Source organism: Macaca thibetana, chromosome 18, assembly GCF_024542745.1.
Source record: "Macaca thibetana thibetana isolate TM-01 chromosome 18, ASM2454274v1, whole genome shotgun sequence".
Classification (NCBI taxonomy): Eukaryota; Metazoa; Chordata; class Mammalia; order Primates; family Cercopithecidae; genus Macaca; species Macaca thibetana.
The window spans coordinates 6664443-6808621 of NC_065595.1; the positions used below are offsets into that span (position 1 = coordinate 6664443).

Consider the following 144179-nt stretch of genomic DNA (forward strand, 5'->3'; position numbering starts at 1 on the left):
CTTACTTTCTAGCTCTATCATATTCTTGTGGACTCATAGAACCTTATATTTCATCTTTTTTTTTTTTTCCAGTTCATAGAATAGTAAACTAACACCCACAAGCCAAAGAAGCCCACCAACTGTTTCAATGTGGGCTGAGAGCTAAAAATGTTACTTATATATTTAATGGTTGAAAAATACACAGAAAACTAATACTTTATGACACATAAACTCATATGAAATACAAAGAGTCAAAGCAGGGAAGTTGTGGAATCTAAATGCAGTGCTGGAATAGAGGAGAAGAGGAGTCCCTGGAGGAAGACACAGCTCCTGACTCAGCAGCATGACAGGACTGAGAGAGCGCCATGGAGAAAGACCTCATCCTCTGTCTTCTCGTGCCACCCTGTCCAACCAGGAGCCAGCTGTGGAGGGGGACAGCCTCCAGGGCCCAGAGCGACACTGTGCAGGTGAAACGAGGACTGTGTATTTGTACAAATGGAGAAATATCTGCCTTCTAAAAAACAGTGATTTCAATAGAAAAAAAAAGTGGCATAAATGATGGTCTTGATCAAGTGTAGTTTTCATACTGAAAGCTGTATTACCTGATAGTATATTTATAGTTTCCAACTTCTAATATGAAATGAAACAATTAAAATGGCAGCAAAAAGTATTTAGTACATTATTCATTTATATATTATTTCAAGAAGTATTAATAAGCTTGAGAAATATCACAGTGTTATCAAGCGTTTGGAGACATTAATACATCAAAAGCTGGAAAAACTGAAAAATTTCTATCCTAAATAGTGAAATATTAATGAATGAACATCCATAATGTGTCCCCAGTGATTTATAGGCATTGTCCGTACCACTGAGAGATCCAATCTGGATAATGGATAATCCAAATTATCCATTTTGTGGCAGAAGAAGCTGAGAGAGACGATAAGTCCAAGATGTCATGTCTCATCAATGCCAGAGTTTCTATGAAAACAAGTTTGCTAATTTCCAACAATCACACTTTGGAGTCCCTTTCTTTTTAAACTGTGATTTTGAGTGATTGAAGCTTATGTAATGATGAATGCCTAGGTGGTTGGGAAATGTGGTATAGCAAAATGATTCCCTGGATTTCAGCTTCAACCACATCTGTGGCGGCACCCACATGAACATGGATTTAATTTCTTTTTCTTACTTAAAGAGATTGTTAAAAGTCATGTTCCACTGTAAAAATGTATCTCCCAGGGATTTCACAAATGAACCTAGCTAGCTAATTTTACACTCTTCAAAAATGTGAAAGGATTCGTAAGAGAAATAAATAATAGAGGGGAGTGCATGTGGGAGACAGAGTCAATCCACTTTGGTCGGCTACCTCGTTACAAGAAAAATGTTCAGTAATTATAAAACTTGAATCTACAATGACTGGGTGTCACAGGCCTTGCGGCTGTTCACAGGCCCTTTTCAGAGGTAAATACAGTGCCATGTATCTCCACACACAAAGAGGCTTGTCACCTGCCATTGGAAATGACGAACATAATACACCCTGCCGTGTATTGAGGAACAAAGGACCTGCTACTCCTTTCAGTATGGTATCAGGAAATGTCTCAGTGGAAGTTGCATAACATGACTCCTCTAAAATCTCTCTTAGGTTTGGTTTCTACTCCCGTGCTCTTGAAATGTCAGCCAACACTGCAAAAGGCAGTCACCTATTCTGGTCACCACCTGTTGCTTCGGTGCAAAGATGGCTTGCTTGACTAAAGAATCAATTCTTAGGCTTGGACTAAGTAATGTAAGTGGCCAGGGATCATTTTAAAGGAAAGTGGCTACTTCTGCATAAATAATAAAGATGTGCTAGTGGAAGGAGTTCTGACCACTGGAGATTTATTTCTCTATTTCAGTGCATGATGCCATTAGCTTTGAATTTCCTTTCTGAATTTCTTCCATGGCTAGATTCTGTAGCCAGCAAAGAAGACAAAAAGGAAAAATATATGTCAGATGTGTTTAATCCAGCTGCCAAATGCAGGTATCAAATTCTATTGAAGCATAGATTATTTTTGCTTGTTGAAGCAGAATTATTAATCTTGCTTTTTTTTTTTTTTTTTTTTGCCAAAATGAACTGGCATCGTTGCTTGTATTTTTCAGGAAACCTCTGTGGTAGCTTGTCTTCAGAGTGTGCTTATATTATTCCCACAATGATAGGTGAAGCCTGTTCCTCCAGACCCTGAATCTAAGCTGGCTTGTTGACCAAGAGAGTGGGACATTTTGTTGTGCTATCAATATAAGAATGTAGTGCAAATTGTGTCATTATTCACATTAAAAACACCCTGGGAGATGACTTTGCTTTTTAATAAAGAGGGAGTTCCGTTGGTGGTCAGCAGACTTACCAAACTGAAACTCTGTTGGGACTCACCACTGAAGTATATGCTTGATGCAAAAAATAATTTTCATAAAGCATTGTAAAAATATTCTTTTTTCTTTTTTTTATTGGAGTCAGAGTCTCACTCTGTCATCCAGGCTGGAGTGCAGTGGCATTCATGACTCACTGCAGCTTTGACCTCTTGGGCTCAAATAATCCCACCACTTAGGCCGCCTGAATAATTGGGACTACAGGCATGCACCACCATGCCCAGCTAATTTTTTTTTAATTTTACTTTTTGTAGAGACGGGCTCTCACTAGGTTGCCCTGGCTGCTCTGGAACTCCTGGCCTCAAGGAATCCTTCCACCTCTGCCTCCCAAAGTGCTGGGATTACAGACATGAGCCACTGCACTCAACCAAAATACCTGTGTTTTCCATCAGAGTCAGGTATTTCCAAATTATTTCCAAATTTCTTTAAATATTTGTAAAATTTATATAAAAGATTTACAAAGTAAATTAATACTCAGGAATAAACAAAATTTATTTTATTACCTATTATTTTAACATTTATTTATATTATTTCCTACTTCTAGTTATGCTATTTCTCAACACATTTTTATTGCACTATTAGTTACAATGCCATTAAAACAAAGGATGTTAATTAAACATTAAAATGAAAAATGAATAAAACATGTCCTACATAAACCTTGTTCCTGAAGTAGTATATATCAATTTCAACTACTGTGTAGCATTAATAGCAGTGCACGTTATGATCATGCCCCCAAATTTGAAGAGTTGAATAAATCAGTTCTGAAAAGCTAGTATTTACAAATTGCAATCAATTGTTTCTGATTCCCAATTGTATTATCAACTTAAAATTTTTATAATTTTGTCCTATATAACTTCATTAAGCAACCAATTTTCCATTATATGCCTGTAAGAAAATTTCCACATGAATGTATTTGACAACTCAGAATTAGGTGCACATTTGAGATATTGCCATGAACACACCTCAGCTGGGTGCTCTTCAGTGACCCCCCCCCCTTAGCCCTCCCAAGCAACAAGGGAAATGCAGGACTTGTTTGACAACTTACTATGTGCCAGGGGAAATTATGCATGGTTTTTCTTCCTTCAGTTTTTAAAAGATTGGTGCAAGATCATTTATTTTGTTTTAAGTGAGAAACCCTATTACATATATTGATTTTGAAGAAAAAAGAATTCCCACTTGACTACTTTAATTTTTTAACTTCAAGACAAAATACACTCTTGGTTTCTAATTAATAGTGTTGCGTTCTGTAATCGAAAATGAGTTAATGAATGAACCCATGAACTTCTTGATAGCTTGGTGTCTCAGCAATACATGTTATCTTCCCTAGGGCGGATGGAGCATGTATGATAAGGCCATGATTGCCTGAGCACAATTCAACCAGTAAATTGTTTACTAATGGCAGATAGCAGCAGGAGCTAACTTTCTCTATTAATCATAAGGTTTTCTTTCTACCACAGTACTGTTGCAACATCAGAGTCACTGTATAGTTCAGTATAAATGCAGTTTCCAAAACCAAGTTTGCTTACCTTAGATGACTGACCTTTTTGTTAGACCCATGGATATGTAGACAAAGCCTCAGCTTTAGAATAATTCAAATAAAAAGTTTAATGGTTTAAGCAGAAATCACCGTAATTTAGGGGAGAATTAGACTGCATGTTAAAAACCTAGAACAACGAGTAATCACTTTTTACTGCATAAAACATGCCACTGCAAGGTGAGTGGGAACAACCACATTTCACCTTCTGCTGTTAATTTCTATATTCAGATTTCCCCTTTGCAAAGAATGAGAAAACAGAGTAGTTAAAATCTTCTACTTAAAACTGATATTTCCTCATGGAGTCTGTATCAATTTTAGAGTGAGAAATGGAAATATTCTTCCCTAAAACGCAGCCATATAACTACATCTACATTTCCTAGAATTCAACGAAAGTCATATCTGATGTAAAAATCCTTCCTTCATCCTTGTCTACATCCATGCTGGAATTATAAGAATTTCTCAAGACAGATTAAATTTAAAAAATGCTATTTTGGAAAGTCAGGCTGAAAGTATGACACTTTCGTTTGTTTAATTTCTTCAAATTTCTCCATTGAGGTTTTGGATCATTTTAATTTCCTTCTCCACATTTTTTATTGTCTCTTGTATGTTTCCTTTTTTTCCCTTAAAAGGTTAATTGTTTTATTTTCATGTCTTTGTATACAACATCTGCCAGTAGTTCTCTTATCAAACTTCATTAGACTAACTATAAGGTATTTTAATGTTGCATAATCTCTCCTTTGCTTTGCAATAATATAAATATTCCATAATTTCTGTTTGCATTACAGTCAGCTCTTCTTAGGCTCTCATTATGTGTGGTCACTAGCAAACATTGCATGACATCTAGACTGCTGAATGGGTGCCGCTTAAAGCCATGGTGTACTAGATTCAGATCCTGAGCCACCTTACGGCTGTGACTGTGTCCATGTCCAACTTTCCCATCACCCAAACTTTGGCAGTTTGCTCTGTTTGCAGCAGGAAAGACTCCAGCAGTCACGCACACTGCTACCACAGCTGTAGAGCCAGGTGACTGCTCATGCCAGTCAGAGACAGAGGAACTGCAAGCGCAGCATGCCGGACGGGAACCAGCCGCCTCACCTGTACTCTGTCCAGACAGCTCGGCCAAGAGACAAGCCTCTGTGGTCCCACCTTGCCAGAAGCTGCTGGGAGGTGCCAGAAAATACAGTCTGGGTGCCTACACGAGTGAAATTCCTGGGAGCAGATTCTGTCCAGTGGAAGTCAGGAAACTAAACGAGCCAGGTGGGTGAATTCTCCTTCTTTCAGTCCCCCTAGGAATTGTTCTGAGATGTAGTCACTTATATTTCACAGAACAAAATTTTTTTTTTTTTTGAGACAAGGTCTCACTCTGTACCCCAGGCTGGAGTGCAGTGGTGTGATCACAGCTCACTGAAGCCTCGACCTTCTGGACTCAAGAGATCCTCCCACCTCAGCCTTCCCTGTAGCCAGGACCACAAGTGTGCACTACCACACTAGGCTAATTTTTATATTTTCTGTACAGACTGGGTCCGGCTATGTTGCCCAGGCTTGTCTTGAACTCCTGAACTCAAGTGATCCACCTACCATGGCCTCCCTAACTGCTGGGATTTACAAATGTGAGCCACCATGCCCAGCCAGAGCAAATAATTCTTGAACAAGCCAGGGCACTTTGTCAGAATTGGCAGGAACACCGTTAACAATTACACTGTGACAGTGATATAATTGAACTATCCCAGGCAAGCAAAAATACATGCTAAGCCTATTCTTAACTTTCTCTGAGGAACTTCTATGAGACCACAGTGCCCTGTGTTTGCTCTGCCTTCCTCTTTGACTTCGCCCTCACCCCTCCTTCCCTGGCATTGCACTTCTCCATGTGGGTGAGGATGGATTTTCCTCAGACTCTTGGGCTCAGGCAGTTGGTACCAGGAGAGTGGATGGTCCTTCAGATTTGGTTTGGAGTTGATTATTGCTCATCAGTCTAAAGACAATAAAACCCCCATAGCTGGTAGAAAGTGGGGTGATGGTATCCCTGGAATGTGAAACAAGCACTTGCTTCCAGAAGTTGGGAGAAGACCTCATGGAGACCCCGAGCCTGCCCCCTAGCAGTTCCTTTTTGAGTTCAGTTGTCCAATGCACGTAGGACACACCTGGTAAGGCACTTGGCTTCTTGCTGCTCTTCACACCTCCTGCCAGTGAGGAAGACTGGCAGTGTTTGGTCACCTGTTGGAATCTCCCAGTCATATCTCAAACTTGGGAATCCGATTCTCCTCTGAGATGGTTGTCATCATTGAGTGGGGCCTCCCATGGGATTCAGAGTGTCACGAGTTATCCCTAAATTCAAGCCATTTGCCCTAACTGATCTTATGGCACTATAAATATTAGCACTATAGATGTTCATGTGAAGATGGACTCCATATGAGGCTTCTGATGGGTCCCAGTAGGTGACCCCACAAAGCAGATTCTCACTGCAAAATATTTTTCACCATTTAAAAAATCATTCCTGCCTCTCCTAGAGGCTGAGTGCCAGACCATGATTCCAAGTGACTGTGTGACCGGAGATACTGATTGTGAGGTGAGTTTTATCAGATTCTCCTGTTGATTCCTTTGAACAGTAGCAGCTGTCCAAACAAGAATAAAACATGTAAGATTAGACCTGAAAAGGTCCAGAAATTAAATTAAATGGACAAATGACCCAGGCTGCATGGCCTCTCCCTCTGCTCTCTGAATGCCTCGCTCTATTCTGGACCACAAGGGGTTCTTCATGAGCAATTTACACCAGGTTCAAAGCCAATGACACAATGGTTTGAGCCAATTTCACGTATTTGTTGGTGTGATACCTTGACACTATCTAGAAATGAACTACTGTATATTATAACCCCACTGAAAGATTATCTCAAAGAACAGTCTTGAAAAATAAATTCTATTATTCGGTAGAATTCTAAGCAGTACTCTTCCTTTGTTCAAAGGGGGTGAGTAAGCACCCTTAGATAAGGACCCATATGGGATCTGGGAAGTGGCAAATGGCTCGGCTGTCTGTCCAGCAGCCTCTAGGGAACAGAACTGGAATACAAGCGATAAAGAACCTTAGAAAATACATATGTGGGTGGATTTGTGGGAGTAGGAACAAATCTTAGAGCTTCTGTGTCTCATGTTATAATCCATCAGAGAACACCCATCACGGAGATGCTGAACAAACATGTATAAGGAGGACTTTTGCAGTTGAGGTCAGCCAGATCCTGTCTGACTCTGAATGCTATGAATCCACAACAGAGTGGCACTGGAGGCAGAAATGAAGGTTGTAGACCTGTGCAACAGCATGGGGCCCTCTCACCTAGGCTCATATACTCAACTAACCACAGCAGAGTGCTCAGTAGGCCAGTGGCATTGACTGACACTTAGCTGTTGATGTGACGATATATTTTGGAGAGATCTGTCAATAACCTGGTGGCAAGTTGATTATACCTCAGAAGAAATTGTTGTTTATCCTTATTGAAATCAGTTCATACCCTGGATATAAGCTTGCCTTTTCTACCACAGTGCCTCTGCAATTCCTGATCTGTTTGGCATGATATTTGATACATTTGCCTCAGAACCAGAAACCTATTTTGTGGCAAAGGGAGGAGAGAGAAAAATAAAGAGAAAAACAGGTAATTAATGCAAATTTACTGGTATTTACTTACTGATACTTATCAATAATGTCTTAGAAAGACACGATTGAAACTGTATCAATATCTTATATAGGATATTCAATATTCAAAACATCAATAATTGCACAGGATATTCAATCCATATTTGTTGAATCTGTAGCAGAAACCTACAAAAAGTTTACAGAGTAAAATAACAAGAGTTCTTAAAAATCACAATTTGATAGCAAGAATGCAAAGCTCCAGGGAAGGACTGAAAACTAAATTTGCAAAACTCCTGAAGAATGAAATCAAAGCACAGAGATGTCAAATAAAGGTGGACTTTTTCAGGTCAGTGCAGGAGGTTTAGCATATGACTAATAGAATTTCCAAAAAAAGGAAAAAGAGAGAGAGAATAAAAAAATAACCCAAAGGGAAAAAATATATTTAAAAAACAAAATTTTGAGTTCTAAAAGGCATATATATTAAGAAATTGCCTGTCGATATATCTTACTAGATATATCTACAAAACTAGATCCATAGCAAGTTAATTGTAAAGTCTCAAAACCTTGGTGTGGGCAAGCAACTCCTACAAGCTTCCAGAAAGAGGATTGCCCAAAGATTCAACTGTGAAGAGATTTTACATATTGATCATAATATTGAATATTGAATACTGAATATTGATCCAATCAAAATCATACTGTAGCATGATTGGAAAATTGAAGATGCCAGAAGTGTGTGTATGTGTGTGCGTGAGGCAATGGGGGTTGGAGAGAGAGAGACCTAAACTCAAAATATCCTTAATGTGAAGTCAATAAAGAGTAGTAGTTTTTCTTTATAGTTTTTGAGATTATTATCCAGTAACACTTTCCTGAGGAATTTTTATCTTTCTATTACTTTTCCTCAATGGTGTGGTGTCTTTGTTTATCTCTTGACCTCATTCTTCCACTTCTGTCTCATGTATCCTTCATATACTACCTGGAAGACAACTTTAAAAGATAACACATAATAGTGAAAGTTGGACATTTGTAATTAAAAAGATCAAAAACGTGTCTTGGTGCTGTCACTCACTCCTGTAATCCCAACGTTTTGCGAGGCCAAGATAGGTGGATTGCTTGAGGCCAGCAGCTCAAGACCAGCCTGGGAAAGATCCAGTCTCTCTAAAACAGCAACAGCAACAGCAACAAACAAACAAAAAGAAAAAACAATATATTCTGAGCAAAGATAAATAACCTTAGAAATAAGGTGGAATCTTTAACAGTGCACTCAAAAATTAAATAATTAAATCCTTAAATATGATAAAATGGAATTGGCATCATAGCTTATTTCCGTAAATATTATTGGAAGTAATATTTTTAAGTTTGTAACAAGATTTATAGTTATTGAAGATGAATGTATTGGGACCTTTGACATGTGAATAATTAGCATATGAAATTTGCAGGTACTGATATTACAGATAAAATGAGTTTAAAACCAAGAAAAATCCTAAGCAAAAAAAAAAAAAGAAAAAGTCAGTGAATTTATCATAGGCGATAGGAAAACTCACTGAAAAGATAATTGTATTAGTCTGTTTTGTGTTGCTATAACAGAATATCCAAGAATACTCAGACTGGGTAATTTACAAGGAAAAGGGGTCTGTTTAACTTAAGGTTTTGCAGGCTGGGACTTTCGAGGGCATGTCCTGGTTTCTAACAAGGGCTTTTGCGCTGCCTCAAAACATGGCAGAGAAGGTCAAAAGGGAAGTGGACACATACGTGGAAGCAAGATCTGGAGTGTCCCAGCTGTACAATAATCCACTTGCTTGGGAAATATCCATTCCCACAAGAACTAATGCTGTTTCACCACAGTGAGACTGGCACCAAGCCACCCATTCATGAGGTCAGAGCCCTCATGACTCAAAATCCTCTCATTGGACCTGGCACAGTGGCTCACGCCTGTAACCCCAGCACTTTGGGAGGCCGAGGTGGGGAGAGCACGAGGTCAGGAGTTCGAGACCAGCCTAAACATGGTGAAAGTTCGTCTGTACTAAAAATACAAAAAATAGCTGGGCATGGTGCTGCACACCTGTAATCCTAGCTACTCAGGAGGCTGAGTCAGGAGAATTGCTTGAACCTGGGAGGTGGATGTTGCAGTGAGAGGAGATCACGCCACTGCACCCCAGCCTGGGTGACAGAGTGAAGCTCCGTTAAAAAAAAAAAAAAAAAAAAAAAAAAAGAATCCTCTCATTGGGCTGCATTTCCCAACATTCCCCATATCAAATTTCAAAATGAGTTGAGGTAGGGACACACAAATCATATCTAAACTGTGATGATAGTTACGGTGATTCTCAGATGACATAAACAACGTTTGGGCTGACCACAATCTTGAGAAGGTTGCTTAAAATTCTCTGGCAGTACTAATTTTAGGTATGCTTTGTGGGTAGAGTATGTGATGATAAATTAGACACACTACCTTGTTACTTTAATCCTTATGTCTCAACAAGAAAATGCTAAGAGTTTACTCTGGCCAATTCATGAGTATCAGTCTACATGAATGCCTGTTCCTGGATGTGGGCGATGTGGCTGTGCCTACCATGTGTTCATAGTTCACTTTATGAGCCGCTAAACACATTCTATTAATTTCATTAAAGCAGTTAACGTTTTTGTATTGTAGTTTCACGGCTCTTGTGAACATTTCGTTTTCTCTTTTGATGTAACAAAATGAAAATTAGAAACATCTTAGAAATGATACAGAACCTCAATTGATTTTGAATTTTTAACTCCATTTTAATTCTCATGTACTTTAAATTTCTGTTAAAGTTCACAATTTAAAAATCAGTTAATGATTCATTATTTTTGCCTCGTATTATAATCCATTGTATCTGCATTCAGATTTTTGTAGACTACTCTCATATTTTGACAGTGACATTTACTTTTCTCAATTTCCTTTAATTTGCATTTTTAATTTTTTCTTTCACTGAGTCATTCTAGGTTTTTTTTCTCAATTTTTAATGGCTTCAATTAATTCTCTTCTAATATTAAAAGTATTATTGTCTCAATAATATGATCATCTAAATGTAAATAATGAAGATATTTCTCCTTTAAATCTGTGTGATTTTTTAAAAGCTATCCTACTACAGCAGTTCTTTAGCTTGTCAGAAATTAGAATCAATTTGAGGCCTCTTAAAAAATACCAGTTGCTGAGCCTGACACCCAAAGATTGATTTAATTGATTAGAGGTAGGGCCAGACCTCCTTGGGAGAGTCTAAGGTGCATTCAAGGCTGAGCACCACTAAATATCCTTGTCTTTGCACATTATTTTCTACAATTGTGTAATGAATCATTCACAGACTTGTACAGGGTGGAGCTGATTTGTACGGGAAACCCCCCATCTGGCGTGTTGCCTGCTATTGTCTGGGGTATTGGCATGCCTTCTTTCCTCTTTTCTTTCTGCCTTTCTTCCTTTCACTCTCTTTTTCTCTGCTTTCTTCCTCCCTTTCTTCCCTTTCTCTTTATTTTTCCTTCGTGCTTATTGAGGACTTTGATATTCAGCAGTTAGTTCATTTGTCCACCAATTCTACACTCTGAAACTTTCATTTTATTTAAGAAATATCTGCAGGCCAAACATAGTGGCTGACATCTGTAATCCCAACAACTTTGGGAGTCCAAGGCAAGAGGATCATTTAAGGGTAAGAGTTCAAGACCTCGCTGAACAATATAGCGAGACTCCCATCTCCACAAAAAAGTTAAAAATTAATCAGATGCTGTGGCACACACCTGTAGTCCCAGCTGCTCAGGAAGCAAAGCTAGGAGGATTGTTTGAACCCAGGAGTTTGAAGTTGCAGTGAGCTATGATCGCACCGCTGCATTCCAGCCTGGGTGACAGAATGAGACCTTGTCGTTAAGAAAAAGAAAGAAGAAAGAAAGCACAAAATGAACAAACAAATAAGCATATATAGTAATCACACATCATTCATAGACAAGTGCTGTCTGTAATTCAAGCAAAGAAAACAGACATAAGAAGTAAAGTAATACCTCCTTGAGACTGCTAGGCTTTATTTCTAACTTCCTTTACAAATCGTAGTCTCCACTTTTCACTTAGCAGGTTGCCACACTACTGTATGACTGATGTTAAAGAATAATACAATGATGCAACTCTGATGTAAAAGAGGGATGTGCCATTCCTACTCTCTCTGCTTTGACGTCCATGGGTCATTATATACCTATGTGCTGGTAACGGACCTCAGATTCAATTGATTTTATTTGGGTAAGAGTTTCCTACTTTCTTCCTCTTTTTATTATTTTTAAAGGTAATCTGAAATCTCAATAAGATAGGCAAATAAAATATTTGAAAAGCATATGCATATCTTTATCAAGTTCAATGAATAAGTAAAACTTTATTTTTAACATATAAAGATGCACAGATTTTGCTCCCACACATTTCTTGATATTAAATAAAGAACAGAGGAGACAAGAGATTCAAGAAAAACTGACCCATCTAAGTGGAATTAGGAATAAGTAAAAGAAAAAACAAAAAAGGAACACTAATACCCCTAACTTATAAAGGGGTCATAAAGAAGCAGCACTTACAGCTGATGAATGCTGTATCATTTAGCTTAAAATGAAACTGATGGAGAGAATAAATCTGGTGATGACAATGACAAGTAGAGTGGTGGAGGTGAAGGGACAGTGAGTCGAATCTGTCAACAGATCATGGGCTGGTGGTGATGAAAAACACGGAGAAAAAAACTCAGGAAATAGAGTTGGAGACATTTATAACATATGTTCAAAACAAAAATAGTTAGAAAAATAATGTGCAACTGGTACGAGCAGAGCAAGTGTTAAATATTAGGACTGGAGATCTTTGCTTTTTATCAAAAATAATCTTTATTATTTTACTTTTAAAACCATGTGTGTATCAGTACATCTACTGATACATATGCTTTAAGTATATGGGACAATTTTATTACTTTTTCTTTCTCTTACTGGTATAATTCTCAATGTTTCTGTGTGCATATTGGAATCAAGTTCTAATATTTTGTTGTTTTTGTTTTGGGTTTGGTTTCATGCCATGGAATTTTGAATGTTAGGTGGCAAGTTGCATACTTATTAGTTTATATGGAATATAGCATTAATGAAATTAAACTTCCCACATAGAATGCTTTTCTAAATAAAGTTTCTCTCCCTGACTTTTAAAAGTATTTTTTACTGTGAAATATATTATATTTTTAGAAGAATGTGTAGAATATGTATTGGTGCTTATTTATCAATATTTTAAAAATAAAGTGGTGGTGTAACCAGCAACCAAATTAAGCAGTAAAGCATAACGAGGGATTTGAATAAGCAATTCTATTTTATGGGCGTGTATTTGATTAATAACAAGGTTGAGCACATTGTTCTATTACATAATTATTGACCATTTGGACCTCCTCGTCTGTGAAAGGTCTGATAAAGTCCTTGCACTTTATTCTACTCACGTGAATGCCTTTTTCTTATAAATCCTTGATTTATGTGTACATTCTATAATAGTTGATCAGTTATTTAAGTATAGATAAATAATAATTTCTTTTCTTTTCTTTTTCTTTCTTCTCTTTTTTTTTTGAGGCAGAGTCTTGCTCTGTCGCCCAGGCTGGAGTGCAGTGGCACGATCTCAGTTCGCTGCAAGCTCCGCCTCCCGGGTTCAAGCGATTCTCCTGCCTCAACCTCCCAGGTAGCTGGGACTACAGGCGCCCGCCACCATGCCCGGCTGATTTTTTAATTTTAGTAGAGACGGGGTTTCATCATGTTGACCAAGATGTTCTCGATCTCCTGACCTTGTGATCCGCCCGCCTTGGCTTCCCAAAGTGCTGGGATTACAGGCGTGAGCCACCTTGCCCGGGCAATAATAAATACTGTAAAGCATATATGTGTTTGATTCTTTAACACTGAAATAACAGGCAGCCCTTCTATATAACTCATGCCAGTAGCAAACTGATGGAGCCCAGGTATTTTTTCCCTCCGGCACATTGCAGCATAAGAACTCTGGACAGCACTTCAGCACTGTGCTTGGGAGTCCTGCTAAACTGTGAAATCACCAACCAAAAGTACCAAGTTGTGGAGATCCCGGGACTAAATATGCTGTGAAGAGGATATCTGTTGGGCAGCAGGCTGAGAGCTCAAACAGGAAGGCAGAGGATTCTCCAACTCAACCTCCGCTCGGGTCGTGGCATCAGACCCTCAAATCCTCCACCGTCCTGCACATGTCCGGAATGACTGTGGAAGTGACACGGCTATTGTTTGGACTACAGATACATTTTTGTAAGTAGGTTAAATTCACAGACACTGAGTCCACAAATGCTGAGGATCACCTGCACTTTCATAAATGTAAAAGCGCAAATTTGCCCTTCTGTGTGAGATCTGCAACTGAGCGGGAACCGTCTTCTGACTGCTGACATACATAGGTGAGAGAAAGTGAAAAATGTTATGTAGTAAATGCAGTGATATTAATAGGAGACTGTTGTAATGAATGCAGGAGAAGAGAAGAACACATTCTAAAATATGTTGTTGTTGTTGTTTAATGGGATGAAATTATTATTATTAGTCTTAAATTTCAGAGCATGTTATTCTTATTTCCAGACTCAGGTGCACTTATTGTGTGAGGGTTTTTTTTTTTTTTTTTTTCCCCAAATATTCTTTAGTCAAAGAACAGATCTACTTTGATTTTCATTTTACTTTACGTTAATCTTCCATATGAATCTCTGTTGTTAAATTACAGTCACCAATGTCCTACTTAAAAATAAAAGAAACCTACTGAATAAAAGTATGCAAACCCACATCATTAGGACTTGTCCCTAACTTCTTCCTGAGAGAAGTGATCAAGGCACAGAATTGCTTTATATCACAGTAGAAATGGGAGAACTAGACAATTATTTTGGTTACCACACAGTCCAAAGTTGAGTCTGCACCTTTCCTTCAAGATTTAGGAGCAAAGATGAGCCAAAGGGAAGCACAATGTGGAAACATGGGACTTCCCCACAACAATATATTTAAATAAATGGTAATTAGGGAAGTCATCTTTTTATTTCCATTAGCATAAATAATGAGTTAAAATTGAACAGAAAAGTTAATCTCAGAATATGTGTATATGTCTTTTTGTTTTTATTATAAAATTAAGATTGGCAATCAAGGGTGAGAAAATTGTCCCCTAGTCTAGACTGTTGTTTGCTAGAGGATTTCTTTGTTTTCACTATTGATTTATGGATTCAACAAGGACGTATTAAGTCCCAACCACTTGGTGGTGTGTGTATGCATAAAACAGAAAAATATCAGTGCCATTATATAGTTCATATTCTGTGTTGTGGAAGATAACTTGCTGATTGGCTGTAGGGTGAACCTGTGTTTGTTTTTACTGTTTAATTACTCTCCCCAGTCTCTTAAGTCACCAATCCACACGCAAGGCTGTGATGCTCACTCTGTGATGTTGACAAGTTTTGTTCAAGTAATGGCAGTTACAGATATGACAAGGTATGCGTTATTTCCTGTGATGTTTTTAAAATTAACTGTGCTTGCAGATTATGTACAGAGTAAAATTCAGTATTATACATTGTTTCAGAGATGGTGTTTAGTAATTTAAAAAATAGTGTTTGCTTATTGTCAAGCTATCAGGAACATGACATATATTGAGAAATATAAAGCCTTGTAGCCCTGTCGTAAGACCAGCTGGCAACATTGCTGCCACAGAAATGAGCGCTGAGATATCGCAGCTTTACTATCAAATGGTAGGGTAGACCTCGGGGAGAAAAGAGTTTTTGTTTGTACAAGAAAATTGCTTGGTAGTGACAGAGATTCATTTCAAACCTTTCAGGAAGCTTTGCATGATTTCCCAAGAGATCTCTCCAGGGGTCACAAAAGAATGGGGAAAACAAACCTGGCCCTTCTATTCTTGCTGGAAGGGAGGAAAATTAATATTGGGGAGTTTGAGCTCTATCCATTTCACTTGTAAAAAAGCTCTTGTATTAGGAGGCGTTCATTTTGAGACTCTTTCGTCTCCACCCTCTTCTATTGCACAGTTTCACTGTTGTCATCGGACAATGATAACTGGGGTCAATCACAATACAAACACATCCCTTTCTATTAGTCTTCATATAACAGCAATATAACAGCAATGTTTGGTTAACCAAGGGAATCAGTACTGTTTGCAGTACCTACCAGAGTGCCTAGCACCAAATAAATAGTCAAATAACTTCTGGTATGATTTTAATAACCTTTGACGAAAGCTAATTAATATGAATGTAGTAATTTTAACAGTTGTTTGAAGAAAAAACATAATATATAAAAAACTGTTGGCAAGGAGATTTACATTCTTCTGGTGAGAAGACACTATAATAAGGCTTCTATGGAAAGGCAATGTGGAAAGTTTTGTTACCATTAAAAATGCAAATGCTAAGAATTTGTTCTCAGGGTATTTCTTGCAGCTCTTTTTAAAGTATTAAAAGGTTAGGAATTACATAAATATTTAAATACTTAGTAAAAAGCATTGGGCAAATTAACTGTAATACTTCCATAAAATGGAATACCATGCAGCTGTTAAAAATTATAAGGTAGCTCTATGCATATAGTCCCATAGAAATTCCAAGACATACTGACAATTGAACAAGTAAGAAAACAAATAATTACAGTTGGCTTTGCTATAATTTGTGGAAAAAATGACAAGTGTGGGTGTGTACATCTTCACACAAATATGTTTAGATTTGTGTACACATAGAATACGAAGAAACCCAAGAGGGGTTGCCACTGAAAAGATAATTGGTCAAAAGCCACAGAAGAATGTGAGATTTCTGTATAAATTTTGTACCATTGGACTGCATTATTTGTTCAAAAATCATTAAATTTTAATTTAAACATTACTGCAAGAACAAAGATGTAAATTGACAGTTCTAATTAATGACATTTGTTTGTGTTTTGTTGTATACATTTTGTTGTTAAATACATATGAATCACTTTAGTGTCCACAATTTACATTCTATTTGATACATTTCAGAAGCATTCAGAACTTATGTATCATTAATTTGGAAAACTCAAATTTAGAAATTGTATTGCTGAAAATAATGGAAACAATCCAGTGGGTGAGATGTTCCCATAAAGACAGTTAAACAGGATGAGCTATTAAATTAACATTTTGAACTGTTGCAGTATTTTTGTTTCTATTTTAACAGTTCATGATTCACAACCATTTTAAAAGATTCATTTCTCTGGGTTTGTTTAAAAATTTCCCTTAAATTACTATATACAACCAGTAATTTGTAGTCTTTTTATTTACTCCTTTGAGTCATACTGCCAAGTGCCACATAGTCCCTTCCCTGAGGTCATTTCAAGTGTTGGAAAATCTTGCTCTTCATTGTGGAACAATAAAAAGTGCTAAAGTTACTTTTTATTTATTTTTATAGGAGATGCATGCTAAAGTTCATATAGGTTAACTATGATTAGGTCTGCAACTTACTTTCAAATACTTATACCCTGTATTGAGTTATGTACATCCATACCCACACATATGCACACACACAGGTACATACATACTCTTCTGCTGATTATTTATGTTTATGGTTATAAACCCACATAATAAATTTGAGCATTAGCATACATTCATCTATCTATATACCACTACCCCCTCTCTATACATATATATATATAAACTTCAGATAATAGATAGACTAACCAGTTGATCAATTGATCAAAATATAGATAGATGTACATATCTGTAACTTTTGGATCCCAAGACTGATTTTTTCCTACTGCATTTCTGTGTGTACAAACTCTATGATTGATTACTTTATGGGTTGAAAAATCATCCAACATTTATGGAAAAAGTGGAGAAAAGATGGCCAATATGATGGCTGTTGTCCATTTCATCTTACCCTAGCCTAGATGTATTATCTAAATTTTTCTGCCTCGATTTATGCCTCAGGATGCTTACCTCTAGAGACTGTATCATTGAAATCCCTTGCCTGAAAACTTTTAAAAGCTGATCTTTAGTATAACATGTAGCATAATTACCTTGCCTTTTCTGAACGTCAGAGTCTTGATTATAATTATAATTGTGTCGGCATTATTATAGAATCTGTGCAGAACAGTGAGTGGGTCATGCGTTGTGCTCATATTCAGCTCATGTGCTTCCCTAGTAGCAGGTGTGGATCTATAACAAACACTAGACGTGTTCTGTAGTCGTAAGTTTTCTAGAGACCACTGAAGGGTCTGTTAAGAATGAATAAATCTCCACAATAAAATAAAAAGCATATCCAGGCAGGACATGGTGACTCACCCCTGTAATCCCAGCACTTTGAAAGGCCAATGCAAGAGGATCCCTTGTGCCCAGGAGCTCAAGTCCAGCATAGACAACATGGAGAAACCCCATCTCTATATATATAAAAAAAAAAACAACCCACAAACATTAGCCTGGTGCAGTGATGCACGTCTGTATCCCTAGTTACTCAGGAGCCTGAGGTGGGAGGATCCTCTGAGCCCAGGAAGTTGGAGGCTACAGTGAGCCGAGATCATGCTGCTGCATTCCATTCTGGGCCACAAAGCGAGACCCTGCCCCCAAAAGAAGACAAAAAAAAAAGGCATTTGCATTTTGCTTTACATTAACTGTGACATAAATATATGTCTGTTATAAAAGATGTAGATTAAGATTCTGAAGTAGTGCTAGCTCTCTCTTAAGAGGGGTCTAGTCAGAACTGTGATCCTATATGACCAAGTCTCTGCATCCATTAGCTTCAGATTCCTCTTCTCTCTGCTATGCCTGTGCACATTCTGTAACCACACTCCCACGCTGTTGCCCAATTCCATCTCTGCTTGGATTGACTCTGTTCTTTAATGTACAGTCCTAAAGCTAACTTTATGCTTAGGCTTGCTCAAGGCTCTCTACAAATTCTCATCATGATTGGATTCTGTGAAGCTTTGCTTCTTTGAAAACATTCTTTATCATGTTGGCTGTCTGTTTGGCATAATTCAGGGATGATCAACAAAGTGGATGTTGATAAGAAAATAATATAGTGCAGCTCTGAATAATATATTGTTGGCCCTGATTGGAATTCCATAGGCTTTTGATGTGGGTGAGATATTCACATACTGTGTGAATATCTACTTTCTTCTTCTATAAAGTGGGGAAAAATAATACTTACCTGATAGTCTTATTGAGAAGATTAAATGAAAAGAAGGTAGAATAGTAAATGGTACATAGGAATCACTTAATCAATGTTACCATTATTATTACTAATAGTATATTATGTTTATTATCATTATTAGACAAGTTGATTTCTGAATAATTTTCAAGATAAAAAAATCAATTTTATTGTAGAAGAAATTTATTGGGACAATGACATTGCCACTTCATTAAAATTCCTTCATCTACACCTAACTAAAACTATTTAGGATGCTTCCCTACTTAAACATTTCTTGCTTAATGTTGCAATGCCTATATTAATTGCCACAGAGTGAATGTTGCCTCACTAAAAGCTGAAGCCTTCTTCTGTAAATATTCAATTATTTAATCATTCAGTCCCGTAAAACTGACATGACTCTACTAAATACATTAAAAGGTTGTTCATTGGTATTGAGGTAATTTTAAGATAAAAATATTTTAATGACTGCTTCATTAGACATCCTGATACTTGTATTTGAAGGAATCTAGTGGAATAGTAATTGCCATGCAAATACATTTTGAAAATGATTCTCAAATGTTTGTTTTAAACAATTAATATATTATAAGCAATCTACTGTATTATTGTACAAAATAAGATACACCCTTGAGTTCATTAGCTACAGGAAGTGAAACCATTTAAGCTACTAATTAACAAACAGGTAAATGCACAAAGAATAAATCAATTTCCATCACTGAAAGATGTTTCTCAGTCCATCTGTTGATATTAAAACCTTTTGGGCTTTCGAAACATTCAAGCTGTTTCTTTCTAATCCAAGTGAAAAATTTTATTAATTTCTAGAATGTGATACTTAAAGGTTACATCGGAATATCAAATAACTTTCTAATTCCTAACAACTAAAAGTTGTAAGGCCGATCATGCTTGGCAAAAATAAAATCACTAGATGATAGTATGTCTGATTTTGAATCACAACAATAGCAAACTTAGTCTTCTTAGTATCTGAAGCAGATTATTTGACTATCTTTTGCCCTATATGATAAAAGTGTTTCAGTAATAATTATAAAATGCGTAACATATTTCAAAAGACAGGCATTGCTTTAATTTTCTCCACTTTTGCCTTATTTATTACTTAATCTATTTATTGGTTGAGCTTCACAAGGTCAGTGCTTTGTCACATTGGCAAGGGCAACTCCTTTAAAATTATTATAGAATTCAGAATAACTAAATGCTAGTGGCTGGTTTTGTAAATATATTTAAATTATTAGAAATTCCTCCAAATTCCTGCAGGATACAAAAAAATGTAAATGTTTATGCAATAGTTTCTACATCTACCAAAAAATTTGAACATTCATCACTGTAACCAAAGGCTATATTAGTTTACATAAATAATTATCAAGAAAGTAATAATTTTATTTAATGAATTTAATGAAACCAAAATCTCTGCTCAAGTGATAACTTGGAACTTGCACCAGATTGGCCATGCTGGGAATTTAATTTTTATGCTCTTGAATCATTCTTTTGTTTTAAAACTAGCAACTCAGAATTAAAAAAAAAATGTCAAAATTGAAAACATTAATTAAGTCAAATTTTCATATGAATTGTACCAATTACAAATTATCATACTTCATATACAGTTTGAAATTTTAAACACAAAAAGAGGGCACACACATTTTGAACTCTACAATGCACCCTTTTTTGATCTTTACCTGGTGTCAGTTCCACTCACTGCCACACATTTGGCCTGAAAAGGAAACAGATACTTATGATCTTGTGGTTTTGGAGAAGAAGGGAAACATTTTGAATTAGTTACTTTTATTTCAGTATGGAGCTGGCTTAGGGCAGCCTCTTCCAATTTGTTCCTGTACTACATACAAACATATTTTAAAAAGACATTATATTATAATGTCAAACATTATTCCAATAATCAGATGTTAGAATTTCTAAGGAATTCATCCTAATTTAAGGTGAATGAACTAAAATGAGAATATCTACAGTTTTCATCACCCAGTATATTAAGATGTCTTCATAAAATAGTAACTGAAAATCAGAAGAATGAGGTTTTCTACCTCTTTCTCCCACGTATTCCCTCACCTGAAACATAACAATTGTCCCCTGAGCGCTTCCTTTACTAGCCTTCCCTACAGCGCCCCAGAAAGCCTGTGCATCAAGCAGACGAGTTAATTGGCCTTTCTGCAGGAACTGAGAACACCACCTGTGAGGCTCGTGGTTTTAGGGTTTGGGGGTACGGATTCAAATAATTGACAGTGGGTCTTTCAAATGAGGGGCATGAGCTTGAAAACATGTTCCAGAATAGTATAGGATTTGTGGACACAGCAATACGAAGTTCTTTTTTTGTTTTTTGAGACGGAGTCTCCCTCCACCACCCTGACTGGAGTGAGTGGCGCCATCTTGGCTCACTGTAAGCTCCGCCTCCCGGGTTCCCGCCATTCTCTTACCTCAGCCTCCCGAGTAGCTGGGACTACAGGGGCCGCTGCCACGCCCGGCTAATTTTTTGTATTTTTAGTAGAGACGGGGTTTCACCGTGTTAGCCAGGTTGGTCTCGATTTCCCGACCTCGTGATCCACCCGCCTCGGCCTCCCAAAGTGCTGGGATGACAGGCGTCAGCCACCGCGCCCGGCAGCGATACGAAGTTCTTAAAGCAAGTCTTCATCAGGAAGGGTCCTTGATCAGCAACTGCTTGCGCAGGTGAGTGAGCGTTTTTCAGGAAAGCCGTTTTCTCAAAGACTGTTTGGTGGAGACTTCCTGGAGTAAAAGGCAAAGTTAATCATTGGTTTATAGGATTTCTTTCTTGACAAGTGCTTCTTAGAACAAAAACTGTGGACACAGTGGTCTCACTTCTGGGATCTGTGGGTTCTGCTGTGTTCTGCTGTGTGGACATGGGCCCACTCAGGTCTCACTGAGCTGCCTGTGGAAAAGGCCCTCCACTGGGCTGCCCGTTTGGCTCCCTCACCTCCATTCCACGCATCAATAGTCATGCATTTAAGCTGAAATTCTCAACCCTCGTAAATGACAGGAGTGGAAGTTGGCAATGCCTTCTTCTCTCCTGATGAAACATTATAGGTGGGGCGAATGAGGGTAAAGAGTAGATGCAGGTTGAGTTATTTTAGAACTAAATTATCAGTATCACGAAATCAGGCAGTGAGATTTAAGAAAACGTGTTTCTTCGAAAGAAGAAATGGATTGCTACGGAGGAAACAGTGACAGTTACGGAATAGTGGGAACATTAATGGGATCTGCTTAAAGGGATTTGCCTGCAGTTGTACCTCAGAGGGCTGCGTTATACCACAACCCACTGTGCAGGATTCAGGGAAACTTTCCCGCTCACACTGAAGATTAACATCTAGTTTGGTCTATTCAATTGATTATGGATGACTTAGAGGAAATGTAATAGAACAAATTGAGACTTGTGTCTTTAATATTGCAGAGTAAGAGGGAAATAAGGGAAAAGGATATTGATATAAATTAGAACACATTTCCAGCCATTGGTCTATCGATAAGTAGGAAAAAATGATTTAGAAATGTGAAACTCTACAATTCATAGGGTTTATTTAATGTATGCATACATATGAAACTTTTCCCATATATATGGAATATGAAATCAAAGTAAAAGGCAATGCTTTGAGTAAGCATTTTTGAATAATGAACATGAGTCATAGATTTATTATGAGAGAAAAAAGTAGAGTAAAACTTTATTCAATTTCTAGAAGATGAAAGTATACACTTATGGCTACTGGAAAATAAGAAAAATGTGCATATAAATGCATTTATATACATCAAACTCTTGAATATTAAAAAAACATTCCTCCAAGAATCTCTTACTTAGAAAACAATGACAATGCAAAAACTATTGAAATAAGTGGGATTGAAAAAAAGAAACTTAGTGGATAAGTGATGCTTTATATTTCAATTGAACAAAATATTACAAATATATTCCACTTTAGTTAAAAGAAGGAATTTGGAGGCACTGCTGCCCCCAGGCAAAAAACCAATACAATGTTTGACATTTTGGGGATAGTGAACAAAGGCGGCGATAAATGTAGTGAAAGCAATACATATTTTTTCTGCCATAAACATTAATATCTATGCCTAATTTGTGAAGCTGCAACAATAATAATACAAAATGCATTTGGAGAAATTATAATAAGGTAATTTTAATACTCTTGTATTATATTAAAAGGGAGTATTAATAATGATTAATTTTAGCCTTCAATAATTTAATTATGCATAGTAAAATTTCAAAGGTAACCACTTTAAGAATCAAGGTAGAGTTTATAAGTAACAACATGAAAATAAAATGAAAGAGCGGCAAATATGACATTTTAAACTTAATTGAAAAAGGCCAGATAGAAAACAAAAAACAAGAAAATTGTATAAATGTTAGAAATATATCAGTAATGAAAATACCTTGATTTATGAATTCTACAAAAGGAGATTGACAAATTTTTCATTAAAGCTTTTTTAAGTTGAGAACACATATCTAAGTTCAAAAGTGATTTAAACAACACACAAATATTGAATTGAACAAACATAAATAGAAATACATACTGCCAAACTCAAGAAGTTGAATTTCTATGAAACATTACAAAAATTCATATATGATAGGCCCCAAGTAATGTCTTATAAATTTCAAAAAATGAGTGCCATACAAATAAGTTCTTTGATCAGAATGCAAAGAGCCAGAAATCAATAAACAAAAGATAAAGTTACAATTGAACACTGAAAGAAAACCATAATTTAAAGTATTCCATGGATCCAATAAAAAATAAAATAGAAATTACAGGATATTGCATAAAGTCTGCCCAAACTCAGACACCAGGCTTGAGAGACCTACCTTAAGCTCATCCAGTCTGAATTCTAAATCCTTATAAATTTTCTTTTCTTTTCTTTTTTTTTTTTAAATTTCCCCAATTTGAAACACTATTAAGATTCTGTCAAGGTAGTGTTCTCTCTTACTGCACTAAATCTAATAATCTCAGTTTTGTTTGATTAATGTGTTTTTCTGAAACCTTCTGGGGACTCAGCATTTGACAGAGGCATTTAATGTGAAATTACATTAAGGCATCTTAATAGATGAGCATTACCTGAACCCTGGCTTTCTGTGTTTTCAGTGAATCGGGATGAATGATTGTTGCATGGTTAATATTTTTTACTGATGTGCAAGACAAAGAGCTAAAGTCTTTCTTCCAGGAAACAGAACCAAAAAGCAGTAACAATGTTACATGACAAAACTTCAGTGATGCAGTAAAATATCATATTATGGAAATTTAAAACTTCAAGTGCATACATTTAAATAATAATTCAGGGTGTCGAAAGAAAAACTTAGGCAAATTACAATTAACAGAGTTTAAGCAAGCAAAGAAGAATTTGTGAATTGGGCAGGTCACAGGACCAGAACAGGTGCAGTGTGACTTGGGCTGCCACGTGGTCAGTAACATGTATCAACAGAAAAAGGATAGTGAAGTTTGGAAAACGGAAATGAGGGACAGAAACAGCTAGGCTGGTTACAGCTTGGCTTTTGCCTTATTTGAACAAGGTATGAACAGTTGGCTACCTGTGATTGGTCAAAGCTCAGCTGCTGTGATTGGCTGAGACTTCACTACTTCTTAAAAGTTAAAATGTGTTCACACATCTAGTGGATTAAAGTTCACTATGTATGGGGACACCTTTAGGTGGAACTTAAAATATGTAAGGAGGCAGCTTTTTGGCCAGACTTAATTTGACAAGACTTAAAGGTGATTACGCAAACATCCACATAAAGAAATAAGAAACAGATGTAAAAAATAAAAAATAAACAATACAACCAGTAGAAAAAGAAAAAATAAAGAAATAATAAATGAATAAGATATCAAAAGCTAAGTTTGAGGGCATCAAAAATGATCTTTTGTAAGCACATTTTAAAATGTGCTTACAGAAAACGTTTTTTTTTCCAAAACTGATAAGCAAGTTATAAATTAAAACTATGATGAGTAAAAAGGAGTTAACGACAGTAAGCCTGAATTTGGAGTCTTTCAGATAGCTTTATTCATCCTTCGGTGGAGGGCTTTGTAAGACATTTTTAAAGTCACAATTGAACTTCTTTTCTTAGAGAATAGCATCAGTCTCTACTGGTAGAAATTAGAGGACAGAAAAGAATATTTGTCTTCCTTTTACAGTTTTTCTTATTTTATACTAACATGTAACACCACATTAATAATGGCAAAGATTCTATAATGCCTTGTTTATTATAACGTATTTTTCTGATTTCATTAAAACTTTTCCTGGTTTCAGCTATTAATTCTCTCTTACTAACATGAAAAACGGAAACAAGCTGGCTATTTGCCACAATGATCGTAGATTCCAGGTTTAATTTTTTCGCCGTAGGGATGTGTGTGTGTAAAGTGCATGTCCACCTCTCTCTCATTATCTATCGATTTTTGCTGTTAAGCCCAAGGGTGTAAATATCATAGAGATGAATAACAAAACACACACTTTAGTCGGAGATATTCTGAGTATCAATAAAGCAAATGCTTTTAACCCCGACTGACAAGGAATCTGCTCTTACCGTTAATCTACATTCGCTATTGAAATCAGAGCATTTTATTCTCTTCAGCAAAGTCCACTTTATTCTTGTATTTTTCACTTATTACCACAGGGAGCAGAACCTTGTTCTGGCCTCTAGAGTCCTGCTGTTTGGAATAGGCTTAATTTTTTATCAGTCTGAACATTTTCAATCCAGGTACAGAAATGTGATCTTCAGATTATGCATACTATAAATATTAATCGTCTCCTCTTTTTCAAGTATTTAAATAAGCATTACATTTGTATATCAATGCTGCAGGAAAAGTCAGTCTTACATTGTTGTGGCATAAAATTTCATCTAGGCAAAAGGACATAAAAGAAAAGTATTTGTTTCATAGATATGTGTACAAAAAATATACAATCACCTTAAAATCATTTCTGATCTTTAAGCAATATGAGAATACATACAAAAACATCTTCCTAGACCAATATATTCTTTGATTTTGAGATGCACTTCTTAAGTTATAAATGGTTTTAAGCACTTTCCTTATACTTTCTGAGAGTTTCTATTTTATTTCTATTTTCTGTAATCATTAATTTCCTTTACTAATGTCTGTATTGAATATATTTTCTTTTTAAAAAATATTTTCTCTGAACTTTTTCCAAATTAAAGCTATAAATCCCATTGCCTTATATTTTTCAAACTTTTCAGTGTCTTATTTCATTTCATATCAGTTTTAATTTTCTTTTCATGAGATTTAATTTCTATGGAGAATTTTATTCATTCCTTTATAAATTCCATGTCTTCCTGAGAAAGCCTTTAACAGTTCAGAATTAGAAATAAATTTATCCAAGTTACTTCTTGTGTTTTGAAGGTTTTATTTCATTTAATTCATTTAATATTTGATTGGTATTAGCATTATTCCACTGTAAAATGGACTTGTCTAATTTATGATTATTTATATAAAAAAGCTTTAATAGTTTTTCTGTTGTTATATAAAAGTATTATTTTTTCTGTTGTTATATTTAAAAAATCAAGCTAAAGCAGCCATTCCTACCATCATAAACACACATACACACACAGACACACACACATACAAACAAGCATGATTCTATACACACATACACACACACAAATTAGGACCTTTTTCTCCTTAAATCCCAGCAATCATTGTCACTACAGATATCATAAACAGCAGGAACACATGCTCAAATAGTGCCCTTAAGGTGGCCTTGCATGCTCTGAAAGGCATAGCCTTATGGTAAATCTAATTCCAATGCTTTTTAAAAGTGACAATTAAAAAAAAAATTGGTTGTTTTTACCAAGGTAGCATAATTGATAAGGAAAACACAAAATACTTTATTATTTTGTATGTCTCAATTTTAAAACCAGAAACCCAAAGAACATCCGTTATTAAATACCCACTTTTCTGCGCTAATGTGAAATGCCACCTGTAGTCTGGAACACATTTCTGTTCTCACTTTTATTTTCCAATGGCGACCACACCGATGTCCTCCCTACTCACTGCCCTTCTTTCTTCCGCAACTTTGACACTGCCCCAGTGAAAGATAGGTCTGTTCCCTTCCCTTGAACTGGAGCAGACCTTTGTATCCAGCTGGACTGACAGACTATAATGAGAGTGATGCTATGTGACTTCCAAGGCTGGTCTGTAAGAGTCTTCTCCCTTGTCACCGTCTTTCCTGGGAAATGCACACTGGGAGTCCTGAACCTATAAATTAAGTCCAGTTATCCCAAAACTGCCAATGAGAAAAGAGATCATAAATAAACCGAATGAGATACCTGATGGGAACCAGGAGTCTTAGGCCTCAGCAGTTTGAGTCTTCCCAATCTGGGGTTCAAATAGGCAACGGTGCCTTCAGACGCCTCCGGGGCTCTAGTCATTGGAGCTGACACCAAAGAGGATCCTGGACAAGCTGCCTCTTTGGAGCGCTGCCCAAACTGCAGATTTGTTATCTGAAATTTGAAAGTGGTGTGTCCTATAACAATTAATAATGGAAACTATTTCCATATATCTTTCATTACTTTACTGTAACACATTGATCTACATTTGTATTCCCCTGTAGATACCCCTGTAGATACCAGCTTTTAAAATTTTCTCTACCTTTAAAAGATCAAATGTAGCCAGGAAAACAAAAAAGTATTCCTATTACTCAAAATGTCGTATTTTTTGGTCGTTTCTTTTTTGGTTTTTTTTCCCAGAAAACCAAATTAATTTAATATCTCCTAGCAAAACAAATCAAACAAACACTATTTAGTTAAATTGTTATCCCACTGAATGTTAAGAAGAATTAAGAAATAATTGTTAGGATCATTCCATAAGCTCGAAGAGCAAGTTATGCTTTAAAATTTTACGACATATATTTTGATTTAAAGACGTTTTGTTTTACAGTTGTATTTGTATAAGTTAATGTAACACAGACTATTTCCTTGCAATAAGAATGCTCAATAAATTTAGCTATTATTATAGGCTTGTGAGTTTTTAAAAATTTTTGTCCTTTGATAATTTAATTCCATGATATTTTAAATGGTTATTTTATTTTTACTATTGATTTTGTCTATTAATTTTATAACTAGTCACCTTTTAACCTTCTTTTTCCATTTATAAAGTTTTAGATGATTTTCTTTGGGTTTCTAGTTATAAAATCGAGACATAAAATAACAAAGTATTTTGCGTTTTCCCTATCAATTTTGCTAGCTTGGTAAAAACAACTAATTTTTTGTTTTAATTCCTAACTTTTAAAAAGCATTGGAATTAGATCTACCATAAGACTATGCCTTTCAGAGCATGCAAGGTCGCCTTAAGGGCACTATTTGAGCATATGTTCCTGCTGTTTATGATATCTGTAGTGACAATGATTGCTGGGATTTAAGGAGAAAAAGGTCCTAATTTTTGTGTGTGTGTGTGTGTGTGTGTATAGAATCATGCTTGTTTGTGTGTGTGTGTGTGTGTGTGTGTGTGTGTGAGAGAGAGAGAGAGAGAGAGAGAGAGAGAGAGAGAGAGAGATGGTAGGAGTGGCTACTTTAGTTTGATTTTTAAACCTCTATTTCCTGCACTCTAGCTATGGAATTTGCTTGTCTAATGAATATATTGAGAGGAGATAAGATTTTTAGCACAGCGCCCAGCGCCTGACAAGTAATAAGCACTTATTATATGTTCTCTGTAATATAATTATCACTAAGTGTGTACATTTTAGCTTTACATTTTTGGAAAAGGATTGATATCTACCTAAATATTGAGCTCTTTTTTGTATTTGTTTTGTTTTCTGATTGATCTTGTAACCATGATGGAGTAAATTCAAATAGGATTATTTAGATAATGAAAATATTTTTGTTATAAGTGCTCTTACATTCAAAAATTATTTTTTAAGGATTTATAAGACCCTAGATGGTTTCACACTTCAAAATATTGAGAAAAATTCCTCCTTAATAAAGTAGAAGAATGCTTCTCTTGTGTCATTTGTAAAAGGATGTTACTTTAAATTTGTGTTACTTCTGTAACATGATTTGTAGATCTTTATTTTTCTTTCATTTTTTGAGATGGGATCTCGCTCTGTTGTACAGGTTGGAGTGCAGTGGCATGATCACAGCTTACAGCAGCCTGGCCCTCCAGGGCTCCATGGTCATTCCACCTCTGCTTCCTGCGGGAGCTGGGACTACAGGCGCAACCCCACTGTGCCTAGCTAATGTGATTTGTGGATCTGATCTTTTCATATCAGGATATAAAGTATGTTGTATATTCTGCAGAGTCCTGATATATATCTTACAATTTTGACCAATAAATACTTGCTTTATAGAATAATTCAACTTGACTGTATTGTGCATGTTTTCATTTTTGTAAAATAAACGCCAAGGAGGACAATTTCCAGGTTGTATTGTAGTTATGATGGTTGCATGCTTGTTTATTTTAGAAACTGCCAAAATGTTTTCCATAGTAGCTGTAGCATTTAACACTCCCATCAGCAATGTTATGAGTCGTTCAGTTCCCCCATATCATCACCAGCATTTGGTGCTTCACTGTATTTTATTTTGGCCATTCTGATAGGTGTGTAGCGATAACTCATTGCAGTTTGTGTGTGTGTGTGTGTGTGAGAGAGAGAGAGAGAGAGAGAGAGAGAGAGAGAGAGAGAGAGAGAGAGATGGTAGGGATGGCTACTTTAGTTTGATTTTTAAATCTCAATTTCCTGCACTCTAGCTATGGAATTAGCTTCTCTAATGAATATATTGTGTTGTGTGATCTCTGCACATGCAAACTCCCATTTACCTTCTGTCATGAGTGGAAGCAGCCTAAAGTCCTCACCAGAAGCAGATGCTACACCCATGCTTCTTATACTAGAATTGTGAGCCAAATAAACTTCCTTTCTTATAAATTATCCAGCCTCAGGTATTCCTTTATAGCAACACCAAATGGACTAAGACATGTGAATAATTTTTGCATGCTGATCTTGCTTATCCTACTCATTTTTGGGCTTTTTAAAAAGATTCCTTGAAATTTTCTACATAGACAAACATGTCATCTGCAATTAGGGACATTTTATTTCTTACTTTTTCCTCAGTATTTTTTTAAACTTTCTTTTCAGGTATTTTTTTTTTTTTCTGGCTATAACCTCCAGTATTAAGTTGAATTAGAGTATTAAATAAAAGCAGTAAGAAAAGACATTCATTTTTACTTTTTTCTGCTCTTAACAGAAAACATTTAGTTTTTCCTGATGAAGTGTGAAGTTAGCTGCAAGTTTTGTTTTGTCTTTTTTTTTTTGCGGATATCCTTTACAATTAAAACTTTACTATTTGTAGATGACATTTATCAATATTCCTTAATTCCTAGAATTGCCAAGAGTTTTTGTCTTCAATGAATGTTGAATTTTGTCAACTAATTTTTCTGCATCAATTGATATGATCTTGTAATTTTTCTTTTCTCAACTGTTAAAGGTAAATCACATTGACTTTCAATTTTTGAGCCAGCCTTGCAATGCTGAAATAAACTACAGTGGCTGATGTGTAAAATTATTTTATGTATATATTGATAAGTGCTATTTGTTAATATTTTATAGTAATTTTTACATTTCTGTTCACAAGGGATATTGTTTTGTGGTTTCTTTCTTTTTTTTTCATTTTATGTACTTTCTTTGGTTTTGGTATCAGGGTAATACTGACTTAAATTCAGTCATGATAAAATGAAATAGGAAGTATTCCCTCCTCTGATATTTTTTTAGAGGAAATTGTGTAGAAGTGATGTTAATTTTTGTTTAAATGTTTGGTAAAATTTTCCAGTAAAATTATCAGCATCTGTATATTTTATTTTCAGAAAATTTTAAGATCATGAATTATACTTCCTGAATAGTTAGAGGATATATTTCATATTGAGTGAGATGTGGTAGAGGGTGTTTTTTGAGAAATTTTTCAATTTTAAAGAACTTTTTCAATTTTTATCTATTTGTCAAATGTATGTGTGTAGACTTTTTCATAGATTTTCCTTATAATCATCTTGATATCTGCAAGGTTTGTAATGATTCCCCTGTTCCATTCTTATTATTGGTGACGTCTCTTCCTTTTGTTTACTTTTTTGTTAATCCTGATGTAAGTTTGTCAATTTTATTGATATTTTCGAGGAAATTGTTCTTTGGACCATTGATTTTATCTTTTGTTTTTCTGTCTTCATTTTAATTGATTTCTGATGTTTTATGATTTTATTTTTTCTCTGCTTTAGGTTTATATTGCTCTTTCTTTTCTAGGTTTCTGAAACAGGATTTTAGATTATTAATTTATGTCTACATATTTTAAACTTTTTAATGAATTGTTTTAAAATATTTTAATAATCATGACAACTTCCAGAGATTAGGAAAGTATCCCTATGAATGTGTTTTAGAAGGTTCCGAGTTGGGGTCTCTCTTATGTTATTCTCATGATTAAACTGTATTAATGTGTTTTTGAGAGAAAGACAGAAGTGGAATGCCATTCTGTTCACATCATATGAAGGGCGTTTGTTATAAAATGACTTAACCCTGTCAGCACTAAACTTATTTACTTGGCCTGAGGTAGTGTTTCTCAGGTTTCTGCACAGTAAAGTTTCTCTTCTCTTCTCCCTTTTTACAGTGCACTCGTTGGAAAGAAGTCACTATAGATATCCCACGTATATGGAGAGGGGAGCTATGATCCACCTCATTAAGGGCGAAATAGCTGTATGAATTTGGATTTATTTTGCACAGAAGATTTGCCTATTCTTCCATATCTATTTACTTTATTCGATTATTTTTATATCTTCATGGATTCATGTTAATTCACTGTATACTTTCGGTTATAATCCAAAGCTATTTTATTTATTTTGTTGCTCAGATTGTTCTACCTTTGGCTATAGGATGCTTTCTTAGTTAACTCTTGTATGCCTTGACATAATTCCCATTGTGTGTGTGTGTGTGTGTGTGTGTGTGTGTGTGTGTGTTGAGCACTTTCTTCCTTTCTATTATAGCAAAATGGGCCAGGTTCCTCTTGTATATTTTCTTAACAAGTTTTAAAATCATTCACTTCTCCAACATGCTATGGCTCTTTTTATTGGTAAAGATCTGAGTTTTACGTTTATTTCCTGCTGCTAGGATGTCATTCACTGCTATTCCCAGGGCTTCTCAGTTTAAAGATCAAGGGGATATATATGTGTACACTAACTCATGTTAATATCTACACATGTCTGTAAATATTTCTGTCAGCATCTGTATCTCTATTAAGCTAAATATGTGTTTATTATGATGTATACAATTTTAGTCCATTTCTATTTGCTCTGTGTCCTTGCCAGTAATTGGTAATGGCAGTTATTAGATTTTAGCCATTCTAGTAGGTGCAGATGGGTACCTCATGGCTTTATTTTGCAATTCCATAGTGAAAAGGACAGGGAATATCTTTTCATATGCTCATTTTCTATCTGTATATCTTATTTGGTGAAAAGTCTGTGCATGGATTTGGCCAGTTTTATAATTGGCTTGTTTGATGTCTTATTGTTGAGACAGCAATGAGATGTCTTGTTTGATGTCTTTAGATACAAGTTTTTTACATATATGTGTTGTGAAAACATTTTCTCTAAGCTTGTAGTTTGTCTTTATATTCAGTTAACAGTATCTTTTTCAAAGCAGAAATTATATTATAATTAGCTCAAAATTATAACAAAGTTATAATTTAGTTTATAAGATTAGCTTATTCTTTCTTTCTTGGCTTGAGCTATTGTTTTCGTATTTAAAAATCATTACTGAACCCAAGATATGATATATTTGTCCTGTTTTCTTTAAGAAAGTTTGCACTTTTGTACTTTACATTTAGACCTATATTTTATTTTTTATCCATTCTGACAATCACTGTCTTTTCACTTTTAAAGTAATTATGAATATATTTGGGCTACTATTACCCATATTTGTTTCTGCTTTCTACCTTTAACAGAGGCTTATTATCTGCCTCCTCGGGATTTGACAGAATATTTTATTATTTCCTCTGGTCTTCCATCTTCACACATCAATTATACTTCTTTTGCACATTTTTGTAGTCATTTCCCTATAGTCCATATTCTACATTTTGACCAGATCTATGTCCACCTTTAAATAGACGATTCCTCTTTATATGCAGTGCAGTGCCTTTTTGTTTTGTTTTGTTTTTGTTTTTTTTTTTTTGAGACGGAGTCTGCTCTGTCGCCCAGGCTGGAGTGCAGTGGCCGGATCTCAGCTCACTGCAAGCTCCGCCTCCCGGGTTCACGCCATTCTCCTGCCTCAGCCTCCCGAGTAGCTGGGACTACAGGCGCCGCCACCTCACCCGGCTATTTTTTTGTATTTTTAGTAGAGACGGGGTTTCACGGGGTTAGCCAGGATGGTCTCGATCTCCTGACCTTGTGATCCGCCCGTCTCGGCCTCCCAAAGTGCTGGGATTACAGGCTTGAGCCACCGCGCCCGGCCTGGGCAGTGCCTTCTAAGAGAGTATTCCCTATTTCTCCTTCCCACAACCCCAGTGGCATTACTGCCATTCATTTCACTTAACCATACACTATATAGATTCATTTAGTGGATTTGTGTTATTATCACTTTAAACAGTTATTTTTTTTAGACCAGTTAAGAATAACAAAAATAAAAAAATTACCTTTTTTATTCATTCTCCAACATCCTTCCTTTAGGTAAATTCCCACTTCTGACCTACATCATTTTTCTTTCCTCAAAAAATATAATTTATCATTTTTTGAAGGACAGGTCTGCTGGTATTGCATTCCTATGTTTTGTCTATTCAAGCAAGCTTTTGGTTTTGTTTTTTACTTTTGAATGATAATTTCATTGGATATAGAGTTTTGATTGGTGCTTTTCTTCCTTTTACATTTTAAACATTTCATTCCATTATCCTCTTGTGTTCCTTGTTTCTATGAGAACTCCACTGTCACTCTTATTCTTGTTCCTCTAAATGTAAGGTGTTTTTTTTAGCCTTGGGCTTCTTTCAAGATTTTTCTCGTTGACTCTGATTCGTTTATGACATACCTAGGTGTAGTCCATTTTGAGTATTATGTAATAAGACGCCAGATCTTATTTCCACCTTCTGTTTTGTCTGGATTTCCCCCTGAAACTGCTCTGGCAGCAAAGGAGGAAGAGTTACTCCCAGTTAGGGTTGTAATTCCAGGTCCCTCACCTGGCCACTGGGGAAGAGGCTCTGCATTACTGCGTGACAGAGATGCAGGTTCTGGATCACCTCTCGGCTTCCGCTGAGACCACTCCATCTGGGATGACTAGGAATTTTTGGGTTCTGCTCACCACCTGGCCTCCCTGGACACGCCCAGCGGGGAGGCCGGGTGGGCTCCTCATTACTCCTAAGTGGGGGTAGAAGTTGAGGCTTTCGCCCTGTGGCAGTGGAAACGTGTCTTCTTACGTGGCCCTCTCTAACACCAACCCATGGGGGTGAGACATGCCCTGTAAGGGGCTCTGGTGGCTGTGGAGGCGAGGAACAGTCTCTCTCACCATATCTGGCTGGAGTTGCATGGTTATTGCCCAAAGTCTTCTGTCCGCCGAGGCTGTACCCTTGGCCCTTTGGAAAGAGAGAGCAGTCTTTGGTTAGGATTTCCAGGTTGCTGGTTTCTTTATCTCCGTTTCTGGGATATATGAGCCAAATAAAACAAAATGAACCAAAAACAGGGAACACACAGTCATATAGTTCTTTTTTTTATTTTTATTTATTTTTATTTTTTATTTTTATTTTTGAGATGGAATCTCACTCTGTCGCCCAGGCTGGAGTGCAGTGGTGCAATCTTGGCTCACTGCAAGCTCCCCCTCCCGGGTTCACGCCATTCTCCTGCCTCAGCCTCCCGAGTAGCTGGGATTACAGGCGCCCGCCACCTCGCCCGGCTAATTTTGTTTTGTATTTTTTAGTAGAGACGGGGTTTCACCGTGTTGGCCAGGATGGTCTTGATCTCCTGACCTCGTGATCCGCCCGTCTCGGCCTCCCAAAGTGCTGGGATTACAGGCGTGAGCCACCGCGCCCGGCCATATAGTTCTTTTAAAGCACTACATGGCCAAGGTTTTCAGCCAGTGTGCTTTCTTCTTTTCATATTTTCGAGTCTCCTTATGTTTGTTTTGTATACAATATCCTAGGTTTTACTAAATGGGAAGAATAAGGAGAAGTGTATCTGTTATCTTTCTATTTTAGCAATATTTTGTTATTATATAATAAAGTCCATTTTAATATTATTGAGAGGTATTTATTTAGAAAATACTTTTAATGATTTTAGGTCATGTTCACCTATTTCTATGTCTTTTTATTCTTCTGCATGCTAACGTTTCTCGTTTACGTGTGTTCTATGCATTTCCATGTGCTAGGTTATTTCCTAAACTGGCATTTTGTTATTAGAGCTAACATAATCAATTTAGAGTCGTGAGAGAAAAGATCTTTCTTTCTCTCTCAGTAGATCTTTTTATGGTCTGATAGGAGGATCAGGAGTTCAGAGGGCCTTCATTCAATTATGAATCCTGCTGTTTATTCTCTAATCTTATTCAACGATTTTTAAAACGGCAGAGTGGCATGTTTATTCTGATAACGTCTGTTTTACGAGCCACACTGTAGCTTGGAAGCGTCTGTATCCCCTATATTCTGTGACATGTTACATGGGTATCACACGAGCAATCCAAGTATTAAGAGCAACCCAACCAAGATATTCCTGTTGATGGCATGCCACTGAATTTGAATGCAAACAATAAAAACAGGTGATGGGCTGTCCAAAGTTATGCATTTTTGATCGATTACTGCATTGAAACACTATTGTATCCGACATAGCTCCGGACAGATAATCGCCTTGTGAGATTAATCTAGATTCACAGGTGAGTACTACTTTTTAAAAGTCGGCATTTTTATGTGCCAGAGTTGTCAGTCTTACAGTTTATTCAAGGATTATTGGCTACTCCACAGTCTGTTGCGTGTATCCTGAAAAGCACATTGACATCCACTTATGACTCCCTCTCATGTTAAAATGGAGTAGCTGCACTTTTGAAAATGGTGCATTGATTACCTAATTTTCCTCTTCCCCCTAAAGCATCCAACATTTGTGTTTCGTTTGTAGTGCTACTTTCCTTGCTCAGAAGTATGGACTTAATTTCATCCATTTCCTAAAGCCAGTTGATGGGCTGAGTGATTGGCAGTGGATCCGATTGCCAGGTTTCATTCACCCATGAGCTGCACAGACCTGTTTCTCTGCCGGTTCAATAATATTCTCAACACATACAATGCAACCCTGATGACAAAAGCTCCATAGCTTCATTCAATTCCTTGGTCCCTCTTTTCTATGCTATTTTCTGAGATTTCCACTCTTATTAACATCCCCCTTCAGTTGTATACTTCTTGAAGTATACAATTCTTCAAGAATTTCTTCCCTACATTTCTTCTTTAATGATTATTTGTACATGTTTAGAAAATTTGCATTGTAAGACTAATATTTTACTATTTCCTCACATTTTGAATTCCCAACAAAACTCACTCAGTTGTCCCCCTGACATGTAATTCTTAGCAGACCAAAAATGCAAACAATTTTCATTCTAATGGCATATCTCATATGCTTTGTAAGGAATCTCTGTGTTTCTTTCAACCAGTCATTCCCAACACTTCACATTGTACAATGCTCTCTGTTTAATGATTCAAAGCACTGAAAATGTTTTAATGATTTGTTTTCATATTTTCCACATTATCTTTAATTCCATAAATACCAAACTTGCCTGGGCCTTTGACAAACAAGCTAGGAATTTTAAAGCTCTAGATACACAATTTTACCTTAGGTTTAGTTACATCGTGATTTAAAAGTTCAAAATCTCAGTGGTTAAAACAGTAAGGCCTATTTCTTGCTCAAGCTGCAAGTTCATAGTAGGTTGGCTGAAGTTCTCCATCTTTTTCATTCTGGGGCCTTCATTGTCTACTTGTTTGTTCACTGATAAACTTTTATTTTTCTCTCTTCTCTATAGAAAAAAAAAAAACTCTCTCACTTTTTCTTCCCAAACCATGTAGCCATTTTTAGCTATTCCATCGATTAGTTTCTAGCTAATATTCTCTGACCAAATCTAGTGACTTCCTTCCTCTTACTGTTTTAGCTACTTTTTATGTACAATCCTCCCTGATAAAGTTCACATTGTATTCTCTAGTTGTAATGGGTTTAAAAGCGTGTGTGTGAGTGTGCGCATATATGTGCATATTCTCTAGATGCTAACAGAGGAGGAATTAATACAGAAACTTGGTTTGCTTTCTCTCAGAATCAAATACGGACTTTTGAATGAATTATCTACATATGTCCTTTTGGAATCATTGATAGGAAAGCATTTGATCTCTTAGAGAAAGTGAATAAGATGCAGTAATATATAGTTACCATTGTCAATGAGGTTCAGAAAAGTAAAATAAAATAAATACAGATGCTTTGAAATAATATAGGTACTACAGTACAACATGTTTACAAATTACTGACTACAACTATTGGAAGTGTTTTAAGAGTATTTTTGTTCTTAATGTCTTGGTTGTGGCATTGAATATTTGTATTTTGAAAGTTTTATGTTCACAAAGAGCATGTTGCTCTGTTTCATTGTTGAGCTGGGTCATAATTATGTTACCTCTTACGTTTACCCATTGGTTTTTAGCACTTCCTAACTTCAGGGATTAAATTCTCCTATCCTAAACATTGTTATAGTTTTTCATTTATATAAGTGATTATTTTATCATAGTTATCCCTTCTACTAAACTAGACGGCTGTAAGGGTAAAAGGCATATGAATACGTCATTGTATTCCCAGAGCCTAGCATACGGTACCTTGTTGAAAAATATTTTTGATTAATGAACCAATACAAAATATTTTTGTAGGTACTATTTTGTAGCTGTCTATTTTGTAAGGAGCAGATGATATATCTGTATGATCTAGATATATTTACCCTCTAAGTGAAAGAACATTTCAAACAATTTGAACATTTAATGATATTTTATTTAAACTTTTCTCATTGTGTTCTTCTTGTGAGATTAAATTTGACTCCAATTAGTTTTGACATTAATAAAAGGACTGGCACATATATTTATACATATAGTCACTGTGATAAAAGCTAAGACCTTTGAATTGCAAATGGTAACAAATCAAGTTCAAACAGAACAGAATTTACTGAGGCATGACACCAGGAAGTACAGGGATAAGGTTGACTTAGTTAACAAATACACATAAAGGTACAAACAATGTGAATGTGAATATGATTAGAAATTTAATCTCTCTCTCTAATCTCTATCATTTATTCACTGTCTCTGTCTGTCTTAGAACTGGCTTCATTTTCAGATGGTGTCCTTTTAAAAGATGGCCCAGGCAACTGCCATCTTAAATCTTTCTTATCCAGCAATGAAAGGTCACTAAAGCATCTTGTTCTAAATAGCAGCCGTAAAATTCTCTGGTAAAATTCTCCTTGATCCGTGATGTTGTGCCACATCCAGATCCCTGACTCCATCCCTGAAGTGACTGGGCTCAGCCTTGCGACCACAGGGTGAGCACAGCCCCATGTGAACAAGGACTCAGATGGGAGAAAAGTGATTTCTGAAATGGTTGCTAAGGAAGCAAAACTGTGATTGCTGCAGTAGATAACATAAGCGGGGGAGGGGTCATTCCTGACCCCCAAGTGGGACATAACAACTTGTCTTTCATACCCTTAATGAGAGAACCATGCGCCTTGACTCATTTTACTTTCCTCAGAAGGTTTTTATTTCAAAGTATCTTTGTTTCTCTCTCAGCAGCAGAACTAAGATTCAGCTACAACTTTTACTTAAAATTCTCTGAATCCAAATACAAAGATGTGGAGAGTAGTTTTCTATTAGGCACACAACTGATTTACAGCTTTTCTCTCTGGTTTTCTATGTACATATCCCTGAAGTATTTACTATGTGTACATCCTTTTCTTACCTGGAGTTTAAAATGATATCATCTTAAACTATTGACTGGCTTTTATATCAAAAACCCATGTTGTACTCCCTCCTTTGTATAAAAATTACAGCATAACTTGAAACAAATTATAATGTGTTTAAAGCTATTGTACTCATTACTCATTGATTTACCTTTGTTAATCAAGTTATATATGTATTTTAAAAATCAAACTTATTATGACAACAAGTGTTGTGTTCTGGGGAAATACAAAGACATATATAAAGTCATCTTTATCTTTCTAGGAACATGTGGTTTACTTGAGAGCATAGTCATTGGAGCATTGTCAGTACATAGTACTGCAAGTCCAAGCCAGCATGTGATCAGAAACACACAGATCACAAATCCCACAGGAGTTTTCAGAATTATGAAGGAGGGCTTTCTGGGATGTTTAGATGAGGTACAATTCTTAAAATGAATTATATTTTAGAAGGTAGTGGGAAGCAGGAGAGTTGTAAAACTTCTTCCTATGATGATGGTAACGATGTTCATTTTTAAATAATCTGTATTAGTGAAGCAGCATTGTTGTCTGTGGTAAATACTTGAGATTTGTTGTCCCAAGGCCGTGAAAAACTAGGATGCGGACACACAGGGTGAGGTTCATAGCGAAAGTTTAATAGGTGAAAGAAAGGAAAGAGGTTTCTCTGCTGCGGGGGGAAGGGTCCCTGAGAAATGGGTTGCCACTTTCTGGGTGAAATGCAGTGGGCTTTATGGATGAGCTTGAGGAGACGGTGTCTGATTTACACAGGGCATGAAAAATTGGTTGGACTAGGTGTGCCATTTGCATAGGGTGTGAAAAACTGGTTAGAGCTAGGTGTGCTATTTGCACAGGATTTGAAAACCTGGCTGCCCCACGCTAAACTTTTATTTCTTTATATTTATTTTTATTTTATTTTTTTGAGATGGAGTTTTGCTCTTATTGCCCAGACTGGAGTGCAATGGAGCAATCTTGGCTCACAGCAACCTCCACCTCCTGGGTTCAAGCAATTCTCCTGTGTCAGCCTCCTGAGTAGCTGGGATTACAGGCATGTACCTCCACGCCAGGCTAATTTTTTGTATTTTCAATAGAGACAGGGTTTCTCCATGTTGGTCAGCCTGGTCTTGAACTCCCAACCTGAGGTGATCTGCCTGCCTCGTCCTCCCAAAGTGCTGGGTTTACAGGCCTAATCTTTTATTATGCAGATGGATCGTCTGCCTGGCTGGCGCCATGTTGCTTAGTTCTTTATTGCACACGTGGTAACAAAGAAAACGGGAGATGGAGTCTCCATGTTGAACTTGCCTGGTTTACAGGTAGCTCTTTTCTGTTGGCGCAGCTGCCAGCATTCCCCTGGGCAAACTTTCCACTTCCTTATCTATATCTGAAGCTTGATTTTTCAGGCTGCTCTTGGTTAGAAAAGATATTATTTGGGAGCCTCTTTTTATTAAAAGGGAAATTCTTCCGAGGACTGTTTTACCTTTCAACTCTGTGCCTAAGTAATTTCCTTCTCTCTCCTGTGTCAGTAGTATGTGTAGTAATGAGGTTTACTTTCACATACTTGTTTGACAGAGATTGTGGTTGGACTACAAACGATTTTCATAAAGACTAGTGTTTTCAGGTAATGAAAACAAGTCATAACTTATTTATATGTCCATAGTTAGCGCTTTCATATGTAAACTAATTAATGATACCATATTAACTTTGAAAACCAGGATTTTCTTTCAAAATTTACTGTAGAAATATTGGATAAACCTCATACCATTTAGGATGTTAGAACCAGTGAGTCATAGATAAAATTAAAATAATATATCTTATCATCCATTTAAGTGATTTGTATTATATTTATTTATTGGATAATACATATTTTTTTCCTACAAATTGTTTTTAAAGACATTTGTAAAGTACTACCTCATAAATTTTATGTAACGTGACCCATTAATACTAAGGAATAAAATTTTTAACTACATTGTTTTGGAACACAACATTACTGAATTTTCCTTTAAGAAGATAAATTCAGGAAACATGACTATAAATTAAGACAAAATATAAAAACTTTCATCAATGCCATACAAATTATTCTCTTAAAATGCTGAAATATTTCCAGAGCTATCCGTAGCACGGACAAAACTTGAGAAGTAGGTTAGTGTGATTCTCACTTTTCCCTATAATAATGGTATTTGTATTCTCCCCATTAACTTCCCGTCTTGCCATAAAAGGCACCATCTTTAGATACCATGAGGACCTTAACATTCTGCTTGACTTGACTTCTTAGACATACTTTGTCTTAACTCTATAGCTCTGACATCCTTTTACTTAGAGGATTTATTTTAGAATATTTGTAAGTTTAAAGTATTTTTCTGCCCCTTTGAAATGTAAGCATTTTTTAAAACCTCCTCCGTTTTCAGAGCCAGGCAATGTCTTTCTCAGTGACCTTTGAGGTGTATCTTAGAAATGCAATCATCGGCCAGGTGCAGTGGCTCATGCCTGTAATCCCAGCACTTTGGGAAGCTGAGGCAGGCAGATCACCTCAGGTTGGGAGTTCAAGACCAGCCTGGCCAACATGGAGAAACCCTGTCTCTACTGAAACTACAAAAAATTAGCCTGGTGGGGTGGTACATGCCTGTAATCCCAGCTACTCAGGAGGCTGACGCAGGAGAATTGCTTGAACCCAGGAGGTAGAGGTTGCAGTGAGCCAAGATTGTGCCACTGCATTCTAGCCTGGGCAACATAGTGAGACTCCATCTCAAAAACAAACACACAAAAAAGAAATGCAATCATCAGGGAAGATGGTGCCTGTGTCTTCCAGCCCCTATGGGAGGGTAGGTCCCTAACTTCTGTGGGCATCTTTCTTCAAGTTCAAAAATTTCCTCCTATGATGGAGGTAAGGAAAATGTTACTTTTACTTTGGTGAGAGGCCAATCAGGAAACACAGATGACCTAAGATTTTCCCCACACCAGCTCTTAAAACTTCTCCCTCTTTTTCAAGAAGCTGAGCTCAGACTCAGTTCTGATTCCTCTTTCTTAGTGCAAGAGTCTGGAGTAAAGTTTTCCTTGCCTGTTTAAATTTTCCTGGTGCAACTTCTACTTTGATAGTATTCACTCATTATATAGCTCTTCTCTGTCTCTTACCTCCTGCTTCTCTGTAGCCATCAACACATCTATTTGCATTGATACCTACCTTTGGGCATATAGAATGACATTAATGAAAATAGTTGCCATCTATTAAAATATTTGGTCAATTGGGTCATGTTAAAAGTCAGAGTGTGGCCTATAATTTACATGTCCAAAGGGAATTTTTTTTTTCTTGTTAGTGTTATCAAATAGTCTTTTTACAGATGATAAAATAATCAGATTCTTCTTTAAAAGCTAATTTTAAGAGTATAAACTTTATTGTATACGCAGTCAATGCATACATCATTAGGTATCCATGTGGGTCCCAAGACTGCTTTATTTACCTCCACATATGCCATGTTGATGTGATATTTGAAAGGAGAATACATCTCAGGACCTCAAACTCACTAAGCCAAAGGGAAAAGTCAAGCTGGGAACTGGGCCCCACAAACCTGCCTTCCATTTGATTCCTAAATCAGATAGCTACAAAGATACAAAGCTATGTACCTCCCTCACAATTTTCCCTCACACACACACACACAAATTCCTCATGGGACCCAAGGGCTTTCCCCTAAAACAGTTCTGTTGAATCTCACCCTGGCAATGTAAATTGATAGCCTGTCTTTGTGAGTACAGGACAAAGGAGAAAACTCAAAGTCATCCCTCTGCTCCCCTGAGACAAATGCGTATCTATTAGCTTCCTGTGCCCTATTGTCTGTGTTATCTTATGTAAAAATGCAGATCCACTGAGCCAGAGGAAGGTATAAGTAACTATTCCTCTTTTCCCCCTCACATGTAAATTGTATATTCAGTGAAAGGCTGATCAAATACTCAAAAGAATGCAACCATTTTGTTTTTCTATCTACTAACACATTTTACAAATATTTCTCATATTCCAATGTCTGCCCTTTCCCCCTTAAATATCGAAGCCCTCAACGTCATCTTTGGAGAAAGGCATAGACCTGTCTCTTAGGTGCACGTTCTTAACTTTGACAAATAAACCTCATGAAATGATTGAGACTTTCCTCAATCATTATTTTTAATTTAAAATATAAACTGGACATTCATATAATTAGAATGTTTTCTTTATTAACTTTTAGCTCAAATTTTAGAAATAATTTTAAACCAACGGTGAAGTACAATAGTAGTACAGAAAACAACACCTGTATATCTTTTATCCAGATTCACGTTTCATTACCATTTTGTTCCATCCTTTTATCATATACTCTTTTTATACATATCATTTCTTCAAGTTTGTCATTTGTCTTTCAACTTTGTTTTTGTATTTTTATTTATTAGCCAGGCTATTGCTTTTAATGTAAAAATATATTAGTCTGTTTTATATTATATTTTGGTTTTGTATCATGTTTAGAATACTTTTCCACTTTAACCTCTCTATAGAAAAATTTACTTACGCTTTCTCTTAATGCTTGTGTCATGTTTTACATTTATATTGTTGGTGAATTTCAAGTTCATCTGTGAGTATAGTGTAAAGAATGAATCTTATTACATCTTTTCCCAAGTGACTATCTGGTTGTCCCAGGACATTTGATAAAAAGTTCATCTTTGCCCCAGTATTTTGAGATACAACATTTATTATTTACTATGTTACTGTGTCTATTTCTGGAATTTTTAATCTATTTGACTGGTCTGGTTTCTGCATACCTGTGCCAAGCTCCTTTTTTTAAAGAGGCTTTCAAGTACACTTTAATATCTGATAGGGTTCATCACTTCACAACCTCTTCCTTTTGCGATTTTCCCTATTTTTTTCTGTGTATTTCTTTTTCCATTTGAATTTTTGTACACTTTAGACTTGTATTGCCTCTCAAATTATTGGTCTATTTACACCATGACAGGATGGGTCTAAATCCTATCTCATTGAATTTATACATTAACTTAGTGTGTTATGACAGTATCAAGCTTAAGACACATTTTTATTTTTTTGAAGGGTAAATTTCATATTAGCTTAAAAATAAAGAAAAAGATTCTGAACAATAGTTCCAGGATGACAGACAGAAATGAAGATGAAATCAACTTGTGGATTAGACCCCTAACAACACATACTCTTTGTTAATTGTGAAATGGTTATTAAGGGAAGCACTTGAGTAGCTTTTCTTAATATTGCATGAAAGGGAGTAGCTTCTATTGTTGTATAACCTGATTATGAAGGAAAATTAACTACAAATACTTTCATCTTTTAGTATGTCTCTATCTTGGAAAAAGGAAACCTAGACCATATATTCATTTACGGGTACGCGTGTGTGTGTCTGTGTGTGTGTGTGTGTGTGTGTGTATGTGCCTAGTCAGTGCATTAATCACTATGCATAGAGAATAAATGATGTATAAAATCAGAAAAGGTATCTGGGCGTGGTGGCTCACTACAGTAATCCCAGCACTTTGGGAGGCCAAGGCGGGCAGATCACAAGGTCAGGAGTTCGAGACAAGCCTTACCAACATGGTGAAACCCCACCTCTGCTAAAAATACAAAAATTAGCCAGGTGTGGTGATGCATGCCGGTAATCCCAGCTACTCAGGAGGCTGAGGCAGGAGAATCGGTTGAACCCGGGAGGCGGAGGTTGCGCTGAGCAGAAATCGTACCACTGCACTCCAGCCTAGGCAACAGAGGGAGACTCTGTCTCAAAAAAAAAAAAAAAAAAAACCGAAAAGGTAACTCCGTTCAGAAGACCCTATTCTAGAAGGTGAGGTATGTATTTGCCAAATAGGTGTAAACTTGTGACTTTCTTGAGGAAGTGACTTTTGAGCTAATATTTGAAAGTAGAGAAGGAGATGAAGTGGTAGGCAAAAGCTAGGAAGAGAGTTGTGGCCAGTGTGGAGAAGATCTGGAAAGAGGAAGAATGGGGTCAATGAGGAAGAAACGGAAGGCCAGGGTGTTTGGAGTGCAGAGCCCTACCAAGATCATAGTTTGAGGTGTGGTAAAAACCACAGTAGCCAGACCCTACAGATGTGTGCATGGCTTGTTGAAGTATTTCTGAAAACCATGAAGCCATTGATTGGACTTGGTTCATGTGAGGAGAGAAAAACAAAACCCGGGCTTGAATATTAAAATAATCACTTTGGCTTGTTTTTAAAGAACTGGTTTTAAGACAGTTTTTAAAAGAAGAGGGCAAGTTTGTATATGGAAGGTGTCCCCGGGGAGCTGCTGCAGATGTCCTGAGGGAGGTGATAACTTTACATGGAATTATGGGTAAGGAAATGGTGTGTATTTAAAATGGAAATAGCTATGGTGATTTAGAAATGCTAACGGCTGGGCCTAAGTTTAATCTTAGGGAATGAAAGAATTGTCTTACCCATTACTGACACAGAGAACTCTGCGGGAGAGCCTGCTTTGGGGTTGAGGAAGAAAAGGTCAAAGTTGGCAGCATTGAAGAGAGAGAGATTTCAAGTAGGAAGTTGCATATGTAAGTCTGGAACTCAGAGGTGACATCTAAGTTGTTTCGTAAATAGACATGTATCACAATCATGCAATGCGTAAGCCTTTTATTTTAATGATTAATGGAGTTTCTGAAGGAACAGTGATTCTATCCACATGACTTGATCCTAAATGATCTGTAAGTTTGTGTTTTAGGTCAACTGTGCAAATATGGGAAAAGCACATGGCAATTCACAGGAGGATGATTTTCAGTTAGATTCATCCTATGGCCTGAAGGTTTGAGAAGAGCAGAATTAGAAGCACAAGATGAGTCTGTTTAGAAATAAAACAAAACAACAACAAAATTTTGTTTTAGAAAAAAAAAAAGTGGTATCTGACTGGTTCAGGAGGATTAGGTGGTTCTCAAATGTCAGGAAGAACTAGATTCTAGACCTTTGACAAACCAATTCACCTTATGGAAACAGAGGGCTACTAAATAGAATTTGGGAGATAAGGATTCGATGAGATAGTGTTTGAGACTTGTTCACATTTTAATATGCTACAAATACATTATTTCTGGTTTTCTTTAAATGTCCCCCTCCCACCCTGACACACACACACACACACACACACACACACGCGCGCACATGCGCACCCTTATGCCCCTACTTTTCAACTTAGTTTATGGCAGAGTTTGCCATAGCGATTTATAGAGCAATCTTCCTTACAAGATTCTGTTATCAATTCACATAAGATGAAAATTATTGCGATTGCTTCAGAGTACCAGTTTTGTTTATTTTTTTTTTTCTCCAAGGGTCTATGAGAAAGTCTAACGTTCTCAAAGGTAAAAAATTCTTCAAGAGGACACTGTCTCATTACCATTCCTTAAAAGCTGTTGGGGTTTCTTGGACCTTGAAATGTGGTTTTAAAAAAAATAGAGAAGGCATCCTTGTTTTTCTTTGTAGGTGATCATTAGCTTTATGTCACATACACTTACTACTCATATTATTTATTGTCATTCACACTGGGTAACCTAAGTAAATTAATAAAACATTTAATAAATTTAGATATGATATTTTATATGTGTATAAGATTGGGAGCAAAACTCATATAACTATGATGCAAAACCATTACAAAGCAATATCTCAAACAAATATATGTATGAAAAATCTGATTTGAATAAATTTTTATCAATTAGAAATCAATTTAGTGTTTCCTAAGTATTTTGTAGATTATTTTGTTTGTAGTAAAGTATTAAATTATGTCTTGCATCAAGTCTCATGAATGTTTTGCTACTATCCTTAAATAAATTTGTAAGTAGCGTTTGCGTTAATGTGTCAGAATTAAAACACCATAGTATTTAGTTTATACACCATGTTTAGTATGTACTATAAGATATCAAGGACTGCCATTATTTCTATTCATCTATCATGTTTTCCAGATTGTCAACTCATTACTAAATGTGTTTTGGTTAACTCTGTATCGCAGCATGTCTAGTATAAGTAATAGTGGCACTGGGCGTGGTAGCTCACAGCTGCAATCCCAGTACTTTGGATGACCCGAGGTCAGGAGTTCAAGACCAGCCTAGCCAACATGGTGAAATCCCATCTCTACTAAAAATACACAAATTAACCAGGCCTGGTGGCACGTGCCTATAGTCACAGCTACTCGGAAGGCTGAGGTAGGAGAATCGCTTGAACCTGTGAGTTGGAGGTTGCAGTGAGCCGAGGTCATGTCACTGCACTCCCACCTGGGCCACAGAATGAGACTCCATCTCAAATAAATAAATAAATAAATACATAAATAAATAAGTAAATAAAAATACAAATAAGTAGTAGTGGCACAATGGATACTTATTGATACAATAAACAATCTAGGGACCAGTTACATTTTCCAGTCCCTCTTAAACACTCCTAGGCCAGGGTAAAACACTTAGCTGCCTGCTTAAGAAATACTTTCTCCTGAAAGTTACGAATGTGAGAATGTGAATGAATTGACACAGTTTGCTCTCAAGACCTTATGCAAAAAATTTGCCTTCCTGTGCCTACCAATCCAAAGCTATTATATCATAGGTTGTTCCTACCCAAAACTGCTTTAAAATAATCTGGATGAGAAATGAAACCTTATAAATACCCTCCCTGAATGTTTTCTCTTTTGAGATACTATGTTCTAGCAAAGTGGTATTCTTTCCCTACAGTAAATCTGGTAAAATTTACTCATCGTGAGGTTTTTCTGTTGATCTGGAAAATGGTATCCAATGTACAACTATGACAATCTGGATGTTCCAACAAGATCAGATAGAAATATCCTCAGCATCACATCTCAGGCCCTTTCATCAGAAACAGCTCACTTCCCTGAGGCCCGCAAAGCCTCTGACTACAATGGTAATAAGTACGCCCTGTGTTTTGACTAAACTGAAATGTCCTTTCTTGAAACTCTCAATCACGAATTTCTTTTTTATGAATCTTGTGATTATCTGAATGGGGGTGAAAAGTCTTACCCATGGGGAACAGTTGATTGGTAACCAACCTCGCTACACAATCAGTCCCATTTTGTTTTGTTTGTTTGTTTTCTGTGCATTATTTGTGAACCTATGAAAGGAATTTCAAAGGGAAAAGGGTGTTTATCGATCCTGCAAGTTCCCTCTTCAGACTGTCTAAATTGCTGGTCACTTCAGAGGGCTGCATTCAATCAGCCTCTTGATAGAACACACTTAGCTTGAGTTACCTTTTCCACGTAGCACAAGGGCTTTCATCAGACTTAATGTTACTGAGAACAGCTTTGTTTTGTTTTGACTGTCTAGAGAACGTGTCATAGCTCCAGCTGGCAGTGACTGGTCTTTGGTCATGTTCTGGAGCTACGTGGTTTGCACACGTGTCGTTTTCACCAGCAAATGCTATTTTTGTGGCTGTTCACCGTTTGGCTCTACCATTCAAACCCTTGCCTGCTTCGTCTTTTAACATACGTGCATAACGCCCCAGTGGGATTCAGGCCTGTAAGGACAATAAGAATTGCACTGGCCATGTAGGGAAGCTCAACATGAATTACGTAGTTCATTTAAAAAGCACGTCAAAGAGAGGTCACTTTGTTTAACATAAGTGAACTTTCCTTCCAGTTAGCTACAACAGTTACTGAACCAGTAATATGTACACAAGAAAATTAATGTGGTTGGATTCTTAAGGAAAGTATTACAGTGTATTAAAGGTATAAATTCAAAGAGATTCATAGTTACTGAATACACTAAAATAGTTAACATGTTAGGCTAAAATTTAAACTTAACTTATCATCTAATTTAATAATTATGTTATACTAAAGGTACACACAAAAGTATGTTAAGATTAAATTAAAAGAATTTGCTGCTTGCCTCAACAAATATTTGCTTCTGGAAGCTAATACTATGAACTAACTATTTACTTATATAAATCAAGTGCATTCTTCAATATTTCTTTCAAGACATTGTTCTGTGCCTCCCAATCCAAGCTAGGATGTGATAAACTAAACTCCACCCATAGATAAACTTCACCCTACAATTTTCACCCCAGAACCACTCAGCCGAGCCTGCTAACCCTCATAAATACCTTTCTCAAATGTCCTCATATTGAGAAACTACTAAGACTCTATTAAGGTAGCATTCTCCTACATTTTAGTAATTCTAATAAATTTAATTTCTTTTGCTCAACAATTTTGAATGGTAGTCTTTTATGGATTCAAAAGGTAGCAGCATTGATAACAATGAAAACAAAAGTATATGACACAAATGGATGATTTTATGGATATTATGTTAATTAGACTTCCTTAAAAGATAATAGTATTTTCATCTTTTAATCTTTATCAGCTTTAATTTAAGCTTTATCAGATTTTTAACATCAACAATATATAATATATGTAATATATTATTATAGTAATTTTTAACTTCATAATATACTTAAAATGTTTTTAGTTTACCATAGGATTAAGCAATGAATTTACTTCAAAATAATACTTCAATGAAATGAGAACACACAAGTTAGAGTTCCTCCTGAAAATATAACTTTAAAATATAATTTGACTTCTCTGTTATTGAGAGATAGATTAGCTGTGAATGTAAGAATTTCTACTTTTTCTTCTTAAAAACACTGAACTGAAAGTTAGGTCCTTCAGCAGTGCGTCTGCCATATGTCGAGGGTGTGACAGAATGGGAACACTTATAGCCCAAATTAAAATGTCTCATGGTAGTCTCCCAAGTGATTCTGAAATAGAAAAAAAATATAAGCCAAGGTCAGAAAAATGTCACCATGTGAACAAGCTGTCAAGTAGCCGCCAAGGAAACATGTCCGGTTGACTTCTCTATAAGTAAAATAAGTCATGTAAGTGAAAGAGTGCAATTTAAATACACCTTCATTAAGCTTATTAGGGATTAAAGGAAAGACAGCAATTTTTACTTCCTCTCAAAAGAAAGAATATACTTTATTTTTTCTCTAATTCTTGCTGCCTCCCCAAAATTCTGAGATGGGGCTCAGTAAATTGCCTAAATATTATGATTTCCAAAGGAATTCATAATTTGGCCTGAGGTGTTAGGGAAAGAGGGTTATCATAACGATCATAACCTGGTGGTGAACATAATGGGTCCTCTCCAGAGGTAACTGTGAAATCAACAAGTCCGGGGAGTTCTCATCAAAACCGGGTTCCCTTTCCGATAGACTTGATCATCCCACCTGTTTCTCATATGTATGTTTCATAGGTCTAACCATCTATGTAGATTTGTTATATTAACATGTTAATCTGTTAAACTGTGAATCACCCAAAATTGCAAGAATTGTGGTCATGCATTTTAAATATTTGTTTCAAATTTGGGATTCAATCATCTTGAAGAGTTGAAAGTTTACAAGTGAATGAAGAAAATAAAGTATTTACAGTAATGGAGGGAATGGGTAATGTAAATGAATTATTTGCTTATAGCTGATGCACAAATAATGTATGCCACATTTCCTGCTCCAGTCACTGACACAGAAACTGATAAGGAAGTGAACTGCTGTAGTTAGTAACAGACACAGAGAGACACAGACAGACCTTAGAGCATATTCACTCCCGAGCTATAGAGACACTGAGATTTATTCCTACAGGCGGTTAAACCTCATGCACAGGCTCAACTGGCTTAGTGCCTCCATAGAAGTGCCTTAATTGAATTGCCATGTAAGGCTGTGCCATTGTCTTTTATCAAAGGTTATTCTAAGAAACAGCCACATGAAGAAAATTTCTCTATCTTTAGCGAAATTGCAGATAAAAACACTGCCTATTATGCTAGTTAATGTCCCTTTTAAGATTTTACACAATACACTTTTTAACATCTAATGCCATATATATCTATGTTTTGACCTATTGAAGGTATAGTTTAATGTCATATATATATATTTATTTTATACACAAACTCACACACACACACACTCCCAGACACACACACACACACAGTCTGCTTTCCTTTTTTTCTCTTTCTTTTTGAGTGAAAACCACATAAGCCATTATATCTTGGTTTTTCCTTGTTTTGATATGCAAAATTAAACTGAATTTGTTCTCTGTGGCTCCTGATGCTATTATCTTCTTCATATATATATATATATAAATATATATAAAACGTCACAGATTTACTTGTAGATGAAGAAACTGAGCATCAAAGATGTTAATTAACTTGTCCCTATTCCAGTCTCACAGGCGATAGATGGCACAGGGAAGCTTTTGCCATTTTTCAATCTGAGCAGAGTTGTCATTCTTTATTTTATGCCACACCTATGGAAGTGCACAAACCAGGCACCCTGCCTAAATTACATCCCTGCTGCCTGTCATGGAGCCTAAAACTCAACTTTGTTTCATTATATTCATTAAGTTTTAGAGGCTTTCTCTATCTTAAATGTAAAATCCACAATGCACGGATCACACTCAACTTTGTATATCAAGGAGGTGAGGTAATAGAAGCTTCTGCTTTCAGAGAGGCACACAAGGAGGAAACAAGTTATTAAAAGATACACAAATACAAGGCTGGGCGTGGTGGTGTGCGCTTGTAATCCTAACACTTTGGGAGGCCGAGGTGGGTGGATTTTCTGAGGTCAGGAGTTCGAGACTAGCCTGGCCAACATGGTGAAACACCATATCTACTAATACAAAAATTAGCTGGGCATGGTGGCACACACCTGTAGTACCAGCTACTCAGGTGGCTGAGGCAGGAGAATTGGTTGAACTTGGGAGGCAGAGGTTGCACTGAGCTGAGGTCATGCCACTGTACTCCAGCCTGGGCAACAGAGCAAGATTCCATCTTAAACAAAAAATATATACAAATATAAAAAGGCAAATCCAGTAAAAAGACAGTTTTTCTAGTATTTGTCACTCCATGTTTTTCAGGCCACAAAAGATTAAGATATTCTGAAAATTATTTTTGATGTCTACTTTACTATTACCATCTAATGATTTATTTTAAAACAACACGCCTTCAAAATGAGAATAAAATAGAAACAGTCCAAGCAGAGTAATCAATCTAAAAGAAGATCAAATGCAAATGAACAAGAAACATTTAAAGACTAAAATGCTAATGATGATGAAGTAATTCTGAGGTAACATCTAGTAATGAGATTCACGAGATTCTCCCCACATTGAGCGCTGTTCTGCAGGTTTAGAGAAATTTGAAAGATTCCACTCTGGTCTAATCTACACAAAACAAAATTGTTTAAAAAGATGCACTCCCTTACAGGGGAGACATAAAGAAAAATTAAAAAGAGACCACTGCCTTTTGGTTGTAGGATTTCATGAAATTCTGCAATATTTGCACCATTAGCAAGGAAAATAATACATGACAGGATTCCTGATGGAGGATTGTTGAGCTAACTGCCTAGAAAGTGGGAGACAACCGACATATATTATCACCAAAAAGAGTAAAGTTTCCATTATGATGGCAGTCACCAAAACGATGACAGTATTTACAAATGCATAAAATTTGAGAAGGTAAAAAATATGAACAGTATGGGCAATGGAGGTGTAACATCGTAAGTACCGAAAGAAGTAGTGTGCAGATCATCCAAGCGGAAATGAAAACATGTTACCCAGTTTAATTATCAATGAACTGAGAGTTATCTGCTACTATATCAAGTAAAGATTATTTTCTGCCTGATGCACGGAACGCACTACTAGATTTAGAGTTGTGCATGCAGAAGGGATGATGCTGCAAAATTTAAGGGCATCTGCTCTTAGGGAGAAATAAGCATGGCTGTTGAAAAAAGCCCAAATTTGAATAGTATATTTTTGATGTAGAAGATACCTTCTACATATACAGATATTAAAAACACATTTACATAGGTGGAACTATTTATGAGAATCTATTGCTTCTTGTACTGTCATATTACTAAAATACACTATGTGAGAAAATCAGTGAATTAAAATGGAAAGCACGTTGTAATTTCAAGGTGGGAAAATGGAGTTTAAAAAGTCAGTTTTCAATAACAATTTGCATATGACTGTGTGTATTAGTTTTCTATTGCTGCACAACAGATTAAAACAAATTTAGTCACTTAACACAAAATCTCACAGTTTATGTGGATTAATAATCTGGGAGTTGCTCTGCTGGGTCCACATCTCAGGATCTCACAAGGATGCAGGGCAGGAAGAAGCTGGGGTATGCTCTCATCTGGAAGCTCTTCTGGGGAAGAGTATTTCTCCCCCATTCTTTCAGATTGTTCACAGAATCCATTTCCTTGCAGCTGAATGCTAAGGACACTAGCTTCTTACTGACTCTTGGCTATGGGGTTTTCTCAGGTCCGAGAGACTACCCATACCCCTTTGCTATGTGGTCTTTTACTGAGCAGTTCACAATATGGCTCTTTGTTGTTTTCAAAGTAAGCAGACAACTCTCTCACCTCAGTGTGCTAAACAGAGTCTAACATAACATAACCATGGGCAAGTCATCACCTTTGCCATTGTCTATTGATTAGAAGGAAGTCACAAGTCCCACCCATATTAGAGGACCTAGACTCACTGGGACTCACCTTAAGGTATGTCTGCCATAGTGAGTGATTGCATACGAGCACAAACAGAGAGGGAATATGACAAATTAAATATCCTCTCAATAAGACATGAATATATGATTTTTTCTTTTGAGTTAAAATTATTAAATTTTAGAAGGAAAGTAAATGAATACAGGCCAGGGATTTTTATATCCCTGCCACCTTAGAAAACCTGGTTGTGTATGGGCTACAGTATACCTCTTGCAGAAGCACCTGGAAAGCACTGACAACCCCAAAATGTATCAATTTTTGTGCTATACTTTTTGTTATTGGAAATTATCATATAATTGTCTTGAAGTAACTTCTGTGTGAAAATGTTTCAGAAATTGAATCTCTCATAAAGTGATGGGAACAAAAAATGATACAAAAGGACCTGCATTCAGAGGCACATTAAATGTTTTGCAGACACCACAAGGTAAACAAAAGGTCAAAGACATATTTGTGTTCTGTGCTCTGTTAAAAATCAGACACACACACAGACGCACACTCAGATCATACAAAAGCTACTAATTAATGAACATCTATTACATATCATGTAATACTACAAGAACTCAGAGAATTATGTGTTAATAGCTGCTTCTATGGATTGTGAGGCTAACTTTTAGAGAGGATAATTTGACTAACAACAAGTTACATTGTAGCATATTATTCAAAGAGCTTTCCATTTATTCATTCATATAGTCTTTACAACAGCTTTATAAATTAAGTGCTAGTGTTTGCTCCAGTTTACAGATTATAAAAATGAGGCACAGATAGAATAAGTGTCTTCTCCAAGGCCATCTGGTTATCATGTCACAATGCTAGGAACCAGGCACAGGACACAGAGTTCCAGAGTCCCTGTCTTTACTCACTGTGGCATGCTGATTCCCAGGGCAGAGCGAGGACTTAGCACTTATTTCTCCACCTCCTAAATGTGAGGTGCCAATTGTTCTTAACAGACTAATACTATCAAACTAAAATTAGATACCTTTACTTCACTCAAAATCCTGAGATGGCATCCCACCTCAGGGTATCACGATTTAACAGATCTAACCCTCGCTCCTCTTGTCACTAACTTATTCTTGCCCTCTTAGGAAAGGCTGCAGAATTTTGAATTTTCATAAAATTTTATGTTAGAATTATCTTAAATTAAAAGAGAAAATAGTTATGGCTTTCAAAGCCTAAGTTTAAAATTTAGGTTTTAGATATTCCTTCTGGAACTAAAGACAGAGATAATTTGGGTGCCCAATATTAAAATAACTCATTCATCTGCACATTATTTTGTCAAGTTCTAGGGATTTTTTTTTTTGAGAAGGAGTCTCGCTCTGTTGCCCAGGCTGGAGTGCAGTGGCATGATCTTGGTTCACTGCAAGCCCTGCCTCCTGGGTTCACGCCATTCTCCTGCCTCAGCCTCCCGAGTAGCTGGGACTACAGGCACCCGCCACCACGCCCAGCTAATTTTTTTTTTGTATTTTTTAGTATAGACGGGGTTTCACCGTGTGGGCCAGGATGGTCTCGATCTTCTGACCTCGTGATCTGCCTGTCTCAGCCTCCCAAAGTGCTGGGATTACAGGCGTGAGCCACCGCACTGGGCCAAGTTCTAAGGATTTTTATAGTGACCTAGATGCTGGTTCTTAGCTCATGGCTTTGAGCTGTCTTAGTTCATTTAGGAGCTGCACCCTGCCATGTGTCTCTGATAATTGTGGGTTCACTCACTGAAGGGAGTTAAAGGCAAATCCTTGACTTTCATCATCTCTTCAGAAGGATGTTTCTGGATTGAATCACAAGGAACAGATATTATTTCTGAAATGTAAAAGCAAAAGCCCAAATCCACCTTGTTTGTAACATTTTTATGAATTAGGTGCATTGTTTTCCTAGAGAAAAGAAAGTGTCAGAATGAAGTGTCATGGCATCGAGTTTTAGTATACATGTGTGAGCCTTAGTTCCTGCTCTACATCGGCATGTCTCAGCCACTTATGAAAATGTACATATTGCTTGGCCCCACACAAAAGTCCTAAATGAGGATGTCTGAGAAACAGTCATAGAATTTATATTTTTACAAAGCTGTCTGTATGCAATTCCAGTGAGCAGCTAGGTTTGTGAACCACTAGCAGAGAATAAGTAATAATAATCCAAACGATAAGTCATCTGCCAGTTGCTGTGTAGCAGAAAGTAACATATCTCAAGTGAGGAGAAATGGAAACAGATTATGTTTGCACAGAGGTTTACTCAAGTACATTCATAGATACTGATAAAAATATATTAATTCCAAGACAGTGAAAACATAAAAGACCATAATAGCATTTTATTGAGCACCTCCCTCAATAAAAAGTATGATACTTTGCAATGTGTTTGTGTTTGTTTAGTGGACATATATATATTTTACCTTTTCATTATTCAATTTAGAGTAAAAGATACTCTTTAAAATTAGTACTTGAACATATAGTGCAATGCTGAATAACTTATGGTAATTGTATCAAAACGAATAAAGAGAAATTAAATTGTAGCCTTAAGGCTCCTCTCTCTTCTTTCATTTGTTTATTTGCTTTTGATTTAGTCAGTTTCCATATTATTTTGTTCCTATTTTCACCAAATAAACATATCGAAAGCTTTATTCTGTGACAGAGTATTACTGGCAATATAGATCCAATGGTGAACAAGGCAGTAACAGTCCTGGCATCAGAAAACTTACATTCTACAAAAATGATAACCAAGAAAAACCTTAATAAAATGTTTATTAATAAGATGTCAAGAAGAATAAAATGACAAGAAGGAGGTGACTTGGTAAATACTAATAGCAAACATGTATCAAGCACAGGGAAGAGCTAATATATAAAGTGTTAGAAAGAAGCAACCTGGGTGGTGCAGGAGCAGAAAGCTTGTGTGGCTGGAGTCTGTAGGACAGTGGTGAGAACAGCACAACAGAAAGAAAAACTTGGGCTGCACAGGGAAGCCAAAAGATGGAGTCAGTACTGAACTCGTGGTTAAGCAGAAGCTACTGGAGTATTTTAAGAAAGGCAATTGTTTGATCTGGTTTACAGCCTAAAAATGATCACTCTGACTGCTTTATGAGCAATATAAGGGTCAAAATGGACAGAAAAATCACCCTTATATGACTATTGCACTTGCCTGGTATAGTTGAGGGCTTCTACTAGGAAGGTAGCAGTGAGAAGGGAGGGCAGAGGGCTGAGTTATGACATGTTTTGGAGGTCAGATGACAGAACTGGATGATGGTGTAGATGAGAGTGGTCAATGTGTGTGTGTGTGTGTGTGTGTGTGTGTGTGTGTGTATAAAACCATCCTCAGAATATGTTGATAGTTTCTCAAGATGGTTACAATGTTTGTATCTCATGTACATGGTGTAGTTTTAAAGTAAATATCTACTTTGTATATTGAAAGTAGTAATATGCATGTTAGAATTTTGTTAAGAAGGTGTAGGCTCCCCTTTTGTTTTCAGCAATTCACCTTCAAGTAGTCCTAATGTAAGACTATTAGCAGAAGTTATGCTTCTTAAATACATATCAAAGACAGTTATTATGTAAACATGTGTCTTTCCATATCTTTCTATCCTTCCATTGTTTGACCAAATATATTGTTGAGGGATGATAATGTATGTATGAATGTCTCACAGTTAAGACTATAATTTAGCTTTGGTTCTTCTAAAGTGAAAAATACCATTATCTTAAAAATATATTTGCAAGTGGATACATATGTGTGCATTTTCAAATGACAGGTACTTGGGGGAAAATGAAGGGACCAACCAGTAATTTACTCTGTAGGGATCAATTATCAATGTGAGCAGCGAGGCTTGTGGTCCAGGGTGTGGGTGGGAATTTTCCACACCAAACAATTCTAATGATAGACCGTCAGGTGGGGCAACAAGGACAGTTCTGTGGCATTACAGAGCCTAAGCCACAGTGGCACTTTGATAAAGGGTTAAGGAAGCATATGTAGTGAGAGAGATGAAGCAGCCTTATATTAACCAAAAGACTTTGTGTTAACATAAGCATGGAGCATTCCTAATGGATATTTTAAGTGATTAATTTGCACAGCTGCTTTTGACTAAACCAGTTCTACTTCACTTAGAAGGTGAAGAGACTGTTGCTGTAGCAGCATTTCTTCTCCTTGACATTATTTTTCAGCATATAGAACAAGATATTTCAGAAATAGTCATACAAACTGGGGCAGCTGGAGACATGCCTATGCTTCCATCCTGTAAGTAAAAATATTTCTATCATGCTTGTCACAAAAACTCAATATCGTGGTATTGATGAGTATTATGCAAACATGGAAATACCTGTAAAATAATTGTAACATATTTTTAGTTAATTCTTTTAAATTATTTCAAATTTCACCTAATGAGAATCTAAAATTCAAGTGCACCTGTATGTCACAAATGGAAAAGATAAATCACCTTAAGATCCAGGAGAAAGTACACGCAGATCCCATGGGCATTGGAGATGGAGGAATGGCATCTTTCTGTGGTATAGAGTGTGCAAAATTTAAAGACTAACAAAATAAGGGTTTGAGTTCTTGCTCTTAGTATTTCTTATATACAGTAGGTATAAAAAGACATAGAAAGTTATTGATGAAGTTTATTGAAGATCTCATAGAGACTGAGGTAACTGGAAGGGAAAATGCTATTCTGAGGAAAAAGAGAAAGGTTGCTTCTAAAAGAAAAATATATTTATTATTTCTTGTTTGACACATAAAACAATACGTGTACCTATTTATGGGGTACAATGTGCTGCTGTGGTATGTATACACCAGCGAATGAATAAATCAAACTAGGTAACATGACTGTCACCTCACATACTCGTGTGTGTGTGTGTGCGTGCGCGTGTGCATGAGAAGATTTAAAAATCCACTCTCTTGGCAATTTTCGAATATGCAATACATCATTATTATTTAAAATCATGATGATGTACAATAGATCTCCAGAATATAATCTTTCTGTCTAACTGAACCTTCACACCCTTTGACCTATATTTCCCCACTCCCCGCTTTCCCAAGTCCCTGGTAACCAGCATTCTACTCTCTGTTTTTCTGAGTTTGACTTTTTTCGATTACACATAAGTTAAGACCACGCAGAGTTTCTCTTTCTGTGCTGGTTTATTTCATTTAGCATAATGTCCTCCGGTTCATCCATGTTGTTGCTCATAACAGATTTGTCTTCTGATCTGGAATTGTACATTAAAACTACAGTGAAATATCACCTCACACCTGGGACAATTTCTTTTATCAAAAAGATCACAAGTGTCATTAGGGATGTGGAGAAAAGGGAGCCCAGATACACCACTGGTGGGAATGTAAACTAGTACAGCTGTTAGGAAGAAATGTAGTGAAGTTCCTAAAAAATTAAATACACAACTGCTATCTGATCCAGCAATTTGACTACTCAGTATATATCCAAAGGAAATGAAATTAGTATGTCAAAGACACATTCATTATATACCTGGATAATTTACCTACAGAAAATGCCTTACTAAGTCTTCGTTTGAGACAGTGAAGGCTTTGTAGCCGTGGTTAGATGCCTGTTTATTTCTTTTTATTTTCCTTTAATGGCGTAATTTACTGTTATGCAACATAAGACTGTAAGTACATGTCTGGATTTTAAGGTATTCTAGAAGGGGGAACTGAAAAAACATTTTAAAAAGAGGATTTGATATAAAAGAGAGATCTTGTCAGGACTGTGGTAAGTGGGTGTCCTGAAGGTGACCTAAGCAATTGAATTTCATATACCAGGAATGACCAAGCAACTTTAGCAAATCTGAAATGTAGCAATTTTTTAATAGACCATTTTTTAGAGCAGTTTGAGGTTGACACCAAAAGCAGGAAGTACAGAGATTTCCCACACGCTCCCTACCTGCACACACACAGCTTCCCCCACTACGAACATGATGCCCCAGAGTGAATGAAGCATTTGTTACGAGGAATGAATCAACATCAAGACCTCGTTTTCACCCAAAGTTTGTATTAGAGCTCACTCTTGGTATTGTGCATTCTCAGGTTTCTGCCAAATGTATAATTATATATATATAAAAATATATATAAAATATATATATAAAATATATATAATACGTATTATGTATTATATATAAATATATATAATATATACACATAATTGTAGTATCATACGAAGTAGTTTCGTTGCACTAAAAATCCACTGTGATCCACGTATTCATCCCTCTCTTTCCCTGTCCCCCAGCAACCACTGATCTTTTTACTTCTGCACAGTTTTGCCTTTCCCAGAATACCATGTCGTTTGAATCATACAGTAAGTAGTCTTTTTACATTGACTTCTTTCACTGAGTAATATGCATTCAAGCTATCCACATATCTTCATAGCTTGATAAGTTGTTTCTCTTTAGCACTAAGTAATATTTTATTGTTTAGATATACCACATTTTATTCATACATTTACCTATTGAAGGACATCATTACTTCCGAGGTTTGGCAGTTACAAAGAAAGCTGCTGTAAACATCCACATGTGGGTTTTTACATGAACATGTTTTCAGTTCATCTGGGTAAATATCAAAGAGCATGATTGCTCTACCCTATGGTAATGGTAAGAGTAAAGAGTATGTGGAATTTTGTCAGTAACTGCCAAACTGTCCTCCACAGTGGCTGAACTATTTTGCATTCCCACCAGCAATGTAGCATGTAATTTTAACTTTCTTCCTCTGCTGACTTCTACCGTAAAACAACTCTTTCTAATTTAATCCTAAGAAGTGTTTGCTCCTGCTGTGGCCTTATGTTAGCATTGGTGTTGGGGAGTGCAGGAAGGTGAGGATTTTCATGGATCCATTGGTATCAGGAACAGATGGGATCCAGAGGAGACAAATGTAAGAGGGAAGGAGTGGCTGAAGCAAGAAAAAAGAGCCAATGAGAACCGAGAGAAACATAAGCTTCTAGGGAATCCTCTGTGATGCTGCAGATGAAGATGATCTCTTTTTTGGTTCCATATGAACTTTAAAGTAGTTTTTTTTTTCCAAATTCTGTGAAGAAAGTGATTGGTAGCCTGATGGGAATGCATTGGTTCTATGAATTACCTTGGGCAGTATGGCCATTTTCACGATATTAATTATTCCTATCCATGAGCATGGAATGTTCTTCCATTTGTTTGTGTCCCCTTTCATTTTGTTGAGTGGTGGTTTGTAGTTCTCCTTGAAGAGGTCCTTCACATCCCTTGTAAATTGGATTCCTAGGTATTTTATTCTCTTTGAAGCAATTGTGAATGGGAGTTCACTCATGATTTGGCTCTTTGTTATTGGTGTTAAGAATGCTTGTGATTTTTGCCCAAGAGAGATATCACTTTCCTTGTAAGAGTCTTGAGATTTTCTGAGATCCCCAGATGATTTGAAGTTAGATTACTTTCTTTGTGAGGATTTGTCTGCCTTTTTACCCAAAAGAATTTGTAATGGAAATAATATAATCTCTACATAACCAAACCGTAATCATGGCATTATATATCTAAACCAATGTGCTCTATCAGAAAGGGTACTGAAAGTAATATTTGTAACCGTACTGTTTATACCAGGAAATAAAAAGTTGAAAGTACTCAGAGATACATTTTTAAAGATAAGATATGAATAAAGGAAATTTCACAGTATAAGATTTTCAAAAAATATATCTCTCTCAGTATGTATTTTCTTTTGTGCAAAAAAGAGAGACAATGTACAGGAAGCTGTCCTACATTTTTTAGAGTCACGAGTCTTTCTTCAGTGTGAGTTTTTCTATGTTTCCCATGGTATAAGGGACAGCTGAAGGCTTTCCTATATTTTTCACATTTAGAGTCTCTCCATAGTGTGAGATGCCACATGTTGCCTAAAATGGAAAACAAAACAAAACAAAACAAAACAAAAAGACACACAGACACGTAGACCTTCGTGCATTTCTTATATTTCTCAGTTGCATCTCCAGTGTGTTTTCTCAGTGCAGGTTAGGTGTAAGTAATTAGCAAGGCTTTTCCACACGACACATCTTTATATGTTCTCTCTAGTGTGAGTTTTCACGTATCTTTAAAATTATATGGTGAAGCAAAGATTTTCTCACGTTTCTTATATTTCTATAGTGTCTCACTCCTTGTGGGTTCTCCCATCTGAAGCAAGGTAGGAAAATTCACTGAGAGCTTTCCCCCAGTTTCTACATTCATACAGCTTCTCCCTAGTGCGTGGTAGATGCCCTAAGTTGGTAGGAATAACTACAAGCCTTCCCACATTTTATACCTTCATAAGGTTTCTCTCCACTGTCAGTTCTCAAATATTTAATGACAAATGAGAAACACAAGTTTCTTCACATTCTTTCCATATGTATTAAATCTTTCCAGTGTGACCCCTGATATATGATGGACAGCAGCCTTGCAATCCTCACTTTTATAGTGTTCTTCTTCATTGAGAGTCCTCACGAGAGTCCTCAAATTCGACAGACAATTTCAGGCTTGTCCTCATTCCTTAGATTAACTGGGGTTGTGTCCAGGAGAGTTTTGATATGATTCTAAAGGGATGATGGGTGCATGGAGGCATTGCACACTGAATCCATAGGGTTTCATCCCAGGAGCACTTCTTTTCAGCACACTAAGATTTGGAATCCAGCAGAAGGTTGTCCTACATTGATTATCTTCCCTACGTCCTGGAGGCCATGAGCACATGAGTTCTCAGATGACCCTTCTCGTTCTTGTGATGAACTTCAATACCAGCATTCACACGTTTTTCTTCAATGAAGGCCCACAAGTGATTCCTGGTGATCTTGGTCTATTTTCTGTTTATTAACTTTTCCTCCATAAATATGATACTGAACAACTTACTGGTTTTAGGTTGAAGCCCATAATCTATTCATGTCACATTTCTGAAATTTTTGAGCATCATGTCTCCATAGGGAGTTCTTGGTTAGGATGAAGAAAAACCCACTCCTTCTGGAGAACATTCACCCACATACACTAAGATCACAACATCCATAAACAAGGCAGGTGTGAGCCATTCTAGGCTATTCACAAGTAGTACAGAGGCTCAATACCAGGAAATAAAGAGTGTGGATGGTGAGGAGACATCCACCTATATCACTGCCAAAAGGGAAACTCAACTCAAAGATGTACTGCTAGGTTGGCTGTCCCTAGGGAGAGGATATTTCCTGGTTCTGATACCTGGAGGTCTCTGCGGGCATCTCCCATTCATTCCAAGAGGTAACTTAAAAACTATGGGCTAAAAGAGCTGGAACAGGGGACACCCCAGGCCATTTGAGACTGACAGGGAAGGTGATGTCTACTTTTGATTCCTACCTACCTTTAAGGGAGTGTGGACATGGCACAATAGGACTCAGCCTATACCTTTTAACTTAGCCTTGAAAAATGCTAAAAAGCACTCCAGAACTTCTCCATATTGGAGAATACCCCCAGGATAAAAGTGGCCCCTAAAGTGGGGCTCATCTCTCTAGAGTTCTTACCCCTTCTGAAACTTGTCTAATAATCTTTTGATGTTATTAGCACTCTGGTGCCATCAAGCATTGTATTTTTAACATTGTAGACTATTTTTTTTTTATTTGTGCTCAGCTTAGGGTTAGTTGTAAATGACTAATGTGCTTTGACTAATTTGGGGTTGAATAATGAAGGAACAAATTAATAACCACTTGCTTACTGGACAATAGTTTTATTGATTTACTATAATAATAATAATAAACATTATTGTGGACTCAGGCTTAGAGGAATATTTACTTATCTTTTTATTATATAATGCATATTAAGCTTTTTGTCATATCTTAAGCATAAATATCAGTCTTTCTCACTACTCTAGTTATTTAGTAGCACACTTAATGTGTTCCCCTAGGGTAACAGGTATCTTCATAGGTTTTTCTGTTCACATTTCTAGTTTAGTCTTCTTTTGATAATATCTACTTAACTACCTTGTGAAGATTTGCCTTATTTCAATTATTTCTGACCTTCCTATGTCTCAAAATATTTTGCTTTTTCCAAGTGATAGCTGATGTCTCTTTAGATAGTTTGTATAGCTACTTTCTGGGTGTAGGTCAAAGCAGGATAATAAGCAAATGAAAATGGACTTGGAATTATATTATTTCACACATTTCTGAATAGTAGACCAGAGAATGTGAAAGAACCACAAACAGGCAATTTGAATATATACATTTTAAAGGACAGTTTTGAAATCTCTTAATATAAATAAATGTTTAAATCTTACCTTATGTCTCCCAGAGCAGAGTAATTGCTGCTGCTGAAAGAAACTGACACTTACTTGGATCACATCTCTGCAGGAACAACACATTTCCAGAGCATTTGTCATCGTTTTCTATTGCTCAGTTCCACGGTGACAGCTTTAAGAAAAACTGTTTCTGATGTTGCAGGATTCTCTTAAATCTCTGCAAAGAATCTTCTTTAGAAAGGCTTTTCTGTGACTCTGTTTTCATCTAACACATAGTCTAGTAAGAATTAGAAATTAGAAATAGCTGAGCTTTAATCACAGGATGATGTTTTCCAGCCTTGAAAGAGTTTGTTTCTTTGTAAAATATTTGTCATTTAATCTTGCCCCCACTATTATCTACCTTAATGAACTCTGAAGACTTCTCTCTCATGCAGTGCATTCCTCCCTCTATCTCCCTGCAGGTTCTGTGTTAATAGTAAAACTTCATTTTCCCGGTTTCAGAGATGGTTTAGATAAATATTGTTTTAAGTCTAGACAGTATTTTGGTCACTATTATATTCCTTTGGTTTTGCACGATGTTTAATTGGTAGCAGTATATTGATAAAAGTTTTCTTAGTGAATAGCCTAATTAGTTGTGATAGTTTGTGTATATGTGTAGTTGCGATTATGCAAATAAGCCATATATATTCATGTGCACACTTGCAATATGTATAGCGTTGGTCTACACAACTCCAGCAATGTGGATTAAAATATATACATGTCAGAAACTAATAGCATTTCAAGTAGGTATCAGTTGTGATCTTAATATACAGTGAAAGGAAAATATGAATTTATGAATTCTATTGTTTTGTTATACTAGTTTCAGATAGTAAAGAAGCATCTAATGAATGTTAAAAATATTTTTCACTTGAAACCTAGCACTCAGGTTAATATCTTAAATAAGAACTCCTAATTTTATCTGCATTTACATATCTGTATCTATATATAATTTATTTAGTGTAAGAAGCTAACAGGAAGTAAGAATTGTTGGAGATAGGAGATAGCCTAAAAACCTTTAAGAGACAACCTGAAGAATAAACAATTTTGATAAAGCAATGTGTCACAATAGAAAATCTGTTTTGATTACTGCTTTCAGCTGTTATATAAACTGTGAGCTATAAAGTATAATAAAGTGAAAATACATTTTCATTAGCATAACTTATTTTCATCTATGAGCAGAGAAAGCAAAATGAGGTAAAAATAGAGGTCAGAAGAGTACTTGGGGAAGTGGCATGTGTCCTGCTCCTTTTTACCTACGTACCTAAATATGCCAAGGATTTAGAGAATGAGTTAAATGACACATAATTACTAGACAATCAAAATACTATATTTTTATTTTAAGAATATTAAAAGAAAACTCTGGAAATATCATCTGTTGTACATTCCAGTATTGTGGAAAATAAAATAAATTACTATGTAGGTATCTATGAGTATTTCACATTTTATGAACTGTATTGAGATAAAGAGCTATGTTTTGCAGTCCAAAAGAAACAATTATGCATTTAAGGGAAATAAAGTGATGAATATAATAATAATCAGCAGAATAGAATAAAAATCCCTAAAAGAAATGAAGAGCAATCATATTTTATTCCAATTTAAATTAAAGTTTTAGACCCTTTTTTGTTGTTGTTGCTGTTAAAAGTCATAAGTGAATTTGCTGGGATGAGTAGTTCTGTGTTTAGATACATATGTGTTCCCTAAAAATGAGAAAGTGAATTTATTTTGCTTACAGGATTACAAAGTGGCAATAATATCTTTGAGTATGATTAACATCAGGAGTAATTCTGTATATAAAATGACTTCCAAAAGGTTTGTATTATTTTAAATGTTATATTTTTAACATATTGTTTCATCTGTATTAAATTTCTAATAATGCAATCTTACTTAATGGGCTCTTAACAAAGGCATATTTAAAATGTTTAAAATAATTAAAATAAGTTTTAATAAATATTTTAAATATTTAAAATAATTACACAAAGAAAGGAGAGAGTAATTGAAAGCAAAGTATTCTAAGGTCCTAGCACCATTGAAAATGATTTAAAAAGAACTTACATTACACTTGATTAATTCATAGATATCATTTGTGATAAATCAAGAATGCAGAAATGCTGGTTGAAAGCAGGACACAATGTATAAGTTAATTTAATGAATGACAAAAGAAGGTATTCATATATATGTTTATATTTCTATACAATATATAATTATACATATTACCATTATTTATAATGCATTATGCATGTATAATATAATATATACTGCAACACAAGAGAACATGAATGAATTGGTAAAATATATAATTGGTGCATACATATTAAATGTGCAAGTAGATAACACCTAGAGTGTTTCTATACAACATCAGAGATCTTACAATGTAATAAACTTTGGAAAACATTAAAATTTCAGTGGATATTCAGTAACATTTTAATATGTGTTTAAGATATTATAATGAATTTGATGTTTTGCCATACAAGGCCATGTTACAAATGCCGTAATACCCTGAAGCAAATTAAAAATAGAAAAGATCTCCATAGAGGAGCATGCTTACTTCTTTCCAGAACTTACTCTGTGAGGGATAAAGTCATGTAAATAAAATTATGTATGTTATAGCATCAGTTTGTGTGCTGAAACAGGGCCTGGTATGTGAGATATTATGAGATTATGAACAAGAAAGAAGGAAGAAAGTAAGAATGTGGAATTTGAGTAGATAATTGATAGATGAATAGAGCTTTTCCAGGTAGACAGAGGGATTTTTGAGGCCAAGAGAGGACCAAGAAATCAGGATGTTTAAGATAAGAAAATAGTATTTTGCATTTGGGGAACTTCAGAGTTTGGCATGGCTGTAGTATCAAGAGTGTTCAACAATTAATAATAATGGTCAACATTGATCAATGCTTTAGTATGTGCCAGGGTTCTTTACCTGTGTATACCACATGTAATGTTTAATTTATTCTTCATAATAACCCTTTATGATATATTATCCTCCTTTTGCCAATAAAAAGTAAATGAGGTCAAGCTAATAATATGGTATCCTTTTAAATAAATATATTGTATTTGTTCAATATTCATTTAATTTTATCAGAGAAAACTGCATTATTAATGATAAAGTTTATACATTTATTTCTCCGTGTTTGAAATAAGGGCTTATTAGGTGTAATTCCCCCACCTCCCAAAACATACCTCTTAGATCAGCATCTTTATACTTTTCCCTTTGCTTATATTCAGTAGCGTATTTCCTTTTACTTATGTTTGCTTTCTGTTAAATATTTAATAGCTGGCTCTGGGGGGGGGGGGGGGAAAGAAAGGAAAGAAAAAAGAAAATCCCTGATACCTGATGTTTGCTGATTTCTGTTGTGCAAATACTCCTACCGGGGTAAATTTAAACTACCAAAACATGACGTCACTGAACACAAGGCTGGGAAGACGAACGTACACACTATGTCACTACCCAGCTCAACAACGCATTGGCCCATGTCTCTTCCTTCTTGTCATTCTTAAGACTTCACTATTCCTAATACAGAAGTGTACTCTTCTGACCCAAATTTCTTCATATCCTGTGTCTTTGGAATAGTATTTTCCACACTCTGTACTGATTCTTTTTGATTATGTGCTTTGATTTTCTGTTTTTTTCTTTCCCCACAAGAATGTGAACTACTAAAGAGGAGGAGCTTTGTCTACTATTTCATCACTGTACCGCACATGTATCTCAGTATCTGGCATATAAACTCAATGTGTATATGTTGAATTGAAGAATAAGTCTTTGGTCAAGGCAAATATGAGAGGCGTTTCCTTTGATCATTCATGTTACTAAATTGGTAGGTTCTAATATTAACAAAAATAAGTTAAATTGGTGATATGGTTAAATGATAATTTAATAATGATATGATACAGTTTGTGGACCTACATCTTTATAAAGATGAAATTGTAAGGCAAATATGCAATGTTCAGCTGTTTCCAATAGAGATGTCAGATGGACAGCATGAGGTCATTTTCTGCTAAACCATGATTTTGTGTTTTGTATTTTATTGTAGCTCTGTGGAATCTAGTGGAAGAGGTAGAGCAGTGGTTAGAAATAGGAAGGCAAATATTGGAGCCTATAATTTATGCTAATGTCATTGATCACAAGGAGTCTGCATAATGATTGATATTGTGTCAATGTTTATTGAATTGAAATTGAGAAGGAGACATTTAAAGGTGCAGGGTTATGTGATCAAGATAAAATGATTTTCTGGATCTTCGAGTTAATATTGATAATGCAGCTATATCATTTTGTTTACACCTCAATCCTCACAAATTTTTAGATATAAGTATATTCAAATATTGTTACATTCTAGAGTGAAATACAAATTATTTGGTAATTATGGTTTTACGGGATGAACTTCTACAGTTTAGGTAGTTTGGGAAAACCAGTCCAGAATTTTTTGGAGCATGGCATTGGGTGTGTGCTGACTGACTCATGTACTCATATTCTGTGATACAGTTTGATTACTTTAGAGACACATATAACCAACTCTAATATCTTTTCTCTTTGCTTTTAATTGAAAAATTCATCTTAGTATACTTGTGGGTTAATGCCAAGATAATTAATTGTAGTCTGCCCATAAAGACGAAAGTGAGAAACATTCTCAAGGCAATCAAAGAAAACTGCAGAGAGGAGTAGAAAAAATGAATTCATAAATTTCTGTGTCATCGAAGTAATATAGAAATTCATATTATGAAAACATTTACTTTTTAAAAAATTGTTAATCAAAAGTCATGCTTATGTGTTCTAACTTTTTTTAAATATCATTCTGCCTGTTGGAATGTGTTTTTAGCAGTAGGATGCACATATCACACAAACACAATTCAGCAATGAATGGGAACATTGTATTGATCTCTTAAATTACTACATTTTCAGGGACTTATTTTTACAAAGGAAAACACAAGAAAGAACAGTTAGACTTATATCATATAAAAGCAGTGTGTTATCTTTCTGAGATCCGTTTATCCCAGTAAACTCCCTTTTTACCTTGAAATTATTCTTCCTTCCTTGTTCCTATGTTCTAGGTGCCCCCATTGCAAATCTGAAAATTTTGCTCAATACCGCCTGTTCTGATTATTCCAGACACAGACTGAACATTTTCCCTTGATGTTGCTCTAGTTTTCTTAACAGCATCATGCTTTCCATTGGACAGCAACTAAACCCCATTTTTTCCCCTCTGTGGGACCATATTTGCCTCATGGCTCTTTGTCCTTTTTTTTTATTTTATTTTTTATTTTTGAGATGAAGTCTCACTCTGTGGCCCAGGCTGGACTGCAGTGACCCGATCTCGGCTCACTGCAACCTCCTCTTCCTGGGTTCAAGTGATTCTCCTGCCTCAGCCTCCTGGGGTTACAGGTATGAGGCAACATGGCTGGCTAATTTTTGTATTTTTAGTAGAGACGGGGTTTCAGCATGTTGGCCAGGCTGGTCTCAAACTCCTGACTTCAAGTGATCCTCCTACCTTGGCCTCCCAAAGTGCTGGGATTACAGTCATTAGTAGCCATCCTCTTTGTCTTGACATGCCTTTATTTATTTTTTAATTTTTGCCTCCTTATCCCCACAGTTTCCACAAATCCCCAGGCTTATTTGTAACTGGGAATCTAAGGTTTATTCACATCATTGTTCAGTCTATATTCATTATTTTCATTTTGCCAAGTGTCTCAGACCCCATTCTCTGGGTGAGCCTTGGTGCCCCAGAAAACGAGGACAGAATTTATATTTCTCTACGCACAAGATAAGAAGTTTCTGTGGATGTGATATCTGTCTGACTTCATGTTTTGACCATCTATACATGCCTCATTCCTCAATTACATCATTCTCTCTCTCTGCCTCTCTCTGTCTCTGTGCTTTCTAGAGGATTCTATTTAGCTTCTGCTTTTGTGAGCAGCTGAAAACAGAATGGAATTCAATTCACTATACAGAGCATTTTGAATTGTCTCTCTTTGGCTAGACTTTAAAAATGTAATAAAGGGTGTCATGGAAGGAACTTATTTTGGAAATCCAGAGCTCATTTGCATCTATATTGTATTTTGTGTCAAGGATTTAGGAAGGTCAAACACTCTCATTGAGATCATATAAAGGACAGAGGTCACTTTTATCTGCAGACAAAAATCCTTCATGATATTTATTCATGAACTAGGACAATCGCAACAGTAAAATAATTCATTGCCCAAAATATCTTTGCTCAAAAATTCAAATAGCCAGATGGTGGTTGTGCATTCTTACATCCTTTAAAATATGCTGCAGTCAACAGATTATAAGTCAGTGAGAGAAAGGAGAGTTGATATTCAGTGTAAATATAATATGGTCATAACCATCTATCTGTTATATGCAGTCACAAGAGAATAATATGATGAAAAAAGCAGTATTTTCCTTAATACAGGTGGTGGTATTTTGTGCTAAAAATTGGTGTAACATACGTTTTGTATATAAACATATTAGTCTTATATTTACCATATATGAAGATGGTCCTACATCATAAAATTCAAGAATTTAATTCATGATTCTTATGTAATACTAAATGCAAGCTTATCAAGTAGTATGTCTTATATGATTGGCCCCCAAATAGCAGCCAATTAGGCCTAATATAAAAATGTCTGTATCTACCTGATATATTACTTTCCCTAGTGTCATGTCTTCAGTTGATATGGTACAAAGTTGGGGCTTAAGAATATTCAGACTTTAAAATTGGGATGTTTAATTTTCCCAGTTGTAATTATTTTATAAACAATTTTATATAGTAGCCTACATTCCTTTTTACGTTTTTTAAAATAGAGGACAGAGAACGTTCACATGTTTGAGAAATATGGTAAATAGAAATCATAATTCCATCCAAAGTCTTGGTTAAACAAAACTTTAAGAAGCAGTCCTATAAACCTATCATTTTAGAGCAAATATATTTTATCTATCTATCTATCTATCTATCTATCTATCTATCTATCTATCTATCATCTATCTGTGTATTTATCTATCTATCTAAAGGAAATTGTTCATCAAGGTGGAATAATTCAGGAAAAAGATATTCATGTCTATAGGAGATTTACAGATACTTTTCACTCCCTGGAATGCAGTCTTCCCTTACCCCAGCCTCTTGCTTTCCATTCCTACATCTGCTAATTTCACCTCACCTTTTGCCTACCAACTCTATTGTCAGTTTCTGTGGGAAGCTTCTTTACCCTCAGCACCCACCCACACCAGTTTATATTCCTTATTTTCACATGACTCTTTCTTATTTAACTCTTACAACAAATAGAATTTTAATTATTGATATAATTATTTGGTTGATTAGACTATGCCATCCATAAGAGCAGGGACTGCGTCTATTTTTGATTACTAGAATCTTTCCTAGTCTGATATAAAAATATTTGTCAAAAGAATAAACTTGGCTCAAATAAGACATACCATATAAGTGGTCATTTTAGTTATTAAATACAAATGAATTCCTAAATAGTAAATACATAAAGGAGTTTAAGGGGACCTCTCTGTGTAGTGTCACAAATATTGCCCTTTGTAACCTGTTGTATTGCAAAGACTGTGCTAAGTGAAAACGTTGTCAAACTTGAAACACTTAGAACATGAAAACTTCCTGGTAAAAAATGTTTGAGATCTGTCTCTGCTGTCTAAGGAAGCCTAATGGTACAGAGTGCCAATAAATGGATGCTTAACACAGATAAAAGGGGGCTAGGTCAGCTGAAGACCAAGAGCTGGAGCTATGGTCCCTCTACCTGAATCTACATTCCCTTGTTATTATGCATGGAACTGTCCCAATATGGAATTCATGGCAAGTGTGACTAGCCTATACACATCTATTTAAGAAAATAAAAACAATAATAAATTATCATAAAATAGTCTACATTTAAACATTAAAAAGTGTGAACTACAGTTAAGGACAAAGACATACTTTGCACTCCCACCAACAGTGTGAAAGCATTCCTATTTCTCCACATCCTCTCCAGCATCTGCTGTGTCCTGACTTTTTAATAATTGCCATTCTAACTGGCATGGTATGATATCTCATTGTGATTTTGATTTGCATTTCTCTAATGACCAGTGATGATGAGCTTTTTAAAAATACATTTGTTGGCCACATAAATGTCTTCTTTAGAGAAGTGTCTATTCATATCCTTCACCCACTTTTTGATGGGGTTGTTTTTTTTCTTGTAAATTTGTTTAAGTTCCTTGTAGATTATGGATATTAGCCCTTTGTCAAATGGGTAGATTGCAAAAATTTTCTCCCATTCAGTAGTTTGCCTATTCACTCTGATGATAGTTTCTTTAGCTGGGCAGAAGCTCTTTAGTTTAACTAGATCTTATTTGTCTATTTTGGCTTTTGTTGCTATTGCTTTTCATGTTTTAGTCGTGAAGTCTTTGCCCATGCCAGTATCCTGAATGGTACCACTTAGGTTTTCTTCCAGGTCTTTTTATGGTTTTAGGTATTATATTTATGTCTTTAATCCATCTTGAGTTAATTTTTGTGTAAGGTGAAAGGAAGGGGTCCAGTTTCAGTGTTCTGCATATGGCTAGCCAGTTTTCCCAGCACCATTTATTAAATAGGGAACTCTTTCCCCATGCTTTTGTCAGATTTGTTGAAGATCAGATGGTTGTAGATGTTTGGCCTTATTTCTGAGGCCTCTGTTCTGTTTCATTGGTCTATACATCTGTTTGGGTACCAGTATCATGCTGTATTGGTTACTGTAGCTTTGTAGTATAGTTTGAAGTCAGATAGCATGATGCCTCCAGCTTCTTCTTTTTGCTTAGGATTGTCTTGGCTATATGGGCCCTTTTTATGACTCTATATGAAATTTAAAGCAGTTTTTTCTAATTCTGTCAAGAAAGTTAATGGTAGCTTCATGTAGACAGCATTGAATCTATAAATTACTTTGGGAAGTATGGGCATTTTCACAATATTGGTTCTTCCTATCCTTGAGTATGGAATGTTTTTCCATTTGTATGTATCCTGTCTTATTTCCTTGAGCAGTGTTTTTTTGTTCTCCTTGAAGAGGTCCTTCACAGCCTTTTTAAGTTGTATTCATAAGTATTTTATTCTCTTTGTAACAATTGTGAATGGGAGTTCACTTGTGATTAGTTCAACCATTGTGGAAGACAATGTTGCAACTCCTCAAGGATCTAGAACCCAGCAACTCCATTACTGAGCATATACCCAAAGGATTATAAATCATTCTACTATGATTTATGTGTGTTTATTGCAGCACTATTCACAATAGCAAAGACTTGGAATTAACCCAAATGCCCATCAATGATAGAATGGATAAAGAAAATGTGGCACATGCACACCATGGAATACTATCCAGCTTTAAAAACGAATGAGTTCATATCCTTTGCAGGCACATGGATGAAGCTGGAAATCATTATTCTCTGCAAACTAACACAAGGACAGGAAACAAAATACCACATGTTCTCACTCATATGTGGGAGTTGAACAATGAGAACACGTGGACATAGGAAGGGGAACATCACACCCTGGGGCCTCTCTGGGGATGGGGGATAGGGGAGGGATAGCATTAGGAGAAATACCTAATATAGATGACAGGTTGATGGGTGCAGCAAAATGCCATGGCACATGTATACCTGTGTAGCAAACCTGCACGTTCTACACGTATATTCTAGAACTTTAACTGTAATGAAAAATAAAGGCATACTTTGTATTTAAAGTCACCATTGGTGATTCTATGGGAGTATGGGAGCAGCTTCTGAAGTTCTAGTAATATCCTTGATATATATGGGTTTCCGTAACCACATATATTGTTAGAATGCCTCATGTAAACCCATTGATATTTTCTCATAGTCCTAAGATTGACTTGAACATCTTCAACATCTTTGCTAAGCCCCATGTGAGTTAGCGGCATCTGTGTCTTCTGGTCAAGAACCCATATCTTCACTGAAGAGTAAATATGACTGCCTTTTGCTCCAAAGAGAGACACTGCCTCAACCTTCCAAGACTCTTTGCTATGCAAGCATCTTTTTTTTTTTTTTTTTTCCTGAGACAGGGTCTCGCTCTATTGCCCAGCCTGGAGGAGTGCAGTGGCATGATCTCGGCTCACTACAACCTCCGCCTACCACGTTCAAGCAACTGTGCTGCCTCAGCTTCCAGAGTAGCTAGGACTACAGGTGTGCACCACCATGCCTGGATAATTTTTTGTATTTTTAGTAGAGAAAGGGGTTCACCATGCTGACCAGGCTGGTCTTGAGCTCCTGAACTCATGATTGGCACATCTCAGCCTCCCAAAGTGCTGGGATTACCGCTGTGAGCCACTGTGCCTGACCAGCATCCTTTTAAAGATAGTGTGGAAAAAATGGGAAAAACTTTCCTTTTGAATTGGTTTCAGCTCATCACAGACTTGTGGCAATTTTTCACCTTCTCTGTGCATTCACAGTCTAAAACATATGTGTTTGAATGTTCATAGCCATATTGTTTTAAAGTGAAAACACCAAAAGCAATCTAGGTGACATTTTCTAAAATAGTGCAGATCAATAATGTTGCATATAAGCACAATGAAACATTATGTAATATAAATTTGTATTTATTAAAATGAAAAAAACATATAGGATATACTGTCTAATACAAAACAGAATATAAAATAGTTATTCAAAATACAGAAATAAAATAAGAAGAGCACACTGTAGCTGTTATTGCTTTTGTTTGTTTATGGTTCATAGCCATAGGAATCGTATCAAAAAAATCTTTAAAATTGTTGCAAATCTCTCTCTATATATATGCTTTATATATATATATGACTTATGTATACTTAGTAGGATATACACTTAGCAGGATACACACAAATGTTAGAAGCTGTTAACACCACAAAGCATAATTTTGGTGACTTTATTTTATCGAGTATACTTTTCTACCATTCTTGAATGCTTTATATTAGGAATAAGTTATTTTCCAAAGCATTTGGTACTGAAAACCCATGGAGTTTTATAAACTATCTGTATTTTTGTTTATAATTCTTAGGTGCAGTAAGAAATGTATATCTAAGTGTCCAGCCTATGGAAGAGTTACACAGAGAGGTGCATATCCTAGAATAGGTTCTCTGTGATCATTATTTCCCACTGACGTGTTCTTGGTTCCATATTTCTTTGTTTTTGTTTAAAATGTACAGTTTAATGGTGCCATTTTCTTTGCTGCAAGGTAATTTAAATAATTTAAGATAAAACAGGAGATACAAATGTGCTGTATTATCATTAATCTCTTTAGTCTCCATAATATCAACACTTTTTGCAAAGCTACGTAACTGAGTCACTCACTCAATAAGCATCTACTTAACACTCATTGTATGTCAGACGAAATGGTAGAGCCTACGTATGAAAGAAGAAAATTCCTGTCTGAAAAAGGTCAGCACGAGATGTGAGAAAGACGAACAAATTGACTACAACACAATTTTATAGACACTATGACAGATCATCGGTATGGGTGAAATATGCCCGGGAAAGGGGTGTGTGTGTGTGTGTGTGTGTGCACGCGCGCACGCGCATCCATGTGTCTGTACTGGGGAGCTGTGTTTGTGAAGGGGTTGTTATGATTTTATCAGAGTACATAGCATTAGAAGAGGACTCCAAAAGGAAGTCATACCTGATTGCTGAAGAACAAACTCGAAATAAATATTGAAATAAATATTAAAATAAATATTTGAAAAAAACGAGAAATATATTCAAGACGGTAGAGCAAATGGATGGACACTGTAACAAACAAAGAGATAGTCATGTTCTGAGAACTGAGAATTGAGAAACTTGGTATTGTGTTGTATTCTCATAGGACAGTGGCAAGAAATTGGCCTGGACATGTGAGCAGGCTGTATCAGTAAAGGGCCTTGTACAACCAGCTATGAGTTTGCAGTAAAGTCAGACTCGGGGTACATTTGAAAGACCTTAAACAAAGGAGGAAACTTATCTATTGTGTTTGTAAGAAAGAAAATTCTAAAAGCTGTATAGGAAAAGGATTGGCCATGAAGCACGAAATATAAATATAGACAATTGTTTTTTGAGGCATTTCAAGATCAAAAGCTGTTTTCTAAGTTTATATTTTCATCTTCTCATGTTCGTCCATTTCCTTCTCCTCCAATTTCAAGGATTTTGGTGAAAGGAACTCCTCTTCCCAAAGAGGAAAGGAGATCTTTGCAAGAAACTTTCATGATTTTCAATTTAGGCTATTTAAGCCACATACACTGGGCAGCTCAGAGACAGTACATATAGTTGATCTTACATTGAATAAATCAATAGGATATTTATTTATTTATTTCAGGCGGAGTCTCGCTCTGTCAACCAGACTGGAGTGCAGTGGTGAGATCTCGGCTCACTGCAACCACTGCCTTCCATGTTCAAGCGATTTTCCCGCCTTAGCCTCCCAAGTAGCTGGGACTACAGGCACCTGATGCCACACCTGACTAATTTCTGTATTTTTAGTAGAGACAGGGTTTTGCCATGTTGGCCAGGCTAGTCTCAAACTCCTGACCTCAGGTGATATGCCCACCTCGGCCTCCCAAAGTGCTGGGATTACAGGCATGAGCCACTGCACCCAGGCAATAAGACATTTATTTTAAATGTATTTTGAACTAAACTCAGCCTTGAGTACTCTGTTGGGCATTTAATTTGTTCATGAATATATGCCTTTATCACAGGAGATTGTCATATGACAAACTAAGGAGGAGTCAGAATCACTTTTAAGTATTTTTTAGGTCAGTAAGAAGTTATAATGCTGCCTTAAATATATTTATTTGACCATAAGTACAGGACTTGATATTCACACTTATAAAGGATCCCACACAACCTTCTTTTAAACATTCATGAAATAATAATCACTGTAAAACACATACTCCCTTAAATTATTTTTAATTGCTTTTCTTTGTAAAGAACAATGAGCTTGTCAAAAGTCTTTACTGCCTCCACCTCCATTGTGGCTAAGACAAGACAAGAAAAGTATAGAAAGTTATCTCTATCTCTGGCAGCTTGTTATGTGCTTAGTGAGACAGAATTAATGTCCATAAAATATTTTTAAAATAGTAGATTATGGAGGATAATGAAGTGTTAAAATTTCTGTGAATTATACCAATGCTGCAGAAGTTTTGAGGAAGGAGAGAAAACCTTATAAACTAAAGGAATCAGAAAGAATTGATTAGGAAAATGGGAAATTTCCGGACTTTGAAATGGGAGAAATTTTTAAAAATATTAACAATGGAAATGTATGGGACAGTTATTACATATTTGGTGCTGTGCTAAGTATATCATGCACATTCCACAATCGGTTCCTTACAAATATTTAATATGAGAAGCTTCATTGCTCCCATGTAACAAATGAAGGAAATGAAGCACAAAAAAGCAAGGGGGTACCACACCTCACACAGCTGGTAGGTTCAAGTTTGTTCTTGAACCTAGAGCTCCCAACCTGTGCTATTAAGTTCTCAACAAAGAGAAACATGAGCTAAAAGATGTGGATAATGTATGCATTAGCTTGCTGCTGAAAGGCCATTGGCTTTTTCCTTGAACAGTTTTTTAGAAGTACCGATTATTGGGCTGAACTGCCCACATTGTCTGAAAATACATCTTAAAACAATTCTTTGGTGCTGGCAAATTTCAGTCCAGAAATGGAATTATCATTAGTCCAAACTCAACTTACAGTTTAGAAAGTAAAATGAAACTGATTAATGAACTAAACTATTAAACATAAATACAATGTCAATATTTGAAAATTTTGGATCTAAAAAACCAACTTTCCTAAAATAATATAGTTTTATTAGAATAAGTTTTATAAGCAAATAACTCTTACTCTTAATTTCAAAATATACTGTAACAGAATATATCGTAAGTAGAATTATCAACATTATCATCTATTAGATCCTATGCAAAAAAAATCACTAATATTACTAAAGGTAACTACTTAATCTTTGTGGCATAAGGTTTTTGTAAAAAAACATTTATTTAGACAAGTGGACCATATAAGCTATTATTTCACTATATGAGGTGTCAAATAAATTTGTTTACCTAAAAATCTCTCTACTCATTAATATAAATACAACCGCAGTGTGAGGAAGTGAGGCCAGGTAATACATCCTTTTTACAATTTTAATTACTTTAGCTTGTTTCTAATACAAGATAATTTTTGCTGTGTGTAATATTCTCAAATTATTCTCTGAGTATCTTTACAACCATAGGATAACTTTGGGAAAGATATTTGCAATGTTAAAATTACATAAGAAAACATTGTCCAGAATAAACACATTTTAGAAAACATTAAAATAACAAGAGAAATCTCTACAAGAAAGAAGGCAAGAGATGTAAATAGGCAGTTAGTATAAATGGAACCTTAAGAATGGCAAGCACATACCAAACTACTCAGACTCACTATCTAGAATCATGTAAATTAAAAGAATAATGTCAACCCACTTCACACTTATTACACTAGCAAATACGTTATAAAACTAGAGGATGTGGGGAATGGAGAAACCCTCTTGCTGATGGAAAAGTACCTGCTGCAGCCATTGAAGAGCATCTCGGATTGCTTAGTTAAATACCTGCATTTCACATGGCCCAGCAATCCCGCTCCTGAGTACGCAACCCCTAGAAACTCTAACAGAGGTGCCTCATGGCACATACAGGAGGTATTTGTTTTGGTCTTGCTTGGAGGGAAATACGAGGCCATTTGGAAGTCTATCACTGAGGTACAGTGAAATGTGGAAGATGCCCACTGCGGGCACTACACAGGGCTGAAGAGCGATGCGCACGCTCTGCACCTAGTAACGTGGATCAATTTTAAGAGTGTCCAACATCTCTTCTTCCCAACCCACCCCAAATACCACCCTCTGGTAACCGCCACTCTACTCTCCACGTCCCTGAGTTCTGCTTTTGTGGACTCCACAGATACGCAAGAGATGACGTGATATTTGTCTTTCTGCACAAAGTTTCAGTTAAACAGGCCCTCCTGTTTAATACTGCACAGAACGGTGACTGTAATAAATAACAGTGCCCTCTATATTCCAAAACTGCTAAAAGAATATATATATTTTAAATATTTCCCTACAGAAAAACGATAATGATGTGACACGATGAAGTGATTAATTAGCTTGTTTCACCATTTCACAATCTAAACATATATTAAAACATCACATTTTACCCTATAAATATATACAATTACTATAGTCAATTAAAAATAAAATGAAGAAAGTGCTAAGTGAAAATAAATAAGAAACAAAATTCAGTATGTATAATGCACTGAAGGAAATTAGTCTTCAAATATATGCATTTAGAAGGAAATAAATTATATATATATTATATATATATATACACTCAATTCATTAGAATGGCTGCCTCTGGGGAGTAAGGGGGGTAGGTGTGGTCGAAAAAAAATTTAAGGAGCTTAATTGACTTAACTAATACTATCCACTGTAAAAGACAAATCCTGAATATCCATGACTTCATGCATTAAAGTTTTAGTTTTGACTCACATTATACTGCCATGAGCAAATTTATGGGCAGGCAGCTAAATGATATACTTTGGGAATTCCAACCACCTTATAATAATTCACAAATAACCTTGTGAATCATTTCCATCCCAACTAAAAAGGAAGAGGAGTGGGAGTTTTAATGGGCCACGCATGGAAGGTGCACCTCTCACCGTTGCTCCCCATCATTAGTAAGGCTTTGTCATGGACAGTCAGCAATGAAAGCTGGAGAAGGTAGCCTGGGTGCAGGCTCACACCTGTAATCCCAATACTTTGGGAGGCCAAGGTGGGCAGATCACAAGGTCAAGAGATCGAGACCATTCTGGCCAACATGGTGAAACCCCATCTCTACTAAAAATACACAAAGTAGCTGGGTGTGGTGGCATATGCCTGTAGTCCCAGCTACTTGGGAGACTGAAGCAGGAGAATCACTTGAACCAGGAGGCAGAGGTCGCTGTGAGCCAAGATTGCACCACTGCACTCCATCCTGGTGACAGAGGGAGACTCCATCTCGAAAGAGAAAGAAAGAAAGAGAGAAAGAGAAAGAAAGAAGGAAGGAAGGAAGGAAGGAAGGAGAGAAAGAGAGGCAGAGAGAAAGAAAGAAAGGAAGCTGGGAAAGGTAAAGTCAAGTTGTGTGCTGTGCAAAAACAGAAATGAGTTCTATGGAGAGTTAGCCAGTAATGCCTGTACATGTAGAATGATAATGTGACTTAAATTGAGGTGTTCAGTCAATGCAACCATCTGCATTGAGGTGCACCTGTCCCTAACTAGACATGAATTACACTGAGCTTTATATCAATCAGTCTGGAATGATGAAGCAAAATTATGAATACACATAATATTAGTCCAGGTATTGCTGTGCAAGCATTATGGTGATTGGGAATAACTGTAATCAGCAGAGAACTATGTTTCTAAAATGGAGAAATAATTGCAGTCAGGAATTATGCTACATATACACATAAAACCCTCTATCATAAAACTTAAAGTATGTAGTAGAATATTTGAATAATTATTAAATTGATATAATTGAATTTTAGAATGTATCACATCACTACAATTTTTCCTTATGATGATAATTTGGGGAAAATACAACTGGAAAAGATATACTAGAGAAAATCACTGTGACTTGATTGAAGCATTGTGTTTGATAATTATGTGATATTAAGATACCCCAAAGTATCAGCCAAAATAGGTTGGACCCAGTTTCCCTTCTGTCTTTTCCTCATATTGGAGTCAAGACTCCTTTCCCTACAATCATTTAATGAGCTTCTATCACCTATGTCCATCAACCCGACAGGAAATTATAGGACATACCTGTGTTTGTTCTGGGGACTATGTGTATCATTCATTGCATCTTGACTGTTAACATAGTCTTATAATTTTCAATGAATTTTGGTAACAAGCATATTTCCTTTCCTTCTGCCTGTTACTGTGTAATAGACAGGAATGGAACTTCTTATCATTTTTTCAATTTTGGCCATTTTTTCTCTCTACTCTAGTTACGCCTCTATTTTCCTCTGTTGCATGACCCCAGGAGAGATTTTAATTAGCTTTCTAACCTTGGTCCAGATTGCATATGCAAAGGGTAGAGGATGCAACACCCCCGGTCGTGGAGCTGCCGCTTGTGTCTGGCATGGTGAGTTCACCATTTGCTGCAAGTCCCATCGATTCTGACTGTTTCTTTCAAGGGCCATGTGTTCAAAATCGAAACTAATAATTAAGCATCATTTGAATAAAATACACTGCCAGCTGAATATTCATTCAGATATGTACGATAATAAAAACTGTTCCATTGCTGGTGTAGCTAGAGAGTTCCTGAATAATCCCAAAGATTGTTACAATTAGCAAGTTTAATTACTTGAAAAAATCTTGTGCAAATTAAGATGATCATATACATTTCAGGAAAAAACACGTGATCTTTTACATAATGAATGATATTTTGCTGAGATTCTTGGATTTGTAAGGCATTGTTGGCCAAGCATGGAATGTTTTCCTATGGTATGGTATGTGAGGTGAGTTACACGATACACAGAAAAACATTTATGTTTCAATATTTACCTTAAGATATGTGACTTTTTAGTACTTTATCAAGCAGTAATTTTGCAGATATTATTATTAAGAATCACATAAGCAGCACTAGTAATGTTTATTTTCAGACAACATGAACAGTAGGTGTGGTACTTGAAACCTTAGAAACAATTTCCATCATATCTGATAAAAATGTAGATAGTGCATAACAGCATAACATATAAACTACTCATGTAGATTTGTGTATTGCTGACTTCAGGAAAAATATCCCATGCCTGAAATGTTCCTTGGGAGATGCTTCAATTATGCTAAAGTCATGGTTCTCACAAAAAGAGAAATTGTTTCATCTTTGTAAAGATACTCTTTGATGGGCACATAGGAAAGCAGAAACCAATTGAGATAGGTGTTATCATTTAGGAAAATACAGATATACCATTTAAAATAGTAAACCATATTAAAAGCATGCCAAGAAATTATCAAAATATATATTCTCTGATTTTAAAGAGATTGGAAATGGCTACAAAGTTACCATGTACTTGGCTGTCATGTGGAAAAGTGCGTATTTTTTAAAAAGAACCTCATGTGCCTCTAGGCTTAACATTGTATCTGTGACATCCAATTCATGATTGAGACAGGCTGTGCAAATGTTCGTATTTTGCAGTTATATTTATTCATTTCAACAGCTGAGGTCTATTCTTAAAAAGAAACCTTACATCATCCTTCTCTCTGTAAGACAAAGTGTATAAGATGATTGCAAACCTGTAGTCATGAGAATACCTTAATAAGGGTGAGTTGTATTATTTTGTTAATCTGAACAATCGGTTTTAAATCCATGTGAAGAGCACACTGAAAATGATTTTAATATTAATAGGAAAGACTTGAAAAAAAGGCCTTTTTGTGTATTTTCCTGAGCAGGCTCATAGTTGCAATTGTGCAATAAATTATTTTTTTCATCATTCTTCAGACATTACTAAATCCTTTTACATACTCAAATAACAGAAGTTAGACATCACTTCATGTGGCTTCTGCAAAGGGAAAAATGGGAATAAAATGCACTTACATCATTTTGTTTGGGAATTAATTATCAACATCTAAACATGTGTAGTAAGGTGTTTAAATACATTTTTTTCTTTTTCTATATAGGCATTTGTAAATAAAGAATCCTAGTGCTGAATAACATTAAAATGAAAGTAATAATCCTTTATACACAGGTCTGTTTCACCAACAATAAAGTGATGTAGAATAAATTCTCCTTTATATTTGCTTTACCTTCTGCTTGTTTCTCTTTTATCTATGCCTGTCTGTGCTGTGTATATGGGACACATGACATTGCAAATATCTTACCATGTCCACACAATCATTAAATACATTTTTTTAAGAACAGCAAAGCAAAATGATAGAAGGGGCCGAGACCATAAGGACATTGAGGAGGAGACACCTTATTGTTCCTGAAAAAACATATCTTTAGTCTGATTATGTGAGAAAATCAATGTTTAGTTAAGCTTCAAGACTCAAGTTTTTGTTGCACGCAGTTAAATGCACTCATAAATGTTTCAGAGAGTAAGCAGGTATGATGGAAACTCATAACTAGTGTGTTCAAATCCAGGACATCGGGATAGATCTGCTACTTCTTGACACTATTTCCATAATAATGCCTCCAGCCATCGAGTGGAAAATCTAACAAACAGGCAAGATAGGAAAAGAATCGTAGCCCCTTTTTTAAGAGTGAAAAACTGAGATTGTACAAAGATCATGATCCAACCATGACTTCATTTAGATAATTTTGATTATTTCAATATTTTATGGAATATACTAATATGTAAAATATATATCTTAAAGAAACTACAAAGAACTGGTCAAAACTGAAGAAGGAGAAGTAACTGGCAAGCCACAATGCCATGGCAGCTAATGAACTTATTTCCATCACTTTTATTTTAAATATCTATCCAGGATACACTCTTATTATCCAAATATTACATGAATTAGAAATAGAACAGAAACACAAGTAATTTTCCTCGATACAATACAGAGATAAAGCGAAGAAACTTTGAATGACACATTAAGAGATAAATATAAAAAAGCAGAAAGTCTAAATATCGATTTAACCAGTGTTTCATACTGATACAATTGAGAAAACGGGGACGAGGAAATACTTGCTGCTATAATGGTTAAAAATCTGGAATCGTTCAAAGACACAAAAGCTCAAATTGTATTAACACCAAAGAGCCCCAAGAGATTAAATGTAAAGAAATCCACATTTGTACAAATCACAGTGAAACTGTTAAACATCTAAGACAAACAGAAATGTCTAAAGCCACTGAAGAGTACACAGCCCAGTACCTATATTGAAATAAAAAATGCAGTTAGTCTTACAGGCTGATTTTCAATAGCAACAGTGGAAGCCAAGACAGTGCAATATGATCCTCAGTGTACTGAGAATAAATGTACAGAGTGAAACTATATTCTATCAAAAAAGACAAAAATGTTTTTATGTAAAAAAAAAATAAATCTTGCCGGGCGCGGTGGCTCACACCTGTAATCCCAGCACTTTGGGAGGCCGAGGCAGAGAGATCAGTAAAGCTCAGGAGTTTGAGGTGAACCTAGGCAATATAGCAACACCTCGTCTCCACTAAAAATACAAAAATTAGCCAGGCATGGCAGTGGATGCCAGTAATCTCAGCTACTCAGGAGGCTGCGGCATGAGAATTGCTTGAGAACAGGATGTGGGGGTTGCAGTGAGCCAAGATCCTGCCACTACACTCCAGCCTGGGCGACAGAGTGAGATCCAAGAACAAAACAAAACAAATCTGATGGAGTTTATCATCATAGACTTATGATAAATAAATATAAAAGAATTTTTTCAGATGAGCAAACACGTTCTTGATAAAAGACTGACATGCAAATAGGAAGAATAAGCAAAGGTGCTAAGTGTAAGTAGATTTTTAAAATAAAAAAAAGAAGTAAATAAAGTATAAAATAGTAAGAGGATCTAATAGTTGTTATTTTATTTATATATTTATTTTTATTTATTTTATTTTATTTATTTATTTATTTTTTTGAGAGGGAGTTTCACTCTTTTTGCCCAGACTGGAGTGCAGTGGTGCGATCTCAGCTCACAGCAAACTCCACCTCCTAGGTTCAAGTGATTCTCCTGCCTCAGCCTCCTGAGTAGCTGGGATTACAGTCATGTGCCATCACACCTGGCTAATTTTGTATTTTTAGTAGAGACAGGGTTTCTTCATGTTGGTCAGGCAGGTCTCGAACTCCCGACCTCAGGTGATCCACCCACCTTGGCCTCCCAAAGTGCTAGGATTACAGGCCCGAGCCACAGCACCCGGCCAGTTGTTATTTTAAAAATACATGTTTGAAATAAGTTTGTTGAATATTGTGATTTTCTACCTTAAAATGTACTGTTTAGTATAATAAGTTAGATTCCACATTGCTGTCATTTCAAGAAATTAATTTGCTAAATTAGTCTATGGAAGCACACATTGATTGCCAATCAGATCCTATCTTTGCAGCCAAAATCGGCTATGTTGGATGTGGTCAGTTCTAGCCTTTTTCTGATAGGATTTCGGTGTCATACCTTGAGAGCATATGTCTCATTAATACTCAAATAAAATCAAAGCATCTCACAGACATTTTGCCTCTTTTTTGAACCATTTCAAGGACTGCTCTCAATGATGTGTCACTGTACTTTTTAAACTGCCTATGTGTATTGGCTTCCTGGGCATAATTTCATGTTTCACCTTATTAGAAAAGCTACTTAAATTTTTTTGAAATGCTATATAAATTTAAGTCTCTCAGAAAAGTAATTTATGAGGAGATTTCTTATGTAGCTTAGGTTTGATTTTTACCACAGTCTACAACCAGATCACTTGTTACCTTACTGATAAATACATTAGAAAAAATGTAAGATAGCTTATAATTATAATGTCCTTAATTGTTGTTTCAGTGGATCAAATTTGACATTAAACTTAATGTGACATATAGACTACGTTACTCATGCTATTAATATAATCTATTAATAATGTATTAATACCTTAAATGTTAAGTTTTGTAGCAAGAAATTCTGAACAGACAATAAAATTCAAACCGGTTAAATAAAAAATACCACTCATCCTCTCTCTTTAAATTGTAATTAATTTCCTTCCTGCCAAAATTACTACTGCTACCACCATTACCACCACCACCAACAGCAGTGCTATAGAACAAAAAAGTCAAATATTTTTCTAGATATGGTTAAGTGGCTTATGGACACCTGTCATTATTTCTCATTTCTTGCCAAATAAACTGACTTGATATTAACTTTTACAAATAAAAATCAATTTTTTATTCACTAACCCAGAAGCAAATGATCTACAGTTAACAACTTGGAAAGTAAGTCAACTTATTTAAAAACTAAGGAGTAGGACTGTTAAAAATTTTTTTAAAAAGGAAATATATGGCATTTTATTGGATTTATTAAGAAATTACATCATTTAAGGACATTTCTTCTACTCGTATTTAATTAAGCTTTTAAAAAATAACTGTGATGGTTATTTGTTAATTGATATTTTGATATTTTTGGCCCTTAATTGCCCCATTAGTTCTATACTTATGCAAACTCAGAATGCTTTGAACTGATTTTAACTTCACATTTTAAAATGTATGTCAACAATTTTGCTCCTTCACTATTGAAATATGTGTCTTTTTACATGAAGAATCAGAAGTTTATCTTATCAAGGAGGAACTTGATAAATACAATAAATTCAAGCTCCTTTGTCTCTAATTCTCGTCATTCTGGCCACTTATATATGATACTACCCAGTGTACTACGTTGTTATTCACTGTAACTTAATTGTCCTTCCCTGTTAGAATACGTGCAATAGAAAGCCAAGAGGGCATTTAATTTTAGCTTTGTATTATCAGCTTCTGTCAAAGTAATCGCACATAGTTGGTGTTCAGTATCCGATAAACGAACGAATGAATAAACTGATCGATTAGGATGCTTTTTGTTTGGAGCAAGAGTATATGTAATTACTCAGCCAGACGCACCTGTTTGAAGGAATCAGCAAGATTGGACTGCAAAGACCAAATAACGGTAACAAAGCGGCCGGGCGCGGTGGCTCAAGCCTGTAATCCCAGCACTTTGGGAGGCTGAGACGGGTGGATCACGAGCTCAGGAGATCGAGACCATCCTGGCTAACACAATGAAACCCCGTCTCTACTAAACATACAAAAAACTAGCCGGGCGAGGTGGCGGCACCTGTAGTCCCAGCTACTCGGGAGGCTGAGGCAGGAGAATGGCGTAAACCCGGGAGGCAGAGCTTGCAGTGAGCCGAGATCGCACCACCGCACTCCAGCCTGGGCGACAGAGCGAGACTCTGTCTTAAAATAAACAAATTAATTAATTAAATAAAACAGAAAATAACAAAGCAGATGAAACCCTGATGTTCTAGGTAATTTAAAAATAGAAGTAAATTAAGCTGAAAATAAATGAAATAAATCCTGACACGTTCTCTCCCTGTCTCTCACTTTGTCTTTTTGGCAATTTTCATTCAGGTGAATATTGTATAGCAATTGTCAATATAATTATTGTTCATAAGAAAAATTAAATATATATTACCAAATCACTGAAATGTCAATTTTGTTATAGAAGACTTGCCAAATCAGTAAAATTGCTCCAAATTTTGCAATATGAATCTTTAATTGAAAATGTATCAATAAACTGTCAATATACCTCATAATTGTTATCACAAACAATGTTTTAATTTTAATGACCATTTTGCAGTTTACCCCTAAGCATTTTTTAAATCTCTCTACTGGTTCGTGAGATATATTTTATTTGGTGGAGTTTGATTAACCTGCTTCATTAGACCACACGTGAAATTAAAATGCTTACTGGCTCCACTGTTTTCAACTTTGTCTCACCATAACAAACACCAAGTGGATACACATGCAATTCACTGAGCCCAACACATATTCTGGAAGCACATCACTGCTCTGTTGATTTTGCTAATGGAGTAAATAAACCAATTTTCTTCATGAGAGGGAAGTGGAAACTATACAAGTAGGTGTGTAGCTTACTCAATGAGTTTACATAAGATTCAAGCAAATATTTGTGAAAAAGATGTATTTTTTTTAGTGAGCAACAACAGATTGTGGAGACATTGCATGAGGGGATGATACGAGAAAGCCATAAAGCTCTTAAGGGATCTCAAAATAATGAAGTTCAGCCCTTACTGAAATTGCATTCTGTGGCTTGAGTAAAAGTGTTTGTTTAAAAAGCATAGAGAATTTTGTGTCAACTTTAGAGACAGAAGCTATTTATAAAACCCCTAGTAACCTCGAGGTCTTAAGAAACCAATATTACCCAACTGATTTCATTTCTAGAATCTGATCATATAATAACACACTTTTCTACACATACTGTCTTTTTAAGATTTTGCCTTTATTTTATTTACCCAACTCAATTGCCCCACTCATACCTGAGCACTTACCCTGACATTCTAGGTAATCTAAAAATAGAAATAAGTTAAGCTTAAATTTAATTAAATAAATCCTGTCACATTCTCATTCTCTCTCTCTCTCTCTCTCTCTCTCTCTCTTTCTCTCTCTCATTCTTATCTTTTTATGACTTTCCTATATCAAAGGTTCTGGGGTATGATATAGGTAAATTTAATATCCTTTTAACTTCTAGTTAACTTGGTAGATATGGCTTGTAAATTTAGTTTTTGACAGCAGCAAAGAATTTTGCTGAACCTTTTCAAGTATGCTGCTATTTTCAGGCATACAGTTAGTGGTTATTTCTTCTGTGAAAATAAGGGCAAAATTTACTTCAAAAAGATAAGTTTATTTTCTTAACATGTGATACAGAAGGTAATGTGAGGTGTTGTCTATGTTCAGAAAAAAGGAGAGTTTTCATACCGAATATGAACAGAACCACTATAAATATTTATATTTTGATATGCTCAATATAAAAACTATCCATTAGAATTTATCCTGAAAGGATTTCTTTGGTGCTTCATTTATTGTGACTGGTTTTCTAGTTCTAGCATACATTTTTACTCAAGCCTGCTTTGACAAATTTAATCTGCTTGTTTTATTCATCTTTTTAATAGTTGTTTCCAATCTGCTTCTGCTTGTATCACATTTTTGTTAGTAGATGTACATAAAGATTAATACAAATTAATTATCACATTTGATATTTAAATCATTGGTAGATTTTGTGACCATTCTAAATTTAAGCATGCAGGCATTAAACAACTATTGAATTATCCCAAACAAAAATGGCTTATATAAAAGAAATGTGTGCCACAAATAAATTTTCATGTCAGAGACTGAAAATACAAATGCCTTCAGCAGGAGGGAATTAACACAGGTATCTGTACTCAGTGAATAGATAATAGCAGGAGCAAATAAACTTGTTTGGTAAGGAAGTATATCCCCCCATCCCCCGCTTACATTATCTATGCTGTTGTCTATACATGGTGTTAAAGCAGAACTATCAAACTGAACAGATGACAGTCATATACAATACATACATATTGTTTATCGTCACAATTCTGAAATGTTTTTCTATGCGAAATAAAAGGGAGATGTTACAATTGGAGAGATCTTGAAATGTGACAAAAGGTTTTTAAACTGCAGTAGGATGTGTACCATTAGCACATCAGCAATAGCAAAAGAAAAAATAGACTTTATTTTGTAGGCAATAAGGATTCCTTGTGAGTATTGAGCAGGGAGTGTTAACACTATGAGAAAAGCGCTACTGGGAGAGGCATATGGCAGCTCTGTGTAGAATAAAATGATGTAAGTAAAAAATAATAAGGCATAAGAATTAGAATTAGAATAGTGACACTAGAATAAAGTGTCACTTTTTTTTTTTTTTGTCAGCAATATCTGGCAATTGGTTGAAGGCATGGGGCAAAAAACCATACAATTAAATTATTCCCAGCCTTTGAACTTACATGTGCCTAATATCTTGATGCATTTCTTTAAGAACTAAAGCCAAAGGAATGGACTTTGTAACAGGTATTAGTGTTATATTTGAAATTCTAAATAGATATTCAAGTAGAGATTATGGTAAACATTTATTTGCAAAGTTAGGGTCAACCTTAAGAAAAAAACGAATTCCAGGACTACCATTTATTGGGCACATTTGTCTAATATTACACACATCACCATTAGTTCTCATGTCAGTTCTACGTGGTATTTATTATTACTGTATTTTCAAGTAAGTAACTTAGTCAAGGCTAGTCACTGTTAAGTGTGGAGCCTGTGTGCTTCCAAATTCACAAAGATTTAGAATACAATGACATAAATTCCTTACTGAAGGATGTTTCCAAATAAAGCAGTGGAGAAGAGTAGAGATAGCAGAGAAGACAAGAAGCACGAGAGGAGAATGAATTTATTTATTCTCTTGGTAAGAGGAGAACTAGGTAAGCACAAAATGAATGAAAACAGGAAGAGAAAATTAAAGAAGGAAAATGAAGCAGAAACATCAAGGAAGAATGATGTTTTTTACTTCCCCACCACACCCAGTTTGAATGGTTTAGCTATGTACAGGGTATCAGTATTTCTACCCTGCATCCAAAAAAAAAAGAAAACATGTACTTTTCTTTGGATTTATGCAAGAATAATCTATTTCTAAAAGCATCATGAAGAAATGTAATCTTTAATGAAGATTTCATAGAGGAGGTAGTAGTGGTAGAAAAAGCAGTGAATATTTATTGAGGATTTTACTATTTATATAGCACTGCTCAAAGGAAGATAACATTTGTTAATATCTAACACTCACAATACCATTATAAAGTGCATACATTTTACAAATGAGAAAACTGATGTCCAGAAAGTTGAAATAGCTTTTCCTAAGGCAACAAATACATTTAAGGAAATCACATGAACACACAAGTCCCACTGGTAATTCTTTTTTAAAAATGGTCACTTTTACATGGAAATTCCCACTCTTTTTCATTTATTTTTTCTTTTTGTTGCATTGAAGGCTTCTGTCAGCATACTAGTAAACTGAGGTATATTTGTGAGCCCTGTATTATGTACTCCTATCAGCATGTGAGTAAACTGAGGTAGAGTTGTGAGCCCTGTATTATGTAGTCCTAGAATTATTTTAAATTATTCCATATATTTCAGTTTAACTTGTAGAGGATTTGTAAAATATTTGACAATGGCTCTCAGCTTAGAATGGAACCAGAGCTTACGACTAATCTTGAGGATCTTGCTTTGTTCTTAAAGGGATTTAAGTTTATGAAGGAATTGAGATTTAGAGGATTTTTAGCTTTGAAGACCATTGAAGGTTGGGAATTTAATTTTCTTTCTGTGCTAAGTATCTTCTCAAATGAACATTTGTTGTTATCAAAAGTTACCCAATGTGGCAGATTGTCATCTGGAATTACAGTATAAATACGTATACTATATCAAGAGCAAGGGTCTAGGATAGAAGACGCATGAACTTTGGTGTCCACTGATAAAAACTCATGAGTCTAGCAATGGCCATTGGAAAGCTTTGCTTTTGGTCTTGTGCTTTGGGCCCCCGTCTGTCTATGACTCCTGGCAAAAGAGAAGTTTAGGAAGGAGACGTCTTGCAGTGCCAGACTCTCATCAACAAAATAAAACAATGCTGAAAAAGCTCTCTTGACATTTTAATAATTGGCCTGAAATAGAATTTATCAGAAGGATGCCAGTGTAAGGAGAAATTTCTGAACTCCTCCACCCCTGGGGTCAAATCAAGAAACAGATTTATCAATCGCTATGTTCTCGCTTCTTCCTAATGAAAACACTTTCATAGGTTTCCAAAAATAATGATGAGGATCAATATATAGCAGACAGATTTCCACTGAGAATGACAAATTTCAAATCTGATCAGTTAATCAAGGGATTCCTAGGAGACAAAGTAAAGTTAGCTTTCGAGAACTCAAGAAAAACTTAAAACCAATACCTGACTTACCCCATCATCACAGCCAGAGACCTTAGGCAGAAGCTCAAAGGGCCTCAGTGGAACCTACTGTTTACAAGTTTCAGATCTTAGACCAGGGAAGCAAGACGGTCTTGAGTGGATATTGGAGAAACCACTAGATTGCTGAACTCTCCTAAAGTATCACTACAAAAACTGTTACTAAAGCTCAACTTTAGAACTTACTGCTTTTAGAGACAAGAACACCTTGACAGTTTTTACAGTGTTAAAGACTGGAGAAAACATCAGTAGTTTAAGGCATCTCTATCAAGGCAAGGAACTAAGGAACTAATTAGAATTTGGCAAATGTGTGTACAGTTCTGGATTGGTGAAAACTGCCAAGGGAGGGTCCTGAACCAAGTCTTGATCAGAGAATGGTTTGGCTAAGTTGGGAAACTATTGTCTCTGACAAATGGATCAGCAAACATTTCCTGAAACAAACAATAAAGTTATTTGTTCATTTCCAGTCTTATCTTTTCCAGGTAAACTTTGCCTGGAACAAGGAAGTAAGTCACGTTGACACTGGTGGTTATGTCATGTTGATGTGAGTCTTGTTGACATATATATTGTCTGGTGTCAACATGAAAAAAAAAAATCCTTCCCCAGTCTTTGTGTTTCCTGTTCTGATATTCTGAATTCTCAAACCTTATTCTTCTCCATACTTTCATCTCCCTCTTTTGTCCTCCTACCTGATTGGCTCTTTCTTGCTTATACATTTATTTCACCACTTCACCTAGCAGGACCCTGGAAGTCTTCAGTCTTTTAAAATACCTCACCATCCTGGCTATACTTTCTCTTCATTTACTAATTCATTAATTTTCAGATAATAACAATCCAAATTCAATCTCTTCTTTGTTAAACTATTCCCTGCTCATCAGATACGTGCCAAGTTTTTTAATTCATTGGCAAATTCAGAGACCAATGGCAAGTATAAGTAAAAATATTAATTTCAGCTACATGTAATTTAAGAAATAATCACCTTCAACAAGCAGTATAAAGGTAAAAGTTAAAATAATTAGAAGTTTTAAATATATGTTCAGATGCCAAATTACATGGATTACATTATAATATTTCAAAAATAAATTGTAGTGTGGAAATTTTATATACCATCATTCTACCAGACACATCAGTTAGAAAGTTAACTTGGAAGTGGGTCCTTCAGCCAAGTACTAGAGTCAGAGATGTTAGAGGTTTGCCATTAAATAATGGTAAAATCAAATACTGAAGTACCCTTCGGGGATCATATTGCTACCTCTTTTGGGATGTGGCTTTTTACTGTGGTCTAGCAACACTGGTTTTCTGAAGGATACAGTGTCAGAGCTGATGATTAAATCAATGAGAAGAGTTAGTTGAGGAATGAGTTTGGTCAGTCAGAAATTGGGATTTAAGGAAAAATCCAGCCGGGTGCAGAGGCTCATGCCTGTAATCCAGCACTTTGGGAAGCTGAGACGGTGGATCACCTGAGGTCAGGAATTTGAGAACAGCCTGGCCAACATGGTGAAAACCTATCTCTACTTAAAATACAAAAATTAGCCAGGTGTGGTGGTATGCGCTTGTAGTCCCAGCTACTGGAGAGGCTGCAGCAGGAGAATCGCTTGAACCTGGGAGGTGGAGGTTGCAGTGAGCTGAGATGGCTCCACTACACTCCAGCCTGGGGTACAAAGTGAAACTTCATTTCAAAAAAAAAAACACACAGAAGGAAAATGAAAATCATGAAGAAGGGGGGCAGGGTAAAGTAAGTGTGGAGGAAAGAAAGAACTTTCAAAATTAGTGTCATTGCAGCTTTAAATTTCTAGCAGAGTGTTTCTAGAAATGAAATCAAGAGAAAGTCTTGCACCAGATATGGGTCATGTGGTGTATTAGTCTGTTCTCACACTGACATACAGAAATACCTGAGACTGGGTAATTTATAAAGGAAAGAAGTTTCACTGATTCACAGCTCCCCATGGTTGGGGAGGCCTCAGGTTTCAATCATGGTGGAAGGCACCTCTTCACAGGGAGGCAGGAGTGAGAATGAGTGCTGAGGGAAGCGGGCAGAGACCCTTATAAAACCATCAGATCTCATGAGAACTCACTTATTATCACAGGAAAAGCATGGGGGAAACTGCCCACATGATTCAATTATCTCCACCTGGTCCCGCCTTTGACATGTGGAGATTATTACAATTCAAGATGAGATTTGGGTGGGGACACAGAGCCAAACCATACTATATGGTATGTTCAACTTTCTACTGCAGGCTCTGATCAACCATTGATGACTTATCAGCAAGAGAATGACATTTAAGAGTAATGTGTCTAACTGCAGTGAGAGTGTGCAAAGGCAGGGTTTCAGGACCAACACAGGGGGCCAATTTAAGAAACTCCTAGAATAATGTAAGAAAAGGTGATAGCACATCCTGAACCAGAGAGATAAATGGAGAGGAGCATTGAAAAGGAAAGGAGAAATAGGATAATGTTTGTAAAAGTAAATTCAGCAGGACTTGATGAATTGTTTGACCTGGATCTTGCAGAAAATAGGGAACTAAGAATATGTTCTCATCTACTAGATTTTGATGATCCCAATTGTAGTTACCAATCAGAGGTGAGTTTGATGTTTTGAGGATGATCATCACGGAACCCTTTAACCTTAGTGATTTAAATGCATTTAAGGGAAAGTCCTAAGCAAGAGACAAAAAAAAAAAAAAAAAAAAGTGTACAAGAGAAAGAGGGGGCAGAGGACTGCAGATGAATGGAGATCACATTAAGTAGAGAGATAAAGGAAGTAGGAAGCAGAGATGCACTATGCAATTACTTAGAAGTGGAAGGATGTTTAGGAGTTGCGGATGTTGAGCTTGTGTTTACCGATACATTTACTGATAATTTCTGCATAAAACTATTATTTTTCTCATGATGGAAAGAACTGTTACAAATGAGAATATCACAAAGGACTAAGATGATCCAATAGTTGGGTAACTGCTGTAATATGGACTTGGGAACAGAGGCAGACTATGAGCCAGGCTGGATAGAAACTGTGCTGCATGCATTGGTGTCTTCCCATTGGCTTGAGCTTGTCCATTGTGCAGCAACAGATGGTTCTTACCTCTGAATAGTAACCTTGACATGTTGAATATTAAATGATAATAAATATCTTAGTAACTCCCTTACAAATAATAATGCAGGATAGATGTACCCTAATTGTTCATTGATTATATATATAATGTAAAGATTAAATGAAGCATTTTGGGGGAATGTTATGATAATAATAGCTAATACATTTCTATTTGGAAGGTTAAAAAAACCTTGATAATCCATGAAGACAAAAAGCAAGAGCTGAGGAGAACAAAGTATCAAAACAGTGAAAATTTTAAAGATTTAGATGTATAGAAGCAGACAGACACATAAGGAAATATTCTGTAGCAACTCATAGTCTTCCCTGGAAATTTTGAACTGGTAGAGGATACAGAATCAGATTTTTGCCAAATGTATTCAGTTATGTGAGGAATAGAGAGTTGATATCTGCATTACGTAAATAATTTTCCTGTAACAGTCTCACTTGGGAATGGAGTATACCAATGATGTTATTGTAGACTTTGAAGTGTCAACAGATTAAATTGATCATTTTAAATAATTAATGTAATGTGAATACTATAAAACATACAGACATTCGATTGTCAGTATGTGAATTAAAATGTTAACAGTGCATTTGTGTGGAAATCTTGTTCTTGAATAATCTGCAAATTTGAAAATCGAGGGGGTCATTCCAGCAATTTTTTTTGTTGCAGGGCTCATTGCTTCTTCTTCTGAGTTTGGCTTTACTGATGACAGTTTCTTTAATGTTGGATGCTAAGGTAAATCATTTTAATGTATACATAATCAGTAGTACTGTGAGAGAGTTAATATATCTGCCATAAGTAAACCAATTCTTTTCTGATTTGTAATTTAAGAAGCAGATTTAAATTGGCTTTCCAAAATGAGTCAAGAAAATGAACCTGAATCTCAAAGAAGTGAGTGCCCGGAGGAATAAACTTAATTGACGTGTTGAAATGTTCCTGAAAGTTTTCAGAGTAATAGAGGCTATTTTAGGGCCAAAACACCTATAAAGAGATCTTTAATATCCTAAGTTGTTTTCATGAAAGAGTGAATGAATCTCCAAAACAGTAAACAGTTCACAACGTTTTGGGGGATAGGTTTTCTGCCTTTTAAGCATAATATAAATGGAAACTGTTGTTTATTTTCTATAGTCAAGCAAAGTATTACATGCCACTGCTAATGGGAAAACCACTTACACACTTGCCTAAACAGCAATTCCATTCTTTAGAAGCAATGATAAATGTTCTTTCTTTTGAATGCGAATAAGGAATTACTTGACTACAAACCATTCATTCTAGTATTATTAATTATGTAGAGAATTTCGTGATTTAATGGAATTTAGATAGCCTTGCAGGAAGCATTGTGATTTAGTAATGTACTGACAATTAGCTAAGAAAGGTATCATGTATATTTGATCCCTATTTCTAGACATCAACCTCTGATACATTAGAAGCATGAGGAATAAAAAATACATTATTAGTCATTTTGGGGCACTAAAAATGTCTTCTTTAATGAAGAGAATACATTTTTGTGAAAAAAGAGGAATTGTATAATACAATTGATTTCATAGCAAGACTGAAGTATCTAAAGGGCTTTGTGTGTGAGAAGTAAATTGAGCTACTTCAAATAAAAAAATAGAAAATGTTAAGAGTTAATAGTTGTTCCTTAGAACTGTATCTTTTTCACTTTAGGATTCCCATAGCACTTTGGGCTTTTCTTGTAGTACATATTAATTTATCTATTGCTTTACACTTATTTATTCTTGTCTTGCCGCTTTAAAGAACATTTGCATCTTTTATACGTGATGGCATATAACATTGGCTTTAAAGAGGCCTAAGTTAAAATTCTTGGCTGATGTAATGACAATCTTTGTCCTCAATGTTCATGTTTAAAAATGTGGGAAACTATGGAAAAAATAAAATCTTGGAGAGGTTTTCTTGTCATGAAGTTAATTAAGGTAAGCACTGTAGGAAGAGTCCAATGAAAACTGCAGGCTATCTTGGTCGTTCTTTATATAAATCTATTATCAATACGTCAAGAATGCCTCTTACATTGCATTAATCATTGCCCAGAGGATACTAGAAATAAATTCATGATAATGTAATTTGAGAGTTAATGTATGTCATTAGGTTTAATGGATTAGAGCATCACTTAATGAAATGAACAGATATAGGATAGGCTTTATCTTTAAGAAATGATGATAAAATAATGTATTAATAGGTTTAGACTTAGCTTTAAATAAGAAAACCAAACTAAAACAGAAGTGACTTAAACAAGTTAGAAGTTTATTATTATCTCCCAAAGAAATTCAGAATTAGGTAATTCAGGGCTGGCATGGTATTACACGATATCAGAGACTCAAATTCTCAATCTTGTTAACCTTCATTCAGGCCTCCATGACCCATGTCACCTCGTGGACCAAAATTGCTGCTCTAGATCCAACCATTATATCTGCACTTTAACCAACAGAAAGTAAGAAAAGAAAAAGAAAAGCATGTGCCCTCAGTTATAGGGCAATACTCTTAGAAACCTGTTGACCAGAATTTAGTTCCTTAACTAAAAGGAAAGCTGGTAAATATTGTCTTCCTTTTGGATACTATATGCAAAGATCAAAATCAGAGTTCTACTACCAAGCAGGCTGAAAAAATAAATATTGGAAGACTTTGGGCTGTCACTGTAATGTATATATTATTGTATCCATCATCTACATAAAAATATTTAAAAATAAATTTTATTGAGTATATTTGAGATTTATAATGCGATGTAATTGAGAAACATAGATAGTAAAATATTTACTATAGTGAAGCTGATTAAGACGGCTATCATATCACAGTTGCTGTTTTTGTGACAAAAGCAGCTAAAATCTCTTTATTCAACAAAAATCCCTATTACAGTAACATTTTATTAACTTTAGTCCTCATATTTTATATTAGACCTCCAAACTTGTTTATTCTATGTATCTGCTATTTTGCATCCTTTGACCCAAAGCTCCCCATTTCCTCTCTCATTCCTCTCACTATATGTGTGTGTATATATATATATATATAGATGAGCTCAAATATATGTCATTCATGTAAGTGAGACCATGCAAGATTGTTCTTTCTTATCTGGATTATTCACGTAACACTGTGTCCTTAGAGCCATCTCTGCTGTGGCAAATGTCAGGGACTTCTTGTTTTTTAAGACTGAATAATGCTTCATTGTGTATATATAAAAATTTTCTTTATTCGTTAGCTCATCGATGGACATTTAGGGTGTTCCCATACCTTGGCTATTGTGGCTAACGCTGTAGTGAACATAGGTATGCCAATATCTTTATGCTGATTTTAATTCCTTTAGGTATATACCCAGAAGAGGAATTTCTGAGCCCTCTGGTAGTTCTATTTTTAATTTCTTTAGGAATCTTCATACTGTTTTCCGTAGTGGCTGTACCAATCTACATTCTTATCAGTGGTGTGCTGGGATTTCCTTCTCGCCATACCCTCACCAACATTTGTTATATTCTATCTTTTTGATAATAGCCATTCTTACAGATGTGTGATGATATCTCAATTATTTTAATTAGCATTTCCTTGATGATTAGTGATGTTGAACACCTTTCATAAATCTGGTGGCCAATTTTATGTCTTTTTGGAGAAATATGTCTTTGGGCTCTTTGCTCATATTTTAATGGGGTTGTTTGTTTTTCTCCTATTGAGTTGTAAGTGTTCTTTATAAGTGTTGGGTACTATCCTCTTATCAGATATATGATTTGCAAATATTTTTCCTGGTTGTAAGTTGCCTTTTCATATTTTAAGTTGCTTCTTTTGCTATACAAAGGCTTTTTAGTTTAAAGTAGTTCCATTTATTTATTTTTGCTTTTGTAGCCTGAGCTTTGGGTTTCACCTTAAATAAAATTATGATAAAGGCCAAAGTCAAGAATACTTTCCTTTATGTTCTCTTCTAGGTGTTTTACGATTTTGGGTCTTACATTTAGGTCTTTTGTCTATTACAAGTTGATTTTTGTGTATAGTCTAAGCTAACAGTCCTCCTTCATTTCTTTGCATGTGTAAATCCAGTTTTCCCAACACAATTTATAACTTCCATTAGGTTATTGTGATGTGCTTGTCAAAAATTGCTTAAACATATGTGTTTGGATTGCTTGTTGGGCTTTCTATTCTGTTCCATTACTCTATGTTTCTGTTTTTATGACAGTACCATAATGTTTTGATTACTGTAGCTTTGTAATATAAACTTAAATTAGGAATAAAGCATTCAACTTTATTATTTTCTTTTCAGTATTACTTTGTATATTCAGAGCTTTTGTGGTTCTACACACATTTTAGGATTGTTTTCTTCTATTTCTAAGAAAAATGCTATTGAAGTTTTGATACGGATAACCTTAAATATGTATACTGCTTTGGGTAGTATAAATATTTTAACAATACTATTTCTTCTCACCCATGGGTGAGAACATGGGGTATATTCTCATTTATTTGTGTCTTATTTAGTTGCTTTAATCAATGTTTTATAGTTTTTAATGTTCATATCTTTAACTTTTTTGAGTAAATTGATTTGTAGTCATTTTTCATGCTTTCATAAGTGGGATTTTTAAAGAATTTATTTTCAGAAAGATCATTACTTTGGTATAGAAATAGTACTGATTTTTGTATGTTAATTTTGTGTCCTGCAACTTTATTGAATTGATTTGTTAGTTCTAGCAGTTCTGAGGTAATCATGGCATCTGCAAATAGAAGTCATGTTACTTCTTCCTTTCTGATTTGGATGCCTTTTATTTATCTTGTCTATTGCTCTTGCTAGGACTTCTAATACATTGTGAACGAGAGTGATGGGCATGGACATCTCTACCTTGTACTGGATCATAGTGGAAAGTTTTCAGTTGTTCCCCATTGATTATGATGTTAGCTGTTTTCTGTGGTATGTGTGCGTGGATTTTTGTTTGTTTGTTAGTAAATAAAGGGCCTTTATAACATTGAGGAGCTTTTCTTTTATACCTAAACTGTTCAGAGCTGCCATAATTCACACTGAACAGAATGCAGGAGCCTAGGTTAAAACAAGACTGAGTTTGTGCCTCATTTACACCTTTCATTTGCTCTTTGGAATTGAAAACTTGCTTAAACGCTATTTCTGTTTCTTCAAGTATAAAATAAGGTATTACCTACACCATATCTTCTGAGTGAAGAGTAAATGATTTTATCGTTATAAACGTGTTAACACAATGGATTACACATATTGCTCACTCCAAATGCTCGTTCTATTATCATCATTACCACATTTAAATACATTCCGACGTTTATATCTTCTGCCTATACACGTACACCACATACTTATTCTCACATAAAAAAATTTCTAAAATTCTTCCATCTATTTATAAGAAGAACTATTAATATGTTCACCTTACAGAATGGTAAAGACTTTCTGAGAATAGAAAACAAACACACAAAAGAAAAACTAGAACCTGGGTTAAGGGAAAGCCTTGTGATTTAAAGGGTATGAGACCTGGAGTCATCTGCTAAAGAATCAAATGTTTAACTTGAAGGAGAATGGGCAAGGGCATTTTTTTTTTTTTTTGAGAAAATGCTTTTACATTACAGTGAGGAATAATATTCCCAGCCAAGGAGCCAGGGTTTATATCCCAAGGGAAGTGTCAGTGATGACTAGGTTTCTCTCTCTGTCTTAGAAGGGGAGAGTTGGCAACTCTGTAAACTGTCCTATAGGGTCGTAGTCATCATTATGGCTGGCTTCCTTTCCCATTACTCTGTACATGTAGGGTGACATCTGGCTTTCATCACGTTGCCCCTGGGGGACTGGGACAAGGGTGACTGATGCAACTATTACGGTGAGGCTCTTCAAACTACTTGGTGTCAGCTGTTTCACTGCAATTCGGGATCTGAAAAACAATTGACCAATTCTTAAACGAAAGCCTTATGATTCTCATGTCAGAGGTCCTATCCATGGAAACAATGGGGATGCAGATGATCAGCTTCCAGTGCTGTGTGACTTACGGTTACAGGAAAGTGAGTCAAAGTGCAGTCTAATAAATGCTTAATTATAATTATAATTCTGTCCAGAATTCTTGTTAACCTTGTGAGGATGGATTCATTGCTTTGAATCATATTTTTATTTGAAATCTGCCTGCCACTGCAGTTTCTATTTAGAACACAAAGGCATCCTGGTTCCAACCATCCTCCTGGACCCCATACAGATGCACTCCATATTAGCTTTAGAGTAGGGAGATAAAACAGAGTTTTTAATGTGTTGACCCCAGACCCCAGGATACAACCAAGGAGAAGGGTCTTTCTAAGTAAGATCTGGGTTATAAATGGTTAGAGAGAGCTCTGTGGTTAATAACTCCAACAGAGGTACAGGGAATAGGAACAGGGCAATTTCTCAAAGGAAAGGGAGACAGGCTGGGACCAGCAGAGAGTGCAGAGACAGTGTAATGGATGGAAATAAAATTGTGCGACTCCAGGTACCACATCCATTACAGTGGCAAATGGACTTTAATATACTTTTTACAATGAAAAGGTAGTTGCTCCAGAGAATTACATCAGGCTATTATTAAATTAAATTTTAAACTCTGAAAACATCTTCTTAAAATTATACGTCCACAGAAACTATCTTATAATTCTAATTTGACTACAGAGTAAACTTTCCTAGAGAGCTAGAAAGTTTTAATCTTTTGAACATTTAGTTTTAAGCTGATAATAGTTATTTCTCATTATTAATTATCAAACTAGCATTATAATTTCATTTATCAGTTGTGTAAGTTGGGTTAAAGTGACTCCACAGTTACTGTGATGCAATGTAGGCTATTTGACATAATCATTTTTTCTGAGCTACAGTTTGTGTTCCAAACACTTGGTGTTCATGAGTTTTGTTAAATTCACCTAAATTAAAAAAAATTCTCTGATTCTATTTGGGGGAGAGCTCTCAGACCTTGTTTATATTTGATAGCATGTCATCTTTGCCATGTGCCTCAGAGAGTATATTTGCAATTGCTACAACAGACACTAACTCAACGATTATATAATAAACTGTGAGCTTTGAAATAGAAATCCTCTAGCTACAACAACACCTAGAACAATGTAGGCTGAAAAGTCGTCAAATGAATGCAACACGAATCCATGGAATAGCCTCTTGAGTCCACATTTGCAAATAAAAGTATTTCTTTCTTTTCCTAGTGCATCTAGAAAACCATTTTTTTTTCCTCTAGAATTTGGGAATGTAATCCTACACTATATCTTGAAACTAACTTAATACCATGCACGTGACAAAGATTTAATGGGGGGTGTGTGTGTGTGTGTGTGCACGCGTGCGCATATCTTACATCTCCACTATGTCTACACTTGTTTTACATCCAACTGTCAACTTGACACCTATACTTAAGATGACTGACGGGCACCTCACTATTAACTTGGCCAACACAGAAGTTTCTAATTTCCCACATTACCAACTTAATTTTCACAATGTTTCTATGGATCAGTAAAGGAAACTTGCCTTCCTCCAAGTTGCTTAATAGTGAAAAATAAAATCTAGGAGAAAATTCTTCACCCACAGCATGTTATCCTGGCTCTATCTGCAACCTGTATCTGAGATCTATTCACCATGCTCGCCATTCTCCATTCTTTCTGAAAATTTCTAAGTCTAAACCACCATAGTCTCATTAGACTCTCAAGAGTTTCCAGTGGTGTCTGCCTGTTTCCTCTTAGGTCTCCTTTAAAGCCATTATTGAACAACAGATAATCTAAAAGTATAGATCATGTCATGATCTACTCCTGTTTAAAACTCTGTGGTGACTTCCTATTACTGTCAGAATAAGGTTCAGACTTCTTAAAATGGTCCACAAATGTCTCCCTGACCTGTCCTTTGCCTTGCTGCAGACAACTGTGGCCCCTCTCCCACCTCCTTCACCGCCCCACAGCTCTGCTGGCCTTCTTCTTTTCTATCTTGAACATGCCAAGCTCTGTTACCATCTACCATTTTTTTCATATTCTACAACATCTACCATCTTCACATTTGCCTTATCTCTGTCTAGGATACCCCTTCTAGATGTTCATGGCTCACTCCCTGCCTTGTTGTCAGGTGTTAGAGCTGTCTGTTTTCACTCACTGTAGATGAGCGGAAGAGGAAGTGAGGGCCTTCCCAGAACAACTCCCCCAGGTAACTATATGACTCTGCATTAATCTATTTGTAACACGTATCACCTCCTGAAATGTTTTTATTTTTAATTTGTTTAGTCTTTTATTTCACAGTTCTTCCCTCTAAGATATAAAATTCATGAGGACAGATAAATTTGTCTCTCATGTTCATCCCTGTATGTTCCACAAGATAGTCTGAAACATAATGGCTCCTACATGTTTATTCAATGAATTATGTTTCATTCTTTTAACATGGCTTTTTTCCCCAACCTGTAAGTATTGTAATGATATAAGCTCTGCTTACTCACCAGTTCTCCCACTTCATTGTTAAAAGAGGGCCAGGTACTCAGAAATGGGCGGAGAGGAGGGAGCAGGTAGACCTGCAGACCATTTGTGTAAGAAGGACTTGCTAAAGAAGAGTTTGTTTAGGAATGTAACAGTTAAATGTCTTCGGATCTCTTAAACAGAGTTCTCCAAAAGCCCCATGTGGCCAAACATTCAGGCTAAAATTGCTGTATAGAGGCAATATATTAAATAAAAATATGTAAACACATAATATTCCCATATTTGGTAAAGTACAATACACGTTAGCTCTTAGTACTACTACTTGAAATGGTTGTCAATTTATTTCCCTGTTTTGATGTGAATGATTACATATTTTAATGCAACTATTTTACAGGATGTGTACATGTATACATCTATAGATAGAATTATGTAGTTTTGAGTACATAGCATATATATATGTGTGTGTGTGTGTGTATGTGTATATATATATATATATATATTTTTTTTTTTTTTTTTCTGCGGTGGATTCTTGCTCTGACATCCAGACTGGAGTGCAGTGGTATGACCTTGGTTCACTGCAACCTCCACCTCCTGGGTTCAAGTGATTCTCCTGTCTCAGCCTTCCTAGTAACTGGGATTACAGGTGCCCATAATCACGCCCTGCTAATTTTTTCTATTTTTAGTAGAGACGGACTTTCGCCATGTTGGCCAGGCTACTCTGAAACTTCTGACCTCAGTTGATCCACCCACCTCGGCCTCTCAAAGTGCTGGGATTACAGGCATGAGCCACCACACCTGACCCACATTTTTTTTTTTTACTCATATTTTTCTCTTTCATAAAGCATTTTGTAGTGCATAGATGTACAATGCTTCATTAAGTCCTGAGTAATTTAAAAAATTAACATTCTGCTATAAATTCTGTTTTTTCAGCTAAATATTCAGCAAATTCTGTTAACAAAATATGTGAACAAAATAATACTTAAAAATATGTATGGGCCAGGCACAGTGGCTCACACCTGAAATCCCAGCACTTTGGGAGGCCAAGGTGGGCAGATCATTTGAGGTCAGGAGTTTGAGACCCCTATGGTCAATGTGGTGAAACCCCATCTCTACCAAAAATACAAAGATTATCTGGGCGTGGTGGCAGGCGCCTGTAATCCCAGCTACTCCAGAGGCTGAGGCAAGAGAATTGCTTGAACCTGGGAGGTGGAGGTTGCGGTGAGCGGAGGTCGCACCACCGCACTCCAGCCTAGGCAACAGAGTGAGACCACATCTCAAAAAATGTATCTATGCATTTAGCTTTGCGCTTATTGGTGCTTGGCAGAAAAAGCTGGATGCACCCATGCAGCTTGGCTTGGTTACCTTGGGCTCCTTGAGCCAAACCAACCTGGGACCTCCTAAAGTGGGTGGCTTAGCAGACCACCCTTGGATGACTTCCAGCTGGTTCCCTCTCACCGAAATATATGAAAATTGTGTATATTCCTTCCATGTGGCTGGCTATATCCTAAGAAAAGCATTTTAAATTATTTTATTATATTTTCCCTCCATTTAAAGCATTTCAGTTTTTCCTCCATTGAAACTTATTTTCTGAAGTATTAGGGACACTCAGATTCATATCTAAAGGTTATGAAGCTACTTGTTGAAGATGTGAAAGCAAAGTCAAAATCAAAGATAATGAACTGTAAACACTATAATGGTAACCTATTGTTCAGGGATTTGTTCAACTAAGATGAGGAGTGTTTTAGTATCATAACAATACACAATTTCTGTTCCTTGAACAATACTGAGTTAAAACTGGATGACTTGTCATCTTCGCACTTTTAGTGCAAATAATCACAATTAATTTGTCATAAACTTATCAGGATATTTTATTTAATTCTTTTATTTTTCATGATGCCAATGAACCACAGTGCAATACATTACAAAACAAAACAAAAATACCAAGAGATTGTATTATAAATATCCCTTTAAGTATTAAATACTAGTAAAATCAACATTATCAGCTTTTGTACTTCTACTTTCTTCATCAGCTTTTTCTGCAATGTAATCATACCTGATCATCAGATCATATGAAAAGTTTAAAGTCATTATTTTATTCATATACTTCCAAATACTTAATTCCACTTAATAAAGAAAATTATTAATGAACTATATTTTAGTACCATTCTCTTTACCTTTGGTTTGCCTCTACTAAGATAATATTAGATTTTTAGAAAGTGTAAACCTGTAGTTCTAAACTGTCTAACATCTCTGGGTTTGTATTTTTCATCTATTCCCAGATGAAGAGAGCCAGGCTGCCTGGATTCAATGTTATCTTCATTTCTTAACTGTATCATCACAAGTAGTTTAATTCCTCAGTACTTAATTTTCTTGACCTGCAAAAATATGGATCATAATGATCATTAACTAATAAGTGTGCCATGAGGATTAACTGTGTATGAAGGGCTGATAAAATTATGCGTTACAAAGTAAGTGCTCAATGAATATTACTCATAACATTATGTAATGACATTTTTCTGTTAACGTCAGGAGAAAATTGTTGGGAGAACATGAAAAAATGGATTTAAGAGTTAAGTCATTTAGGTTACAATAGTGAAGTAATTGTGTGTATATAGCATATGCATTGTATAAGCAAGGGTTATTTTTTTGCATTGGTACATTTATTTTAATAATCCAACAGAATTAATATAACACTGATTACCATTAAAATACAAATGTATATTTTGCTTTGGAAATACAGCCAATGCAATTATTCCAATAATATGCTTCAATTATTAGGCACTTAAAAGATAAAATATTAATGGTGAGGAGGGTAAAGCAAAATCAGTATAATAAAATTGATTCCCAGTAACAGATCCCTTCCTTTTCACTCTGTAACCAGCCCAGTCTCTCTGGTTCCATATTGTTCTGTTTTGTTTTGCTTTGTTTGTTCAGTGCTGTTTATTCTTAGATTTTTCACAAAATCTATTTTTAAACAAACATGCAGTCCTATAATCCTTTTAGTTTTTAGTGTTTGTGCTTTCCTACTTTACTCACAACTAATTCTCTCTGAAAAAAAGCAAAAGAAAATCACAGCTTCGTTTCCAAAGACATTTATATTTTTTTAATTTAAGCAATCTAGAACCAACCATATTTTTAAACATGTCTGATACTGACACTAAAATAAGATATTCATTTCAAATTTAAAGATATAGCCTGAATTATTCAGAAATAATTTGGAATTGCGAAGCAATGCGCAATGATATTCAAACTGCAATTCAACAATAACTACATTGCTTCTTAAAATTGTAATTTAAATAACTATCTTTCATTTTAATCGGTGATTTAGACATTATTTTAAAAATATGACAGTTTATCTGGAATATGATGTAGCTTAACTGCACAATATTCTAAACTAATTATCTCAACAAATAATTTGAAAATAAGTTAAAGAGATCTTATATGACCTGAACCCCATTCCAGGAGATTTTCTTACAAAATACTTGGATCTTTCTGTCGCAGTACCCTATTATCTTACATTTCCAAGCACAGTATTATTTATATGTATTTAAGTTTTAAAATCCATTTTGGGATCTAGGCTCATAAAAATGTAACAGTAGCTAAACTGATTGATTCTCACAAAATATCTTTATGCATACCGCGAGCACTCTGAGTGAGAGTATCCAAATAAACAAGATAACAATATGTAATTTAAGACGTGAACATTTAAAGTCTGAGCCAAAACCATATGGTTTTAAATTTCCTTCCATGTACACCATTATACTTTGTGTTGTATTTTTCTTTTTTTTTTTTTTTTTTTTTTTTTTTTTTGAGACGGAGTCTTGCTCTGTCGCCCAGGCTGGAATGCAGTGGCCAGATCTCAGCTCACTGCAAGCTCCGCCTCCCAGGTTCACGCCATTCTCCTGCCTCAGCCTCCCGAGTAGCTGGGACTACAGGTGCCCGCCACCTCGTCCGGCTAGTTTTATTGTATTTTTTAGTAGAGACGGGGTTTCACCGTGTTAGCCAGGATGGTCTCGATCTCCTGACCTCGTGATCCGCCCATCTCGGCCTCCCAAAGTGCTGGGATTGTATTTTTCTGCAGGCCCTATAAATATACCACACCCCAAAGTACTTCCTTATATCTATGTCTTTATCTTTTTTTTTTTCTTTTTTTGAGGCAGAGTCTCGCTCTGCTACCCATTCTGGAGTGCAGTGGCACGACCTCTGCTTACTGCAAACTCCGCCTTCTGGGTTGAAGCAATCCTCCTGCCTCAGCCTCTTGAGTAGGATTACAGGTGCATGCCACCACGCTCACTAATTTTGTATTTTTAGTACTGCAAACTCCACCTCCCAAGTTTAAGTGATTCTACTACCTCAGCCTCTCTAGTAGCTAGGATTACAGGTGCACACCACCATTCCCGTATTGTTGTATTTTTAGAAGAGGTGGGATTTCACCATGTTAGCCAGTCTGGTCTGGAACTCCTGACCTCATGTTGACAAGGCTGGTCTTGAACTCCTGACCTCAAGGGATCTGCCGGCCTCAGCCTCCCAGAGTGCTAGGATTACAGGCATAAGCCACCGTGCCTGGCCCTATGTCTTCATCTTAATAAAACCCTCATATCAGTATTTTTCTAATTTTCTTTAACTTTGCCTGATGTGTCCATATTTAAAGGATTCAGTGAAAGAAATATGACATATTAATGTGTCTATTTAAAAATTAGGCTTTGGTGGTAATCACAAGTCAGCCATCCATACCCTAAATTTTGCCTAGGACTGAAACACTCTGGGTTGTCGAAAGAACACTGGGCAGCCTCCTGTCCTGGCTTTGGACTCTCGCTTTTGTTGGCTGTGGGACTTTAAGCAAATTTCTCATGCTTTCTGGGCCCTAGTATGTTAATTTGTAAGAGGTTTTGGATCAGTTTCCCTTAACTTTTTATTCTTTTCATATAAAGGGGTAGCTCTTATTTTTATATTTTTGTGAGATATTTATTTTTATATTTATCTTTATTATCTTATTTATTTTTGTGAGATAAACTTTGATCCTTTTGTTCTTATATTTAAAAAATTATTGTGCAGTGAAATTGACATTTTCTGAAGTGCCACTCTATGAAATGAAACATGTATAGGTTAATATAACCATTACCAAACCAAACTCTACCAACCACAGGTACATTCTCCACAATTATAGTTTTGTCCTTTGGAGACTGTCATACAAATGGAATTATGCAGTAAACATTTGGAACTGACTTCTTTCAGTTTCAATTGTTCATTCTTTTTTATGTACCAATTGTTCATTCTTTTTTATGCCTGATCGGTAGTCCACTGTTTGGATGTACCACAATGTTTGTATCAATTCACCCACTGAGAGGCGTTCAAGTTGTTTCCAGTTTTGGCCAATTAACAGAGCTCTATAAAGATAAGTATTTATACAAATATAAGCATTTATTTATTAGAGTAAGTACACAGAAGTGGGCTTACTGGTTAATACAGCAAGTATTTTTAACTTTATGAGAGAATATCAAATTTTTTCCAAGGTTGTAAAAATTTGCATTCCCGTCAACAATGTATGAGAATTCTAGTTGTCTTATCACAAGCACTTGATATATATATGTGTGTGTGTGTGTGTGTTTGTGTATTCATATACATGTATATACAATACATATACATAAATGTACACATATATGCATATGTGTGAATAATACATGTGCATATATGTATATACATACATGTATTATCCATTTTAATAGTGTAGTTTTATAATGTCATGGTTTCAATTTGCATATCCATGCTGGATAATGATATTGAACATGCTTTTAAATGTGCATTTGCCATTCGTATATCTTTGGTGAAGTATTTGAATTTGTTTTCAATTTTGAATTGGTCTGTTTTTCTGTTGGATATTGAAACTTACATGATTTCCAAATTTTTTTATCACTTTATAAGGATGCATTTTATTCTCTTAGCAGTTTTCTTTATACAGGAAAGTAGTTTTAAAATTTTGATTAAGTCCAATGTATTACTTTCCTTTTATGAAGTGCACTGTTGGTGTCTGGTCTAAGTACACTTTCCTAAGCCCCAGTACATAAAAAACTTCACCTATACTTTTTTTAAAAAAATTATAATTTCACATTTTACATTCAGCTATTATGCATTTAGATTTAATTTTTGTACAATGATGTGAGGATTAGATCAAGTCCTCCCTCACTTTTTTGCATGTAGATGTTCAATTGTTCCAATACAGTCTGTTGAAAAACGAAATGCTTTCTCCACTTAATTACTTACATCTTTGTCAAAAATCAATCATCAATCCTCTTTGTGTGGCTCTATTTCTGCATTTTCTATTCTGCATTGATCTGTATGTTGCTCCCTTTACTAACAGCAGGCTGTCCTTGATAACTGTAGCTTTATAGTAAGAGTTACAAACACATACTGCTTCCTCCAACTTTCTTCTTTCTTCTTTTTCAAAGTTGTTATAACTATCCAAATCCCTTTGCCCTTCCATGTAAATTTGAAAATCAAAGTTTGTCTTTCTGCCATTGGAAGAAAAATTACGCAATTATGCTTCGCATTCCTGGGACAGACCTTATTTTGTCACGGTGTATTATTTCTGTTATACATGGCTATTAATATTTTGTTGAATATTTTATCTAGGTTTCTGAGCCATATATACACATATATATACACACACACATATATATATGTATATATATGTGTATGCTGTTTTATAAAATGTTTTGGAATTTTTTTGTTTGTTTTGTTTTGTTTTCTCGAAGAGATAGTTTACTATTACTGTTAGTACTTAAATGTTTCATAAAATTCACATTGTGAGTGGTTTATAATTTGTAGGTTTTAAGTAATAAGTCCATTTTATTTAATAATATTTCTTCATACTATTTTCTTATATTCTTGCAGTGTCTGTCAGATCTGTAGTGATATCCCACTTTTCACTTCAGATAATTGCTAAGCTTTGTCTTTTCTCTTATTGTATTTTAATCATACTAAAGAATTTTGAGTTATATAGAGCTTTTCAAAGAATCAACTTTTTGTTTCATTGCATTTTGCACTGTTTTTGTTTTCAATTCTTTTGATTTCTATTTGTATTTTTATTTCCGCCTTTCTGCTTGCTTTAGCTTTGTTTTGCTTTAGGATTACACTCCACATTCCAGCCCACCTTTTATGGGTGATGGCCCCAGTGTCAGTTGGGTTTTCACAGTCTTTGCTGTGCTTTTAGAATCTGGTGAATGTACGCAAACCATTGGACAGGCTAGGACCTGGGCCATAATTAGTTGGTTTCAAAAGTCTTTGGCAGTAGACTATTAGTGTGTAAGGTTTTTGATATTGTGAACAAGTCCAGATTCATTCATGCCTACACACATTTTGGAGATGAAGTGAGTAGTTTATAAACAACTCCACGATGTTATATTCTGGAGTTTCTCCCTCTTTGCAATCTCCCTAGTACATTCTGGTTCCTGAGGCTTCTCTTTTGGTGCTCTGGGTAGACAGCTAGAGGGATGGTTACCTTACTCTATGATGCTCTCCAAAACTGGGTCCTTGTTATGGAGCCACGTGTGGTAGGACAAAGGGAGGAAAAAAGCAAATGAAGTTGTTTCTAACTTCTTGGAAGACGTGGAAGGAAAGAAAGACTCCCACTTTTGCCACTATTGTGGTATTCTTCTCGGTGTGCTCACGTTTAGATTTCCTGTGTGTTCAGTTCAGGCCAAAGAATACCAGAGTGAAAAATGACCATCTTACCACCTATTTGGTAATGATTCAACCAGTGGTTCTGGTCTCTTCCAATCTTCGTGCTTTTATCAGGTTGGTGCAAAAGTTATTGCGGTTTCTGCCATTAAAAGTAATTAAAAGTAATGGCAGAAACCGCAATAACTTTTGCACCAACCTAATATTTGCTGTTTGTAATTCTCAAATAAATGTTCCACCCATTCTTTTCATGATTTATAGCTATATTCATTGGAAAAGACAGGGTGAAGTGACCTAATTCCATTTTACCCAAAACTAGAATCACAGGTTAGCTAAATTTAACCTCTAATAAAATTGTTTTTGCACTTGAATTTTTCATAGTTGAGTATTTTAAGCAACTGCAATGATACCATATTTAACTGATGCTTTAAGTCACAAGTTAAAAGGAAAAGAAAGCTAAGAACAACAAAAGCACACACAATAATAAGACATACCATCATGTCATATACAATAATAACAAATTTGGAGATGGGACATTTCTGAGTGGGAGAATAATGCTCTCAGAGGCTCAAGTTGGGTCTGTCTTTATATTCTGTCATTCTCTCTTGTGAGCTACTTCCGTCCAGCATGCAGGATGGCCGCCACGTGTCCAGGGACTTTGTTCTCCCTAAACACTTGAAAATGCCAGCTGAGATGAAGAAACAGCCCCCTTCTCGGTTGGGCGCGGTGGCTCACTCCCGTAATCCCAGCACTTTGGGAGGCGGAGGCGGACGGATCACGAGGTCAGGAGATCGAGACCATCCTGGCTAACACGGTGAAACGCCCTCTCTACTAAAAATACAAAAAATTAGCCGAGGCTGAGGCCGGAGAATGGCGGGAACCCGGGAGGCGGAGCTTGCAGTGAGCCGAGATGGCGCCCCTGCACTCCAGCCTGGGCGACAACGCGAGACTCCGTCTCAAAAAAAAAAAGAAAAAGAAAAGAAAGAAACGGTCCCCTTCTCGCGGTCCTCGGTCAGAGCAAGAGCAATGTTTCTGAAATTTTCTCTCACAACTCACTGGACACAACTATTACTAAAGCAGCCATGGGTTACTTTCATTGGGTTAGACAGACCAGGATAAATCTCAGGTCCATGATTTTTCCCTAACTCCAGGAATATGCACACACACACAAAAAAAATGATGATATTTCTCAAGAAGAATGGGGGAGCAGTTACGACTTTTGATTGGGCACCCAGACTATTCGTCTCAATATTTTTGTGAGCAGATGCCCCTATATATCCCCAAAGTAGGAGGACCCAACACCAGCCTGGAGAAAATGGTATATTATTCTATGTTAACATGCTTAGAAAGAGAATGAGGAATTGACTTCACTGTTTGGGGATTAACATGGATCTAGACAGAATTTTAGTAAGTATTCACAGACAATTACTGTAGATTTCCTACAGTAATCACTGTAAAAATAAGATCTAATCACTGTCTTTCCATGAAATTCCAACGACCACCTAACAGCAGTCCCAGAAGTGTGCTCCCCAGTATTTCAAATCTATATATCATTTATCGAGAAGATAAATATTTTCCCCATTACATCATACATGTAGTACTTAATTCTCAAAATTTTCTTAGATGGTAGTAAAGAATGTATTTCAACTTACAAATTTTAGGTTATTTTCATGTTTAAATGTAATAAAATGAGATCGATATTGGCATTTCCTAAATATTTCCTATATCATAATCCAAAAGTTATGTATATGATAAAAATGAAAATAACAACTCTGATGAATTTTCAAAATCAAGGGTGTCATAAATGACCCCACATAAATATTATGCCAAAAAAGTATAAATGCTAGTGAATGTGTCTGCATTTAAATTTTGCACAGAATGAGGATTACAGAATAGACTCTGTTGTTTCAGGTATTAAAAAGAGTTAGTGTCCAAGAGACAAAAACAGTTAGAAGAAAGCCTAAGTCTTAGTACCATGTGGGAAACAGTTCACAAGGTTACACTGATATTAACTTGTACTATTAAACTGTGTTTTAATTAGTCTTTCATAATCAGTGGTGTGAATTTTAAACATGTCACTTAATAGTGCTACAGCCCTGTTCTGTCATGTATAAATGATGATAAGCATTCTTTTGTCTTTTGATAAAGAAGACTCTAGATGTAATTATATATATAGCATGCATAGAATTGTATCCTTATATATTGATATGTATGTATATTAATATGTATGTACATTTATATATACGTAAGAGGGATTTAATAAATATTAGTCTTCTTTATAGAGAAGATTTTGTGTGTGTGTATATATATATATATATGGAGGAACACCAACTCAATCTCTCACTTTGAACAAAAACGAAACAATGCTAATGCTTGGATCTGCAGTTGACAGTAATGCCAACTTATTCCATGCTTTTGCTACAGAAGGCTTACACCAGCCCCAGTTTCTAGCAGCCTGGCTTACCTGCCTGTCTTAGCTACAGTTTTTTAGTAACTCCCAGATTTGCTTAATTCCTAAGCATGTGCTTTGGTGTGTCTGTACAAGATTTTCCACACTGTCTCTCACTCTGGGCTTTCCCAGAGTATTTTAGACTTGTACAGTTAAGAGGATGCTGACCACAGCATGAGCATGTTTTCCTTGGATTATGCCTGTTTTTAAGCCCTCCATTCAGTCTACAGGCACTGTACATCCACCTGTACAAGTACAGGTGCAAAGGGCATTGGCACAGATCAATTCCAGGTCCCTTCATAGGACGCTGCAACATTGACCAGGAGAGATCCTTTCAAGATGAGAAATTCTATGGCCTAGCACAACTAACTTAATGGCCTTAAGCCTCGGTTGCCTTTTCCTGTAAAATGTTCTATACAGTATAATGTTATTATGAAAACGAAAAATATAATAACTATCATCAGTAATCATTTGATGCTGGTGATGGTACTATTACTATTATTACTATTACTCTTCCCATTACTATTAGTGCTTATTACAATCAGCTACACTGAAAGGGCTTCCTAGGTTTCAGGCACATGAGACTATAAGACTAAAAGAAAATACACAAAATAGATTATTAGAAGCATGAACAATTTGGGTTATTTTTGCAGATAACTAAGCCCTAAAATTATTCTAATGCAAGGACAAAAACAGACGAGTCCATGATCTTTTGCATTAACGAGGGATGGGTGCAATTTTGCCTATGAGAGTAGGCACTTGTGGTACTTGTGCCTCTTAATCAATCATCAGCCTCCCCCATTTCAAGGAAGCTAGGACCTGCCTTTAGCAGAATGGAATAAATCTCGATTAAGCTAACCGTGGCAACTGAATTCACCTTGCCAGTAATAGTGTTCAAAACAGCCTTGTGACATATTCTTGACCAACAATCCACCAAGGAAAATACATATGACCCTGGCAGTTTGGGGGTTTACACTGGAGCATTTTCCTCACTTAAATACAATGAATACAAAGAGTCAATATTTTCTTTTTTGACTTTGGGAAGTTGTATGAAAGTATAGTGTTTGGAGCTGTTGCAGCCATTTTGTGACTAAGAAGACTTAGTATCCTATCCATGGGCAGCATACTGAGAAGGATGGAGTAGAAGGAGGAAAAGATCACTTTATTAACAATGTCACTAGGCAGCTGAGTTGCTGACCTTGGAACTGCTCCACCACCACTTTTCTTCTGTGTGGTGAGTCTTCATTATTTAAGCATCCTTACAGGGAAATCAGCCTATGGCACAGAATCAAGGTTGAATGAGAATCCCTTGATTAAACAGGCCATTAGAAAGGAAGAGACTCTGATCCTGAAAATAATAAAGCATAGCCAACTGTCTTTATTATCACAGTTTTCTAAGTTGGTTTACCTCCTTGCCTTCCTAGAATTTTGCATTATTTTAAAAATTCATTTTATCCCTCAATAAATATAAGTCATTCTGGATATTGATAAATGATTAGGGGTAGTTGAGAAGAGACTGTAGTCACAAAAAGAGTGAGAAGTAGCCACAGTTCTAAAATTTGTGAAATTACTCCCCCCTAACAATTATATTCAATAACATATTTCTTAGAGGTTTTCATCCACTGATTCTCAAATATTTTGGATCATTGCCTTAGGAAGGGGAAAACATCTAATCAGGACCTTAACATTTTACACTTTTCTCCTTAACATTTTACACTTTTCCTTTTTAAATTGTTTTGTTGCCTGAGGCTTTGTAAGACCAATCTTAACTCTTTTTGATGATTATCTAGATAAAGATGATTTATGCACAGTTATTCTTGTTAGGTGGACTAAACCTTCCTCCTGCAAGTCACAGAACTGGTAACTTGTTCAATAACTTGTCCCCCTACTGGAAAAAACACTTAAGAGCATATCATGGGCAAACTAACTGAATGGCTAGGTATTTTCATTTTGGAGTCGGACTGACCAGGGTTGAAATCCCAGTTCAGTTACTATCTTAGCTCATTTGTGCTGCAGTCACAAAGCATCATAAACTGAGCGGCTTATAAGCAACATAAACTTATTTGTCACAGTTGTAGGGGCTGGGAAGTCCAAGAACAAGCAAGATCAAGACACTTGTAAATTCAGGGTCTGGAGAGGGTCTGCTTCCTGGTTCATAGATGGTCTCCTCTCCCTGTATGCTCACAGAATGGAAGGGGTGAAAGAAGTCTGTGGGACTTCTTTTATAAGGGTGTAAATCCCACTCATGAGAGCTCCACCCTCATGATCTAATCACCTCAAAAGGCCACCTCCTAATACCATCAATTAATTGTTAGGTTTCAACATATAAATTTGGGGGAACACAAAAATGCAAGCTGTAACAGTGATGTACTTTTGGAATGAGCATGGAAAAGTTATTTAGCTATTTTAAACTTACTCTCATGTGAAATAGTTGGATAATGATAACATTCAAAGTCTACCTTACAGAGTATTTTTAAGAATAAGTAGGTAATATTTACAGTATTTAGCCCAGAACCTAGCACATAATTTATGTTTAAAAGAAAACTTAGATATTATTATTTTTTAAAATAAAGTAGAATAAAATACAGTCTGCTTTGTCTTTCTTTCTTCTCTTTCTTTCTTTCCTTCCTTCCTTCCTTCCTTCCTTCCTTCCTTCCTTCCTTCCTTCCTTCCTTCCTTCCTTCCTTCCGTCTTTCTTTTCTTTCTCGCTTTCCTTCTTTCTTTCTTCTTTGTTTTTCTGTTTGTTTGTTTGTTTGTTTTTACAAGATCTCATTCTGCCACCCAGGCTGAAGTACAGTAACACGATCAAGGCTCACTGCAGCCTCAACCTCTTGGGCTCAAGTGATCTTGCCACTTCAGCCTCCTGAGTAGCTGAGACCACAGGCACATGCTGCCAGGCCCAGCTAATTTTTGTATTTTTTGTAGAGATGAGGTTTTGCCATGTTGCCCAGACTGGTCTCAAACTACTGAGCTCAAGCTATCACCCACCTCAGCCTCCCAAAATACTGGGATCACAGGCATGAGCCACCATGCCCAGCCATAAAGTACTTTCTTAAACATTCATGCAGTCACAGAAATGCAAAGTTCTACCATCTAAATAACTGGAAATATCTGCTGCATTAATTCAGTCGATATGCAGACACGTAGGCAGATTCTATATCCCTTTTGCCATAAAATGAGTTATTCAGATCTCCATGTAAGAAGCAAGAGTATTCAATCTTTCTAAAAGAAGAGCAGGCCCTTAGACCAAGCCCACAGGAGTTTTAACTCTCAAACTAGTCTACAATTTGCCAAAATTACCATTTAAGTCATTTTACTTTTTTTTTTTTAAAGAGACAGGTCATCGCTCTGTTGCCCAAGCTGGAGTGCAGTGGTGATCACAGCTCACTGCAGCCTCAAACTCCTAGGCTCAAGAGATCCTCCCATCTGCCTTGAGTACCTGGGACTACAGGTGAGCGTCACCATGCCTGACTAATTTTTTTCATTTTTTGTAGAGATGGGATCTCACTACATTGCCCAGGCCAGTCTTGAACTCCAGGGGTCAAGCGATCTTCCCACCTCAACCTCCCAAAGTGCTTGGATTACAGGCCTGAGCCACCAGGCCAGTGCTTGGATTACAGGCCTGAGCCACCAGGCCAGCCCCATTGAAGTGTTCGAAGCAGTTACTGGCTTTAGCAGCTTCTCTTCCAGGTAAGCTGACCTGCATTTTCTGTTTCTTTCTGTTGGTTTTCAGGATGATGGTTTGTCCTGTGACCTCAATTCTCTGAGGGATCTAAGAAAAGTCATTGGTTATCAGTTCAGTTTGTTCAATTCCGTTTTTTGGTTTTAAGGGCAAGAATGACAACTTCCAAACTTCCAAGATCTTTACATATTACAGTAGAAGCCACTCAGTGTGTTTCTTAGAAATCTGAGTTTTAAGTTTAAAAAGACTGTATCATCTGCAAATAATATTCTTCAAAACTTATGTCGATTAATTATATTCTCCTTTTTCATTCACTTAAGGCTCCAAAACCATTTCATAAAATAAACTAAAAGTAAAACCCTAAGTCCCCTAACTGACTTAACAGACTCCATTTTGGTCAAAGGGACCCCCGGGAAACCATAAAAGCTGAGTTCCTGGCCATGATGTGCCAGGAGGCCCGACCTGCCTCATTATACCCACTCCCTTTTGTGGTTTAGACACAACAACAAACCAGCCTTAATGTTAAAATAGAGATTAATGTTAAAATAGAGATTGTAAGACTCACAGAATGGATTCTTTATGGCAATAAGATAGCAAATAATAAGTAAGAGCTAAGTCAGAGCTAAGTCCATGCCAGGCAAGGGTTAAGTCACGCACCCCCTACACTTACAAATATGTTCCCACTGCCACAAAGCTTTTCTTCAGCAGCTAAACAACCACTGGCCTCCAGGTAAGCAAGATTAAAACAATTATGGCTCCTCCACTACCAGATGATGGCCCCCACCCCGGTTCCACAAGCCATAAGTAGAGCTTTGATTGAACTAAATAGCTGATTTCAATAACTGTCTCCTGATAAGAAACTATCAGCCTGGCACGGGCGGGTTTACAGAGGTTGCACACTGGGTGACTTTGTGTCCCTGCTTCACCCTTTGATGTGCACGGCCTAATTGTAATGCATTTAAATGTTAACTCTCCACCCCAAAGTGAACATGAGACACATGCAACATGCATGTTCACTAAGTACACATGTGTTAGTACTCCCTCATACATATTCATAAGATCCTTCTGTAACCTGTTGAATATGTATATTTGGCCAACTTGTTCAGCATAAATTCCTGCTTTACCCTCCCTCCCTCCAAATGCCTGTTTCCAGCTTCTGTGGAAGCCTTTGCTTCCCAGACTGTCAGAATGGCTGTCTTGCAGGCTATAACCCGAGATAAGAAATAAAGTCTCCTTTTCTAGCACAGTAGGGTGACTATAGTAAAAAATAATGTAATTGTACATTTTAAAATGACTAAAAGAAAGCTGGGCACAGTGGCTCAGGTCTGTAACCCCAGCACTTTGAAAAGTCAATGGAGGAGGATCACTTGAGGTCAGGAGTTCAAGACCAGCCTGGTCAACATGGTGAAACCCACGAAAAATACAAAACTACGGGTGTGGTGGCACACACCTGTAATCCCAGTTACTCAAGAGATAGAGGCAGGAGAATGACTTGATCCATTGAGGAGGAGGTTGCAGTGAGCTAAGAACGTTCCACTGCACTCCAGCCTGGGCGACAGAGCAAGACTCCATCTCCAATTTAATAAATAAATAAATAAAATGGCTAAAAGGGGATAATTGAATTGTTTGAAAACAAAGGATAATTGCTTGAGGTGATGGATAATCCATTTTACCCTGATGTGATTATTATGCATTGCATGCCTGTATCCAAATATCTCATGTAACCCATAAATATATATACACCATGTATATACAAAAATTATAAATTAAAAAGTCTCCTTTCTAAATTTATAAAGTATGTGATTTATAATAAATACTAATTTGTAATAAATTAATATTTTATTTTTACCTTATTTATAATAATAAATTACTATTTTATTGTTAATTTATTACCAATATAATATTACTTTTAGACAATTTTTTTTATTTTAAGCAACAGAAATTCTCTGATTAAATGGAGGAGTGTTTAGAAGCTCACATAATAAGAATCAAGTTCAATAGCGAATATTCAGTAAAAACTCAAAGTGCTTATGGATACCAGACCTTCACAAAATCACACTATAGGAAGTGTGTCGTCAGGGCATTGTTGTTCATTACACTATCACCATTGTCTCCGTATAGCATGGTCAATCTTGGAGGATGCTATATCGACCATGAGACAATAGTTCCAGCAACAGGTTCTAAATGTTCCATTTTCTTTGAATCAGTGACTTGATACTTATAAATCTACATGGAGTTGTAAATTAGGAGTGCATTAGGTAAACAGCTGATTTCGGCTTGGAGTAAACTCTAGGTGAGAAATACAGTGCCATTGATGAGTCTGTAACTTTCTCTAATCAATACAGCACAACGAGCTCTTGAAATCACTTCTTTCCTGAAAGGCTTTGCACAAAATTGATGAAGGGAGATATTTGCTGATTGACATGTTTACTCCTGGAGGCTAAGCTGAGGAAATACTTTTATAGGCAAGGAAGCTTTGATTTGCAACTTAGGGATGCCAATATGAGAATGGTTAGTATGGAAATACCTGGATAGTGATAATGTGATCACTTTTAGGAGAATAAGCACATATAATATTAAAATGCAAATAGAGGAACAGGAGAGAAAGGTTGATAGTGTCAATTGTGCTAACACATAATAAATGTTAGCAATTTGGTTCTCACATTATTTCTATAAAAGCATTGAACCAGGTCCATGGTTAAGAGGCAAAGTACAATTACTGTCTAAAATGATAGTTATTTTCAGAAAAGAGAGAAATGATTTATCTCCTTTTGTATCAAAATTCTCACTTATGTTCAACCTCTTCACAAATTTAACATAGGTTAATATCTTCCTTTCATGTTCTTTATTTTTGCTTCGGTATATTTCATTTATACATTGTTGGCTGCCCAATATAGTTTTTTTTTTCTATTAGGTCCACACAGATAAACATTCTCCTTTTCTGGTATAGTGTCTTCTAATTAGTCAATTTAAAATGTTATAACAATTTAAAATGTTATAATACAATAGAGAATCATGAAAAACAAAGAATTAATGCAGAACAATTAAACCAGTCAAACTTCCAGGAATGTCAAAGAGTAACATAAATATTCAATATAAATATTGTCTCAAGCTTTCTGTTGCACTTGCAGAAGAGTATATTCTAATTATAAAGTCTCTTTAATAAGTTCAATTGACCAAGTAACAGCTTTTGATGATCATTATTTAAAATGGAGGAATAAATTACTGAAAATTACATTGATACTTCAAACATTTGTCATTCTACTCATTCACTTGCATTGTTTGAATGATTTGTTTTTCTTTTTTATTCGAAAATTCACAAGAAGAGAGGAAATACTGAGGAGAAAATGGCAGGTTGTATTTGCTGACTTTGATTGACAAAGAAGGCACCAGTAAAATCACAGTGAACCATTTGGAAAGCAAATTGCCAAAAAATAATCGTTAGTCATGCTTTTAGGCTGGTAATTGAAATTTTTGTTCAAATTGTACTTAATATTCCATCATTGTTGAACCATACCACTGCTTATCTTGGGAGTGTTGATACCATGGAGAAAATAGGATAAGGTGGCTGCTGAAAAGTCAGATTTAGACCCGACTTTGATTACAATCATTTTTTTTTTTAATATCCCATGAAGGTATTATATGTTAGTGGTTGTTCTATTCTTAATATTTTAATATTTATACAGCAACAAAGAGTAAATAAACTGTAATTTATACATGTTATGTTGTTGACCTATGCTAAAAGTTAGTTAACACAATGAAATGGTTTGGCTGTGTCCCCACCCAGATCTCATCTTGAACTGTAATCCCATAGTCTCCATGTGTCCTGGTGGTGGACCCAGTGGGAGGAAATTGAATCATGGGGCAATGTCTCCCACGCTGTTCTTATGATAGTGAGTTCTCATGAGATCTGATGATTTTATAAGTGTCTGGCATTTCCTCTGCTTGTACTCATTCTCTCGCCTGCCACCCTGTGAAAAGGTGCCTTCTGACATGATTGTAAGTTTCCTGAGACCTCCCCAACCATGTGAAACTGTGAAGTCAATTAAACCTCTTTTCTTTATAACTTACCCACTCTGAAGTATTTCTTCATATTAGCATGATAACTGAATAATACACATAACAATTACATGAACAAATTATAACAAGTTTGAGGTACATCAGTTTTAAATTAAGGAAAAATGTTTAAAGAATTTTCCTCCTTAATGTTTCCTAGGGTTGAAGAGGTGTTTATGTTTGTTTATGAATAGGTCCTGTTTGCAACAGGCCCTTGAAGGTCAAACATAGACTTTAACATTCTAAGGCCAAGGATGGAGCTGCGTCTGATTTATAATGTTTCAGACACAGTGGACCAATTGACGTGAGAAACTAGTCTTCCTCTGAGGCTGGTGAAGCTGCAGATGAGCACACACTCAGACTTGGTACAGAGAAACAGACTGATCTAGAAAACATTCTCCCATTAGCCTTTGATATCCTTCAATCAACTGGGGCAGAGTGATTTCTGTGATTTCTAAACCTTCTGTCCTACTCATCTCACAAGCCATGTCCATTCTCAGAACTCATGCTTTCCTTTATTGTAACCTCTGTTCTACTACTTCTCTAAGACATTTTTATTAGGAGCTTCATTGAGATGTAATTTATATCCCATAACATTTACATTTCAAATGTAACATCCAGTGTTTTTTAATGTAGTCACAGACTTATGCAACATCACATCTAATTTTAGAACATTTTCACCGCCCTCTGAAAAAAAACTAAATAACAATTAGCAGTCTCTCCCCATTTCTTTTCTCTGCCAAACCTCTAGCAACCATTAATCTGTTTTCTGTCTTTAGCCATTTGCCTTTCTGAACATTTCATACAAATACGATCATTTAATATGTGGTCATTGGTTAGTTTGTTTCTTTTAAAATATGGTCTTTTGACTGGCTTCTTTCACTTTGCATAATGTTTTCAGTATTCATCCAGATTTTAGCAGGTACACATACTTCATTCCTTTTTTATGCCTAAATGGTATTTAGTGGTATTTTTTTGCTGTTATGAATAATTCACTGTTTGGCTGCCGTAAATTTGCATGTATAAGTCTTTTCTAGGAACATGTTTTTATTTTGGAGGATATACACATAGATGTTGAAATATTGGTTCATATAATAAATCTGTTTAAATATTTGAGGAACACTTCCTGATGATATTGTTTGTGACACAAATCTATTATGCATAGATGTATGTATTTACATTGATTATGCTTTTGGTGTCATATCTGTCAAAGGTTATGAAGATTTACTGTTATATTTTCTTCTAAGAATTTACAATTTTACCTCTTACATTTGTCTCTGTGATCCAGTTTTCAGTTAATTCTTGTGTATGGTGTGAGGTAGGAGGACAACTTTATTCTTTTCTGTGTGACAATTTAGTTTTCCAAGACTATTTATTGACAAGCCAATAAAGTGAATTGTAGCATAGAAAATATTACATTAATTATCTTGGCACCTGTATCAAAAGTCAGTTGATCATAAATGTAGAATTATTTCTGGAATCTTACTAATATTCCATTAGTTGATATATCTCTCCTTGTATTAGTACCGTAATGTCTTAACTGCTATAGCTTTGTATTAAGTTTTGAAACAGTGTAGTATACGTCCTTCACCTTTGTTCTGTCTTGCCAGGTTGTTTTGACTGTTGTGGGTTTCTTGCATTCCCACATGATTGTAAAGAGCTGTTTCTCAATTTCTGCAACAAATGCCCGCTGAAATTTTGGTACCAGTTTCATTAAATATGTAGAACAATTTGGTAAGCATTGTCATCTTTACCCCATGAATACCGTATTTTGTAGTCTCTAATATCTCTTAAAACAAACAGCCCCCAAACCATGCACCCAAAATTGTCAAATATAGTCCAGCATCTTCGTTTATACAAAAGAAAAGAAATCCTTTTGCATTATGCTAAGAACTGGACCCAGGTCTGAATCAAACTGTGATACGCAATATAGCTCTGAATAAGATACTCAGCTGCTTAGGTCAGACCATCCCCAGTGAGGTCCACAGTGACTTCACAATTTTCCCGATTTCACAAGCAAAGTGGTTGTGTATGTGATTTCCATTAATTTAGTTCAAGAGTGCATTCAACTCGTTTTCCTGGGGAAAAAACAAAACATTTTTTCGCCAAAATAATATAGAATCATCTACTTCTAGTAAGACACCATGCGTGATAATTTTTCCAATTTCTACACTTTCAAGATTCAATATTTTGGTTTTATTTTAACATATATGAAAATCATAAATGTTCTTAAAATACAGAAAATGTCTTTGCTGTGTAAGGACCAATACTTGCTACATGCCAATATAGTACCACAACCATTAAATATATATGAGAAAATTCATGATATAATCAGTTCACCCTCCTTTCTTCTATGTACGACTGTAAGTACCACCATAGGTAGAAGTATATTTCTTTCAACTAGCTTGGTAGTTTTATCTAAAGTAAACCATAAAGGAAATTGAAACCAAGAGTAGATAATGGTGATGCATCAGTTTTATTTTGTTTTTAGATTTTTTTCCTCATGGATGACACAAGGCAGAAAAACTCACACCAAATAGCATAAATTTTGCTTGAGGACAAAATGGGAATTTTGCTGGGAAATAAATGTGAGCGTCTTCTAATATGACAACAGCTGCTTCGTGAATGCATAAACTTTTCTAACATAGAGGAACGCCAAATAGCCTTGAGCCTGGGGAATTATAGCAGATGTAAAATTCTTAAACAATGTTCTCATGAAGCATCTAAATGTAGATCCACATGGTTTTTCTGGTGACCCTGCCAGGGTGCATTAGGAACAAAGTGAATCCTACAGATCCTAAACAAATTATCATGCCGTATGGAATTATTTGATGGAAACCAATTACATTCTGTAAATTTTCTGCCAAATATAATAGTTTTAGTTTTAAAATAATTCATATGAAGCCATTTTTGAGACAATAATTAAATACCAAGCCTAGTTGTCTATAAAGGTCGTATTTTTCTTGTGATAATAAAAGCAAATTATCAGCGTTTAGATCTGTCAGGGGATTCTTCTGAATTTTCTAGTGTTATTTAAAGGCAATTTTAATGAATTCCTTAAGGACAAATAGTTGCTTCATAGCAAACCCTGAATGAATATATGGTGAATGAATCATGAGCAGACAAATAAATGCACATCAGTAGAGTGAAATATTTATTGAGGTTCACATATCACCTCTCGCACCCACAAAGTCAGCTGTCAATCAGTGAAAGATTTGTGGTCTTCAATATTTTTGCCATCTAGTCCTGGTTTATATAAACTATAACGTTCTTCTCTTTTAAGCTTCCCTCTGTTTTGCATTTAAGAAATGATCTTAAAAAGAAAGAAAGAATAATTTTCCATAGATTTTTGGAAATAGAGATTAGGAGGCTGGGTCTCCGGAGTTATGCAGATGGGCTTTGATTCCTGATCATAACCACGTAACAGCTGTCGGTCTTCAGGCAAGTTAATCAACTTCGCCAAGCCTTAGGGTTCTCATCTTTAAAACGAAAATTGCATTACTACTCAAAGTTGTTCCTAAAATTAAATGAGATAATGCAGGTAAATCATTTAGCATTGTGGCTGGCGCAAATTAAATAATCAGTCAAATGTAGATATTAATTTTAGAATTCTTCTTCGTTTTTCTTAAAGTGGTTTACCTTGGTAAAAGTTTTCACTTCATGACAAATGGATTTTTCACACAGGAGAAATTTAAATTTTACTAATTGTGTTCCCTGGTTTAACATACCATGGAAACATAACTTTTTAGGTTATCATTATCATATCTTGAAAATGTATTCTTCAGCCAGGCGCAGAGGCTCTTGCCTGTAATCCCAGCACTTTGGGAGGCCAAGGTGGGTGGATTACTTGAGGTTGGGAGTTCAAGACTAGATTGGCCAACATGGTGAAACACCATCTCTACCAAACATACAAAAATTAGCCAGGCGTGGTGGCACATGCCTGTAATTCCAGCTACTCGGGAGGCTTGAAGCACAGAGATCACTTCAACCCGTGAAGCAGAGGTTGCAGTGAGCCGAAATCGCAGCTGTGCGCTCCAGCCTAGGCAACAGAGTGGAGACTCCGTCTCAAAAAAGTAAAAAAAAATTGTATTTTTCTTTCCTCTTGCTTCACACTATTTTCAAATTATTGCAAATTTAATTTGTTACTGCCTATTTATCCATCTGGCATCTTATTTCACTCATTCTCACTGAGTTGAAATGAATGGTCATATTAAGCTAAGCTCTCAGGATTACACATGTGAATGTCTGACTTGCATTAGTAAAACTAAGGATTCTAATTCCGTATTGCTTTGATTATAAACTAAACAAAAACCCTGACATTATTACATTAGGAAAGCTGTTTTGCTAAAAACAAGAGCAATATTATATCAGAATTGAATTAATAAGTACAAATGTTTTAATGGCCATTACAACAACACAAAGAAAAACAAATGTAAATATTTTAGTAATACAAACTATAATTAACGCTGTGTATTTTAACTCTTTACATCTGATAGAGTAACAAACTCTTGAGTGTGTTGGCCTATGTGCAAAGACCCATTGATCTGGTTTTCCCCCACGTATTTGAAAAATGATGCATTTTGCTAAAGTATAAAATTATAAGATATAGAACTAAATTTTGGTTACCCAAAGGCTAGAGATTTGATATGCTATGAATAATCATGTTGCTGTTCACTATTATAAGGATTTATATCTTGGAAAGTATCTTATCAAGTACATCATTTCTTCTTTACAAGTTTTTAGGTGCGCAGGAATGCTCATCCTATCATTTTTTTATAATGAGGAAAACAAGCTCCTTAGGCCCTGAACTAATAGAAATCACAAGCTACAGTGAAAGGAACATGACTGGAACCCACCTGCATGACTCTTTTAATTATATCACACTCACTCTTTGATTAAAAAGAATGTACAACTAAATGTATTTGTTGAAAACAATTTTTATTGAAGAACATGCAAAGAATGTTACCCATTCCTGCCAGGTACACCAGCATATTTAGCCTGTGTTTAATGTATAGATCATGTGATTAGAACATTGGAACAACAGTAAGACTGAAAAGGAACTCTGTGATGTTTACCTGCTGAGAACAAAAGGAATGAGAATCACTGCTCAACTGATAACATCAAAACTTTACAGATTCACCCATCTTTGCATTACAGTGGTCTAATTTCCGACTTTATACTAAGTGTCAAGCCTCTGTCTCTAGTCCTAATAATTCCTCCTAAGTCCACATCTGTATATACAGGTTCAAATCAAATTTCTTTCTGTGTGTGTCACAGGAACCCAGTCTCAACATTTCCATACCTCAGGTCATTTTTATACCTTCTCTTTCAGAGTCTGACTGAGTTCTGTGGAGCCCATACTACCTGTGATTCAAGCCAGGAACCTTGAAATCTCCCTGAACAACTTCTACAGTGTCCAATCATACTTGCAATTACTCCCCACACTCAGCAGGTTCTACCCCCAAAGCATTTCTTTTCTCTGTCCTCCCTCTCCTGGCTTTATAATATGACTTAGTTCAAACCCTAATCACTGATTTATTCGAAGTCCCTTAACAGGTTAATTTCTACTGTGATCAACAACTTTAAAGAAAGGCAATAGGGCCGGGCGTGGTGGCTCATGGCTGTAATCCCGGCAGTTTGAGAGACCCGGGCGGGTGGATCACGAGGTCAGGAGATCGAGACCAGCACAGCTAACATGGTGAAACCCCGACTTCCACTAAAAATACAAAAAATTAGCCAGGCGTGGTGGTGGGCACCTGTAGTCCCAGCTACTCAGGAGGCTGAGGCAGGAGAATGGCCTGAACCCAGGAGGCAGAGCTTGCAGTGAGCCAAGATCATACCACTGCACTCCAGCCTGGGCGAGACTCTGTCTCAAAAAAAATAAAAATAAAAATAAATAAATAAAAAAGAAAGGCAATGGCGATCCCAAATTGCTGAAGCCTTTGCTAAACGCACGGACGGAAAACAACATTATGGGGATGTTTGTGTTAAACAAATGTTATGGATTCTGGGTCACAGGTCAGATGGCAGATAATCAAACTCAAAGGTTGATGCCGGGGTGGCTGTGGCATCACTAAGGCCAAATCACAACTTTGGGCTCATGGGAACACAGATCTTGGGTTTGGAAAGCACACAGACCTGGGCATGGGAATGGACATTGGGTCATTTTAAGATGACTAGAGGTTCCTCAAACCCTAAAGCACCACTGGACCTTGTTTAAAGCTAAAATGACTCCTAAACGATAGAGAAGTTTCTCAGTTATCTCCATCAACTCCTGATCCTATCAGTCTGTTGAGGGCCTCACAGGCCTCTGGGTTTGTACGTGATGTCCCTACAGTGGCGATGGGGACTGATGAGAGTCACAGTTCCCATTGGAGGAGGGCAAGCTGCCACTGGGTGTCAGTTGCTGGAGTAAATATCCAATCACATGTGTACCTGTATCCTATGGATATTGGCTTCCACTCATACAACTTGCTGCTCTTTTGTTTTCCATTCCTGACTACATTTGAATCTTTCTTGGATTTCCAGGAAACATCTGACTGCTTTCCTGTGCCACTTCATACCCAAGAGAAGCTCAGGGAGATCCTTTAAGGTCCTTTATGCTCATTATGATAGTACATGAATGGGTAAATGTACCACTGCTTCCTGTACTTCTTGGATAATGCACAAAGAGTAAGACAGTCTCACAACCAGCAGCCTAGACAACCCAAATATGTGAAACCAAAACAGCTTGGCCTCCCGGACCTGTTCTGACTTCTTGAGTCTTACATCTCCAAGCCTCTCTGAATGTTTCACCCACAGCCTTTCCTTTGGGATCTGGCATGGGACAGGAAGGGCAGAGAAGGGCCCGAGGCTTTTGCTCAGGGATCCACCACAGTCTAGGCTGGTGGGTGGCAAATTTTTTCTGCAAAGGGTCAGCTGGTAAATAGTTTCAACTTTGTAGTCTCGTCACAACTACTCTACTCGACTCTGCCACTGGAGTGTGAATGCAGTCATGAATAAAAGAATGAAAGTTTTCCAGTGAAACTTGAGTCACAGAAACAGTCTGCAAGCTGTGTCTGGCCCGTGGGCTTTGGTTTGCTGGCCTGCGGGCTCCTAGAAGGCTGGGACTTTATCCCTCTATGAGGGAAAGCAGGTTTTGGGGTATTCTCCCAAATCTTTATACCTTATGTCTGTGTCACTTTTTAAATTAAAAGTAAAATTTAGGCCAGATTCCATGACTCACACCTGTAATCCCAACATTTTGGGAGGCTGAGGAGGGAGGGTCGCTTGGTTCCAGGAGTTTACATCCAGACTGGGCAACATAGCAAGACCTAGTCTCTACAAAAAGGAAAAATAAAAAATAAAAAAATTAGCAGAGCATGGTGGTGTGCATCTGTAGTCCCAGCTACTAGGGAGGCTGAGGTGGGAGGATTGCTTAAGCCCAGGAAGTTGAGGCTGCAGTGAGTCATTATTACACCATTGTACTCCAGACAGGGGGACAGAGTGAGATCCTGTCACACAAAAAGGTAAAAATAAAATAACTAAAAATGTGCATCTTGTTTCTCTCTGTATTGTCATAACAATCTTCTCTGAGGCTACAAGATATGTTGCTAACTGAGGGACGAGGGCAAAGACCACAGGAAAATCCATAGACCCAAATATCAAATATTTCCCTAATGCGCTATTTTCATCTTAACATTCTTTCTTTCTCACTATTACTTTTCTTGAACATTTCTTTACATGATAAACTCTGCTTTGAATTTAGGACTGAGTATTTCTGGCTGCTCCCCAAGCCCTTGAGGAAAACACTTGGAGTCAATCTCATCCCTTTGATGCAGTGCTGAGTAACGAAGTATTTCCGTGTCTAAATAAGATCCGAACTGTATAATTAAATTCTTTCCAGATTGTATTAAATATCTTGATATAGAATAATAGTGAAAACTTTGTTTATGTAGTTTTTCTCATTGTTGTTTTAGAAAATTTTTTTATAACATGTCTCATTCATCCTAAAAAAAATAGCCTTATACTAAGTTCAAACATTTTTGTTCTCATGCTGTTTTAAAAATTAAAATGTTCTTGAACCCAGGTGTTCAAGGCTGCAGTGAGCTATGATCATGCCATTGCACTCCAGCCTGAGTGACAGAGCAAGACCCTGTATCAAAAATAAAATGAAATATTTATCTCATCATCAGTTACTCAGTCTGTGAAACAAATAAAAGGCCATGTTTATTTAGATTATATGCTAATGGTTTTAGGGATAATTACAGATGATACACACATAATATATATCAATTATACTTTATCAAAAATCAGTGATTCCTCAAATTATGCCTAACTCATGGAATATTAAATATTCATTTGTTATCTGATGATTTTACCAATTATTCAAAACATATTGAAGATTTATCTCACTGTGGTTTTAAACCAAGAACAATAAAGGGAGTTAATAGCTTTTTGATTGTTCCCCAAAACATTTACTCATTTTCAACTGAAGAACTAACTACTTAAAATATAAAATATGTATATCTCCAACTACACTTTGAGCTTTTTGATATCACATCATTGTTTTTACTTACTCCTGATTTTTTCAATAACTAGAAGAGCTCCTATAACATAGAGGATAATAAAAATAAATAAATAAATAAAATTCTTAAGTAATTTTCAAAGAAGGTGGGATATAGCAAATTAAAATTTTGGAGGTTTTGCAGTTATTAGTAAAGACAAGTTCTAGGTTGCCTTTTGTTTTTGATTTTGTTTTTACATAAAGTATATCATTAGTAATTTCCAATTTCAGTTTATTTAAAGAGAAGTGACAAGGGCTTTGTGAAACAATCTAAATACATCTTTTAGTTCTTTACATTTAACAACAAAATAACCAACCTAATTTAGTTAAGTTTTTCTAGGTCAGTCAGCTTACTTTTCATAGAATTATGTTTTACACTTACATTGCACTACCACATATAATAATCAAAATTAAAATAATAGGTATAACTGGTAGAAAGTGGTAGGAGAATACAATGGCTATTAAGAAGCTGATAATTCAGCTTTTGCGAGCAAAGATGTACAAAGTTCTAGAAATAAACTTGCGAGTCTTGATAATTCTGCATATGAAAATGGAAAGCCCCAGTTTACTCAAAATATCAGTTTAAAGGAGACTGGCTAAGCAGAATTTTACTATTCATAAGACTGGGAGTTTACAACAGGCCTCATGATTAAATCATACTAAATGATGTTTTGGTTTAATGAATAAGAACTGATATGGTCTATGTATGTTTGAAATTGGACATTTTCAAAATATTCAAGATGTGGTATTTTAAATTATACTCAAAATCTTGTCAGTCAAGAAGATCGTATTTATAGACATGCAAATATTCTGAAAAGTAATTCAATTGTAATTCAATATTAACTTATTAATTCCCATTCTAGAGATTTTAGAAGGTGGAAAAAAGAAAAATGCATTGGACTGTGAAACATTCTACATGAAAATGGAATGTGTGGTTAGTGTGGCATTAGAATAACTCAGGCTTTGGGCTTCGGGGCATAAAATCCATTTCCTCTCACACCAGTCTCTGAAACTTAAATGATTCATTATTTCCAGTTGCAAATGCCATCAGAAAAACATTGTTTTTCTTTCTAACACCACCAATAATATAGTTTACCATTGTGAATAAACTGCCTTAAGCTTTCCCCAAATAAAATAAATACAAATGCTCCTCAACTTACGATAATGTTATGTTCCAGTAAAACCACCAAAAGTTGAAAATACCATCGGTCAAAATACATTTAATACACCCAACCCACCAAACATCACAGCTTATCTCAGCCCGACCTTAAACATGCTCAGAACACTTACATTAGCTTACAGTTGGGCAAAATCATCTACCACAAAACCTATTTCATAACAATGTGTTGACTATGTCATGTAATTTATTGAAAACTCTACTGAAAGTGAAAAACTGAAAAGTTGTATGGGTATTTGAAGTATGATTTCTACTGAATGTGTATCACTTTCACATTATCGTAAAGTTGAAAAATTGTAAGTCAGATCATTATAAATCAGCGACTGTCTGTACTGACAATTTAGATTAGTTTTGCTGTTTTACTATCTCGAGTAGTATGTTGCCTTCCAAATCTCAATAATCATTCCTAGAATACCCTTGGCTTACAGGACTGTAATTGTTCCCCAAAGGAAAACCACTAGTTGTTATGAAACCACGAGAATTTTTTAGATTATTATTTTAAATCATTTTCTCAGATGCCTTATTTTCTCCTCTCAATATTAACCTGAAATAAAAAGAAATGCCACCATGTTAAATCCCTTCTTCTGCCTGGATTTTAATTTTATTTTATTTACTGGGCAGATTCATTTTATAAAGCTGCATTCAAACAAAATAATTTGTAAGTAATCAAGTTTGATTAAAATCTGTATTGTGATTATGCTGAAACAACCAAAAACCAATACAAATTATAAGACCTTAACTGTTATTAGTCTGCTTTAGATTGTTTTGAATCTCTTCAGATGTCACTTCATTGTCATTCTTCCCCATGTGGGAAGTTGTGGTAATGGTTTCTTTCTAGCTCATTGATTGCTTTTGGTCAATTGACGTAAGTGTTTCAGTTTTGTTAATTGGCTGACCTTGTTTTGAACATTTGTTAGTAATATCTTAAAAGTATCAAAATGTATTGGCCTGGTTACCACAATTCAGGAAACGCTATTTTATATCTTCACTTTAACACATAACACACACAATGTTTTTCTCCATTCAAGAGTTTTATTGTACTTAACTCAGGTATCATCCTAATTTTTAAAAATTATGTTGATTGAGATCGGAATTTGAATAACCTTGGAAGTAACTGAGCAGTCAGTACATTGCACTTATTGCAAAATGTAAAATAGCTGGTGACATAGTGAGAATTCAAACAATATCCCATTTCATTTTCATACCATCTCTCTTAAAAATGTATTTTTTTCCTATATTGTTTTGAGATTTCTTCAACTCAGGAGTTGCTTTATAACTAAACATATTTAAAATATTATAGCTTTAAATGAAGTCCAAAATATCTTCAAGCTAGGTTGTGAATTCTCAAATAGAAAGTCCTAATATCCTCCCACTGAAATGCGTTTAAGTATGTTAATGTTTGCGAAATATTGATCAGTCTCTTGTGTTCTTTTTCCCTGTCTGGGCCTGGGTTTCAAATTGCCAGTGAACCACATTCAGGGACAAACTTTGTTAAACTCATTGTCATAGAATAAACCACTCATGTATCAGCACTACTACAGATACTCCCAATAACTGAAATTATTGAATAAGTGAAGCTGAGTAACTTGCAAGAATTGAGAAGAGAAACAGAAAAATCCTCTGTTAAAGGATTTATGGGATGCTATTAAGTGAATACATGTTTGCATTATAGTAATTCCAGAGGAAATACAGAGGGATAAGAGCACAGAAAATATATTTCATAAAATAATAGCTGAAAATTTCACAAGTCTTGGGACAGATGTGAACATCCAGATTCAGAAAGCCTGAAAGAACTTCAATTAGATTCAACCCAAAAAGAAACTCTTCAAGGCACATTTTAATCAAACTGTCAAAGACAGAGAATTCTAAAAGCTGCAAGGGAAAAAGTCAAGTCACAGAAAAGGGAATCCCCATCAAATGATTAGAAGATTTCTTAGCAGAAACCTGGCAAGCCTGAAGAGAATGGTATGATACATTCACCGTATTCAAAGAACTGCCCCAAAACAAAAAACTATCACCAATACTAGATCTAGCAAAGTTATCCTTTAGAAATGAAGGAGAAATAAAGAACTACCTGGACAAGCAGAATCTGAGGGAATTCATCATCACTAGACTGGTCATACAGAAAGTGCTTAAGAGAATGCTACAACTGAAAAAATAAATAAACAAACAAATAAATAAATACTAAAATAAAAACATGTGCAAGTATAAAACTCACCAGTAGAGTTGACTTTATAAATCAAACTTGGAATACTCCAGTGATGTTTGGTGCTATGTAAATCTTAAATTTCTGCAGTATGAAGGTTGAAAGTCGATATGATCAAAAATAACAACAGCTAATTTTAGCAGCTAATGAAAACAAAATAGAGATACGTGCAAACTAAGGCAACAAAAATATAAATTATGAGGGTAGAGAAAAAGTCTAGAATATTCTTATTGAGTAATGTTATTATCAGTTTAAAAAACAAGTCTATTATATATCCAAGATTCTTTATGTTAGCCTCATGGTAACCACAAAGAAACAAATTACTGCAGACGTACAAACAAAAAAGAAAAATGAAACAAAACTTAGCATCACAGAGAACCACCATTCCATAGCGGCAAACAGGAAGAGTGGAAGAGAGGGACAAAGATCTACAAAATGCACACACCAACTGGGTAGGCTCAAATCTAAAACAACAATATGAAATGGTGGTAGAAATGTGGAGATTTAGAAATTCATCCATTGCTTGAGTGAAAGTGCAATGCTACAGTCACCCTGAAAGAGTGCAGCAGTTTCTTATAACGGTGAAGAGAGTCTTACCATACTATTTAGCAGTTGTACTTCGGGGTATATACCCAATTGATTGAAATCTTTTTTCACACAAAAACTTGCAGGTGAAATATTTTAGCAGCTTTATTCTTAATCACCAAAGACTGAAAGCAATCAACATGTTCTTTTAGGTAAATGGATTTTTTAAAAACCTGGTACGTTCATACAATGAAATATTATTTCAGCAATAAAAAGAAATTAGCCATTAAGTCATAAAAAGACATGGAGGAAGCTTAAGTGCTCATTGCTCAGTTAAATAAATCAATCTGAAAAGTTTACATAATGTAGGTTCCAAATATGTCTCATTCTAGAAAAGACAAAACTATAGACACTATAGAAAGATGGTTTCTAAGAGGGAGGGGATGAAGGATAACTATGTGAAGCAGAGGGAATTTTCAGAGCAGGATAATTATTCTCTATGATACCGTAATTGTAGATATATAATATTTTGCATTGTCAAAACTTGGAGACCTTCACAGCACAAAGAATGAACCATCATGTATTCAATTAAAAAGAAAAACCATTTAGGAGGTCAGAGGCTTTCAGGAAGGAATGTAGATTCTAACAGGGTGGTCAAACTGTTACAAAGTTATGAAACGATATCCCCAAAGAAGGTGGAGGGAAATATGCTGACCTAAGTCATTTTAGAAATGCATGTATAAAAATGAAGGAACTGTTCAAAAGCACTGTATTCTCATTTCAAAAGTAATATCCACCAGGGATCTGGGTTAATAATTCTGATACTGCTATACATGTATCTAAAATTAAGCAATTAATTAAATAGGTAGTGAGTGGCGGGAGCTGGATTTCTCACAGTTGGAGTGAGAATTTACTGATTAGCAATATGAGGAGACTAGAATGATCCAGGTGGTAAGGTATTATGGTTGAAGACATTGCTGTGAACTCAAGTTAGGCCTAACATAGCTTCAGATGGTTAAATAGAAAAACTTATAAATACGTGTAATTTCTGGGTTATCGTAATTGCATGTTCCCTTATTATGTCAGTTAAGAGGGCCTAGAAACTATAAATTCCTAAGAATAACAAGTACGCCCAGCAGATCTTAGTTTCCTTCCCTTTTTTAATATAAGGAACCAGAACTCATGAAATAAATGACTGATTCTAGAGCTTGGGTAGGAAATATAAAAGATGAGCCTGGAGCACCTTTTAGTGTCAGAAAGTAACAAACTGAAACAAACAAACAATAAAACTCCAAACTCCCACAAAACTGAAACAATTTGAGAAACACAAAAAACAACACTATACTGTTATCTGTACCCAAAGCATAAAATAACTATCCGTGAGCTATAGTGAAATAAATAAATAAATTGTAAATTAATGCCAGGAGAAAAGATGAGCCTCCCTTAGAATTAATTCATGTATACATTCCATCTTCAAGGAGTAGAAACTTGTAAAGAGCAACAAAAGAGTGCAACTGGACAATAGTGTTTGTCAGGTTTCTCCCTAAAATCCATAACCTCAGCCTAATTGTATGAAAAAAAAAATTAAACAAACTCCATTTGTCAAATATTCTGAAAACACTGACCAGTCCTCCACAAAACTGCCAAGGACATTGAAAACAAGGACAATCTGTGAAATTGTCACAGCCAAGAGGAGCTTAAGGAGACAAAATGACCATAAGTATATGGGAAACTAGATGAGATAATGAAACAGCAAAAGAACATTAGATAAAAACCAAGGACATGTGACTATGCTATAGACTTTTGTTAGAAACTAATACATTGATTTTGAGTCAACAGATATTACCAATATACCACATGAATGTAAGCTGTTAATAATAGGAAAATTGAATGTGGGATATATGAGAAATCTCTGTTGTATCTCAAGTTTTCAGTAAATCAAAAATATTTTTAAAATAAAATAGGCTTTAAAAATAAAGTCTATTTAAACAAAAATAAAAAATAAAATACAATGGCACCCTTTAAATCAGAATAGAACATGATGAAATAATACATTTTAAGCTAAATTATTGGCACTATTCTAAGAAGCTAGGTAACAGCAGTGAATAAAATGAGCAAAAATCCACCTCCCAATGACCTTAAATTTTTAGGGGGGCGGTTGAAAATAAACAAAACATTTAAAACATATAGGACATTTAAAGGTTATACTTTTTAAATAAAGTAAAATAAAGGACAAAAGAGGATAAGTTGTTCTAGGGAATGGGGTTGGGGTTGAATGTTTGAATAGGCAAGTAAAACAACTTTATTCTTTAGACATCATGATCATTAGTTGCACTTAGTGAGCTTGGGTATACGGAAATATTTATCTGTAATGTCTAGGACAAAACTGAGAAGCATTCTAGAAATGGAGGTAAATAAGATAGATAAAAGGATGAGAGCACGGTAGAAGCTGATGTCACAGCATGTCCAGGGCAACACAAATAGGTATTGGTAATGCAGAAAACAGAACAAGTTGAGGTGGGGAGTTAACAGTTAAAATGTTAGAGAAAACATTTCATTTTCTAACTATACACTTTGAATATGAAACTTGAAGGGGCTAAAATAAACTCAGTGATAAATTTATTAAAACTTATATAAGATTAAATAAAATTGATAACATCTCTGACCTTACACCATGAAAAAGAAAGTTTCAAGCCTCAAAAATGGAATACAAAGGTTAAATTCAATCTCAAAATAACAAAAATCTGAACAATCTCAGATTTCTCGACCTCAAAATATAAAGATTCTAAAAATGAAGTTTCTATTTCAAGAATAATGAATCTAGCTAAAGTCAAATTATTGAAAATAATTTTCACATATGAAAATATTTAAGCTTTGTAACCAACTAGAAGATTATTACTCAAATTCAGATCAGTAAATGATAAATCAAATTTAATAAATAAAGAATGAGATGTTAAAGCAAGAAAAATATTGATAATAACAATTAAAGTTAAGTAAATATCAGATAAGTATACAGTGGAAAGGTGACAACAAATTAAATGTAAATAACTAAAACCTTTGTAAGAATATACATAGGTAAAACATATAATAAAGCTATGGTGTTTATTATTAAATTCCACAGTAGTAGAAACTAAAAATACTGAATTGAAAACATAGAAAGATCTCTATATAATTTAGAGGGTTCTCATTTCATTTATTCATCTACAAAGTTTATGTTACAGAATAATAAACCTATACACTAATGACTAACTTAAATAGAAATTAACAAAGCCACTCCTACAACAGCATCAAAAAGAATAAGATAATGAAGAATAAATTTATTTTATTTTGTTTTATTTATTTTTTTTTTTTTGAGACGGAGTCTCGCTCTATCGCCCAGGCTGGAGTGCAGTGGCGCGATCTCGGCTCACTGCAAGCTCTGCCTCCCGGGTTCACGCCATTCTCCTGCCTCAGCCTCCCGAGTAGCTGGGACTACAGGCGCCGCCACCTCGCCCGGCTAATTTTTTTTTTGTGTTTTTAGTAGAGACGGGGTTTCATTGTGTTAGCCAGGATGGTCTTAATCTCCTGACCTCGTGATCCGCCCGTCTCGGCCTCCCAAAGTGCTGGGATTACAGGCTTGAGCCACCGCGCCCGGCCATTGAAGAATAAATTTAATCAAGGAAGCAAAAGATCTGTATACTGAAAATGATAAAACATTGATGAAACTAATTGAAGACAAATAATGGAAAGACATCTCACATTTAATCACATGGATTAAAATAACCACTATTGTTAAAATGTCCATACTATTCAGAGCAATCTCCAGATTCAATGCTGTCTCTATCCAATTACAATGGCATTTTTTGCATAAATATAATAGAAAAAAATCTTAAGATTTGTATAGAACCACCAAAGTCCCTGAATAACCAAAGCAATGCTGAAAAAAACCAAAGCTGGAGCATCACACATCCTGATTATAAATTACATCACAAAGCTGTAGTAATCAAAACAATGTGTTACTGCCATAAAAACTGACACATAGACACATAGAATGAAATAGAGCCCAGAAATCAACTTACACATTTAGCATCAATTGATCTCTCATGAATGCACCAGGAGTGCATAATTGGGAAAGGATAGTGTCGTCCATAAATGATGTGAAAACCAGAATACATGTGCAAACTAATGAAATTGGACCCTTTCATCATATGCAAAAATCCTAAAAATGGTTAAAAACTTGAAAGATAAGACTGGAAACTGTAAAAATTCTAGAATAAAATATAAGAGGAAAGCTCCTTGATACTAGTCTTGGTAATAAATTTTTGCATATGACACTAAAAGCACAGACAACAAAAACAAAAATAACCAAGTGGAACTGTAACAATCTAAAAAAGTTTTCCACATAGCAAAGGAAGCAATCAACAAAATGAAAACATAACACTGTGGAATCGGAGAAACTACTTGATATTTGTAAACTATATATCTGGTGGGGGCTAACTTCCAAAATATATAAGAAACTCCTGCAACTTAATAGCAAAACAAACAACAACAACAAAAACTAAAACTAAAAATTGAACAAAGGACCTGAATAGGCATATTTCCAAAGAAGATGTGCAGATAACCAACAAGTATATGAAAAGATGATGCAATGCAAATGAAAACCATAATGAGGCATCACTTCAAACCTGTAAGGATGGCTATTATAAAAAAGCCAAACTATAACACGCACTGAATGATCTAGCTGTCTGTATATACATCCAGAGGAAATAAAATCAGTATGTCAAAGAAATAGCTGCAGTCATGTATATTACAGGGTTATTCACACAAACCAAGATATAGAATCAACCTGTGTCTGTTGACAGACGAATGGATAAAGTAAATGTGACACACACACACACACACACACACACACACACACACAAACTACATATACATAGATTGTATATATGCATGTGTGTGCATATATACAAACAAGGAAACATTCAGGATTAAAATGAAAAATTATGTCCTTTGTGACCACATGGGTAAGTCTGAAAGACTTATTCTAAATGAAATAAATGAGAAACAGAAAGACAAATATTGCATGACTGCACTTATATTTAGAGTATTGAAAAGTCAAACTGAGAAACAGAATAGAATGGTGATTGCCAGGAATGGGGGGTGGGGACAGGGATGGGGAGATGTTGGTCAAACGGCATAAACTTGCAGTTATAAGATGAAAAAGTTCTAAAGACTTAATGTACAGCATGGTGACAGAGCTTATTTTCACTCAACATTTAAATTATCCATTTTCTCATGTTCTACATTTTTGTTTATTAAGCCCATAATAATATTTTTTCTTTCTCTTTTGTTGTTAAAGAGAAGTGGTGGCAGGAATTCGTATTATAAAGTATATAATTGACCTATTTGGTCTCCTGGGGCTGGTGTTATAAGGATGATAACAAACGGAGAGGCCCCTTGTAAGTGGCACTCCCATGATGGGAGTTTGTCTCTTGAAAAATGGCAAGTCTACCACTAGGTAGACCCTTCTCCTGTTCCTACAAATAAACAAAGTTGGCCGTAAAACACTACCTCCAGCCCTGATACCTCTCCTAAGTCCAATTCAGCTTCATATTTAAATATCTACCATGCTGGTCACATTGGCTCAGGCTGCAATCTCAGTCACTCTGGAGACAGAGGTAGGAGAATTGCTCAAACCCCGGAAATTAGAGACCACCACCCTGGGAAACATAAGGAAACCCCATATCTAAAATATAATGAATACATAAATAGAAAAGTAAATTTTCTACTAGGCTATTCCATGCCAAACGTGTTCCAACACAAGTTTATAACGTTCACCAATTTCGTGATATCCCGTTCTTTATTCCTGTATTTCTGTTTAGAGGCGCCACTCTTACTGGGGATTCTGGTTCAAAGTGGATGATTGTTGATACATTCTTTGGCCTTACACAAACACTTCATTATCATTTTTCTTTATTTTCTGATCACAATGATTTTTGCATTTCTCATTGCATTTCTTAAGAATGTAGTTCAAACAACTAATTCCTGAGAGAATTAGTGGTTAATGTCAATCTCCATTAGTGGTTAATGTCATAAACTTTTTCACTCCCTCATAACTTTTTAACCTGGCTTTCCCCTCAATCCCAAGCTTTATATTGCTATGTGACTGTATAAATGTCTTATCAACCAAGAATCATATCTTTTTATATGAAAAAGATGCCTTGCAGGGTAGAAAAGATGGAAGAAGAACAGAAAGACAGTGTATTGAAATAATTAAATTGAAGTTTATTATTTTTAGTTATATTAAGTTGAAGTTTATTATTGTTACAATTATTATGAAAAGCTATGGGCATCACAGATACTGAAATTAATGTCATGTATTCCCATCAGCTTCTCAGAATTCTCTCATCACAAGGTAGAATGACAGGATGCAACATTTATTTGGCTAAATTAATTTTCTAGATATTTTAAAATCAAAGCTGAATGTTGTCACTTCTCAAATTGATAACTTCAATGTAAAATTGGAGTTTACAGATACAAATACAAGTAAGTTGCCCCAAACCATAAAACAAACCTCAAACATTTAACTCTTCAAATATTTATCCCGATTTCAGTGTTTAATGACACTCCTGCAATGTATCAGCTACTGCAAATCAACACTCTGTCACACAATGTATACAGTTTTAAGACAAATAGCTAAAAATGATGCATGGATAAATACAAAACTACCATAAATAGCTCATTGTTATAGCAAACTCTTAATGAAAGAGAAAAGTAGAATGATGGTTACCGAAGTCTGGGAAGGGCAGTAGTGATGAGAGTGGAGGAGGGGTTGTTTAATGGGTTCAAAAATACAGCTAGATAGAAGCAGTAAGATCTGGTGTTCAGTAACAGAAGAGAGTGACTATTCTTAATCATAATTTGCTACATATTTCAAAGTAACTAAAAGAGTGGAATTGGAATGTTCCTAATAGAAAGAAATGATAAATGCTTGGAGGTGATGAATGTCTCCATTATCCTGATTTGATCACTACACATTGTATGCTTGGATCAAAATATCACATGTACCCCATAGATATGTACACCTGTTATGTATTCACACTAATTAAAAATTTAAAAAATCAGTAAAAGAAGAACCTCAGGAAAAAAGACAGAAGAGTACAATATTCAATTTTAAAAGCACAATAATTAAACTTCGTAAATGAAGTAATTCCATGGAAAACAACAAGTTAATATCTCAGTTTTGAACTCTTCCTATTCTATTCGATTTGAATGCATTACATCTGAGGTCAATAACAGGAGGAATTATACTCAAATACCTACAAAATAGAGGAACTTGACAAATACTGGCCTGTAATTTCTAAACTGTCACTTAGAACAACGCTGAAGAAACTCTGAAGAAAATAAAATATGATCTGCATGTGTATTTTGAATTTTTAAAATTTCTTTATAACTAGTAAAAATCTTGGATTCAATTTAAAATATATATTTAATTCAATATATAAATTATCACTCAAAAGGTAATTAATGTGATATATTAATAAAGAAATCTTTTATATTATGTTTTCACATTGTTTTAAAAATTTGTCAGCCTGAGAAACTAGTGAGTGAGATAGTGAGAACTCATCTCTACACAAACATTTTAAAAATCAGCTGGACATGGTTGTGCTTACCTGTAATACCAGCTACTCGGGAGGCTGAGGTAAGGGAATCTATTGAGCCCAGGAGTTTAATGTGACTGTGAGCTATGATCACACCATTGCAGCCTGGGAGACAGAGTGAGATTCTGTTGCTAATAAAAATTTGAAAATAAAAGTAAAATACTCATTGAACACTTTAATATTTATCATTCACTTAAAATACTTGACCTGTATGTAAATTTTATAAATTCATAGCCAAAATGTGTTTATTCATATACCCATATTGCTGCAAACATAATTAAAATTTCCCAATGACTCAAAGTGACAGTTTTTTCTTTAAATTTAAATTTAAGTAAAATAAAATGAAAATATAAGGTCTTCAGTTCCCCTAGCCACAGTTCAAGTGGTCCATGGTCACTACTATTGGACGGCATAAGTTCAGAGTATGCAAACAATGGCTATTAAAAAGGTTCATGATACATTTTGATACAAACACTCAAATAATGTTATCTGCAACAAATATTTATTTTAAAATAATGTGGTAGGTTGTTAAGAAATGACATTAGTCACAGATTTTGATTGTTACTTAATCTGCTTTGATATATTTGATTGTGAATACTTAGAGATTTTTAAATGCTGATATTTAGTTCTCTTCAGAAGCTACTTAGTATTAAACAATTTGCAAAATCTAAATTCCCAACATTGAATTTCCTAATATAGGACTGTATATTCTTAAAATTTTATTCACATTTTAAGCGAATATACTGTATACACATGTTACTATTGGGTAAAAGTTCATTTAAGTGACATTTTATTCAACAGGAATCCTACGAAGCAAAGAATCTTTACTGAGTTTATACAAAACAATAAAAATTATAGATTATGTGAACAGCTCTGTTTTGAGACACAGAGGCAATGTATTGGCATTAAAGTAGAAGTTCTATCTTATTAATTGAGGATAACTTTGTATCATAGCTGTCTTTTATTCTTAATTTCATATTATTCTTAGTTTCATGTTAATTTTGAAAAATATAGCTTCAAAGATACATTTGGACCTAGCACTTTGAGAGGCTGAGGTGATTGGATTGCTTGAGGCCAGGAGTTCGAGATAAGTCTGGGCAGCATAGCAAAACCCCATCTCTACTAAAAACACAAAAATTAGCCAGACATGGTGGCATGCTCCTGTAATCCCAGCTACTCGGGAAGCTGAGGTGGGAGGATTGATTGAGCATAGGAGGTGGAGGTTGCAGTGAGCTGAGATCACACCACAGCTTCAGCCTGGGAGACTGAATGACACCCGGTCTCAAAAAAGAAGACAGAAAAAAGACGAAAGACAGAAAGAAGACATTTGGAAATTTTGTAAAGAGTAGAAGTGTATCCTAAAATATTGTTTCTAGAAATATTAGACTGTTACATTAGAGCAAAACAAAGCAAAACTACTTGCTTAAAAATTATAAGAAATGCTGGATAAATACTTTAATTTTTAATTGTGTGAATATATGACTAAGCTCATTTTAAAAAGGGTAACTATTTAGGGACCAAAACAAAGATGAAGCTGAAAGTCCTTTAAGTGCTTGATACGGTTTGGATTTGTGTCCCCACCCAAACCTCATGTTGCATTTTAATCCCCAGCGTTGGAGGAAGGGTCTGGTGGGAGGCGATTGGATTATGGGGGCTGACTTCCCACTTGCTGTTCTTAAGATAGTGAATGAGAGCTCAAGAGATCCAGTTGTTTAAAAGTGTGTGGCACCTTCCCTGTTGCCCTCATTCCCCCATCTCCAGCCATGTAAGACGTGCCTCCCTCCACTTCACCTTGTAAGTTTCCTTAGGTCTCTCCAGCTATGCTGCTTGTATAGCCTGCAGAACTGTGAATCAATTTAACCTCTTATCTTTATAAATTACCCAGTCTCAGGTAATTCTTTTTTATTTATTTATTTATTTGTTATACTTTAAGTTCTAGGTAATTCCTTATAGTAATGTGAGAATGGACTAATACAGTACTGTACTGAAAACTGTGGCTGCTGTGTAGGTCTTTAGCAGGCTTGGTTACAGTCTTGGTGTTTTGCAACTGGGCCACACATTCGTTGAAATTCCCTTCAAAATGTGAGGCCTCCCTTTCCATGAGATAGCTTATTACCCTGTTTACCTTTTTATCACTCACCATAATCTCAAATCATCTATATTATCTGTTTATTTGAGGCAGAAATTTTGTCCTATTTATTACTATATCCCATTACAGAGAAATGCATTCTGAAATGAATTAATGTAGCCATGTGCTTATAAACACGTATTTTATGCCTATGCATATATAACAAAATATTGATGTTTAATCTTACAGTTAAATACATACCTTTAAATAAACTATGTACTTTAATGTGTTATATATAACATATATAAACTGTAGATGTTATATATAGTATATAATATACATTATATATCATGTATATACTATATACTGTAGTACATATTACAGATGTTATATATAATATATAATGTATATTTACTATATACATAATATATTATATATACTATACATATTATATATTATATATACATATGTTTATATAATATATAATATATTTGTATGTACTATATATTATGTATATTTAACATAAAATATATATTTATATATTATATTTAATATATAATATATATTTGTATATTATATAATATATAATACATATATATTATACATGTATGTTATACATATATGTTATACATATATTATATATATATAAACTGTCAATCATATTACAGATAATGCTGCATCTTGATACTACTGGTGTTAATTTAAAGAAAGAATGCAAAATACTATTACTATAAAGATTAGAGTTCATTAAGAAAATTAAAAATAAATATGAATAGCATGAAACATACCTTTCCCTGTGTTTATATATTATTTGGCCTACCAAATCGCATATGATTAAAATAATACAACGATTTAAATAATACCTTGACATATTTTATCAAGGCAGTTAAGCATCTGGGAAATACAACTAAATAGATTTGACTCGATGCATTGTCTGTAGACGCTATAGGACAAGGCAATAATTATACCTTATAATTTCACTTTTCTTTCAAATTCATACTGTTATTATGCCAAGTCCTTTTATACTTTCTATATAATGAGTTTGCTGTGACAAGCCTCCTCCTGAAACTTAGGCTGTAATGCATTTACTGGCTGCAACATGAAACTTATTTCACTTTCACAGCACTTTTTCTTATTAAAGTGCACATTTGTCTGTCGATCCCGCCGGGTGCCACGATTTATGAATATGATTCTGACAGATGACTGTATTGTATTTATATTTGAAAGTGAATTAGCAGTTAGAATAATTATAATGTTAGCATAACTGCAGCTTAGGTCTAGTTAATAAAATTTCACTTTGAAAATAACTGTTTGAGCTTCACCTCAAAGTGTCTATCTCGGCAAGGAGTCTTTAGCAAATCATAGCATACATTACTTCGTTAATTTGTTGTCACTCTCAGAATGCTTTCCAAACCTGCCAAATTTTTCCCGGTACAAGATTTTACTAAAGGACTTGTTGCTACCGTGCTGGTCGCTACAGGCAAGGCAAAGACATCCCCACAGTATGGAATGTGGGACCTCCATGTTGCACACCTCTATGGCATCATTTTGAAAGCATGCTCTTCCCCTTCAATAAAGAAAAGCGTAGAGATACCTTTAGGAATGGCAACGCAGGAGCTCTGGAGTAGAATCTTTCTAGAACTACAAAATGATGACGTGATGACTGTAACATAAAGACTATTTATATGGCAGATAAAGCCTCCAAAGTTAAAAGAAAAAAGTGCTTGGGCAATTCTCCTCTATTTATTATAAGATAATGCTAGGTTAGTGAGAGACAACAGAGAAGTCAGCATATGTTAACAAAGAAAATTGGAAGCAAGCAAAGAACGTCACTTTTAAAATAACTCCACATTTTATGAAAAAAGACTATTTAAAACAATTTTTTAATCAATGATATACTAGAAATTGAATTATTAGTAAAACTCAGTTTTTTTCTTTCTTCC

General features: G+C 35.6%; 1 long non-coding RNA gene across 1 annotated transcript; it reads left to right on the forward strand.

Annotated features, from left to right (window-relative positions):
* Window positions 1–21221: 21221 nt before the first annotated feature.
* On the forward strand, window positions 21222–116025 carry LOC126941024 (uncharacterized). The gene is made up of 3 exons (XR_007721051.1): window positions 21222–21352; window positions 94478–94543; window positions 115832–116025. It is a non-coding gene; the product is annotated as an uncharacterized LOC126941024 (long non-coding RNA).
* Window positions 116026–144179: the final 28154 nt, after the last annotated feature.